Source organism: Solanum stenotomum, chromosome 12 (genome assembly GCF_019186545.1).
Source record: "Solanum stenotomum isolate F172 chromosome 12, ASM1918654v1, whole genome shotgun sequence".
Lineage (NCBI taxonomy): Eukaryota > Viridiplantae > Streptophyta > Magnoliopsida > Solanales > Solanaceae > Solanum > Solanum stenotomum.
This window is the reverse complement of record NC_064293.1, coordinates 31796383-31938799: the sequence shown is the minus strand read 5'-3', so window position 1 is coordinate 31938799 and position 142417 is coordinate 31796383. Positions and strand designations below refer to the sequence as shown.

Here is a 142417-nt window from a genome sequence, read left to right as displayed (position 1 = left end):
TAGGCAGCTGCAATTTTGGCAATGGCAAGGAATCCATTGATACATGTTTCCCAAACATCCTCTTGCTCCACATTATCAAAAACCACAGAGATGGAAGCAATTGCAGGACCAGACAACATAGCAAACATATCATAATCAAGATATGGACCAGGATCACAGATAATATATGGGGAAGTTTGCCTTGATTTATGAACTAGACCAATCCAATGGCTTGGTGCCAGCATTGGAATACCAGCACCTCGATCTGGGGTAATTCGGATCTCATCCTCACAGATGGAGTGGTAAAGCTCGGACAAAAATTCCCGAGGGAGGTCATTTCCTCCATTTATCCTCCGGTTGTTCCGGATGAAATCTTCCTCCGTCATCTTCTTTTTTACCTGGGCATTGTGTTGATCTGTATTGAGCATAATAATTGAATATGACAACAATAGTGCAGCATCTTTGTCAGCCAGAATATTTTGCGACTGCTCATAATATCTCTCAGCAAATGCCTCAAGCACCCTCTGTATTTTCTGAGACTCCCCAGGCAATCTGAAGGTTTCTAAAAAGATTCGCAAGGCTATGTCTAAGTTCATGTCCCGAAAATCAAATGTTCCTGCAAATTCGTGAAGCACTTCAATATAGAAGTCTTCATGACTTCCTAGGAAATCCCCGATAAGATTCTTATCTAAGCCAGTCATATACCTGAAAAAGCATGCTACACTTTTTGGGTCACGTTTCTCAGGTAACAAATGCACTCCTTGGAGAAATTCCATACCCTTTTTTGGATCTCGGTTAAAGTGATCAACTCCAATCAACAATTTCCTCTTTATGACCTTCATCTTACGAAGAAATGGAACCCAATGATTAGGATCACTGTAGTCCTTGCATATCTCTGTCCAAAACGATCTATATTCACCCAGATCTATTGAAGCTTGCTCAGAAACAAATGAATCCTGGCTTATTCTCTCGGCCATTCCCTGCATCATGGCAATTAGACCATCCAAGGCAAGCGTATTTAAAGCTGATAGTGGGATGTTGACCGGAAAGGAACTCTTGGATAACAGGTTTGCAAGGTCTTCAAATACATTGCTGCAAGATATGTCACAATCAAAATTTGCATACATCTCAGGCATGAACATGGGCTGCCTGCAGAAGTCAACAAGAGTTTCTATGGCAACCTCTTGTTGTTGATAAGAAGATCCGTGCTTGCTTTGGGCAATCCTCAGTAACACACCAGAGAAGAAAGTTTCAAGCTGTAGCTTTAACTTAATACGCATATGATGATACAAATTTAGAACAATGCTACAAACTGTTGAAAGAATTAAAGGACTCATAGACAAGCCAAAACGCATCAGATTGTGGAACAAGTCTTTCTGTATCAAAGCCAATAACTCAGGATGATTTCCAGATGAAGTACCACTTACTTCTATGGCTGAATTAATTAACCCCAGTGCAAACAAGGGAACATCTTCATCATATGCTATAGGGTTTGATCTAGAACCAATTTCAATGGACTCCATCACATTCAGAAGAGAACACAGGAAATGAAATATCTCCACCATGCAGGGGACCCCATATGGATCCATCATAGAGTTTTCTCCATTACTAGCAATCTCCTCCTTTTGAGTTTTCTCATCCATTGTTTCATCCCTCTTGTCTGATGCATTGGAAGGAACTGCAGCTGATGCTGACTTACCAGTGGATTCTGCACTAACACAACCATTGTCATGTTGTTTTTCGCCTGCCTGCACAAAAGTAAGTGACGATAAACAGGGGATACTGGCCTCCACTTTTAGTGATTTAAGGGTCAAAGCTATGCAATATAAATATGTGTCTTGTGTTTCTTCCATTTTGTGCATACTAAATTATGCTTCAATTAAAGGCTAAAATAAATAGATATAAATAGCAAAGAAATAACTCTTCGGGATCTCTTTAGTCCTGTATCAAAAGTCAAAACAACTAAATAGGAGGAAATTTTTTTATCGCAAATCACTATATGCATGTATCCTTGAGGGGAAAAAAATTTCCCTGTTCAGGTCTAGAAATGAAAATAATATCTCACTTTGGTTGGACAACTGGGTGGGTAATGACTCCTTGAAGGAATTGATTCCAGATTATTTACTTTGGTAGTTAACAACTTTTTTGGCTGATAGCAGACGTAATGGTATTTGGAGCATAAAGATTTAGAAGGAATTTCAATGACTGGGAGGTGATTAGGCTTGCTTAATTTTTCAATTTCCTGAACATTTATCAGCAACTATCCAGTACATCTGAGTTTTTACAGTGTGTTCTTCTTCATCATCATTTATCAAAGAAGCAACATAAATTATCAAGGATACCAAGAAAGGTGAAAGAGTATAATTAAGTGAGAAACCCGTAGATTGGTAGACATTAGATAGGGGGGAATGATGCCTAATTAATATCGGAGTTCCAATTTTTAGATGTCATTGAATGATCATTCTGTAATAACTAGTTTAGGACATTTTTTTAGATAAATAAGTAAATCGAATATGACTAAAGGGTGCATCAGTTGTTGTACATTCCTATCATCTATAAATCCAATCCCCATCAAGCTAACAATCCTTGACAGGCTAACTACTTCATGACAACAATAATGGACTCTGAACTAACCATTAAAGGAGTAAAAATATTCCACATGGTCAGTCAAAAACTAAAATTCTAAAATTACAAGAGACAAGTGATGTCATTCAAGGACTTCTTGAACAGTTATCTGGTCAAACTGGGTTACCAGCACTTCTCCATGTTCTAGAGACATTGTTTATATGAACAAAGTTTATCCCTTAAGGAAACCACAATTTTGCAAGTTCAATAAAGCAATTACATCAGAAAGTTCAGATTTAGACAAGATTATGGCAAAAATATTGAGTACTTTGAACTATATCAGATTTCAGTATTTGGCCTAGCCCCAAATTCATCTATGAGCTGAGGGTAAGCCACATGCAAGCTCCAACCAATTATGAATGAGAGCAAAAGTTAACAAGGTTTGAGTAAGGATCACCATAGGCTCAACTCAAAAGGCCAATTTTCAATTCTAATATTTATTTTTCAATTTCAACTGAACATTTAACAAGTCATTTCTTGCCAAGAATCACTAGCACATGCAGCTATGATCTCATTCAAAAGAAACATAAAAAAGATCATAAAAGTAAATGTAACAATATAAATCGAGAGTCCCAATTACCTCTGAGTCAGCACACAATCTGCTTTGCTGATCAAATTCATGCGTTTTGCTGACAATGTTAGGCAGGTGAGAGAAAATATGTCTCACCAATTCATGCATTGTGTGTCTTGCTATTCTCTGCAGCAGTTCACTTTTGGCACTAGCTTGATGAACAAGCCGAAAGCAAGTGTTTACAATGTTGCACACGTGATGATTACTTAAATTTGCTGATGCCTTACTTTTCATGCAAGCCAAAAGAACCTGAAGTATCTTCATAAGCACCACTTCCTCGGAGGCAGGATCAGTCACTTCAAAGCGGCAACTTGTCACAGTCTCAACTATCTGATGTAAAGCTTTCTCCACATTCATGATAGATGAATCAATTATTTCAAGGGTTAAGAATTTGTAAACAGAAGACAATGCAACACCGGTTATTGGTGCACCAGTTTCGTCAGATTGAATCACATCCAAGAAAGGCTGAAGATATAGGAGTGGATCAACTCTGTTCCAGTGATGTTGCCATGAGAAGATACTTTTCCGTAATTCCTTGAAAGAATGGATGAGAGGATGCTCTAGCTGATCATCAGCAGCAGCATAGCGGAACCCCCACCTTACATTTCTCCTCATAACAGCCAAAACAGCACCAATTTCTGAATTTACCATACATGCTAAGGCACCTTTGGAAGGCTTTACAGTGCAATCCTTGGGTTCTGAAAATGGAGTATTGACTTCACTCTGCTGATTAAGGCACCCCATCTTGATTAAACTTTTAATTTAGTTCACTTGAATTGTAAAAGAATCGAAAGGCTACAGAACGAATCAAGCAGCATCTTGCTAAATCATCTCCTGAGCATCAACAAATTGGTTTAATATAAGACAGCCAACCCTTATAAGTAGATAAAGGCAAGTAAAACAGTTTGTGAGATACCAAAAATCAACTAGCTACATTTCATTCACGGTGACAAACGACTGAGATATCGTTATAAGATTAAAAGGCTAAGAGTTGTTAGAAGAAAGAAGAGTGTAGTGCCATAAAGAAGACAATAAAAAAAAAGACATATACTAACCAAGGTAATTATGAAGTGCCTTTTTAAGGGCAAAATGCACAACCAAGTATAGCTAGTAGATGAAGCACCTAATTCCTTCAAAAGAAAGAGATCAGAAAACTGAGTGAGATGACTAGAACCATTTGCTTTTGAAGGAACAGCTCTGTAAATTATCTTTTGTTTTTGCCAATAAAAAAGAAAGAGATATGGGCAGTAGTTAACAATTTTTGTTTTAAAAGGCTACTAAATGGTTTTTCAGTAATTTGGTAACGTTGGTAAGTGAATAAACTTACAATTTCCTGAATTATTGATAGTTCTTCTCCACCTTGAATATTCTATTAGAATTCAACTCTACTGCAAGTACTCTTCTAGGCATCCAAATGTCCAAGTCTCTGACACTTTCAAATGTTAAAATCACTCCTCTTTCTCTCTCTCTCTCTCTTAAATGTTCATCTTTCTTTAACGTAACAACGGAAAAACAAGATAAGTAAAAAGGAGCATAACCACGACTACTATATTGTATTCATTTGCTAGATCATCCTAGATCATTCTGTCAAGATGTTAAAAAGCTTTGTCCACCCATAGATCTTTGCATCCATAGAAATATTAAGATTAAGCTTTGCCTTTCAGCATTTTGCAATCAATACAGAACTTCTCACCTAAATAGATCAAAGAGAACCCCTAATACGTCTTAAATGAGCACCATTTGAACAAAATGAATATAGAATTTGTACAACTGACTGGCACCCACGGGTGTAACCTAGTGGTCAATGAAGTGTGTTGAACACCATGAGGTCTCAGGTTCAAATCCCTGCCTAGAAAAAACACTAGGTGATTTCTCCCATTTGTTCTAGACTTGATGGATAGACTCACCCGGTACCTGATGTTGATGGGAGGTTTCCCGCGGAAAAAATAAAAGATTGTATAACTGAGTGCCACTAGATTGTAATTGAGATATATTGATTTGTACAATTTAGTTACCATCACAAGAACCCCAACCTCCTGAAACAAATAATCTCATCCCAAAAGCACAAATAACAGAAAAAGGCAAACAAATGACTCGAAATTCAGAACAACCGCATTTCAAATCAGCCTTTAAACCTACCTACACCACCATGAAACCAACCCAGGGGTTTAGGTTATGGCATATAAAAGATCACAAAAAATGATCTTTACACAACCAGTAAAATTCAAATCGCCTTTGAGATTTTCAAAAGCATATTATTATATAAATTGTCTCACAATGTCACATCACTTGTTATTGCGCGAGAAAATTCAGAAACAAAACGAAAATTATAGCAACAAATTCGAAATGCCGGATCTAAATCAACAATCAGAGACATCATTCAGAAATGAAAAAAAAAATATAGCTGAAGATCAGTATGGAGTATGGAATTCAACTTTTGTGATTATATACATATGAGTGATTCATAGGATCCAGAAGAAAGTGAAATTTACCTTATACACAATATTGAAAGCTGCTCGTAATAGGGTCCTTGCAGTTGATTTTTTTTGCAGTTGATTTTGGAGGGGTCTTCTTTGTCAATCTTTAAACAACGGATTAGAAATCAATATTTTTTGTTTTCGTTATTATTCTCTCTTTTTTATTTACATTTTCGATGTTTAAATAATAATAATTGAATTATTGATTTATTGTTATTGGGTTATTAGGTTAATGGATTTGTGAGTTATGGGTTCATTTTCAATTTTATGATTGTTAAAGCTATAATCCAATAAGATTATATTATAAATGTTTTACCCTAACAATATAAAGGAAAATTACAAACATATACTAGTTAATTAGCTAACATGGTTATAGTTTGAATTAATTACGGCTCGCAACTTAATTTTAGTTGTAATTACGTCACTTATACATATACAAATACAAATTATTTATATATATATATATATATATATATACAAATACAATTAGCCTTTCTCTACTCTCTGCCCTCTTTCGCTCGCCTCTCTCCTCCCTCTCCAATCTCGCTCGCCAGATATACAGATACATATGTATATCAGTTACATATATACAATTATATGACAGATATACATATACATTTCGTCTCTCTCCACTTTTTTCCTCTCTCGCTCGCCTCTCTCCTCCCTCTCCCAATCTCGCTCGCTAGATACACAAATACATATGTATACTAGTTACATATATACAATTATTTGACATATATGCATATACAATTCGACGGATATACTATATAATTTGTCTCTCTCCACTCTTTGCCCTCCCTTGCTCGCCTCTCACCTCCCTCTAACATATAGCTACGAATTGTAATTAGCAAACTATAGTTATGGAGCATAATTAAGTTATTTTTGAGTGGCTATATGCGAAAATAACATTTTACCAACCCTATCATCTAAATTTTCATATTACTTTTCGATCGTATGCAACACAAACTAGTCGCTCTAAAGTGATACCTTCTCTCTTCTCGACAAACTAGTATTATCTTCTCTCTTTTAGATTTGATTGTGACAAAAGACTTATAATTAATATTGTTTCTGCAATTTATTGTATGAGTTCTTTTGAAGGAATTTGGACAATTATATCTTAAACAAAAGAAATAAATGTAAAAAATTGTGTTACACTTCTACACTTATCGATTACACCGAATATCAAACCTTTGAGGACCAAAAACCCGATAATAAATATCTTATTAGTTTGATTATTAATTTAGTGTGTTGACAAATCAATATCTTCCATTTGGAGGGTGGCTAGAGTGCCCTCGTTGACATCTTCTTATAGTTGATGAAGCAATCAACACCACATGGCATCCCATATCAAATGGGAAACTTCGAAATGAATCTAAATAAACAAAAACAGCACAACAAACACAACGCATATATGCAAAAAAATATGGATAGTCTATTTAATTGGCACTCAGCATATAGTTGTGCAGATTGTGATCATGTTGAAAAGTAACTATGAGCTAAAACTTTTAAATACTTAAACACAAGTAAAATACTAATCGCCTAAAGCAAAAAATAAAGCAAATAAGTATCTTTTATAAAAGAAATTTTCAAGAAAGACAAAGTGGATAGTTTTGAACATTTGATTTCGTTTTCTATGGGTAAAATTTCAAGTTTAATAGTTTTAACTTTTGATATTGTAGATTTACCTATGAGGTAAGCAAGGTCAAAAGTTCAAAATCACTCATCATCAAGATCATTCGGGTAATTTCTGGAGGGGAAAAGGTCACCAAATATGTATCGAACTGATCGACAAGTGACATAATCTGAATTAATCATTTCATACTGAATAACAAGTGGACTTATTCTAGTGACCAAGTCAGGCCACAGCCACTGATTTTTGTTCTATAAATTAACTCTTTTCTCGAAATTTAAAAAAAAAAAAAGGTTGAAAGAGGAAGCAACTCTTATGCTGGGTCAAACCATCTATTAAATAACAGTATATCCCTTTTGTTTCTTATTTTTTAGTAGTATATACTAAAATATAGTCCTCCATATGTTGCTATAACAAAGCCAAAGCAATAAAACAAATGCGTCTTAACAAACAGGAAAAGCACCTTTCAACTCTAATAATTTGCCATTTGACAGGATATTCCTTGCCTGTTCATATAAAAATATGAAATTGACATCTCAATTTACTTGTGTATAAAAACTACTAACTATCCATTCATGTTTATTACGCACAATTCCTAATATCCATTTTTTACGATTAGGACCAATAAGGTATCTAATCCCATTCGCTCTCCCAGGGAGAGAAGCACATCGAATACACACAAAAAACAATGGCTAGGAAGAGAAAAGCTGAAGGACTAACGAAAATTCATGATGCTGCAGCCATCCTAAATGGAGCTCGAAAGAAATTTGTTGGAGTTAGACAGAGGCCATCAGGGAGATGGGTTGCTGAAATAAAAGACACCATACAGAAAATAAGAGTATGGCTTGGGACTTTTGACACTGCTGAAGAAGCAGCAAGGGCTTATGATGAAGCTGCTTGTTTGCTTCGTGGAGCCAATACTCGCACGAATTTCTGGCCTTCTTCTTCTCCTTCAACTTCAGCTCTGCCTCCGAAAATCACTAAACTTCTTCTCACCAGACTCAGAGAACGAAATAAATCCGTAGCTGCTGCTGCTGCTAATGATGACGATTCGTCCAGTTCTACCTCTCTGGCTGAAATTGGTCATCATCAGCAGAAGCAACAAGAAAAAATTGGAAACACAGTAGCTGATTTTTCAGATTTGTCGTATACTGATTATCTCAATTACCCTGAAGACAATGTAACTGATAACAACGCGATTGCTAATATAAGTGCAATTACAAGAGAATTAACAAGCATAGTTCAATATGGCTATAATCAGGAATTGAATTTTCAGCCTGTGAATAACTATGAGAGATTGAGCGCGGAGATTATAGAGAAAGAAGAGGCAATTAATACTGATGTTGAAGATATAATAGAGTCAAACATTGACTTCCAATTTCTCAACGAAATTGGATCGTGTAACTATTCACCATTTGATTTAGCTGAAGAGCTATCAATGGTGGAGACAATGGAACAGGGGATGGATTTTGGGGAAGAAACATCAATGGTAAGTGAGGCAATGAGGAGGATGAATTACGAGAGGAAGTTTTCAGCTTCTCTTTATGCTTTCAATGGGATCACAGAATGTTTAAAGTTGAAGATGAAATCTGGAGGCCTAACGCGGTCTGACCAATTATCCAGGCTTCAAAATGCATGCAAAAGGAACCTCGACAAGGAGAGGGAAAATGAAGAATGTAACGTTGGAATGACTGAGAAGAAGGATGAAGAGAATTCATCGGAAGAAGTAGCATTTTCGTCGATGGAGAGTGCTTATGACAGTGAATTCTCCCTTTGGAGCTCTATTGATCTCCAACCAATATGCTTCGTTAGTTGAAAATGTTTGACAGAATCATTTGTACAAGTTAAAATTTGTGTTAATTTGTATGTTTTCCAAGTGGAAAACGGAAATGTTTGGACTTTTTTATGTAGTAGAAGACAAACATTACTGTCAATTCATTGTGCAAAGTTTCCAAACGAGTTAAGAGAAAGGAAACAAATTGACACAAGAAAATCCATGTAGGACTCCAAATGATGGTCGATAGGGGAGAAGAGGGGGAGGGAAGTAAATTAGATCCTAACAGTAAATGGGTCAAAGAGAGACCTCGCGCGCATCTTGCAGTTCAATCTGTAAGTAGAAACTGTAGGTAACTGAAATTCCATAGACACTGACAACGTTTAAAAGAAACATTAAAAAAGAGAGTGAGCTAGATCTCCTAGCGAATCAACAAAAAAAAAGTTGCTAGGCACCTCTGACCAAGCAGGGTGAAATTTGTTAACAAGACAAAATGCAGTAACTGAGCTGGTATACCAATTATATACAAGCACGAGCTTTCCAACTTAGCTCCTTATTTCAGAGACTTCAAAGTACTCGAAGCTGAGCAAGAAAAGCAGCACAGAGATCCAGGAAGAGGAACTGTGGACCCTGAAGCCTCTGAAGGTCAAGTAAGTACTTCTCCTCCCTGGTTTTGTAAAGCTGCACGAAAAGAACACAAACATCAAATAAAATTTCAGAACCATACAAGCTGTGCAAGACTCAGAAAAACAGCAGATCCAAAGAACAGAGAAATTCTATTGCTTTCTGAAAGACGGACCAATTAGGAATATTTTTTTCATTAGTCCGTCCTATTCAGGCCAATTTGTGTGCACCTCGGCTAATTCCAACAGGTACTTTCTACCTCTTACCAACACAAATATCGGGTAACTTTGTCTACTAAGGTTTTGGACAGAAGTGATGAAATCACCAAAGAAGTAACACTTTATCTTCTTCAGATTAAACAAGGACCAATTCATATGCATTCAAATGTTGAAACCAACCTACAGTAATTTTCCAAAGATTTGCATCTAAAACACATTGGCAAGCATCAAGAACAAGCAAGCTACAAATTTGGGATACATACAGATTAATAGTTGCTGAAATCCTGCCCCTATAAATGATAAAATAGATATAGACATCCACTTAGAAAGAATACAGGCATACAAGTGAGACTTCCACCAATTATGTGCAACATACTTCACTACTGCTAGTGCAAACTACTTTCTCACCCAATTCTTTGTTCATGTCATTGAGATTGACCATGTTACTAAAGCTTTTCTTATTTTCATGATATACAAGTGTGCCCTCTAAACTCTATCTCAAGGCCAAAGCAACATTCATGTACTCCTGTATGAAAAAGTTAGACAGAAACTAGATGTATGATCCATGAAATTTTTCATTACCTGAACTTCAAACTTGACCACATTTGTTAATTTTGTGTCCCCATCATTCTCAATGATGGATGAATCATCTCCAAAGAACTGATTCCCGTGCATGGAATTAACACCCATGCCGTCATGATGACCAGGTACGCTAGGAACCCATCGACATTTCATGTTATACTGACCAATCTTTTTCCAACATACATTCAGTTCTTGCAGAGCTTTCAGAACTTCAGTCATTATTTCACGTGGATGCGCTCGAGACTGTAGCAAAAAAAACAAAAAAGCGTTTATTATGTATAGCATACTGTTGAACAGAATTTAGAAGAAAATTGTCTAGAAAATTTCACAAGAGAACCCATCAAATTAACAGAGGCTGTACGTGCATGAGCCTATACTTATTATACATGGAATTGACAAGATGTTTTCAAAGTTAATCAGATTGAATACAAAATAGGATCACGGAAGTTTTCAATGATTATCAGTACTTCAATTTCCATCATAAAAATAACAACAAAGGTCTCGTACTTGGCCCTTCCCTCCACTCACATGTTAACATAAATAACCATTTGCATATTTCTTTGATCAATAAGTATGAATGTCCAGCCCCCAGGGCTACAGTCTAGGGGGGTAAGAGAAGGTAGAGGAGCAGGGTCATATGACTGTCCAACGATTAGCTTATTTAAACGAAAAATAAAAGAGAGAGCAAAGTTAGTTATTTGCATGAGGCAGCAAACCAACCTGGAGGCCAAGAGCCCATTTTCTTTCAATGGGGAACTGTCTTGCACCAGCTTGCTGATAATCCATTATTCCTGGGAAGCGTTGACCAACAGGGGAAGCAGCGGTTTCATTAGAATTGATCCGGTTGTAACCATATTCCTGTAAGGGCATGTTTATACATCCAATTAAACACATTTAACGGCAAAAAAATCAACCACAACTATATACCCAAGCTTAATGTTGATGAACTCAGTGACTGTCATAAAGATGTAACATGTTTATGGGCAAGAAACTCATTAAATATTGGCGAACTAATTGGCTCCTTCTTAAGAAAGCAGATGGAATGAAACTGCAGCTTTATTCAATAAAAACAAGCAAAGACGCACCATGGACTCCTGAAATTCAGCTCCAAGATAGCCAGTGGAAACACGATGGCGATTGTCCAGGAGCAGATAGTACGCAACAGTGCCCTGAAATACAACTAAAATTGAGGGAAAAGGGCAATCCAGGAAAAAAGTAGATGGCTGATAACGAAAATTTACCTCATTTTGAACTCTATTGCGAAGAGACTCAGTAAGGTTGTTCCTGTCAAATCCCATCTTAACCACCTCTTGAAGAATTTCTTCATCAATCTGCAATCAAATATTTTTCAAGGATATTTTGACTAGATGAGAATTCTTCTGGTTTAGGAAACCATGTTAAGAGCTGTAAGGTCATACAAAAAACTTAACATATGAAGTCACCACAAAGACAACCCCAACAACCATACAAGTCAAATTGTAGTAAATGTGATAAAAGAAGCATTTGGAAAAATAAATAAATAAATCAAAGAAGATGCGGTGATGCACCAAAACGTCCCAAGCATATCAATGAATATAGAAATTTCCTAAATACAATTCTTTTGGCCAACAATTGTATCCATGCCAGCTTGCATGCATCTCACTAGGCTCCTACTACCTTCCACCAACACATACCTGATAACTCTGAGCACCAGGTGATAGCTCCATGGACAAGGATGATGTTGTAGAAGCCCTAAGAAGACAATCGTCAAGGTCTCAAGCTAAGGAGTTGCAAGCCAAGATTGTAGGGTTTCAATGGGAAATCAAGAAGATGTTTATCATGGAAGAAAAGCCCAAGAATAGTGAGAAAGAATGGACTGAGTGCTATGCATATTTTATGGTTCAAGTCCAAGCCCAAATGGAAGAAGATTGAAGCCCACATGCGGCTGAAATTTCTCCCCAAAAGAATGAGCTTAAAATCCTCACCCAAAAGGGGGGAAAGAGTCGCATACAAGTGACTTGGGAAGGGTCCACGTGTTTTGGTCAAATTTGGAAACTTTTCCTTATTTCTTTGGGGAAGAATTTTTGGTATAATTTTTATATGCTTTCCTAGCTTAAAGCTTCCTAGTTAGATTTTGTTTATTATTTCCATAAAAGTAGATTCTAATCCAATTCTATTTGGGATAGTTTTTCCCCAATATATAGGGGTAGATTTTATTATTTTTGTATAGACAACATTATTGTTAATTGAGAATTTCTCTACTTTACAGTTTACACCTTTGTGTATGGCTATTGGGGATTACAACCTTTTAAGAACAATTCTTTAAGAGGTAAGATTAATTCTTTAACTTGATATCTTTGGTTCTTATTCGTAAATTAAAGAAGGTAATCAGTCATATACTAATTATTGTCTCTAATTTCTTCGAAATAGAGGTCTAGATCACTATTTGATCTAAGTTCTTGAATTGACTCTATTAGTATCATAAATTAGCTTTAATCTGCTAATTTCTAAACACTAAGATCAATTAGGATTCTTAGAACTACTTTGAATTTGGGGATTTTATTCTCAAATTTCGCTCTAATTTCTTGTCATTAATCTTAGTATTTTCGCTTTCGCATTGTTTTCTTGTTTATTCAAGTAACCCGATTCTTATCACTAGGGCTCAAACATAAGGAACGAAATAACAAGTGTTTTTTGTCTCTATGGGATTAGGAGACCCTGATCTACAAGGTTTGCACCCACTTTATTGACCACAAGTCCACATCCTTGGACCTTGGGAGCACTTCCCAAATATAATCAGTTGAACTATCTGCTTGTATTTATCTGGTGTCGTTCGCATAATGGACCTGGAGTACAACTAACAAAACTAGAGTGGGACTTCATCACAAACAAAAGGGTGAAGAAGGTCAGAACTACTAAATCTTTTATTTTTTATTCAAAGGACCCAAATGGATCCTGATTTATTAAATAAAAACATGTGATATTTATGAAAGTGGGTTAGAGAGCTAATAAGGTTGGATGCGTGAACAAGGATAGCGTGATCAACACATTGAAGGAGAATATCTAGCGCAACAAGATATGGTTGTGACAGCAAGACAAATCACAAATCTGACCCTTCTTTAAGATGCACAATTGTGTGTTTGCCATAAGGGGAAACTGCTGATCATTTTTTTTAATGTCTTTATTCTAATTTATTTTTACGATGTCTTTTTACCAAAAAGGAAGATTTATGAGGCTCTGATGACAGGAACTTCCACAGCAATCATAAACTTTCCCCATTGTTTAGGTACTTGCAACATTTCCTAAATTATACAAGCTGGCTCATGATATATGAGCAATTCTGATCATTCTTTTTCACTCTTTTACCTGGGCGCAGGGGAGGGCGACAGAAAGATGTTGTAGGTTAAATAAATAGAATCTACCATTTAAGGCAATCAAAGATGCAAAAGAAGATAGGAAATCGCCTAGAGTGATTCCATCACATTACAATCAAGAAATAAGTTGTGTTTGATCAACAGAATACTGCTTTAGTGCCTTTTATATGGGATAGTAAATAAGTAAAAGCTGGGGAAAATTTCTATCCTGCCATGTATAACTTGTTGCATGTGAAACATTAAGGCGAAAAAAGACTAATCATTAATAAGTCAAATGTACATTCAATCTAACCTTCTTGGCTTGTTGCATTGTATCTGGTGGAGGTACGGCCAAATAACGTGGCAAATGAGCTTGGAACCAAGGGTGCAGGCGAATCTCAGGAATAGTCATTCGCTTCATCGGGTCGACTATAAGCATCCTTGGAATCAAATCCCTCGCACCAGCTGATAAATGGCTGGGCAGAGTATATATTCCACCCTAAAGACAAATTGATATAAAGTTAAGCAATTGTCTGTGATCAACCCCAATGGATTCAATAAATGTATCAACTAATCTCTCCCTTTTTTGGGGAACGGACAGGGAGCATAAATTCATTCCAATGGAGAATCGTTTTTCTTTTTCCTTTTCCATTTGGCATTTCACATCATGTCCACTTATCCAAAACAACAAAAAAGGGTGAGATTGGGTCCCAGCAGATCTAAACAATCTTTGTTTTTTCCTGGACATGATACATTTGGAAGGGCAGAACTGGAAAACAAAAAGTTGACCAGCATAGTAAAATGGAATAAATCAGTAACATACTCAAGCCTCATCAACGAAAAGTGGAGCTACCCACACAACATCTGACTCATTATGTATGCAATAATGAAAATTAGGATATGAGGCCAAAAGTTGTAGTCATTTACCCACCAATTAGAATTGAATGCCAACATGAAACGGAGTCGGACTACAATCAGGTCGCAGATTTTGGAACACATAATTTCAAGCCAAGGGGTAGCTAAATCAATATAGGATAAAATTGAACGAAGGATCAACATTAACATGCTGGATTTCAAGTAAACTAAAATATACCTTTATTTTCTTAAAAAGATTGGGTATGTTTTCATCGTCAAATGGAAGGGTGCCACAGAGAAGAGCATAAAGAATAACACCACAGCTCCATACATCTACCTCAGGGCCAGCATACAATTTACCTGATATAACCTACGGAGAGAAAGAGAGAATTTAATGGCTATCAAAAAAAAAAGAATTTAATGAGCATAAAAAGCACTTTTTAAAGGGAAAAAGGGATTAATACATAGTTTACCCCCCAAGGTTGTATCCAAATCCATTTTACATGCCCCTTTAACCATGGGAATAACTTTACACACCAAACCTTTCCAGAAAGTGTGCCTAAGGGGTGGCAAATGGGTTGTTTGGGCTAAGATGGGTTGAATCCATAAATGGTCATTTGCTCAACCATGCCCATAGCCTACTTGGGCTAAGATGAGTTGGGTCAAGATGAGCTAAACGATGGGTCATAGCCAGAGGCGGATCTAGGATTTCTAAAACATGGGTGCACAACTTCAAAAAAAAAGAGAAAAAAGATAGTAGTAAGTAGGAATTGATCCCTAAACCTTGGGGTAAAAAATTCAACATTCAACCAAATACACCATTCAATTTTTTTGGAGTATGAGAGTCAACAGATAATATTAGATCAATTCAAGAATATGTACAAAAAATATCTAATTTTGCAGAGAGACCATGGGTTCACGTGCACCATAATTTGGGCCTACATTTGCCCCTTGCCACAGCCCAACCCGCCCAACTTGATACAAGTTTTGTTCTTTCCTTTTAAAGATATCAATAAACATTCTCAACCGAATATCCACAAACAGATCTCCATACCTATTACTTGTGGTAAAAAGTTAGTCCTAAATGGTTACAATTTAGAAATATTTGGAATTTTTCCTTTGTGGTGTTTGTAGTTTGAATTGAGTATTTAAATAAATGATTAGTTTATGTCTGACATCAATTCTATTGATGATATACATTTAAAATATATGTAGATTTTTAATTTGGGACAAATCTATAATTGGTCAAAATCCTATTAAATGCATACAAATTTTATGTATCTTTGCATTTAATACTAATGTGTAAAAATCATATTTATTTATTTTGGTTTCCCATCCGGTGTCAGGTACCCGCATTGGAGCCCAACTAAACTCGGATTTGTGCCGGAAAGTCCCACATTGGGGATCCAGTGCACCCTAACAAAGACGACTCCATACCTAGGAGACCTCGAAACCGAGACCTCTAGTTAAAAATGAAGTAGTACTTACCACTCCACCACAACCCTTGTTGGTGTAAAAATCATAATTGATTCCTATTCAAATTGATACTCATTAGAAGGAATAAAATAAATCTAAGATAGTATAAATTAGTAAAGATTTAATGTTGATTTTAAAATTTTAAATATTAGAAAAATAATTGAATGATAAACTTGTCCAACAAAAATATGTTTTTTAAGAAGTAAAAAAAGTAGACATTATTTCTCTTTCTTTTACCAAAATTACCCTATAGGGTAAGTCTGTACCGAAAAATAGAATTGCCTAAGAGCCTGTTTGGATTGGCTTAAAAAAAAGTAGTTTTTAAGTAAAAAATAAAAGATTAAACCGAAGTGACTTTTAAGTCAAAAAATCAAAAATAGGGGGGGACCTACTTTTGGTTTTTGACATTTTAAAGTCATTTTTGACCATGTCAAACACTTCCTAACTTATTTTAAGTAATTTTTGACTTATTTTAAGTTATTTTTTATATTTGTCAATCACTTTCAGTGGATTCATGATAAGTTCCTCGTACCAAAAAAAGAAATTAGTTAATGATACAATCAACCAATGAATTATGACTTAATTATTCCCTCACTAGGACTCATCCAGTCGAAGTAACTAAGAACTTCGGATTGAAGTAATAAGATTATTGGTTTGACTGACTTTTAAGCCAATCCAAACACCCTCTAAATAGGCAACTCCTTCAATTAATTTTCTTAACAAATAGTGGAAAAAAATACTCGTTCATATCCCAGCAAATAAATATATTAATTATCATATCCGGCATTTAAAGTATTGATGGTAATTATCATTATAGTCAATATGGAACATATATCTATTCCTGACATTTTCAATCTTAATAGTTGTATAGACTTCAAATTAATAAATTTATTCTAATCTGACTTGGCCAAAAACAAAAATCTAATAAAACAAGGAAATATACAAAAAAAAATGAAAGTAAATAGAGTCCTTTGTTATTAAGACATTGAAAAGGTCAAAAAACTTGAGAAAAATTTGGAAAAAGTAAAATCATCATTATTATGTGTTGCATAAAATCTCCATATAGTGACATTCTTCATTTATTAATAGAATGAAAAGGTCAAAAAAATAAATGTCATAAATATTAAGATAATCTAAATGATGACATAATACCATCTTCAAAATTTTACATTTATCTTGGATAATCATGAGTTGAACTCTAATTATTGACATTGAAGTTTGAAAAATGATACCCTTCGGGATGGCCCAATGGTTTGGGCTTGGGACTTCCATGTTGGAGGTCTCAAGTTCAAAACCCCTTGCCGGCAAAAGCAATGGGTTTGCCTTCTGGGTTGAGCTCGTCGCACCGGGATTGCCGAGTGCGGGTTACCTCTCATGTGTGGTTTGCGAGCTATTGCATAGGAGCGGTGGTTTTACCATGTGCGTACCCAAAGGATAGCGACTACGGGTTTCCTTTGTCTTAAAAAAAAAATGAAAAATGATGGGTTGAGTTTGGGCTTAGCTTCTATCATGGGTTAAGATGAGTTGAACCCAAACATAACTCATTTGTAATGTAGCCCATGCCCAACCCATTCAAAACATGTGCGGGCCAAATGGGTTTTGGCCGAATTTGACACCCCAATGTCTAATACACACCATTTTTATGTTTCATCGCTTTCCTTTGATAAGTGTATTTCACGAACCAATCACAACCCAACACATTTCACAATATATAAAAAAAGAAAATACTTTAAAAATTGTCAAAAGATCAAAAATTATAATTAAATATTATTCTTCCACATTCTTCTTCTTCTTCCCCCACTTTGAAATAGACAAATCCATTCAAACAAAACTAATCTGGGAACTATTTGGATTGTTTTCTTCTCCTCCTCTTGGCCGTTAAATTATATTGTTGAGTTCTCTCCAATTTCAAGAATTTTTTCCCACTCCAATGGTTCCCATGGTCAAGGGGTGTGTAAAGGGGAGTTGAGTACACAGCCGTTTGAGGGGGGGGGGGTTAAACTATGTATTAAGCATGGAAAAAAAATACTGACAAGTCAAAATGCAGCATACATTCTAAGTATTGTGATCAATCACAACTCTTTTTTCAATCAGTTAGGCAAAACCACAAAAAAGTAATTGCTGTTAACTCGAATCAGAAGCTTCAGTACCTCTGGGGCAGCATAGTTTGGGCTTCCGCAACTTGTCTTCAGAAAATGACCATCGCGCATGATATTGCTCAAACCAAAATCTGCGATCTTCACATTCCATTTGGAGTCCAGAAGGAGGTTTTCAGGCTTAAGGTCTCTATGAACCACCATGTTTCTATGGCAGTACTCCACACCAGAAATTATCTGTGTTTTAGAAGAATTAGAATACCATAACTACTTTAAAATAGTTAAACAGCATGAAAAAACTCATGCAAGGAAGTGGCACATCCACCTGCTGAAAAAAGTTACGAGCTTCATCCTCCTGCAATCTGCCCTTCTCGACAATGTAATCAAATAGCTCGCCAGATTTCACATACTCCATCACAACATATATATCTGATGGTGTCTCTATGACCTCATAAAGCCGTATAATATGAGGATGCATGAACAATCTCAATATTTTGATTTCTCTACGGACTGCAGAATGTCAGCAATATAAAACTCTGAACACAGTCCAAACATCCATAAACAGGAAAAATATATATATAATTGTACACTAGAACCAAGAGCAAGCAATGGCTAATCATTGATAACAAAAATCATCCTCCATCAAGGTATATCCTACTGGGCACTAGTCTAATCAAATCACAAGCACCTAGAGATTTGAGAACAAAAATTTGATATATGGAAATCAATGCAACTTTTGAGTGAAAAAGAATCAAAGATTTATCGTTTAAGTTAAAGTAGAAGAAAAATTCAACCACATTCAAATCAATTGACAATCTAATCATCCATTTATATAGGTTCCAGATCAGATAGAACAGAAAAAAAACAAAATAAGAAGGAAGAAAGCAGGCCAAACAGTAGGTTAAACATCAATCTTCATCTTGCAAGATTCAGTTTGTCCTTCTTCCAACCTCACCACTTCTTACCTTTTTTACCTTAAAAATTAGGGGTAAAAAGGAGAAACGGTGTTCATATACTTTGGATAGTAAGGAAAATGTGACTGCACTCCCTAACTCCTATACCTTTCTCCTCCATGTCCATATTCCTGATTTTTCGACGATTAAGAATCTTGACAGCAACTTTGTGCCCTGTTAAGGTATGTTCAGCTATTTTAACTTTGCCAAACGATCCAATGCCAAGTGTTTTCCCAAGCTTATAGTTCCGCAAAAATGAGTCAACACTGCTGGTGCCTTGCACTGCTGTTCCGTCCATTTTCCTACCAATACGAGAAAATTAGAGGCGAATCAGACATTCATCATTTAGAACAAGCACAAAAAACACTCCAAAAGGTACCTCCGCCTGTAATAACACTCAAAAAGAATTGCTAGATTTTTTTTTAGAAAGGTAAAGTTATATTCTTCAGCATTAAGAATATGTTGGCTACCTCCAACAAGTTATTAGCTAGTACCATAATTAATTGCTAGATGTGAGTAATAAATTTGAGATTATTTTCAAAATGGATTCTTCCTTGGAAGCCAAGATACTCGGAAAGCACAACACTAAGTTGCCCGGATTCGGGTGCGGGCATTTGATACGGGTGCGGATCTGACAGTCGGATTCATCATCACATATATTTTAAAATTTGGGGGTATGGATCCAAGTACGGATACGGGCGCTGGGATATGCCAATAAATGTAGATTATGACATATAAAGAATATATTTTGATTAATTAAAGCTATTGAACTAAAACTTTTCGGTCATAAATGTAGTCAAAGTACTCCCAAGTTAAATTAACCAAATCCGGTGCGGATCCCACACCCGATCCACACCTATGTCGTGTTGAGACGGGTGTGGCTAGGATTTGAAGAATCCGTTGAATGCTTGTCCGTCTTAGAACTCAAGAACCTATTTACCCTTTGCCGGTGCTGCGGGGGTGCCAAAGATTGCATCTTTAAAACAACATGTATACCTTTTCTCTTTCCATGATAACTTAAAGAGGGAGAATTTTGAAGGCCTAAAAGGTACATAAATAATGTCTTCAAATAAAATTAATCTTCAGTAATGTCTTATTTGTAATTGGATTGTAATCTCCCCATACTAATTTCTTTTTGCCAATAAGTTGGAATATATTTCCAAAATTTACAACTCACCCACAGGTATGAATAGACACCCTCTTTAACACACTAGTAAGAATAATACCAACATATACATTAAACAGAGACCCAAATGCTGATGAGGAGTCAAACCTAAGGCACCATGATCTCACTACCTCTCACAAAGCTTCAATTACCCCCTAGTGCAAAAATTGGCACATTTTATCCCTCCAATTCTCAAAAAATCGACAGAGAAATTCTCAATAAACAGTACCCAGACCCTAAAAAAATGAAAAGGAGCTAACTTGATGAGAAATTCACAACCCCATAATCAAATATCAAATTAATTCCCCACCCCACCCCTTCTATAACCCTAAATGCCAAAAACATCAAATCCCATAACCCCAAAACAAAATCTTGAAATTACCCAATTATCTAACCCCCAACCGGTCATATTCTTGAAAAAAAACCCTAGCAAGAACAGATCTGAAAAATATTGCAAGAAAAATACATTTTACCAATAAAAAGAAATCAAACATGCAAACCCACCTGGCAGAAGCTAAACCCCAAGAAGCAGATTGAAGAAATTCAACAACAAAAGATGAGAAATTGGGAAATCAAGCGATTATCTTCAACATTTGGTGATGAAAGAGAGTAGCAATGGCCTCCTGGAATACAGGGGGAAGAAGTTGAGGCCAGTCGTGGGGTGGGGGAGATTGGGGGTTGGGGGTAAGGATGGCTGCAGAAGCGCAAGAATGGAGTTCACTGATTTTTTATTTTGTTAATTTTTTCCCCCTGGTATTCACAGAAAAAACTTCTTAGCCTTCTGATAAAATATACTAGACTAATTATTGATAATAATTAGTTAATTTAATTTGATTAATTAATTAGATTCTATGTTCTAGAATTAAACATTTTTTTTTAAAGATTCTACGTTTTATTATAAATTATAACCTAAAATAAATTATGATTACAATTCTAAAAATTGTTGTCTTGACAGAATCAAACCTTTGATCTTTTCCTTCCACAGAATCTGCTACAGCTAACCAGTAGTGTGCCTTTTTGGGCCAAAGTGGTCCATATAAAAAATGTGATGTGATGTGTTCAATTTTAATTTTTTTGAAAAAATAGCAATTAAAGAAGAGCAAATACATGTGCTACTTTAGAAAGTTAGATCATTATTTTCATTTAGCAACCTTGAGTTTTGTATCTATTATGTACTATAATACATATTTATTTATTTTTATGACATGAAAAATCGTAGTTGCTATCATTTGAGTGTGCACGGGTAAAACTTTTATTCTATACAATGATTAGCAAATCACACAAGAGAAATAATCAACTCTAGGAAGCCCAATGCGACGAGCTCAATATATACTACTCCCTTTGTCCCTAATTAATTGTCCATTTTTCCTTTTTTGGTTGTCCCTAATTACTTGTCTATTTTGACAAATCAAGAAATGACAAAAAATTTACCTATTATACTCTTAATTAATTACTTTGAAAAAAATATAACTTCTTGAAAATCTTTGTTTTTAATTCATCTATTTCATAATTAATAGGGGTAAAATGATAATCTCACTATGTCATTAATTGTTATCAATAAGTGTGTTAATTTAAAAGTGGACAAGTATTTAGGGACATGGGAGTACATATTTTAACTTTGGCATTTAATACTTTGGTTCTACTTTTAAGAATATTAATTCAATCTTGACTTTTGATTTTTTGATTGTTTATATCCAATGAAGTTTATTTCAATCAATTTGATTTGGATTTTTGATATGAACTTTGTATAGTGAAGTTATTGTTGATTTACTCCTCCTGACAGTGAAATTTTTTTAAAAAAAAAATACATCATTCTCAAAATAAATTTGCCAAGAAAACTTCCTCATCTTTAATGTAATCAAAATAATATAGCTAGCAATAATTGAGTCACTCAACGAGGTAAAAGAACACATCCAAATAATATTTAATGAGATGAAAATTAGAAATGAAAAAGTATTCAATCAGGTAATCAACGTAGAATTCAGAATAATATAAATTTATACAATAAATTTAATAAATGTCAAATTTGGAGTAGCAATCTTATTTGAGGCTTCTCTTTTTATATCGGACATCATGTTTAACTCTCAATAGACTTGCATATGTCCGTCCTCAGTTATTCTTCAATGTACAAGTTGATCTCTCACACATACAAGAATTATGCTAAAAATTCTATTCACACTCTTATCCGATGAAACTCATGAATAAATCAGCAATACCTCATTGTTAACATCAAATTAATTATATATCCATAGCTTTTCAAGATAACTTGATGCAATCACCTACATGAGTGTCAAGATGTGATCATCTTCTATGGAAAAAAAACTAATTGAATTGTCTTTCCAAAGCATTCATGAGATCCAAGGTGTGTGCAAGACCATAAAAATACTTTGTTGGTATCACAAAATTTGCATAGAATTTAGCATATTGTATGTGTTGTGGTGGTTTTAATTTATGTCTATTCAGTTAAAAAATACTTTACTTTGTGAATTTATTTCATTATGCATTAATTCAAATTAGAAGTTACTGATACTTAAGTACAAGTTCCTTCATTTTACCCCTAATTATTCTTGTTCTTTTATCTTTGCATTCGTAGGAAATTTTTAATATTATTCATTTTCGTTATGCAAATAATTAATGAATAACATCTTATACTCTCCTGTGCAACATTTCTAATTCGTAAGTATATGTGGAGTGCAAGAATTAAGTTACTTCTCATAAACAATTCACATTCATTCAAATTAAGATTTTATACTTTGTAACTTTGTTAATGAAAAGATATTGACTTTTCAGAAGATTTGAAGTTACTTGGCTTTTATGACATTTTATCACTAAAGAAAGAACAATGTTTTATTATATTAATTATATTAGGCTTCTTACTTTTTTTTTTATAGATGAAAATGTAGATATGTGCTTATCTAGAAGCATAATTCTTTTAACTTAAGAGACATCAATTCTCTCATTATCTCAAATAACTATTTTTATTTTATGGGGAATCATTTTTTGCCAACTTCAAACTTTTAGCTAGGGCCTGGGAGTGCACATATTTTGTAGTAATTATGGAATCATGGGAGCGATCGGCTTAATTTGCATTCTTGTCGGGTCGAAATTGCTTTTAATGTAATTACTTGTTTGACAGTATATTTATAAAAAAATATTTATTGTTTGATAATTCATGTCTAATATTGATGTTGTAGTACTTTTTTCTAACATGCATAACTTAATTTTAACATAATTTATGACTTTACAATAATTTGTATCCTTGTCATATCAGAATCGTTTTCAAGGCAATTGCTTGTATGACAACGTGTTTATAAAAAGTTGTTTACTGTTTGATAATTCATGTCTAGTATTGATATTGTAGTACTTTTATCTAACATGCATAACTTAGTTTCAACATAACTTGTGCAAAAAAAACATAATAACTTCGATTTCAAAACCCACAAGTTACATTATAATAAAGGGATAAGGGTCTACCCTAACTTTGGTCGAATTTGCTGTTGTGATACTAAACTTTCATGAGGACCTATTACCTCCCTAGACTATTTAATATCGTATTTTAAACACATATATTTGCCCACGTGGACATAAAAAATAATCTAAAATTATAAATAGTAATGTGTCCACGTGGGCACATATATACCTTTAAAATACACTATTAAATAGTTCAGGGGGTAAAAAATATGGTATTAAATAGTCTAGGGAGGTAATAGGTCCTTATGAAAGTTTAGTATCGCAACATCAAATCCGACCAAAGTTGGATATTTTTCATTCCCTTATCCCTATAATAAACATAACTTAATTCATACAGAACTTATGCAGAGCTAGACAAAAGTTCTCTCAAAACTTATGCCTACAGAAATTAAGTCATACAAATTACAACTTATGCCATATAACTTAATTTCTATATAACTTGTGCCTTTTTCATTTTCTTTGTTGAGCTTCAATTTTTCTCTGTAGAGAAATGCAGGCCCTCCCCTAAATTAGAAGCTTTAATTTTACATAAGAACACTTCTTTAGTTCCACCTTTCATCTCTATTCTTTAAGTCAGTTACTTCTTTCATCAAATTATTAATTAATTATTTTTTTCTGTTATTGTTGTTTACTACTCGTGGATTTCACGAAGTAAGATGTGTTTTTTTTTTTATCAATAACGACTATTTTTCAACTTATTTTTCTTCATATGAATTTCTCTAGATAAATTTTCTTCAATGATGTTTACAAAACTTCATTTTTTTCCCTTTTATTTCCTCTTATTTGTAGTTTTGATGGAGATGGAGATGGAGATGGTGTTGATGGCGGCAAAATCGTGGGGATATAGAGATTGAAATACATTTAAGCAATAATTCAAAGCACATGCTTTCTTCGGAGTTCATATAAACACAATAAAATGATCAACTCTATGATCGTTCAGTATAGATCTTACTAGATAAAAATTTGACGAACTCTATTTTTTCTTTGATAGTCGTCCTATATAAATGATGTATAAAAATGGTATAATATGTGTATCAATAGTGTGTATACATTAGATACTAGTTACACACTTATTATACACAAAACATCTAATAATGATACATATTTTTATACAAATACTATAGAAATACATAGTCTATACAACAATGATGCCATTTTTATATGCATGATACATTTTCTATACAAGAATAATACAATTTATAAACAATTGATGAAATTAGTTGGAAAAAGGGGGGAAATTATGCAAAATGGCAAACATCTAGAGTATATTATGTAATATAGCTATAGTTTCGATTATTTTTAATCTGTGGCTACTGTTTCTCGATTTTTTGCTATTCGGTTTCCTAATTGAATAAATCTAGAATTTGTATAATTCAATTTCTGATTGTATAAATTCAGAATTTGTATAATTCGATTTCTGATTGTATAATTTCAAAATTTGTATATTCTTACCCTAGCTAGTTGTATACAATTTATGAAAAATTCATAATAAATTACTTTATTTGTATATTGTCAAGTGAAGTATACAAATGGAGTTCTGAAAAATCCTAAATGTATAAATACATCATTTGTATATACTTACCTTATTTATATATTCGCAAGTGAAATATACAAACGACAAGAGAAATATACAAACCGCAACTTCCATTTCTATATATTTACTATGTTTGTATATTTGTAAGCGAAATATACAAACCGCAACCTCCATAACAAACAAAATTGTAGTTATGAAACACAATTACCGAAACTATAGTTATAAAGTCTTATCATATTTGATATGAAATTTTGTATATAAAAAAAAGGCTATGAAATTAAATTATTAAAGGCTAAAAAATCCTTCCTGGACCATCCAGTATCAACAGTTCCACCCAAAATGACCATAAATGTCTCTGTCCATAAGAAAGTCACCTGTCAGCAAGATGTGACAGGTCAGAAACAGATTAAAAGCAGGCCAGCCCACGGGCCCATATTCTAGTTTGTATATGGATCTCTAGTAATGAGCTAACAAAGCCCATTATCCAATATTCCTAATTTGGAACTTAATCCAACATAGGCTTATACACATGTAGTTGTCCAATGAGACAAATCTTACAGTTTTATAGTCCTCTCGGTTCAACAATAGTTGTACTATTGACTTTGTACACTTCTTAAAAAACTATAAAAGAAGAATAATTTTATCATATCACCCTTTGAATATAATAAAAAATAATATCTTGGAAATATGTAATAAGAAAATGACTATAATTAATGATAAGGATGATTAGGAACTAAAAATATAAAATTATCCATTGATTTCATAAAGTTGGACAAGTATCGTTAGACATCCCAAAATACTATTGTTGGACGGATGGAGTAGTAATTATCTAGTAAAAGATAACACAAAATATTCATTATTTTAAATGTTACCTAATAATTACACAATCTCACATGAAATCTTGCAATTTGAGTATACAAAATATTGCCAATTGAGAAGGAGGAACATCAACATTATGAATATTTTCCTTAAAAAATGATATGTTTTTTAACTTGTACTTTTTGTATTTGATAAAGTCAAGAGATATCTCAAAAAACATTGATGTATAATTTAGGCAAATAATATATCAGAGTGGGGTTGTGGGTGCATGAGCTAGCTATACTAGGAGTAGAGATCAGGGTGGTACCGTGGTGGTCAGGGGAGGACACACCCTTATCCAAGGGGTGTCAAGCAACACACCTTCGCCCTAAAATTACGTTGGATATAGGGTATGTTTGGAATGAAGGAAAATGTTTTTCATGGAAAATATTTTCCTGGAAAACAAGTAGATTTTTCACTTATTTTCTCATGTTTGGTTGATAAGTAGAAAATATTTTCCGGAAAAGTTTTTTAGTGTTNAATTGAGGGTAGGGGTGAAAAAATAAAAAATTAAAGTTGAAAATATTTTTTAAAAACAAACTTAAAAATTTTTTTGGGGGTGGGGGGTGAGGGTGGGGTCGAGGATAGGGGTGAAAAAATGAAATTTTGAAGTTGAAAATATCTTTTTAAAACAAACTTAAATTTGTTTTTTTGAGGGGTGGGGGTCGAGGGTAGGGTGAAAATATGAATTTTTGAAATTGAAAATATTATTTAAAAATAAACTTAAAAATGTTTTTTTTGGGGGTGGAGGGTTGGTAGGGTGGTGGGTGGGTGGGGGGAGGGTCGAGGGTTGGGGTGAAAAAATGAAATTTTGAAGTTGAAAATATTTTTTAAAAATAAACTTAAATTCTTTTTGGGTGGGGAGGCTGGTAGTGGGGTGTGTGGGGGGTAAAAAAATAAAAAATTGAAATTAGAAATATTTTTTAAAAATAACTTTTAATTTTTTTTTGGGGGGGTGGGGGGTGGCGGTAGGGGGGCTGGGGGTAGGGGTGAGGGTGGGGCAACAAAAAAATTGAAGTTAAAAACATTTTTAAAAAATAAGCTTTAATTTTTTATTTTTTATGGGAGTGGTTGGGTGAGGGGTGGAACTGGTTTGGGGGTAGGGATAAAATAAATTGATTTTTTCAACAAAAAAAATTGTAATTTGAAGTTGTAAGAGAGTTTTGGAAAATGTTTTCCTTAAGTTTTGAAGGGAAGTCATTTTCCTTAAATTTGAAGAAAATGAGTTGATTTGGAAAACATTTAATCCAACCAAACATGAAAAAATTGGAAAACATTTTCCGGAAAATGTTTTCCTTCATACCAAACACACCCATAGAGGTTAAATTTTGGTTATATATATATATATATAGACATCTCTTGATACAAGTTAATGTTTAGTTTAGTGGTTAAGGCATTGCGAAAATTCCTTAAGGTTGTGTGTTCTAGTTCTATTATCATCATTACGAGGAAGAAGACACTATAAGAAAAAGGTGAATTACATGGAAATTTTCCTAGGGATTAGTATGAAAATTTGCAAGAAAATAAGTTTTCTGCGGATTTTCATACTAATTCCTATGAAAATCCCCATGTAATTCATAGTTTTATTGTAGTGAGATAGTCATATGAAATGTTATTTATGAAACTTGTTTTCTCAAATAACAAATTTCAAAATTTTTTATCAACCAAATATATATAAATATATATATATATATTTCCCTCCCTAGCAAACACACATGTGCATAATTCATTAATCTGTTTTTGTGTAGTGTAGTAAAATAATTGTTGATCAAATAATAATACTATTCCTTCTTCTTTTTTAATTTAATTAAATTAAATCTTCGGAGGTTGATCTTTTTAACACCAAAAATTTAAAAAAAATGCAAATTGACCTCCAAAGGTTAGTTTTTTCCCCAAAAAATAATACTAATTTTGATCAAGAGTATTGCAAAACCTTGTAAATTTCTAGATTCATAATTTTGACAATATGAAATTGTCAGTGGGTTGAGTGTAAGACATGAATATTCTTTAATTTTGTTTTATTTGTGGGGAGTTTAGGAATTTATTTTTCTAAAAGATTTTTCTTAAAAAAAATTACTCTGACCAACCAAACATGAAAAAAGTTACATCGAACACACCCAACACATGCATAATCTATTAATCTGTTTTGAGTAGTCTACATGCATGTATGCAAAGATCCAAATTATGTAGTGAAGTAATTGTTGTTCAAATAATCACAGAGCTCATAATAAATGATTCATAGTTGAATATGTTGGAATACGAGTCATTTTAAAACTATGTTCTTGGATCTTGTCCAATGCAATTATCAAGTTATCTTTTTTAATTATGTCCTTTCACACTAAGAAGTTAACGATCAAGTGGAGAGATTCAACAAATATATATATATATATATATAATAACAATGCATGTTAATACGTGGAGAGTGTTTGGATTGATTAAAAATTGGTCAAACCTATTTTTAAGTAAGTTTTTGATAAATATAAAAAATAACTTAAAATAAGTTAGAAAACATTTGTCAAGGTCAAAAATGACTTACAATAAGTCAAAAAGAAAAGTAGGCCTCCCTCTACTTTTTATTTTTGACTTAAAAACTACTTTTTTTAAGCCAATCCAAACGAGCTCTTAATACTATCGCTAGTAACTTGTAAATTAGTACTAATTATTTTCCTTACTTTTCTTTTGGATTTGGGTGGAGGTGGAGACTGGAGATGGCCTCTAGAATTTTTGTTAAGGGGAATAAAAAAAACAAACTAGAAGGCCATGAAAATTTACTACTAAAATAATACTCCATACGTTTCATATTAGTTGATCATTATTATACTAAAAATAGTTGTACCATATTAGTTGATCGATCACCTTACTAAATCAAAAAATCATTAATTAATTTTTTTCTATATTGCCCTTGCAATTAATTATTTTTGAAAGTGTTCACATTTGTTTGTAAAAATTCCAACTAGGGTTGGGCACAAAATACCGAAAACTAAATTACCGAACTAAACCAAAATTTTTGGTAATTTGATATTCAGTATGGTATTTGGGAGTAAAATTTTGAAATTATTGTATTCGGGTTTGGATTTGGTATGAGATATTAGTACCATTTGATATTCGGTATTTCCCGAATACAAAATTATTTATTTATTGAAGGTCATATATCAACATATCCATTACTTATTAGTGCACGTCCAAAGAGAAAGTCAAAGAACAAGCATGAACAATCCAAATACATATGTCTTTTAATTGTATCAATTTGATTTTCTTGATGTCTTCTTACTTGCTGATCTTCTATTATATCGTGCATCAACATAAAAAAATAGAAATGATGGAGAACTAGTTTTAATTTTGTAATACCATCGACTATAACTTCAATACGGTATTACTGAATACCGTACCAAATCGAAGTTTAATTTACCATTTTTCAAATTATCCAATTGAAATTTAAATTTTGGTATTTGGTATCTACTTTTAACTACCAATTACCGAATTATTGAACCCGAAATCTGAGAAATCCGAACTGTATACCGAACATCCACTCCTATTTCCAAAAAGTTTTTTAATTAAGGGGTGAATTCATAAAAAATATCTTTTTATTTATGATTTCTTAAACACTGTACATAATGAAAAAGTGATCAACTAATATGCAACGGAAGGAGTATTATTTTTCAATTGAAAAATATTCAGTAATTATTTACATAAATATTTTTATTCAATTAGTAAGGAAAAATAATAATAATATTTTTATACGGAAGAATTAGGATGTTTTATTAACGCTGGAAAAAAATGTTACTATATATGGCTAGGTCCCAAAGATGAAAAGTGATTTATAAGCAATTAAAGCAACAATGCCATATAAAACTTGTGCTTTTAATTTCCTCCAGCAAGATATAGTAATATGATTATAATTAATCAAAAGCCCTTGAGAAGATAACTGGTTATCCATCCACTTGATGAGTCTATGTTGCTTCGATAATTCCCAAATATTCCCAAATTATTTTAATTGTATTTTATATTTGAATTGAAAGTATGAGTTTTCTATCTAAGCTATCACCTAATCATTAGTGAAATACACCTAGATATTGACTAGATCGAATGTTTATCTAGAAATGTTTGTAGGCTCATGTTCGTATGGGTTCGGATGAATCCAATAACTTTTTCGCAATTCTATATTTGTACTAGAAAATTAAATAAATATATATGTACATTAACTTGGAACCCCTATAACAAAACTGATTGATAGCTTAGTGGTAAGGAAGGGGTCGTGGAACTATCAACAAATTCAAATCCTTTAATAAGAAATTAATTTAGAACCTCTAAACTCTTAATCCTGGCTCCGCCTCTATTTGTAGGTGCATTTTTTCATAAAATTTCGTCCACTTAGCATATATAACGATTCTTTTTGCTGATATTTTTTTTATAAATAAGTTTGATTGACTTATTTATAACCCTAAACCTTCTCCTTTCAAGTCAGAGATATTAATACCATCGTAGAGACAAAATCACAACTAAGAAAATGGAGAAAAAGGTGATGAATGCTATGATTGGAATAAATTAATTTATATGCTTATAATTTTAACTTTAATTTATTTATATTTGCCGTGGTGAAATTATTTTTTCCAAATGAAGTGTATTTCACTAACTATTAGGTGATAATTTAGATAGGAAATTCACAATCTCAATACGTAATTCAATTATAAAACTCAAAAACCTAATATAATTTAAGTGTGTTAATGATCCTTTTAACTCAAACTATTTACTCAGAGAGAGAATAAAAAACATAAGTAGAAATTGTCTCAATTATATTTCATATGTTAGTGACTTTTCATTACGTTGTTTAGGCAATTTGACTGATACTTTGTACAAAATATACAATTTAGTAATTTTTATGATACTTAAATAAAGTTAAATGAAATTCTTTTCATATAAAAATAATTTAATAACTTTGATTATCAAACAAAATTAAAATTGAATGATTATTCATGAAATTAACTCATAGATATGATGTTTCATAAGTTGAATGATGTTTTATTTCAAATACAGTCTAGTGATTTTTATGGCACCTAAATAAAGTTGAGTAACTTTTTTTAAAAAAAATAATTGAGTAATCATTCATGAAATTATGTATATTTTTATATTTAATTTATAAGGTGACACAATGTAATGTTATATTTCTGTAACCTTTTGCTTTTTTGTCTCTCCTAATATACTTAATTATAGGAATATAAACATATATCTTGTTGTTCATATACTTAAAAGGTTTGTTAAATACTTAATTACAGTGTTGATCGAAATTCTCTGAAGTTTAATTTCATGATCTCATAATTAATATTTAATTCAGCTCGGTCAATCTGATGATCACATGCCATAATAAAACTTGAAACCCTGCATATACATGAACTTTATGCACATGCAAGGTTTAAGCTTTATAAGTTTTTTTTTTAATATTTTTTTCTTTAATAGAATACGAGATAAATTTAAATTAGACTAACTAATTCTTTCGAAAAAATTTAACGTAAATTACCAACAAGAGTTATGGTGGAATGGTAATTAGTAATCCTTCATCCTTATCAACAACTTCATGTTTGAGTCCATCAAGTACGTAATCCTCTTTTTTAAGTAGTGTTTTACCTCATAATACGAGACTTTCCATCGTTAGGCTCCATTACAAATAATCGAAAAATATAGAACTTGATTAATCGCATGAGCTCAGAGGCGGAGCTAGGTGGGGATTCATGGGTTCGGACGAATCCACTAGCTTTTTAGTAGACCTTATATTTATATTAGAAAATTAAATAATATATTTATATTAATATGCGAACCTCCAAACAAAATTAATTTAGAACCCCTAAACTCGTAACTTTGGTTCTGCCTTTGCTGGTGAGCTATGAGGTCTCTGGATAGATTTGAGTGGTTTATCTAGTTTGGGTCCACTAATGTTTGTTGGAATAAAAATATAATTATTAAGAGTATATATATAAAGTTATTTATTTGACTTTGGACTACCTTAAATTTAGGGTGTAACATGCATGGCTTGACGCACATGCATGGTTTTATTTCTTGACTGAACGAGAAATGAATTTAGCTTTTACAATGTACATGTGCTCACAAAGTCAATGTAAATGGCAAAATAAATAAAAGTATCTTAGTCAATATATCGAATTTAAGACACTTTATTAATGAATTATTTTTATTCAAATTATATATAAATTAAAATATTTATATTAAATGAATAAATTAAATTTGAATTCAGGACGAATTCATTTATGCCGAATTTTGAATTTATCTATTATTACTCCCTCTGTCCCTAAAGTGCTAAATGACCAGAAAATTTGTCCAGAAAATTTTAAAAATTATAATATTTTTTTATTTTAAAACAAACTGATCTTTTTTTTATTTTTTAGTTAAAAGGTATTAAAGTTAAAAGAGTAAAAATGTTTTAAAAGGAAAAATAACATAAATAAAATATCATTCTTGCCAAATTCTGACCAAATTTTCTGGCCAAAAAGATTTTTCCTTACTTGTCCACTTTTGAATTGACACACCTATTAAGAAAACAATAATTGATATAGTGAATTTACCATTTTACCCCTATTAATTATGAAGTGGATGAATTAAAAACTTAAGATTTTCAAAAAGTTCTACATTTTTCAAAGTAATAAATTGAGGGTATAATAGAGAAATTTTTTTTGTCCTTTCTTGATTTGTCAAAATGGACAAGTAATTAGGAATAACTAAAAAAAATAGACAAGTAATTAGAGACTCAGGGAGTACATACAATGCAATAAGGGGCGAAACAAATTTGAATTCAGATCGGAGTGAATTCATTAATCCCAAGTTTTGAGTTTGTCTATAGTAATACCATTGCAATAAGGGGGGCAAAACTATCCTTTAATTCATCTATAAGTTCGACAAAATTCAATAATTTTGAGGTAATTTTTTTATAATATATTCAGTTTAATTTTATATATGTGGTTCGGAGAAGGTAGAATATACACAAATTTATTTCTATTTTTGTGGGATAGAAAAATTGTTTCTAATATACCCCACCACAAAACAATATATAACAAAAATAAAATAAAATTATATTAATATTAAAAAAATACACTTAATATGAAATAAAATTGGATAATGAATAATTCATTGTTCTTTAACTCTTGAGTTCAGAAATTTCTATATGACTTGAGTCGATTAATAGTAAAAGTTTTTTCTTTATTTTTTCTTAATTGATTTATGTTTCAGATTCCATTTACTCCATGGCTGAGAAAAATGTTTGACTCTATTTATTTTTTTTAAAAAATGTATTCATAATGATTAAATTATATATGATCTTTTTCATTTATTTTCGATAATAATTTTAAAAAGTAGAATTTTCATTATTTAATTCATCTATCTTCATCATCAATTGTAATTATGTACATCATTTAATGAATGACACAATACAGAATCAGATGATATTAGTCTAATCCAATGAATGCTTTGTAGTCCCAATATTAATTGCAATTTGCTATAATTAACTTCAATTACTCTCTTCGTCCATTTGTTTTTTGTACTATTTTAATTGGAGTACTAAAAAGAAAAGAAAAAAAAGACTTCTAAAATTTTGCAAATTGTCAAATAAAAATATGTAGCATATATGCAATTATGTTTTAAGTTTTTAATAATATATCATATAAAAAATTCAAATTATCAAAAAAAATTTTAAAAAAATTCCTTAATATAGAATAAAAATAGTTAAATAAATTAAAACTGAGAGAGCAATTCGTTTCGTCATAGGAACGAACTCTAGACCGAAAGAATGTCAAGTGCCGTTAGGAAAACCAAAAGTTGACGTTATTAATCCCAGCCAAGAAAATGTTAGTTGTTTGGCGGTGAGTTAGACATATATTAATTTCTGCACAAGTAATACTCCATATTTACTAATTGGTTAGAAGACAAATTATTTAAATGTAAAATTAATATGATATTTGATTTACAATTTAAAGATATTCATAACTAAAAATGTATATATAAATTAAGAAATTATAAAAACTTATATTTTATACAAAATATAATAAATAATACGTGTACAAATACGTTGGTGTGCTTAAGTAGTTTCAAATTTGTGGATATTATTGCAATAAATGAAGTCTTTTTTTCTTCCTTTTTTCAACAATAAAAGATAAAAGATTTTGTTTTGAATTTGCACCGCATAGGGTGTCATTCAGGACAAACATTTTCTATCAAAGATTTTTTTCACATTCAAAACTCAAATTCAAGACTTCTAATTAAAAAAAAAAAACAACTTCATTCACTAGACCATATCCTTCCATGGTAACGACAAAGATAATTGATACTCTACGGAGTATATTTTTTTTAAATAAAGAAATTAATTACCGTAATAATACCTCGACACTGTTTGGTGGGGCAGAGAAATGGACGGAGGCTTGTAATAATGATTTTGTTTTGAAGACAACCAGACGCACCTTTTTTTAATTTAATAAAATACTATAAATATCAATAAATAAACGCTCGCACGCACTCTCAGACTTACGTCAAATTACCTTCTTATCCCTCTTCTTCTTCCTCTCAATTCTCTGTTTTTTCTCTGTGTCAAATCCTATACATAAAAATAGAAAAAATAAATATCCAGAAAACAAATCCCAAATATAGAAACAACTGCTTCAAAAAGATTTTTTTTAAAGAGCTTGGATCCGACCCGTTTGGACCCATTTGCTCTTTCTAGTTTCTCCTCCTCCCCTCTCTCTCTCTGTTTCTTGAAATTTTTCTCTTTTTTTTTTCACAGAGAGGGAGACCTACATTCATTTATTATTATTGTTAATGGTGTTTTCTTCACTCAAAAAACAAAAAGGTATGAACTTTATGTATATATTGATGGTGGGTATTTACCAGAATTTACAATTGATGTCCCATTTTTGTGTTGCGGGTATAACTTGTTTGGGATTGAGACGTAGTTATTGTTGTTGGTGCTTCGTTATTAATTATTTACTTTAGAGTTGGGGGTTGGAATTAATTTTTTTGAACTTTCATGGTTGATTAATTTTTTTTATTTGCTCAAAGAACGAGATTTTACATTTCTTTTTGAACTTCTGGTAACGTATTCATTCCATCTTCCTAGGTATTTCTTGACCTGTTGATTAGTAGCTTGTTGTATTGTGAGTTTTTTTTTTCTTGCTGTTTTCATTCTTGATATTTTATAGCTGCATTTGAGTTTGAGAGTTTTTTGAAAACAACATTTCTATATCTTAGAGTTTTTTGAAAACAACATTTCTATATCTTAGAGTTTTTTGAAAACAACGTTTCTATATCATGAGATACTAATAAAGATTTGCGTACATTTTATCCTTCTCTCGGCTATATTGTTGTTGTTGTTGTCATTCTTCATATTTTGGCTTTTTCTGCTTTTTTAAGCAATTGCATTGTTAATTTTATTGCTTTTTATTTTATTTTTTTCTGTTTCTAACAACAACTTTGGTGTTGTTATTCTTTTGTTTTGTTTTGTGTTATGATTTTAATGTGGACCCATTTTTTGCTTCATTCTCTCTTATGCCTAATCTGACAATTGTTTTGTCTGATTCAGTCTCTGAAAGTGAATACAAGGTCATCTTCATTCCATCCTTTTTCATCATTAACAATTTCAAAAGACAGGACAAGGAAAATATAAAAATAAAAAATGGGAGAAAAAGCAGTTTATTACATTTATATGTTGAACACCTTTTCAGTTGTCTCCAATTTATTTGCTTTTTCTTATGTGTAATCACATGAAATTATTAAAGTTTGTTTCATTAGTTTCTTTGCAGTTTGCACTTAGCCATCTTTGTGTTCTTTTTTGCTTTTTCTTTTGTCAGTAATATTCTTGTATTACATCTGTTTTTTGAGGTTCACTGCTTTTAAGCCTGTTAAAAACAGCTTTTGTCTCGTCTTTCTGAGTTTTATTCTAGTATATAAGATTTTGAGAACTCTAAATCAAGAACAATTTGTAGATTGTACTAATAGTTCCAGATGTTAGTACTCTTTTAAGGTAAGCTTTTTGTATTCCAGTAATCACGAATACAGATAATGTAATAGATCAAATTTCAAGTCATTTACAAGTGACATCTTTGTAGTTCATGTGATTGTAACTTCTGCTTGACGTAGACGTTGGACTGATTCTTGCTTAGTTCTTATTGTCAATTGGCACATGTATGTTTTGCACTGCTTTCCAGTAGTTATAATGTTTTCTTTATTATCATTTTTTCTTTCAATTATTACTTTGATTTGCTTCACTTGAGGCGAGGGTCTTTCAGAAACAACCTCTCTACCTACCTCTATCAGGTAGGGAAAGGGCTGCGTACACTATACCCTCCCAGACCCCACTTTGTGGGATTTCACTGGGTATGTTGTTGTATGGAATTGTATATTCAGAGATTTCAAGTTTCTCTTGTTCACGTCCAGGTATACTTAATTTCGTGAGTTCCAATAGGAATTTGCATCTTTGTATGGTACATCAGCAATTAGCAGACGGATTTGTGATTTGAGTCGTAGAAATGGGTGGTTGTGTATCAACTCCAGCAACCACAATCAGGGCAAGGAAGAAACACCCTCGTCGCCACAGAAAATACAATAGAAAGAATTCAAACTCAGGTATAATAGGAACCAGGAAAAGAAACAGCGATGCACGGGTGACAGACATCGCTGTTAGTGAGTTTGTTCATACAACTACAACAACCTGCAGAACATCTGAGGTCTCCAATTCCACATTTCATCTTACTCAGTTGCAGTGGCAGCATAATCAAATAGATGGCAACGGTAAACTCTCTTTTTTCTATTTTGAACCTTATATTTTGATGTCTATGCTCAATGCTCAATGGACTCTTCAAAAGTGTATTTTTGGAGAATCTGACACAGGTTTGACAACTTTTTTGGAGAGTCCGAGCAGCATAGGCTTAAAGAGTATAATCCTGCTACAAGTTTTGTATTATGACACTTTCTTTACCTTTTATTGTGGTTATGTTAATTCTGGTGCCTTTTCTGTTCACAAGAAGGAAACAAATATGCATTCTAACATCTTAGCAAATGGAGTTTTGTGTGATTAGGCTATGGATAATGAAAAATTCTTGAACTGTAAGCTTTGAAAATGATAAGAGATTTACATTCTTACAGTTCTTTGCCAAGAAGAAGCATGGTTTGACTCGCACAGCATTTTTGAGTCCGACTCAGATGATGACTTTAGTAGTGTTCATGGAGGTAATGATCAACAGTTTCTTTGTTGTTGTGCTTATAATTGATGACTTTGTCTATCTATGGATTCAGAAGACCATCATTCTTGAACAAAGTTATGATATTTTCATTCTATTCCTTCTAGATATTTTCCCCAACATTTCAAATGGACAAGTAGTTCAGTATGAAACTTCATCATGCTTTATGGATAGTAAACACAAGTACAAAGAATACCATGAGAAATATCTCAAGATAGATGGCTTGAGCAAAGATGGAGTTGAGGATCCAAATGGACCTGCAGTTGTAATTGCTCAGGACTATGAACGTCCATCCATGGGGAAGGGTGAAGATTTTGGTACCAAAAAGAAGAACTTGGATCGTGCATATGCAAGCTTTAAAAGTGTAAAAAAGGAGATACTTCAGATGCAGGAGAAAACTCAGGAAACTGTTTTCAAGTCTGTTTTACCGAAGCTGGTAAATACCTTGAGTTTCAATGACAAAATCATAAATGGACCAAACTCAGCTCCACATTCTCAAGTAAAGAAGTCGACTATTATAAGACTTTCTATGAAGAGGACATCTGTTGATGGGGAAGAAAATGAATTTTGTGAGTACCTTGCCTCATTTCTCTACTTTACTTTCAGCATAAGTCGAGTCCAATTTGAGAATCACATTTTTATTCTCATTATTTTCGAATCTAACTACTAGCAAAATCTTGCTGAGATCATGATGCACCTTCAGGTTTAGATTTCCAATTCTAGAGTGCAAAAAATGGAAGGTTGAAAAGCTAATCCCATGGCTAGTTAGTAATGCATTAAACATAGTAGTATTCTTGTAGGTTCTTCGAGAAAGTTTCTTCGCCGCCCCAGGGCTGGGCTTTTAATTCCCCGTTCCACAGAAGAAAAGTCTATCGCAGGAAGTTGGTCAAAGATTGAGCCTTCAAACTTTAAGCTCCGTGGTGATAGTTATTTCAAGTACGCTCTCAACCTACATTTTAATTACAGTTGTAGGACTTCTATATGGATTTTAAACCTGTTTCTTTACAATTTTTCCATTTAATCTGCAGAGATAAGAGGAAAGCCCCTGCGACTAATGTGTCTCCTTATACTCCAATTGGGGTCGACTTATTTGCTTGCCCAAGAAAGATCAATCATATAGCACAACATATTGAGCTTCCTTCTATAAAAGGAGATGGAAGAATACCGCCTTTACTAATTGTTAACATTCAGGTATAAGAGCAGTCTCTTCCAACTAAACAAAGTAATTTTTATTTTTATTTGATATACTAATATAGTTGTTCTTCTTTGACAGCTGCCCACTTATCCTGCTCCGATGTTTGTTGGTGATGCTGATGGAGAAGGCTTGAGCCTTGTAGTATATTTCAAACTTTCTGAAACTTTTGAGGAGGACATCTCTCCCCAGTTTCAGGACACCATCAAGGTACTTATGTCAACTTTATGAAGCAAAATCAACGGATTTCTTCTCCTTTTGTTTTTCCTTTTTCAATCCTCTACACTTGAAATTTAAGGAAGGTATTCACCAGGGGAGAAGCAGAAAGTAGAGTATGCTAGTTCTGTGTTCCATTTTGGACAGTGGTTAGCTGAAAGGTTAGGTAGGGGTCGTTAATTTTACCATCTTGCAATTTTATTGATGGACAATAACTTCCTTCGTAGCTGGGGGTAAACTCTTTTGCTGATATGGTTATTCTGATCTGCCTTGCTTCCCGATTTATTTTTCCTTTATACGTGCTGCTTGTTTTTATGATAGAGATTCATCGAGGATGACATGGAAAAGGTGAAAGGTTTTGCAAAAGAATCAACTGTTCCTTTCAGAGAGAGGTTGAAGATTATGGTTGGGTTGGTTAATCCAGATGAGATTGTTACAAGTTCAACTGAAAGGAAGCTTTTGAATGCTTACAATGAAAAGCCTGTGCTTTCCCGCCCTCAACACAATTTTTATCAGGTGGATCTTTGATACCCTGACTTTAGTTTGTTTGTCAGTTTAGCAACATTGTTGCTGTTGTTTGAACACCACAATATTCTCAATGTGCATGGTCTCTGCTTATTATAGGGCCCGAATTACCTAGAAGTTGATCTTGACATTCATCGCTTCAGCTACATAGCAAGAAAGGGACTCGATGCTTTTAGAGAACGTTTACGACATGGAATACTTGATTTTGGTCTAACAATTCAGGTTTGTCATTTCTTTTCAGAAAGAAGAAATGAATCTAGTAGTTTTGAGGATGGTTGGCTTACTTTTGGCTTTATTAATGGTGTATGTTCATTGTGTAATCACTAAATTCCACAGGCACAGAAGCCAGAGGAGCTGCCAGAGAAAGTGCTTGGTTGTGTTAGATTGAACAAGATTGATTTTGTTGATCATGGCCAAATACCCACCCTTGTGAGAGTTGAGGAAGATTCATGTTCAGAATAATACATCTAATACCTACAGCTACATGTTACATAGGGGAGTAGATGTTAGTGTATCTTGAGCTCTGTATATAGCTCAATTGTTGTTAAGAAAAACAACACCTCACTTTTAGTATTAAATTTGCACAAATTGTTACTAACTCACTAAGTTATAGTGGACGCTCGTGGTACTCCGAACCCACTGACTTAGCATACTTGATCTACTTCAACCATTTGCGTTGGATAAGACACTAAGGGGAGTAAACCACTCCTAACTCAAAGGTTTTCCATTCCTGAAGTGCTAGCTTGACACTTCTAGTTAGAGGTGAAGGAATCTCAACTATTCCGCCACACACCTTGATGTGATAAGAGTCAATATGTTTGGTGGAGAAGGATATCTTATTTGTGATTATGAGATTATTTCTGAATTAGAGCATTATGCTTGTGTAATTGATCTTTTAGGTTGTAATGGTTTATATTGGAGAAGCTTTAGAGCTTCCATGTAATGTAGCACTTGAACCAAATAATAACATTTAATTTGGTATTCTTTTTTTAGTGGGGAACTTGTAAATTCAGCTTTTGCCTTTGAGTGGGAACTTGTTGAATCACCAAACGACACTTACATAATTTTTTTGTAGATATTTTCTAATTTGAAACAGACTAAAAAGAAAAAGTAAGAAATATAAATTGAAATGAAAGGAGTATTATGAATTTTTTAAAACTTAATACCAAACTAAGAAAGAAAGAAAGAATGAAATGACAGAAGAAAGAAGGTTAAAGAAACAAGAAGTCATCCTGGCAGTCTGTGGCTAGAATCACAACACATCACTCATAAAGTGCACTAGATTTCTTCAGATTAAACCTTAGCCAATTCTAACTTATAAGAACCAAACAATTTCTTGATAACTTTTGGCCTATCTGCTTATGTGTAAAGCCATATCCATTGGCCCATACTTTTAGGAATTTGACTCTGCCAACAGTGAAAAAGCATCCTACTTGTACTGGATTAGCTCAAAAACTTCATGTGGTCTACATGTAACCACATTCTCCATATATAACACAATGAATTCTCTCTTTATACATCAATCCCTTTTTGCTATATCCACTTATCCAATATATATACAGTGATCAGTTTCGTTTTATAGCAAGAATCTCTCTAAATCTGCAGTACTATTTGGCAAATTAAGGCAAGAGATTCTCAAACCAATATGGAAGCTTGCTTTGTAACTTCAAAGCCCTTCTCAGAGAAACTCTTCCCTTTGATAGGATCAAGAGTTTCTTATTCTACAAGGAGGAGATCATTTGTTAGTCAATTTCATCAGCCAAAAAAAGTTGGCAATCCTTTTTCAGTGACATGTAAGTGCCCTGCTTCTTGTTTTCTTTTGCATCTTAAAGGTACTTTCGTGTAGGCTCTAATGAGTCAGTCCAGTAGTGATCCAGATCAAATCTCAATGACCTCCTAAGTTAGTTGCACAGAGTCATCACTTTTGATGCCGCATCGTGTCAGATTTTCCAAAAATATGCTACTTCTGGAGAATCCAACACACATCCATTAACATTTTTAAGAGTATGAGGTACGTATTGACCTCATGAACACTAATGTAAGCGGAGTGAGGATTTTCACTAAGGGTGTCAAAATATAAATGACACACACGAAGAAGCTAAAGTATTTCAACATCTAATATAAGTAGTGTAATTTTCTATCAAGGAGGTTCGAACGAACCCCTCGGTCCTATCTATCTCCGCCATTGGTATCTATCTATCAACACGATTCAAAGTACGAGGGTCAAACCATCTAATTTTCACTGTGAACTTGTTCCCAAAATTTTCAAGTTTTTTTAAAAAAATAAAAATTGCATATTTAAATACTAGTATATAAAAGAACTACTAATCACAAATCCATAATTATTAAGAATTTAAATGCTTTTTAAAATATGTATGAAACATTTTGATCACAAAAATTTTGGCTTATAGAGCATACTGTAAGATGAAACAAACAAAGTATGCACAAAATTTTCAGGTAATTTTCAAATTAAGCTATAAAAAATGATCAGGTAAACATATATTGAGAAAATTTTGTACTTGTAGGTTGCCAGGCAAGTTCACCATTGCCATCACCTTCACCTCAAGATGAAGAAAGACCTTTCACTGAAACAGACTGGCGATCATTTCGCGCAAGATTAGTCGCCGGCGAACGAGCTTCCCGGTCGGAAGATCCCTCCTCCGTCGTCAATCCCGACACCGTCGACGATATTCCTCCGCCTCCGGCCGTCACAATCGGCACCAAATGGGCCCACACCATTCACGAACCCGAAAAAGGTTGTATACTCATTGCTAGCGAAAAGCTCGAAGGCGTCCACATATTTGAACGGACCGTAGTTCTCTTGTTATCAATGGGCCCAATAGGACCAATGGGCTTAATTCTGAACAGGCCTTCACTTATGTCCATAAAGGAAATGAGATCGTCTGTCCTTGACATGTCGGGGACATTTGCGAATAGGCCGTTGTTTTTTGGTGGGCCTTTAGAAGATGGGCTTTTTTTAGTAAGCCCAAATGAAGGAGGTGAAGATGGGCTTGGAAAAAGTGGAGTTTTTGATGAAGTAATGAAAGGTTTGTATTATGGAACAAAAGAAAGTGTGGGGTGTGCTTCTGAAATGGTGAAAAGGGATGTTGTTGGGGTTGACAATTTTAGGTTCTTTGATGGGTATTGTGCATGGGAAAAAGATCAATTGAGGGATGAGATTAAAGCTGGTTATTGGACTGTAGCTGCTTGTAGCCCAAGTGTAATTGGGCTTTCTGATGTGGGAAGTATTGGGCTTTGGGATGAAGTTCTTGGGCTTATGACCCATAACTCCATAAGAAAGTTTGGTGAGCTGAAATGATCATTTAATTTGTAAAGAGAGGATATGGGTTTCTGTTTTAATTGTAGCTTGAACTTTTGAGTTAGATTTGTGTTGTTGAAAGTAGAAGCCCAAATATTGTAAATTATTATGCATTGAAATCCTATGAGTTTTTAACCAATTAAAAAGATAATGAAACTATTGTCTAAGTTGCACGGACTCTTTAATTTTGATGTCATACCTTCTTCTAATCCTCTAATTCATGTATTAGCTATACATATCTTAATATCAAATAGAATGTATAGATTGATTGAAAAAATATAACAAATAAGGTACCAATAATACACAAAGCTAATATATGCATATTTTTTTTCAATTTCTAATGCACTCTAAAAACGAGCCCTTGAGGGGGTTGTTTGGAACACAAATTAAATTATTCTGAGATTATAATCTCTGAACTAATTTATCTCATCGGAAGATAAGATGAAATAATCCCAAGCTGGATGAATAAAGGTAGGATATCTCAGATAAAATTTATATTACATTTGGTAGATGGTACAAGTACCGTTACCAAACATAATATAAATTTTATTCCAAATTTAATCCTTGGACCAACCTGAAACAGCTCGCTCATTCGAACGCAAGACTAACTCATACTTTTGGGATAAGACTAAGAGATCAATGTGTTAGGAAATATGTTTTAGGAGGTATTTCAATTGAACAATGGTTGTATGTTAAGTTTTGAAGTTAAGCAAGTTGTAAAATAGAAGTCGGAAAAAGTTATTGTAACTTTCCTTTAAGGAATTCTCTTAAAATTTGGATAAAATATGTTGTGGGTTTTCTCCCGATTGGTAAAGAATTAGTGGTCCCCCATATACCAAATTGAAGATCTATGAGTCTAGTTTCCAACGCATTAAATCGTTTGTCCACACGACTTCAGAATAAAGAGATAATGACCTTTTCGTAAGACTACACAAATAGGCACGTAAAGGTGGGGCCCTAACCCCTATGTTGGTTTAGCTTTATAAAAGTTGTTTGAACTTCGTTCTAACTCATAAAAACACAACAAAAAATCATACAAAATCAAAAGGAAAATCCCTAAATTCTCCATGGATATTGGTTCCTTCAACTCGAAAGTTTAACCAAAGTTGCTCTACATAGCGAGCTCGTCATTTTGGTATAGTTTTTTCCATCGATTCCATAGGTGTTGTGACAACGAGATATCATATGTTTATGGACTATTTTGCAGAAGCTATGGATATATATTGGTAAGGTAAGGATCTCTACACTTATCTATTTGTTGAATCGAGATTCTAAGCTTCTAGTTATGAAAATTGGAGTTTCCGATGACTTGTGGTAACTTCTTGTTGATATTGGCTCCGACTTTTGTTACTTCAAAGAGGCAGATTGTTTCTCATGGTATTTCAAGGAAATCATTCCCTTTTGATCCTCCTTCATAATCCTATGTCTAGTAGCATTTTTATAGCTTTTTCAGCCACAAAGTGGTGTCTTGGATATTGTTTCTCTGTAAAGACCCTTTGAACTGGGGTTGGTTTGATTCTAATCGGAGTCATGTAAGAAGGTTGTTGGATCAAATGACGTGAAGTACACCTAGAAATAGTGCCTCGGGAGATTGTCACTCCTTTGAGATATGGTTAGCATATTGTTGTTGGATTTAGCTGTCATTTATTATTATTATTGGCCTCATTTTATGCTTTGGAGTTGACTGGTCATGAGTGTGACATTAACACCTTATTAATTGTCAGTGGCTTGTTCTCGCAGCCTTGTTGATTCTAGCAATTAATGTGTTATGATAGGTTGGTCAAGTTTCATACAGATACCTTTGAGGCTTCAATTAAAAGGTATGTTAAGACTATTCCTCTTTTTTGACATGTTTCCTTAAAGCTTAGAAGAGATACAAATTTCAGAAATTCGCTCTTAGAGTTCGAGAATCCAAGCGTTGTAGGGTTGTTATTATTGATGTACTCGTACCCAAAATTGTTGGTGATTAGCTACTTGAGTTGTTAAATCCCTCTCAATTTGTTGGGACTCTTACTCTATTAGTAGTGGTTCTATGTTGGGCATGACTTAGAGATTATTGGTATAGATTGATTATAGCTTAATTGCTCCTCTTTAGCCTATTAGTTGTTTATTATTACCCTTGGGATATTGTGGTTAGTTGCAGGTATGTGATTTTTGCATACGGGGCTATAGTGATGCCTAAAAAGGCTATGAACTGTCTACGGGGCTATGTTGTTTCCTAAGAGGGTTATATGCTGCCTACGAGGTTGTATTAATGCCTAAGAGAGTTATAAACTGCATGTGGATTTATGTTATTGCCTAAGAGGGCTATGTGCTGCCTACGGAGCTATATTATTGACGAAGAGGACCATGCGACTGCCTACGCGACTAAGGGGATAATGATACGGGTATAAAGATTGAATTAACACCTTATGAGCTTATGGGGGCTGGGTAGGTGGTCTTTTTTGCTGTTTGTACCTTCCGAGCTTATGGGGGCTCGGTTTGGTTGTTGTTTGATTATTTTTGTATGTTTAGATTCAAGAGCAGGTCAGTACGCTTATCGTATTCTTGATTTCCCTACTTGATTACTTTCAATGTATTATGATACATGTTCATATAGTTTATTGCCTTTCATACTCAATACTTTATTTCGTACTGACACCTCATTGCTGGGGCACTGCATTCATGCCTGCAGGTCTCGACAGATGACTTGATAGACCTCCTTAGTAGCATAGTTGAGTTTCAGCAGGTTGCTTCCGGAGCTGTCAGAGTTTATAGGTTTGTTGGCTTTTGTTGTATATAGTTTTGGTAGGTCGGAGCCTTGTCCCGACCAAACTTTACTACTCTTAGAGGCTTGTAGACTAGTGTGTTGGGTCGTATAGCCATGTTGGTCTTGTTTGCTGGTTGGCTGAAGTTTGATGATTGTTTGGTGTATTGTCTTGATACATAGTTATTTTCAGCTTCTATTTAGAGATAATGGCGGCTTTGATAGCCCATATAGAGTTCATGTTTTCCTAGATATCATGGTGGCTTCGATGACTTATGTTCTAGCTGACTATTTCTCGCGTAACTGTTTTTTTTATAGAGCTATCGACAAGGACCTTGCCGACCAAGGACTTATTTTTAAGCCGATTTTTTTTTCGTTTTCTTTACTATGTGTGGCTATTATGAGCTTTTAGCAAATGGTTCAGTAGGATCGACACTTAAGCCTAAGTTTTGGCATTAGGTGCCAGTTGCGCCCCTTGAGTTTGGGGCATGACACAACCCAGCCCTAACAACTGACTAACTAACCTTGAATATTGTAGTCTCATCTAGTAAGGTAACATACTGAGTCCATTACATGATGCATCCAAACGTTGAATACATTACTATTGATTTCATGAATCATTTCGTAAAGTAATCTATCGAGCCCACTTATTGATCCATCCAAGCATGAAATACATTAACGTTGATTGTATAACTCTTTATTTCAGAGCATGCTATGAAGAAAGTGACACACACAGATAATAGTAAAAGTTGAAACAACTAATGTTTCTGAAAGAATCACATCCCCAGTTTATGCTAAAAACATGGAACATATAAGCAAAGGTCCGTGAGTGAAGAACATGATAAAAAAAAATAATCTGATCTTGTCTATAATATCTCTTGATCATACAAAAAAGTACCAATATGTATAACCTACACAGTTCATTGACTAGGGACTTAAATTTTTCTATAATCTACAGTCTAAAATGACAAGATATTTAATCAATAAAACAAGGGTGATGGCGATCAAACTGACTAGGGAAAAAAATGAAATGAAGTTAAAAGAATCATCTCAACCTCTAACGGAACTAATGGATAGCCATAAGTGAGCACCACCATCCTAGCATTTCTTCTCAGGATGTCCCAATTTTGTATCACTGATGGTAACAGTGCACAATTTGTGCCACTCCCCAATATTGCCTTCTAATTAGTAGACGTATGCTACATCCACCTAAAGTGCAAATATAATGTGTACTTTGTCACATCAACAAGCTAGGCAACAAATTTTTATTTTACAGATGGAAAGAATGAATCTCATATCCATGCTAGTGTCGCAGGTACTCTTCATAGAAGTGAGTCAAAGTAGCACATCCCATACCTGAATATATCCCAGCCAATTCTGTTAAGTATCAGAATCTCCTTCTCAATTCGATTTTAAGTTCCCTAGCAAATATTCAGCAAAGCCTATGCCATTTGAATTTCTATCCTGCGTATTGTCCTTGCAGCATAACACATACACTACTCCAATATGTGGCAATTCCTAATAAAATCATTGGTGTTGTTAACATACTTGGTCCAAAAAGGACGGAGATGCTCAAAGCCTATTTCAAGCCAAGGCTTCGATTGACCATTGTAATGAATGACAGCAGCCTTCTTCACATTCTCAACATTGGTATTATTCTGATAGCCCAAGCCAAGCATGTGCCACAATGGGTCAATAGGATGAACATGACCTTTGAATGCAATCAAAGCAGGAGGCAGTGTTCCAAGTTTCCACATTGTCAAGTTTGACTTCAGATTCTACAATGATCAAAAAGCTTCAGAATGCCAACCAAAAGATTATTTCCATTCACCAAATTGAGAAAACGCTGAAGACTAGATTGCATGATTTCAAGTTGAATTGCAATTATAAGTAGATCAAATTATTCAAATGTTTTCAGAACTGAAATAATAGATAAATCCTTGAGTGGCATAATACAACACAATTTAGTCACCCAACATCTAATGTACACCAATCCCATTGGGCAATAATAGGTAAAGCAGAGATTCCATGCCACGCTAATACCTTGTTTATAGAAGAACGGACACAAAAGTAGACAATACAGACCTCTAGAACCTTCAAATTTCTTAGTCACAATATCTGTGAAGTGTCAAACAGAAAACCAAGATCGCAAAGCTTATCTCATATAACAAGCAAAAATGCTGAACTAGGACGTACTTGTGTCTCCTAGATGAATGTGTCACTAGAAAAAAGTTAAATGAGCCACAAAAGAAGACAAGTAATATGAAGACATAAGCAGGAATACAGGAAGAACTGCAGCTTTTGAAAGATTAAAAAAAAAGTAATCTCCAGCTCTTGAGACCAAAAAATAATGATCTTGTGGAATTTAGAAAATTCATATATTTAAAGATTAGGTTAAGAAATAATGAAGATGTGATTACCTCTTTAAGCCATGAATGATAACTATCTCTTATACTTGTCTTTCTCCATGCACGCAAGTCAAAGATATTCATCCCATAAGCCCATGCACACTCATCGGGGTTCAAATTCTTTGCAATGAGAGGATGAGAAAAATTGAAGTAATTTCTGAATCGCTTAGACATCACCCACCTATCTTCACCTTTACAGGTCTCAACAGCTCCATTCACCTTACCATTCAGATCAATGTCCCACAAGGGGGATAGGTCACGCTGAATTACAATATCATCGTCTAAGAAAACCACTTTATCAAGGTTCGGGAAGAGCTGCAAAATACAACACAAAATCTCAAACTTGTACCGGTAAGAGAACATACATATCTATACAGTGCGGAATTAGAATTATCATTGTCTCTAGATTTATCCTGGAATTGTATTCCTGAGAGGTTATGATTAAAAATTTAAAACTAGTGGTATTCATTTATCACTTTTTCCTTTTCATTTGTTTGCCTTTTGTTTTGATAAGGTATAAAACACCCTCCCCTCCGTACCCCTACGCAGGAGCTCAACAGCGGCCCTTCCCACTTTTGCTCTGTTAGCGACTTGAATAACCAACCTTGTCCTTTATCCCTCTCTTGTCAAACCTTTTTGACCTGACGATTTCATCCTTCCAAATTATAAGTTAGAGCAACAGAAGACAATTTATGACGTATGACAACGTGTTACCTCTGGTAAATATACGCGGATATGATTTAGCAAGGATATGTATTTTGGACTTCTGGCCTGCAATTTTGAGGCAAAAGAGCGTGGAGTAATATCACTGAGATTGGCACCTGCAATATGATTTCCATGGTAGTATTTCCGAATCCCATAATGGCTCTCAACTGCTTCGAGCACGGGAACATTTTCTCTTGTCAACCAGTCAAACTGATGAATACCTTTAACTTCCACAATAGCAGGAGAGACCGGATTCAGAGCAAACCATGAATGCATGCCTGCATATGTTTTCTTATCAGTGATGACATGGAAAACAATCTTTTCAGGTTTTAGAGATGACTGCACGCCAGAACTGACGACAACTGACGCAGCTAGGATGTTATCAGTTGACAGTACAAAATGGTGCAATGAGTTGTCGGAAAGCAAAGGGAGTAGTTCTGGTGAAGGCAACTGTTTGCGTGCATGAGCATTGGTCGAGTATTCATCAGTCAAACGCAGTGAAAGACAATGAATGCCTTTTGGAACTGCACTTGCTGCAAAATGTTTATTCGTTAACTCAGCAAATTTTGATTCCCTGATCTCCCTTTCAGATCTCTCCATCTGCAAAATAGTGTAAAGAAAAGTTTAATAAGGGCTATATATAGATCATCCGAACATATACATAAATCTGAATGCACGCATAGGCATTAAAAGAACCACAACTATGGGGTAGATAATGTTGCTCAGACTCTTCACTTTCAATGCCCTACCCGTGTCGACACGAAATGGGTGTGAGATCTGTACTGGTTGTGGTCAACCAATTTTGGGTACTTTTACCAAAATCGACGGAGAAACCCGGGACAGATACAATGATTTATGTAATCAAAACTAAAGCTAAGGTGAAATTGAAGAAAATGGAATAGCTTTTATATAGAAAAATGTCTATGTTACACATTTTCCTTTTATCTCCTTCTATGGTTCTCCTCTTGATCAATATTTTCTCCTTGGAATACCTTGTAAGTTTGATACTTGAATTATTTTTAGCCGAATCCCCACACCCATATCCGTACCCCCCAAATCTTAAAATTTAGATCATGAAGGATCCGCACCTGTATCAGACACCCACACCCAAGGCCAAGCAACTTATACCAAACTTTATTTTCTTGGGTTTTTGATAAGTTACGTTATATCAAACAAATAACTGCAGCACCTAGTTCGTTGCATAGCAAACATCACAATGAAACGTGCAACAAAATCTTCAACAGTAGGATAACATTCAGAGGAGAAGAAAAAGTATTGGTATCCTAGAACAAACAGGCTATGTATGACAGGAAGAAGGGTTCTTTGCTATTAATGACCCAATCTCATGCATTTCATTCCATTATTCATATATTTCTGTATTTGTCCCTGCCCAAAACAAAAGGCAATAGAAACAATAAAGCAAAATGAAAATGCAGAATTAATGCACCTAGAAATAAATGGTACGCAAATAAAGAGAGAGATCAATTATATGCACATACCATTCCCTTCAACATCAAAGCAAATTCTTTTGTGCTGTGCTTGTTGTTTTTTACTTCAGAAACCAGTTGACTATATGACTCTGGGAGCTTCAAGCCAGCAGGCACTTCCTCAGAGTTCACTTGATTGAGGATCTTAACAAAATCCTTAACAAGCTTCTGCTGAAACAAAAAATGTAAAGGCTTGGGCTAAGGAAAGTATTCCACTTAAAATTGTCCAAAAAAAAAAAAGGAAAGGCATTCAACTCAAACACTCAACAAGATTTGAAAACTAGGACATGAAACCAGCAACAAAAATGTAGATGGAAGTTTGTTTTACCCCTGAACCATCAGATCGCCCAAGGAGCTTTGGTCCCAATCGTCTGCCTAAACAATCTGAAGATCAATGTGAAGGAAATGAGGTTATGGTTTCTCAGGACAATCATAAAGAAAATGAAAACTAGCACCCTTTCTGGAACTGAATTAAGAGAGAAGCAGCAAGCACAAGCATCATAACTAGATCCAACAACAAGACCAAATTCAAACAGCACCTGTAGACACACTGGTATTTTAAGGCTGGGGTCCAAAAACCAAAACAGTCTGTCCAGCAAAAGCTTCTTATGTCATTTCTTTGGAACAGAGAAACAACATTTCGAAATATCCCAAAGCAATTGAATGATGTGATATGAAATTGTGAACTGAAGAAACTTGTGATTCAAAATAGCACAAAAACCTAGATAACAAACCACAATTACTGACGGTGTATACATAGGAGAATTTGTCACACATGCAAGAAGCAATATCTAAAATCTCACTTACCAGATACCTTAGAACAAAATACGTGACACAGCACTAAGCCCCCCACCCAAATGCACACAGATACTCAGTACTTCAACTCATATCACATTCTCCCTCTTTTCCTTTCTATGGGATATTTGTCATCAAACTGAAATACTTCGATAGGGTAAATAGAAATAATCAACACTGCTTTAGTAAATCAGATAACACTCAACAAACTAAGAAATAAAACCACTCCTACCACATTACCAGTGAGAGGGAAATGATTTAATACCTATTGAACTGTGACAAAATCCAGGCAACCTAATAATCAACTGATCAGCCCACTATACCTTCCTTTTTTTATTGGTCTGACCACTCAACTATACCTCAAGGCTCAAGTCCAAGCTAATTCGTCAAGGAAAAGAATCCTCTATATATTGTGTTATATTTGCGCCTCATTTAATCAAATATTGTCGAGTAATTTGTCTAAAGAAAATCATGGGTTCTCTAAATCCCACACTAATTCCTACCCAAACTTAATGTAAGTGCAACTAAACCGTAATCCCAACTAATTGGTATCACCCATATGGATCATTTGCTTTCATAGTTACATTATGTTCTAGTTTTAGCTACTTTTGCATTGGTTGCTAGAGATTATAGCTTTTCTCGGACAACTACCCTTCATGTAATTTTAGGTCTATCTTGTCCCTTTTGGTACGTACCCTCTATCACCATAGTGTTGCTTAACTGGTGCATTTACAAGTCTACACATAAAAAGCTACCTAATAATAATGAAACACGAAAGTTTCCACCTCAAGCAACAATTTTCAACAATGGAGAAGCAGAACATGATCTAATTAACATTACAATAAAGGAAAACAAAACAGAGGAAAAATATTAAAGATCTAGCTAACAATGCAATAAAGGTAAATGGAGGGAAAAAGATTAAGTACCAAATGAGGAGCATTTGTTGACACCTTCAAGGGTAACAAGAGCAGTGAGAATGAAGATAAATGGCAGCAAGAAAGCGAGGAAGAGTATGGTGTGAAAGAGTTTTCGGTAAGAGAATTGGCGAGATGCGACCTTGATCTTCATCAAATCACCTAGCCCTCCATTGCTATTTGATATTGTTATACTTCTCATGCTAGGTGAGAAGTGCAGCTGCATCTTCCTCCCTTCTCCACCCCAACTAACTTCTCTAATCCAATCACCACCCCTATCCCCAATTCACCGCAACTCCAAACGAAGCTAAACAAAAAGCTACCTAAAATAAGGGACAGCACCGACTATCTCTCCCTTGATTCTACGCAGTGGGGCAATCTTAAAACAATCAAGAAATGCTCTTTTTCACCACCAGATCCACCACAATACCAATTTGAAGATTCTTAACCTCTTTTCCAATTCTGGTTAATGCTTAAACCGTCCAAATTCGCTCTTTTCACCATCAGATCCACCAAAACAGAAATTTTGAGGATCTTACCGTTAACGGTCCCTTTCGAGACCAATGTATTGGATTCTCTCACCTCCTCCCAAAAACCCAAACCGAGCTATGGCTTCTATAATAAACCGAAACGTCTACAACCTTTTATATCAATTTCTTCATAAACACACACACATCTGTGTGTGCAAAAAAAAATTGAAAAAATAATCTCTGTATGAAACGAATGAATTAATCAACCCCAAATAACAAAAATTTGAATCTGATGAATAAATCCGAACAAAATCGGAGGTGGGAGTTTGTTCTTGAGCTGAAATGAGCTAATTTTTTTCCTGAGATCAGAAGAATGGAATACAGAAAGAGAAAAAAGGGGAAGATGGGATGGTAATGGCCTATTTTTGTGTTATTCTGTGTTTTTTTTCTAATTTTTATGGATAATTCTTTCTCTATTTTAGGGGGAAAAAATATTAAGTTTTAATAACAAATTTTTTAATCTATTTATTATTATAAGAAAACTTATATGACATAACCAAAAAAAAAAAAAAAAGCATGTGGGAACTTGGAAGAGAGAGAGTTATTCCTAAATCTCAAAATTATGACAGATATTTTCAAGGAGAAAAAATCATTTTGCATATAAAAATAGGAAATTAATGTTATAAGTAAATTATCAAGAAATAATTATTGTTTTTATATATTAATAATGAAAAAAAAAAAATTTTTAAAATAATAGAAAAATAAAAGTCAACCACTATTTAAATTTTCTTACTCCTTTATTCTCTCGATTCCACACCTCGTGATTTATTTTCCTAGACCTTATGTAAAAGAAAGAGAATGATTGATTTCGATAATTGATGTTTTTTTAAATAGTATACAATATAGTTTAACACGAAATGAAAATTGAAAGTTTTCTAGTATTTGGTATTCTCTCTGCTTCATTCTGTGTGGCGCTCATTTTTTTTAATCTGTCTAAAAAAAAAGTCACTTTTATTATAGTTAAAAATAATTTAATTTTAAAATTCTATTTTATTCTTAATAAATATTTATAACCACACAAATATCACAATTATGTAAGGATTATTTTAGACCACAAATTTCAAAAGTTTTTATTCTTTTCTTAAATACATACCGTGTCAAGTCAAATGGCGCAACATAAAATGGGACGGATAGTATAATATATAAAAGGAAAAAAATATTTAATTAGACAAACATTCTCACCATATTTATTATTTCTCCCTATAGTTTGAAATTATTACATATTGTCTCACTAATTAGTAATTTCATATCATATTTAAAGTCAAATACACCTAGATACATATATTTTTACTATTAGATACATTAAAACATGGAGATTGGTGAGCGGAAGAAGGAGAGAGACGAATATGATAGGAGGGAGGTGAGCGAGAGAAACGAACGAGATAGGAGGGAGGAGAGCGAGATAGGAAAGAGGTGAGCAAGAGAGTGAGATACATGTGAATTCACTTAGATACAATGTATCTAGAATAAATTTCACATAATTTTGATCTTATGTATCCGAGATACATGTATTTGAACATATCTGGACGCGTCAGATATATGTATCAGAAGTCTAAAATCCAGTAAGATATATAATATTATAAACTAGCATGTATTTAAATAATTAGTTCTTAAACTAGTGAAATTTTGAAAGTTAAAAGAAGGTTTAAATTTTAATACAATGTAAGCGAAATTGATCACTTTTATGCTTTTGATTAGTTGATATACCACAGTAAGTTTTTTAAACTGTATTATTAAAGTTAAATATCTATACTTTGGTGTATCATTGAAAACTTTTAGTTTAAACAATATTGCTACTAACTAGCCATTAGGTCGGATATTATAATAATTTTGCTAATTATTTCATACAATTACAATCTTGTAACACATTCTTTTTTATTTTTTTAATGGCTACAATTACCTATTAAAAAGATTTGGTAGGTTTAAAATAAAAGTTTATGTATGTATAAATAAGTTTGTAATGCACTGATGACTCAATTTTACTAAAATCAAATGAAATATGGTTCAAAAGATTTTAGAAAAAAAAAATACAAATAAAGATTAACTTCTTCTGCTAAACAAACTCTCATTAAGATTAATTTAATCAGAATTTGACTTTGATATTTTATTTTTTTATGATTCTTGTTGTGTTCAATAAGAATTAGTCGTGTAAGGCACGATGCATTAGGCATTATTTACACATTTTTAGGCAATTTCATTAATTCGCCTATCCGCAAATCAAAGAATTTATTTTATTTTGATAAAAATACTAAATATTTTTCAAATTAATATGTTTTACATGTATTTCTTTTAAATTATCAGCAATCTTAATTATTTCTTTAAACTTGAATATTGGATGATTTTTTACTTATGTACGATTGTAGCTAGAGTTGTCAATATGGGCTGGCCCACCTCATTCGGGCTAACCCATACAGACTTTGAAATATGACGGGTCAGGCCGGGCGTGTGGGCCAGAAAATGGTCGGCTCAGCCCACAAATACATGGGCTATGGGCTTGCCGGGTCAGCCCTCTTTTCGTAAAAAGATATTTTTTATAATTTTTTAAATTAAATTATAATTTAAAAATATTATCATAAATATCGACAAGATAATATTACATGGTGTTAGTGTTACTACTTGTTAATCAAATCCACAAATAAAAGTATAAATAGCTAAATAAAAATATAAACCTAATTGTTTTTCAATGATCATAATAAAACACAAAAATTATGACAATATTCCATAGGCTACGGCCTATGTAGCGATTCCTAAAAAATTTAGGGAATTTTTATTTTACGTAATACATATTTTACGAACATAATTTATATTTAAATTGTAATATTTCAAACTTTAAACTGATTTTGAGTTTAGACTCTTGTTATTTTTAATACTCTATTTTATTTTTATTTTTTTAATTAATTTTTATTTGGCCCACGGCCGGCCTTATCCATATTTCTCAAGCCCCACAAATCGGCAGGCTTATTCAGGCCGAGCTAAAAACATTTTTCTTAAATGGGCTCCAAAAATCGTAGCATAGCCCTATCAAATCCCGGGTTAGGCCAGATCGGCCCAACGGCAGGGGAGTATACAGGAGGGGGTCACCGGGTTCACGTGAACCCATGGTCCCCTCCCGAAATCATATATAGTAGTGTTATATTTTTTAAAAATATTTAAATATAGATGCGTGAACCCAGACTCGAAGTATCATATAATGTAGTACGATGATGATTGGGTGCACCTCTCTAGGTGAGGTTAGAAATTTGAATCTTTTATCTATCTTGTTTTAGTTTTCTTTCTAAGATTTTGTAACTGGTTTAGATAAATAAAAGTTAATTTTGGACCTATGATTTTAGAATTTTAATGGTTTTCAGTAAAAAGAGTCTAACCGATCAAATTTATGTCTTAGATCCACTTTTTTGTAATAATGCACCCATTATCTATTTGAATACGCCTCTGCCCAACGGACCTAGCCCATATTGATGGCTCTAGTAGCATAAGAGAGTAAGATATACTTACATGTCACATAAACTTTTTATTCAAGTGACACTGTTTTTTCTTTTTAAAAAAATCATTAACTTTTAGATTTTCTTTTTGGATCAATTCAGCAAAGTTTTGCAAAAATACATTCACAAACTTAGTCCAAAAAAATACTCTATTGAAACAAATAATCATTATATATACATAATAGTAGTATATAATACGAATTATACAAGTAAATTTCATTGTTTTTTGTTTTTATTTTTCATAAAATTCTGGCAGCATGTGACGTTTTTCTCTTTCGAAAAGACTTTCCGCGCATTCATTAAATCAATAAATTGACTAACCAATTCACTGACCGACAGAAATTTTAACCCAAGGTGAGCTATTCATATACACTCATCACTGTTCTAATTAATGTAACACATTTTTTCTTTTGATTTATTTTTAAAAAGAGTGTTACTTTTTATATTTAAAATGATTTTATTTTATAAATTGTATTCTATTTTTAATAAAATAACTTATAACCACATAGATATTTAAAATTATTATAAACTATGATTATTTTTTTTTGGGAAAAAAACTTGATTAAATTTTATGCTTGACCAAACGATATTACATAAATTAAAACAGAGCATGTACATACTCTTAATAAAATGTATGATGGGGCGAATCCAAAATCAAATTGTTCTATTTTCCTTCAGGGTGACCCAATGGTTTGGGCTTGGGACTTCCATGTTGGAGGTTTCAAATTTGAAACCTTTGCTAGCAACAACAAAGGGTTTGCTTGCTTTCTGGGTCGAGCTCATCATACTGAGATTTTACCCTGTACGCACCCAAATATAGCGATTGCAGGTTTTCCATGTCATAAAAAAGAAATCAAGACTAACCGGGCATATAGAGGTTAAATACTAAAACTTTAAACACTTCTTTATAAACTATAGCTGAAAAAAACACTAGGTCTTCATGTTCTGGCTTTAATCAGCTCTAATTGCCAAATCACTGTCCACTTGCTTTGATAAAAGCAAATGCGACTACTATCAAACATGTTGCATATAATGTAATGTACAGTAAACTATTCATATCGACTGTAAGAAATTGGAGAAAATGAAATGAGAACGAGCGTCATCTCCTCTAAATCTCCATCGCAATTCCCATTCTAACTGGCGGGGGTTACTCCAGATGCTTGCCTTTTCATGTTAGCAATGTGCTTTTTACCAGTGACATGATGACTGAAAACAGTCTCACTGTTGCAAACCACCTTGCATACAAGACACTGACGGACGTCGTTTGCAGCTGCTCCTCCTTCCAAAACCTTTTGTGTCTTGGTCTCCAATTTCTCACTCAGCTCAGCTGCCTTCTTCATTGGATCTTGCCCATCTCCAGAATTTACTATGCCAGGCTTCTCTTGTGGTCCAATAAATGTGCTAACTGACACCTCCAAAGGAACAAGAGATGCAGAAGCAGGGACAGACTTCTGTTGCTTTGTTATGTTAGCAATGTGCTTTTTGCCAATTAGATGAGTTCTGAAAACAGACTCACTGTTGCAAACCACATTGCAAGGAAGACAAATACGGACGTCGTCTGTGGCTGCTCCTCCTTCCAAAACCTTACGTTTTTTTGCCTCCAAATTCTCAACCACTTTAACGGCCTTATTCACTGAATCTCGTCCATTTGCTGAATTCACCTTGTTAGGCTCCTCGTGCAGTCCAACAAATGGGTTCTCTGACGCTGCAGAAGCAACAAGAGGGGCAGAAGTAGAAGCTGTGATTACACTGCCTCCTTTTAAGTTATCCAAACTTTTTTTGTGTTTTTTGCCTAATATATGTTGATCAAGAACAGTTTGGCTGGTAAATTCAATTTTGCAAACATGACACCATACAGGCTGTATCTTAATTTTCCTTTGGCCTCCTCCCCAAGACCCACTTCTCGGAGGTTGGAAAAAAAAATTGGGATTTACATTTGCAGGAGTCAAATTCTCTGCACCATTTAGGGACACTGCAGCTATCTGTAGATAAAGTACCCGGCTTACATTCTTTTTAAATAGAAGAGAAGTTATAGATATTATAGAATGCTGAAACCATTTAAAAATATAAATATGTGATAAGAGTTAAGACGAAGCAGGAAAATAGAAGTGCCAGATTTAGTATGTGGGTGAGATGTTTGTAAGAAATATTTACTGCAGGAAATGAACAAACTTCAAGTGAGATGTCAATCCCACGAAAGATTATCATCTAACACAACCACATGGTCAATAATTGCAGAACAAAAACAGCATGAGGAGGTAGGTCTTTTATTAACGGGATCCAGCTTTGGCCCTTAAATGATGACGGGTGCATAACTTATCATCAAATGTTATAAATTTAGCAACATTTTTAAGCATCTAATCATGAACACCAACCTATCATCAACAGTACAACAACAACGTCTCAGTCCCAAACAAGTTGGGGTCGGCTATATGAATCCCCACTTCAGCTCATTTCATATCCTCATCTTTCTTACAAAATAAATAGAAGTAAAAAATAAGTCAAACTAGCAAAGCATCAACACTATCATGGACCACCTCAATCAGGAAAACCAACCTTAGAAATGTCAATTGATCCAAGATAAAAGACTTCTACAGGATTTGACTTTATGGTCACTGAATCTCAGTCCCTACATGTATAAATACAATCTGATTCCATGAAAAGTAACCTTTATTATTGTTTCCCACCTCCCCCTTTTCTTATCAGTTGTTGCTGTTTAGTTGCATACAGAGAGATTGTTGGATTTAACAGTTGGAACCACCTTCTCGGTAAGAGAAATTCCTTAATTTACCACTTTGTTTATTGCATGTAACACAAATGGTTTTGAAACACCAAGATAGATGTTAAATATTTGGTTGCAACTGAAACAAATATAAGAGCTTAGACGAGACTTTTGGATGATTTGATGACTCACTTTCGATAAAAGTCATATAAACTGAGACATTATGGATAGTTTTGAAGTAGCCCTTGTATCACTTGCCCTTATTTTTTCTCTTTCTTGTTTGGCTTGCTACCTAGATAACCCCCTTAAACTTGGCATGTTAGCCTTATAAGCTTACAGAGTGACCAATTAGACACTTGATAACAATGTATCTTCTAAACACATAGTTCATCAGAACCAAGTGCGTGAAAAACATTTGCTGGTGATGTATCAAATAACGAATGAAAAAAGGACACATGTCAAAAATAGGAAAAAATAATTAAAAAACAACCCCCCTCCCCCACAAGACTACGTCCCAACTAGCCCGCTCGTTCTTTCTCATCTGCACCCTACAACTATCCCCCATTGATTTCTCCCTTTCTTCCTCAATCCCCACTCCTCCCTCCTCCACCTGTAGCCCTCTCTCATTTCTTCTCTGCAGACCCAGCTTCGTTGTCTCCCTTTCCCCTCAACCCTTGCTCCCATCTCTCTTTTTCTTTAGTTTCTTCTCTTTTTTAAATAAGCAATTAAGTACCATCAACAACTACAGATAAGATATTGCTTCTAATAGGAATAAGAATAAGATACAGAACCACGAACACTGAGGAGAGAAGGCTCAATGTCAATTAGACTTTAGCGATGGGTCTCGAATTTAACTTTGATGGGCGAATCATTTTCAATAAAGGAAACATTTAAACATAAAAAGCAAAAATACATAATCTAGGCTTTCTCATGCGCCTAGATACGAGTATAAAACACATGATTTTCCATGTCAGCATGAGGTGCTTATATGGCCTAGTCATGTCAAGTTAAAAGTGTCTGACTGGTAACTTCATGAGTTTATATTACAAAATGTGCCACGTTTAAGGCGCTATCTAGGTATTTAGCCTTCTTGTTTCTTACTTAAAATCCAAATTCTTTTCTTTAAACCTTCTCGAATTTCCACCAAAATCAACTCACAAAATGTAGATGGTTCTTCATCACAATAGTATTACCATTCGTACTCGTTTATAGGAATCAGAAGGAAGCGGGAGAAATGAGACGCTGCAGTAGTTATGGATCTGGCTACATTATGTAGGCATTCATCCCTTCTTTGGGATATGAATTTGAATACTCTATAAAACAAAAGAAAACATAAACGAATTTTACAATCGTTTGAAAAATGTTACTATTAAATGACACCAAAATCATATAATCCCTCCATAATTAGAATGAAACAGGCCAAAGGATACTGATGGTAATACTTGAAAGACACCAAAATTACTCCCTCTTTATTTCAATTTATATGTTCCAAATTTTCCATTTCATGACGCCCCACAATGTTTAGTATCAATCCATTAACAATATTATTCATATGAGTTTAGCAACTGATAAAAACTCAAATTATATCCCTCCCAACAAAAGAAATGTTTGAGCTACACTGCAGCGAATGACCTATGTATACATAACAGGAAAATAATAATTGACCTTGTATATACAAGGTAACTCCCACAGCGAATGAACCCCCTCCCACCCCTCTAGCTCCACCCCTATCTACAGGATAACTCTATCCATCAAGACATAGGAATACAAGAAAATCCACCTAATGTCACCTTTGCTGAAAACTCAAACCTAGATTCCCGAGGTTGTACATCAACTCATCAGACTCCTAGACCAACCCCATGGGGAATATTCTAGTCCGTGTCTCAGTCCCAGTCCCAGTGTGACTGATCATCCTCTCGGACTTAGACCTGCTACTGATCATCGCCTTGGTAAGCTATTGCCTCACCAACAAGCTAATCAGACGTGGGCTTAACTATTTATATTTCAAACATTCATATGTCACTTCATCACAACTAATACAACACATCAATCCAATTAACATATCCTATATGGAACATGTATATCGAAATTGCTGATATTCAAGGATGCTCAATTGACAACAGATAATTAACAACAGAAGTGTTTACAACTGACCTCACCAGTCCTGAAAGGACCATTTGATCCCAAAAGTCGCACCACATTCGGATCCTGATAATACACCTGCGTTGCTTCCACAGAGCTAGTAGCACCATCGATCTGTCCATAACGATAGACCAAACATTTTCCTTGGAATTCGTGTCCTCCACCATAACCAAGTGCATATGAACTAGGGTTAGGGTTTTGAGGCACAGATTGATCGGAGTTCGTCATCACCGGTGGTGAAGGGTTAGGGTACAAGGCTGGGTTTGGCGGTAATCCGGCCCATGAATTGTAGTTGTACTCCATTGAATTGTGAGCTCAATTCAGCTGTAGATGTTGAGAGAAATAGAGAGCTTCATCAATGGAGTTCACAGAGAATTTGGCTGAAGATATTATGTATTTGTTGTTACATTCATTGTGCTATTGACACAAATAGGAAACAGCCAAAATAGGTTGGTTTTTTTTTTTCTTTTTGTTTTGTTTTATTAACATTGCACTTGAGCATTTTACTCTTTCATTATTACGTTTCAACTTTTATGAGTTGAAAATTAAAATGAGATTTTATTTTTATTATATGATCTATATGTCATCATTTTGTAATTTTTTAAAATTAACTTTTAAAAAACTTTTGAGATCATTAAAGAGAGATATTATGAGTGAGAACTTAAAATTGTGGTAATATAATAGAGTTTATGAGTTATTCTATCAATTTATCATGATTTGTATGTTATTTATTATGATTTATATGCTATCGTTTTGAAATATTTTTCTTTGTTTATATACTTTTGAGATCATAAAAGAGAGATACTATGAGCGAAAACTTAAAATTATAATATTATAATAGAGTTTATCAGTTACTCTATCAATTTATCAAGATTTGCATGTTATTTATTACGTATGATTTATGTGTTATTGTTTTGAAAAAAAATCTTTCTATTATACCTTTGGGATCATAAAAGGGAAATATTATGTGTGAACTTAAAACTATGATAATTTAATAGAGTTTATGAGTTATTCCTTTGATTTATTACGATGTGCATGCTATTATTTTGAAGTGTATTCCTCTACCATGAATGGAAATTTAAATATGACAACGTGGTTTATGAGCTGACTTTAATGGTTTGTTTGATTTTTTTCTCTAAACCTAAAAGTGCATTGTTACATAAATATAAAAAGTGGGGATAATATTTAAATACGTATCAGATTTTATCATCTTTGTAAAAATATCCAAAATAAGATCATTTAATAGTCGTCGTTTAATTTTGTCTTTGTTTATGAGCTATCTTTAAGGGTTTTGTTTGTTTTTTCTCATTAAACTTAAAAGTGTATTGTTACGAAAACATGAATAATGAGGATATAAATTTAAATGTGTATCATATTATATTCTTTTTGTACAAATCACCCGAATTATGGCGATCGTTATAATTTTGTCTCTATTTAAGGAATTTATCCAAAAAATGATATAGACACTACACATGCAGAAGACTGAAAAATTAGGGTTCAACGAATTACGATAAGTGTGTCTTAATTTTAATATAATTATGGTTCTTTTATCTTTTTAAATAGGAAGAATTATCAAACTATTCAAAATTAACAACTTATTTATGAAAAATAGCTATAATTTCAAGATATTACAAAAAAAAAATATGTTGTTTTTTATAGAAACACTTCCCCTCTCTCCCTTGCCTCTCCTCCTTCTCTCTTGCCCTCTCCTCTCTTTGGCTCTCTCTCTCTCTCCCCTCTATCCCTTGCCTCTCCTCCTTCCTTCTTGCTCTCTCCTCTCTCCTGCCCTCTCCTTCATCTCCCCCCTCTCTCTTGTCAATAAGAAGAAATACATTCAAATTTATTATGTATCAATTATATTCAATCTAATATAGGTGAGTGTTTTGTATTTTATTTCAATTGTATTAGAAAAACTGTATTTTGTATCAATTGTATTTGTATTCATACGAATACAATATGCATTCATTCTCTCTGTCAAATGTATTTGTATCCAATCAAACAGAGGATGAATACCGTTGTATTCGTTGTATTTCGAATATAATTGATACAAAATAAATACATGACACAATACAAAATACAATTTGTTGTAATTTGAATACAATTGATACAAAACAAATACAAAATACAATGCAAAATAAATACAAAATGCAATCCTCTCTCCTCCCTCGATCTCGCTCGCCTCTCTCCTCCCTCTATCTCGCTCACCTCTCTCCTCACTCTCTCGATTTTACTCGCCTCTCTCCTCTTAATATGTATCATTTTGATACAAATCAGTTTGTATATATTTTTTTTTTCTCCAAAATCAGCGAAAAATACACTCTCTCCCAGATCTCACTCGCTTCTCTCCTCCCCTATCATTTTGTTATTATCCAGCTAAATATTTTTTGTTTTGAAAAAAAATCCCTTTTAAATATTCACAAGTCTTGTCAGTCAAATTTGTATATATTTAATTGTTCATGAGTTATAATAGACATACAAGCTAGCCAGGATAGATGCTCTCCGCCCCTCCAACTTTCTTGACCTTTACAAATTGGCCAGACATTACTTCTATATATGGTCTTATGATTCTGTGTTTTTTATAAACAATTACTTGACTCGAAATGCTCCTTCCATTTATTTTTTCACGTGTAATTAAGCTATATTTTGAACGTAAATTAGAAACCTCACCTATAAAGTGAATCATTGCATCTATTATTCAACTAATTGAAAAATAATACTTCATTCGTTCCTTTTTACTTGTCACTTATTCTTAAAATAGAGTTTTAGCTTTTTTTTGTCACTTTTAATATACTAAGAATAAGAAAAGACATGTATTTTTTTTTTCATGTTTTACCCTTAGCATTAAATATTATTCTCCATATCATTTTTCAAGACTCAATACTAAACATTACTCCTTTTGTTCCTTTTTACTAGTCCAATTTTGATTTTTTACTTGTCATTTTTGACAAATCAAGAAAAGACATTATTTTTTACCTATTATATCCTCAATTTATTTAGAGAGTTACTGTTTTTGAAAAAAGTAGAATTTCTTTAATGAGTAAATTGATTTTGAAATTCTATCAATTAATATGGGTAAAATAGTAAAGTCATTATGTCAAATATTATTTTCTTAATAGGTGTATCAAATAAAAAATGGACAAGTAAATAGGGATAGAGGGAATAATTAGTAGAAATAATGTGGTAAAATACTTATATCAATAATTATTTTCTTATTGAGGTATGTTAAGTCAAATAGTGAAAAGTAAAAATGAACCGAGAGTGAAAGACGTTTGGTTGAGTTTAAACCAATATGCGCTATGTAAGAATGGGTTAGCGTCCTCATTTAAAACTTGTTATCCAAATTTCTTTCTTTTTCTTTTAGAAAAATGCATAGCACATATTTCTCTATCGGGACATTATTTAAGATTTCTCTTCTTTTCTCACTACTCATGAGTTATGAATATCATATATTATAACTTGTCCCAAAATGTTTGGTAGCAAAATTTTTTAATCGAACAAACAAAATCCTCTGACAAAGACAAGTAAATGACAAATGTGGTATCATCAATACAAAAGAAACATTAAACATTAAGAGTCTGGTAGTGACCATGAATGGTCCTTCAGCGTAAGTGGGATAAAACAAAACAGAAAACTGAACGTCGTAAAAAGGCAAAAAAAAAAAAGTAAGAATCTCAGCTGACTGCATCATATAAGTAATATCTTTGATTTGTGAACAAGCCACTCGTCGAGCCAGGTAAAGCAATTAAGCAATAGCTGGCATGTCCTTGAGCCAAGCATCCAGAGGCTTACCAATCGAGTAGACTATAAACCCGATCTCTCTAAGCTTGTCTGCCTCCACAACGTTCCTACCATCAAAAATAAAAGCAGGTTTTTGCATGCTGTCATATATCTTCTTATAATCGAGAGACTTAAATTCATCCCACTCTGTAAGGATGCATACAGCATGGGCATCCTTAGTTGCTGTATAGGCATCCCAAACAACGCTAACTTGTTTCACAGTTGTTGGACTCATTGGCTGAAGGTGAAGAGGATGATCCCAATCAAACTTTTTCATTGAGAGGTCTCTCTGAATTTGGTCCTCATTCACTTGAGGATCATATATGCTCAAATTAGCCTTGTCCCCCAGCAGTCCCTTGCAAACATCAATTGCAGGGGTCTCTCGAGTATCACCAGTATCCTTCTTGAAAGCAAAACCTAGAATGGCGACTTTCTTGCCTGATACTGTGTTGAACATGGAGGCAACAACGCGGTTGACAAAACGATTCTTCTGATAGTCATTGATCTTGATAACCTGCTTCCAGTATTCAGCTACCTCTGGAAGACCATTGCACTCACAAATGTAAACCAGATTCAGAATATCCTTCTGGAAGCAAGAGCCACCAAAACCAACACTAGAATTAAGGAACTTGGGACCGATCCTCGAGTCCTTTCCAACAGCATATGCCACCTGTGAGACATTTGCTCCAGTAGCCTCACAAAGAGCTGACATGGCATTCACAGAAGAGATTCTTTGCGCCAAAAATGCATTGGCAGCCAATTTTGAGAGCTCAGCTGACCACAAATTGGTGGTGAGGATGCGCTCTTCAGGGACCCATTGGGAATAAACATCCTTCAATGCTTGGATAGCCTTCTGCCCGCCTGGAGTTTCCCGACCTCCGATTAGGACCCTGTCAGGTTTAAAAAGGTCTTCGATAGCAGTCCCTTCCGCAAGAAACTCAGGGTTTGAGAGGATCTGGAAGTCGATGCCCTTGCTGTTGTGGGTCAAAATCTTTTCAATTGCCTCGGCAGTTTTGACAGGAACAGTTGATTTCTCAACAACTATCTTATCAGATTTTGAGACATCTGCTATCATGCGGGCTGCACTCTCCCAATAAGTTAGATCTGCAGCCTTGCCTGCTCCGAGACCCCTTGTCTTGGTAGGAGTGTTAACAGAAACAAAAACGATATCAGCCTCCCGCACATGTTTTTCCACATCTGTGCTGAAGAAGAGGTTCCTGCCTCGGCACTCCTTGACTATGTCATAGAGGCCTGGCTCATATATGGGGAGTGTATCACTGTTCCAGGCTGTGATACGAGGCACAGAAATATCAACAACAACCACTTCAATAGAAGGGCATTTGAGTGCTATGACAGCCATGGTGGGCCCCCCAACATATCCAGCTCCTATACAGCAAATCTTAACCATTTTCCTTTGTTCCAAACTGCAAGATATAAAAGTTCATGACTCCATGCATTTTTGAGGCTGTATTACTCAACATAAAGGCATCTCATAATGTAAGGACTAAGGAGCAATATGCACAAAATTTTTGACAAATGTTTGAATGCGTTTATAGAGGAATAAAATGGACCCAAATAGTGCGGAAAGAATGTAGAGGAGTCATATAGACAAGCTTTGGTATCGAGGTACACTTGGTAGATTCATTGATTGTGTTTATATATTGCCATTCACTGACCCTGTTCAGCAAATGCTTGTCCTAGTCCTACAGTGATATCCACAACAAAAACTGATAGCATATACATAATATGAGCTAACTACCAACCACCAGATCTACATTCTTAATCCCTAAATGTATTAACATCATAAAGGAGTAGGCTTTCATGTATTTTAGCACTTCAACAGTATAAAGTTTTAGTCAAAAGAAGGAATTAAACAAAAACGCATCTTGCCTACGCCCTGCAACAGGGGCGAACTTATAGGCCATATTATGGGGCATGCGAACCCGTGATCTCTTCATAAAACTAGATATTTTATGCAAATATGTTCTAAAACACGCTTACTACAAGAAGCCTAAATGGTGCACTTAGTTGAATATCGAGTGATTCGCCTCTCCCCTGCTGTACATTTTACTTTATTACTACTTGATAAGCCACATTCACCTATAGTACTGTTTACACATAACTTCAGCATTCGATCAAATATGCACCAATCAACAAAACGAAATGTGAGAATTTCATGAATTGGACACATGAAACAACAAAATTCCACAAGCAATTACATTTACTAATCATGAACTTAAACGGATCTAAATCAGAAACAGTCAGATTCAGAGTCCTCCTCTCGCTCTCAGCTAAAATTCCACTGAAATTAGCCAGATCAATTCATATCACAAACCAACCAATAAATTATCAAATCAAACATTAGATCTAGAGAAGTCACAATAATCAACGACGCATTTCCGCAGTAAACCGAAGATTACAGATCGAAACTAAGCACACCGACAATTAAAAAAAAAGGCTCAAAATTCACAATCATCGATCTACGAAAAACTTCAGGAGAAACTGAATCAATAACAAATGAATGAAGCAAATTATCATTACTCGCATGCAAATCAATAAGAAATGGAGTGAAGGGAAGAGGACCTGTAGTTTTACGAGAGAAGAGGGGAAATGGATCTGCAAAAAGAGGAAGAGTATTATGGGAGCTAAGAAGGCGGGGACATGCTTAAATAGTCTGTTTGTGTCCAATCTTAGATCTAACCCAACGCTGCAGGAGAGCTTGACGAGTCTTCTTTAAGCCAAAATCATAATTTTAATTAATCAATTAGTAGTTAGGTAGGTGTGATTTAGTAGTTAGTACGAAGGTGAGTTGTGCGGGTATTAAATCATGTATAAGTAATATTATGTTTGATAGTTAATTATGAGTTAAATTGTACATGTATATACTTAATATTGTGTTTGATTTACTATTATAAATCCACATAACTAAAACATGTATAAGTCATGAGAAAATCTATATTATTTTATGTAAAATAAAAGATGAAATAACTAATATATACATAAAATTATACATAAATTCTCTCGATGTATTAACTAATACTCTCTCCGTCTATTTTTAATTGTCATGGGTTTTTTTTTTAGAGTCAAACGACAAGAACTTTGACTAACACTTTACGATGTATTTTTTATCGTATTGATATGCAAAAAATTGTAATTTATAGTACTTTTCATATAGTTTTTTGATATCTGAATTTTTTGTTTAAAATATTGAATTAATGTAATCTAATTTAATTTTAAAAATTAGTTAAATTGACTTTCAAAAAGTGCAACATAACAATTAAAAGTGAATAATGAATACATACTTGCATTATTTACTTTTTTAAAAAAAGAAAAATTTGTTTCAAATATCTCGATGGGAGTACTATCTGTGCATGAAAGTCGTCTTTTTTTTTTTTTTAAGAACAGAGGAATTTATTTGTGCATAAAAGTCATACTTCTAACTTCTTTAGTGATAAGTTGTCATATTTATTTTTTAAAAAAGTTAAATTATATTCATAAATTTTGACAATATACTAATGTTATATTTTCTTAATTAAATTGACATAAGAAAAATTGTATTTTATAATTTTTTATATAATTTTTAAATATTTAAATTTTAATATAAAATATTAATTTAATTTAATTTAACATTATAAATTAAATTAAATTCACTTCTAACCATTGAAACATAAAAATTAATTTAAGAGGGAGGAAACACGTAAAAATGAAGAGTCGACTGTCCTATTCCAAAACTTAACATTGGGGCCCTGTCCCAACCTCTTGCACTAAATTAGGCATGCCATATTTCCATATTTAATGCAACAATAAAAAATTAAATAATAAGTACACTATATTACTATTCCTATAATAATAATAATGAATATTCTTTGATTTAATATATATATATATATATATATATGCGCGCGCTATATTTCCATATTTAATGCAACAATAAAAAATTAAAGGAAAAAGGGTCTGATATACCCCTCAACTTTGTTATTTGGAGCTGATATGCCCCTCGTTATGAAAGTGGCTCATATATACCCTTACCGTTATACAAACGGCTCACATATACCCCTACTGTTACAAAATGAGCTCACATATACCCTTCATTTAACGGAAGTGAAAAAAAATAGTTTTAAAGTTATATTTTTGACTTTTGATTTTAAAAAAAAATTATTTAGGGGTATATATGATTTTTTTAGCAAATTTCAAGGTATATTTTAATTTTTTTCGGACATAATTATTTTTTGTGACTTTTTGATTATCATTATTTGAGTTTCTTATTCTTATTTTATTTTTTCTTTCATTCCTTAGTGTAAAGAAAAAAATTTAAAACTATTTTTTTCGGATATAATTTAGTTTTTGTATTTGAAGAAAAAAATTGGGTCATCTATAATAAATTTTACAAGAATATTAACAAAACTTAAATAAATTTGACCATCAAAATAATAAATCTAAATTAGTCATTGAAACAAAAAAAAGTTAAAAATAATAATATATGTTTGAGGAAGATTAAATATACCCATATAGGATTATATTTTTTAAAAATAATTAAAAAATTTAAACTAAAATTATTTTTTTCACTTCCGTTAGAGGAAATGGGTATATGTGAGTCATTTGTATAACAATAGGGGTATATATGAGCCACTTTTATAACGAGGGGTATATCAGCTCTAAATGACAAAGTTGAGGGGTATATCAGACCTTTTTCCCAAAATTAAACAATAAGTACACTATATTACTACTCCTATAATAATAATAATGAATATTCTTTGATTTAATATATACATAGTGAGATGATAAAATAAAGGGAAAAAAAGTTTGAAATATATCCAAACTTTGACTGAAATTAGTGTAACAATTCCAAACTTTGGGCAGAACTTATTACCCCCTCTGAACTATTTAATAGTGTATTTTAAATATATCTAGGTGTCCACGTGGACATCATAAAAATTGTATCATTATAAATAGTAACTTATCCAGCTGGACACTTGTATACACTATTAAATAGTGCATGAGGGTAATAGGTCTTGCCCAAAGTTTGAGATTGTTACAGCAATTTCGGTCAAAGTTTGGATATATTTTAGACTTTTTTCCCTAAAATAAATGAACACAATTTTCAAGCATATATAATGTGTATTATATAATATATCTTTATTTTAAAAAAAATTGGTATTACACAAATTGAATATATATATATATATATATATATATAAACTTTTATTCTTCTCTTCATTCCCAATTGTATAATTTTTTAAAAAAATTTATTGTCATTGCCAAACTTGTTGATACAAATAAAATAATTTAATCAATTAGAGATCTTAAGTTTGAACTTTCTTAAGAGGCCACATGCTCTAATGATTCGAACTAAATTATCTTCATCTAACTTTGATTTCAAGTTGCTTAGTTGTTGACTTGTTGTCAGTTTGGTACTATAAAGTTTAGAAATTAAAGATTTTTTTACTTAATAGAAGAATCTTAGTTCAAACTCATATTATTATTATTTTATTTAATATTTGATATTTATATTAAGATATGATTAAATTTAAAATAGTATACTGTAATGTTAATTTTTAGAGCTGGCATTTCTAACAAGAATTCTTTTATTTTTAAAAAGTTAAATTTAAAATTTCTTGATTAAAATTTATTGGACAAATCTCAACCATTTCATTACCATTCATGTTGGTTCGTATTATTTCTTTGTCTGCTGCTTTTGTCAATATTTTCTAAAATAGCAAATGTATCCATCCATGTTTTCAAATATCTCTCACGTGCCTCAATAACATGGAGTCACGAAAGCCAAAAGGTGTACAAATTTTTTTTAAAATAGTTCAGAAAGTAATAGATAGTTTAATTGATGTGTGTCTCTGAAAGTTCGCTTATTATTTAGGGGGTACTTGTACCTTATCCCTTTCATTTATATTTGCTCATCACGCCATAATATGTTTGATAATTTCTTAAGGCCAATGAGTCAAACGCTTAGTGAGTTTGTTGAGGTTATATATTTAGGTGTGGATCTAGAATATTTTGCGTGTTTTATTCCTTTTCGACAATAATTAGTATAAATATACTTTTAACACATTTATTGAAAAGAAGGATAGTTTTCATAGACATCGTTCGAGCTAAAACAATATATTTGCTATGTTGGAAGGAGTCATGTTCAAAGCTATATTATCGATTATGAATTTGATTAAACTTAATAACGTTGATTCAAACTTATATTTGTTTTAAAGATTCATTGAATATATATGAATTATTGATTTAGAACACCAATCATTTAAATTCACAAATTTAAAATTGAGAGGGTAAAGTGTTTACCTACAATTTTCTTTTAACTAGTAGTTGCAAAAATTACTTTTCAAAAGCTAAAAAAAATGATTTTCCTCAAAAGCACTTTCGAATTAATGGCTAAACACAAAACATGCTCTAATATTAGCTAAATCATCTTACAAATTAAGTAACTAAATACAAAATGTAATTAAACAAATGTACTTATTTAAAATATATTTTTGACAAAAAATATATTTACATACATTAACTTTTGTGTATTTTCCACATTTCATTATAATCCTTCAGGCAATTTTTAATAGAATGTAATGAGTGATAAATGATCACAATAAAATATATAAGAAGGATGTTCCAGCTCAATCTAATTACGATAATTTGGGTGCTTTCGCTTGAAATAATCTAATCTTAATACACTCCACATTCTTGTGGATGATATTTTTATAAATATAGTAATTCATTTTAGAATCATGCAATACATAGGGGTGTTAATGGTTTGGTTTGGATTGGTTATTGATTAAAATCAAAACAAATCAATATTGATCGGTTTTTAAATTTCTAAAATCAAATCAAACCAAACAAAAAAATAACCGTCGCGATTTGGTTGGTTTTTTCGATTTGAAAGGTATAAATTTATTGAGGGTATACACATTTTGATAGACAAAAATAACTAGTACATGAACAATCCACTGAAAAAGCTATTGTGGATTCAATTAAATAATACTAGAGTTATTATTACATAAACAAAGTGATGCAATTAAGAAAAAACGTGACTATCTAATGTGAGGTAGAGGTAGGGTAGACAAAGACTAAAGTAATGGATTTTGATAGACTTAAACTTAGGGGTCGTTTGGTGTGAAGGATAAACACAAATAGTCTAGGATAAATATTTAGTGACACTTAATTCAGTGTTTGGTTGGGAAGTTTGGGATAACTTATCCTGAGATTAATAAATAGTACCAGGATAAGTTATCCCTCCAAAAAAGTGGTATAATAATCCCATCACAATGGGATAAATTTATTAAATGGCAAAACTACCCTTCAATTTCAGGATCTTCTGCATTGGCAACAATTTCCTGGTTGAGATGAGAAGGCAGTTCCATTCTTCTCTCCATATCTTAATTTCACACAACAACAAAGCATCAGAAAAAGAAGTGTAGTATATATAATCAAAATATTCATCTAATTTCATTACAACTAGCTAGGCTTTTGTAGTCCAAATGTCCAATTAAACAATAGTAAATCACATTTGCTATTAACTAACTTGTCAAGTATCGTAACGGACACTACACTATCCACCGTTTTCATATACTCTATATTTGTAGTACTAGTTGTTCTTAAAGTTATATGCAATGTTTCTTTATCTTTGGATGAAGAAATGATAGCTAGATTTTAATTAACTTCTTAAAATGCCTATTTTTTCTAATGATAAATTTGTTATGTATTTTAATTTTATGGCAAAGCAGAGAGTAATAAAAATAAAACTTGTCTAATTTGTGTAATACAACTTGCTAGCTTTAGACGGTTTCTTTCTCACTCTCTTTTTATTTAATTGAGTGCCACTTGTTCACCTTTTGTCTTAAAAGTTCCAAAAGAAAATAAAAAATGGCCGTGTCGATCACCATTATCATGAATGCTTCCATATATTCAAAAGGTGCAATTGTCTTCCTGCTCTATTTTCAAGCAATCTTGATTTCTCATATGTAAAAAGACCGAAGATAAGGAAGAAAAGAATGGAAGGATTATGTGGATAGGTTGGATTTTTAAAATGGGTTATTGGTGGATTTTCTATGTTGGATGGATTGAATAGTTAAATTTGGTTTTAACTAAAACTCTACCAAAAAATATATATATAAAAAGCTAAATGTGAGGGTATTTTTGTAATCAAACCACTTACTTTTAGAAAGTATGTAATGATTATTATTTTCAATACAACAAACCAAACAATCAATAAGAAATAAGGTCGGGATAACTAATCCAGTATAACTAATCCCAGCATAACTTATATTCAAACCAAACGACCCCTTAGAGTTTTAATAGTTGAGCTAAAATTTAAGTGTTGGACTTCAGAAAATAGTAAAGTTAAAAACTTAGTTAATTTAAATTTAACAAAATATTTATATTTTATTTATGAATAATATATTAAATTATTATAAAATTTTTATATATAATTTTTTTGTTCGATTTGATAATTTTTGCGTTTTTTTAGTAAAATTGAATCCAAATAGTATCGATTTTTAAAATTTAAAACCAAACCTAATCAAACCACACCAAATATCAATTTTTAAATCGATTTAGTTCAAATTACGGTGCAATTTGATTTTTTAATCATAACCATGAAAAACCCTAACAATATTATTTTGATATATTAAAGGGAAAAATGACAAATATACCCCGAACAATCTTAAATGGTATGCATATACTCTCCGTCATACTTTTGGGATATTGGTGCCCCTGACGTTCAAAAACTAGAGTATATATACTCTTTATACTAACGGACATACACGTGTCATAAGCTTATCTATCGTCTCGACATCGGTTCGATGGGTAAGATTGCGCCACGTGTCCATATTTAGTCTTCCGTTAGAGTGAAGAGCATATATGCTTTAATTTTTGGACGAAAGAGGCACCAATGTCCCAAAAATATGACGAATGATATCTGCATATCATTTATGATAGTTCGAGGTATATTTGTCTATATAGCTAATAATAAAAATATAATTAATACTTATCTAATATCAATATTACTAATGTCACATTCATCATTATTGTTTTACACACTGCCAAATGGCACTGATATGCTGCTACTGAAGACAAATAAATTTAACAATCTCGAGGTGAAGTTCACTCTACTTAGGCCACAGGAGGAGTTTGATGCCGGAATCCCAAAACCTGCAATTGTGTAACCGAAGAAACCTTATCTATGGAGCGCGTAAGGCTTCGATTGACGTTCGAGGACCCGAACATTCTCACTGATTTACAGAAATCAGAGGGTCTGAGGTGCAGTTGGTTTCTTCTCAAACCCCAATTGCTAAACAAAACTATCTCTGATCTCTCCGCTCATATTCTCCGCACTTTTCAACTCCATAGCTCTTGTCCTCATGGCCTTCTCCTCTCTGTATGTTCTCTAACTTCAATTTTGGGTTTTTTTAGTTGATTCCTTTTTGCTGCTTTATGATTTGTGGTTTCAGTATTTTGTACTAGTTGAAATAGAGTGGTTCACTGAGCTTGCGTGCACTTTCACTGAGTAGCTACTGTTAGAAAAATAGGAAACATTATCGAAGAAGAAATGACTTTGTCCGTATACATATTAGGAAAAATACAAGGAGTTTCATACAGTAAAGCCCATGTTTATACCTGCAGATTTCTCTTAAGCTACTTCGAGAGTCCTTGTATTTATAGAACTAAAAAGAGATGATTTTTCAGAATAGTCATGTTCTTTTACATACACTTGTGTGTTCAATTTAAGACCTTTATATATTACAAACTATCTAACAGCTACATTCTTTAACTAGTTGCTAATTTTTCCACTGAGGCTTAGGCAAATGGAGAAATCACCTACGTTCTTTGTTTTCTGATTGGTATGAAATTATGGTTTCCCATGTTATTTCATTGACCGCTATCCAGTAGCCACAGCCTTTGGTGCTTGGTTAGTGACATTGTTGATTGAACTTGGAGATGGAGGTCTTTCTCTGGCTGCTCTGTTGCTGCAAATTAACATTTCTATGACACTACATTGTTAAGTGGCTCACTTCCTGTCATATACGTGCAGATGGACGGTTTTCTCTTGCCTCCTTTTGAATCAACTTGTATCTTGAAGGATAAATGTATAGTCAGGTTTGCTAAATTGCAGCTTTGTCATTTTTTTAAAAATTGTTCTTCTTCTTATTATTACTGTTAATTCTATTCATAAAAATTATATTCTCGAAACTCATATGTTAGTGTGAAGAAGAAAGGAGGTGTTTTGGCCAATGAAGGAAATGATGCACCAAGTATAGTTGAGAATATCAGAATTGTTGAGAAGCAACCTGTAAACACGGGACACTTACTGTTGGCGAATAAAGAGTTTGACAATGAATCTGGAGGTTATGAGAGTGAAGATGAGGAAGGGGCAGATCCAACAAAAGTTTCAAGTTCATGTCTGGAAAATTCATTGGGTTGTAATATTATCTCCGAGAAAAGGAAGGCATCACAAACACTTCCTGGCTCGAAGTAATTTCTTGATCACTTGGTTGGGGATTCTGATTTGCCCATACATTGGTTTTGTAAGGCTCACAATTGACTTCTTGAATCTTTTTACTTCACAGGAAAAAGAAACATTGTTCTGAAGTTGCTGAGAAGGTTGATGAGCAGACCAAGAAATCTCAACAAGGTCTGACAAGCAAGAAGAGTCACTGCAAGCGAAAGAAGGTAGCTGATCCGGATAGCAAAGATGTGGATAATATCAAAGGAAGTGCTGAAAGTAGCAAGGTTAATGAAAGTATTTCAGGCATGAAGAAGTACGACTATTGGAAGTTTCAATCTCATTCTTGCATGATTACAGTTTATTTTAGATTATTATTTCTTTATTTGGCCAGAGTTTCTCCCCATTTTCTTGGTATATTTGTTTGAAATCCTTACTGTGGTCATTACTTAGAGGGTATATTTCTTCCCGCAATACCACTTAGTTGAGGGTTTATTCCTTTCCACTGCTACCATTTTAGTATCAATAACAAAATTGAAGGTGTTGCTTGTCTCCATTTCGATGAGTGTTTCCTTGCTCATGTATTTTGATTGTTTTGTGTGTCATTTAAGTGTTGCTCACTCCTTGTACAGAGTATGGATTTTGGTGTTTGAACGTGAATTCCAAATTAATAGGAACTAATACAACATTAGAGCCCTGTTGCATGAGAGCCTGAATACCCCATCTTTCCTTGTCGTGCATCTTGTAAGTTGCCCAAGTTTATCTTTGTCCATCTTCTGCTGGTGAAAATCTTGAATTTATCTTCTTCATAATAATTCCAAGTAATTTGTCCCTCATCTGATATTTTTTTTACGGTTGCTTGACAAGTTCAATCTTATTAATGTAAAGTGCAAGATCCAGGAAAATTTATATTTAAAGTTACTTCTCTTGTGACGACTTAGGCATTTGCAAGTGCACCCTGTTCTGTTTTTATGCATGCAGAGATGTCCAATATCTTGGTCGCTACTGAACATTTTTTCTGTTTTCTATAGAAGTAATGAGATTCAAGAGAGGGGTGTGGAGAATGTAGAGGCAACCACCAAGCCTGAGAAAGTTAAAAAGGTCCTTTTCTACAACTTTTCTCATACATTTCTGTGAGAAATTGACAACAGATAATCCTACAGTTGGTGGAGCTATTTCAGAAAATTGTGTGAAACTGTGTAGATTAATACTGCAACTGCACTGTATTAGAAGTATTACTTAAAAGTGACACTTGTTCTTATCATAAAGTCACCTGACATGATCAAATGCTATAGTGCATTGTCAGATCTGTTGGCTAGTATAGCTTTTTTGATGAAGTTAGTTGTTTCATTGATGGCCAAGAAGATGCAAAATTACAAAAGATATTGCATCCAAATATTAAACTGAGATAGCTCCATAGCATAAGCAGTCTACTCTAGAATCAGGGAGCTAACAGAGAGCAAAAAGTTGTCATGAAAATCTACAGGCAACAAATTGTGCCAGTTAGACAGAAACATTAAGCACCTAACCTTAATAGATTGATTGGGAGTTGATGCACCATCAAAACATCTCCTATTTCTTTCTGTCCACAAAACCCAAAAAATGCTAGCAGGGATCATTCTCCAAATCTTCCTGATGGCTCTATCAACTTTCCACGTGCGCCAATTTTCAAAGGCTTCCTTAGTATTCTGAGGCATGACCCAATTAGTCCAAAAATAGAGAAGACCATACTCCATAAATCTGTAGCAACTGTGGAAATTTTCAACAATCATTTTCCCCACATCTTTCTTTTCAACTATTTTTTTTATCAAAAAAAAGAATAAATCTATAGCAACTGTGCCGTGTAGAAACAAATGATTGTTGGTCTCTATACTATAGTATTATGACACATGTAGCATTTATTAATAATTTGGAGTTTTCTTTTCCTTAAGTTCTCATGTGTGAGGCATGCTTACCATAGTGCAATTCAACAAAAACATATGATTTTAGGGGGTAATTGGTTCTCCAGATTAGCTTCCATGGCCAGCTCTGCAGAATCACATTCTGTGAGACTAATGAGGAGTAACCTGCTTTGACAGAATAGTTCCCTTCCTTGGAGCTTCCCCACTTCAACTGGTCCACATTCTGGGCATTCACTTGACAGGTTTCTAGTCTTGACAAGAGGCTCAGTAGATCTTCAAACTCCTAGTCATGCAAATTCCTTCTGAATTGGATGCTTCAAGCATTGTTTTCTCTATATAGGAATATGGTAGAGGTCGGATCACATGAGATTCGATAGAGGCTTGGATAATTCTCCTTTAGCATACTATTCCCAAGCCACTTTTCCTCCCATAATTTGATGTGTGCCCCACTGCCAGGAACCAAGTATGTGTCCTGATTGAATTCATCCCAGAGTTTGCATATGTGTCCAAGGTCCAACTCCATGTGGAGCTCTGGAAAGCGTAGTGGTGACTGTGAATTCCATGCTAGGCTTTGATTATCTCTTTCCATAGTGGTTGGCCTTCTTGTGCTTATCTCCATGGCCATTTCACTAGTAAGCTCTTGTTATGTGTAGTCAAATCTTTGATACCTAGACCACCCTGTAGCTTAGGCATAGTGCATTTAGACCACTTAACCAGGTGGTAGTTGTGACCCTTGTTTCCCTGCCACAAGAAGTCCCTTCTGATTTTGTCTAATTGCTTTAGGACCTTATTTAGAATAGGGAATGATGACATCAGGTATGTTGGGATGCTATCTAGTGTACTATTAATAAGTGTGAGCCTTCCATCCATTGAAAGATACTGCAACTACCATGAGGCTAGTTTCCTTTCAAACTCTCAACCACTCCATTCCAGGAGTCTACAACTTTGAATTTTGCACCTAGTGGTAGCCCCAAATAGAGTGGTTGGGAAGGATCCAGTCCAGTGTTACAACAAATGATTTCTGCTAGATCACCTAGGTTGGGTACCTCATTAACACGTTTGAGCAAGTTGATGTGTAGTCCCGATGGAGCCTCAAAAGTGAGCAGAGTGATGTTTAGGTAGAGCACCTGATTTGTGTCACCCCACAGAATAATAGTGTATCATCGGCATACGGTAGGTGGGAGATATTGACTGAATTCCCTGGACTTCTTCCCACATCAAATCCATTAAGCCAGTGCAACAGTCTGCTAAGACCGTCCATGGAAGTATGAAGAGAAATGGTGATGGTGGATCACTTTTCCGTAGGCCTTTCTAAGGAGAGAAGAATCCCACTGGACTCCTGTTAATGAGGATGGAGTATTTCACTGCCATGATGCTGAATTTGATCTATCTGATCCACCTCTCCAAATCCCATTCTTCTTAGCAAAGCAATGAGATATGGCCAGTTCAGTTGGTTGAAAGCTTTCTCAATGTCTAGTTTACAAATTATTCCTGGTTCTCCACTTTTTAGCTTCCAATCCAGCACTTCATTATGAGTGCAGCATCAGTGATCTGGCTATTTTTTATGAAGGCACTTTAATGGTTAGAGACTAGTTTCCTCATGACAGTTTTGAGTCTTTCAGCAAGGACTTTGGCTGCAATTTGGTATACGCTGCCAGTTAGACTAATTGGCCTGTAATCTCTTAGTTCAGTCACTTCTTTCTTCTTAGGCACTAGAGTTATGAAAGATGCATTTGTCCACCTAATCATGTGGCAATGTTGATGAAAGTGATTGAGGGCATTCATTATGTCAACTTTGATAAACTCCCAAGTCTTCTGATAGAATGCCATAGTATACCCATCAGGCCCAGGGGTCGAACTTGAGACCTCCGACATGAAAGTCCCAAGCCCAAACCACTGGGCCACCCCAAAGGGTAGGTTTTCCCTTTTGATAGTCTGTATCTTCAATAATTGCATCACCTACTCTGAGCTTGTCAATACAGTTGCTCCTCCTGTGAGAATTGGCCATCTTCTGGAAGTATGTGTTCCTGCCTCCTTTCAACAATAAACATCTTGACTTTTGCCTCCATGAGGTTTCCACAGCTTTGACCAGGTGCTGATTTGCAGTTTTAGAGCCAGTCGCCTAGCCCCCTCTGTTCCAACACAGAGAGTTCAACTAGAATGCTCCTAATTTACTTTCTACCTTGCCATATACCTCTTTATTCCAGTTTGTGATGTCCCTTTTGAGATTCTTCTGCTATTGAACAAGTATGAAGTCGGGACTGCCATTAATTGTGTAACTTTGCCACCATTCCTTTGCTTTATCAAGGAAGCCCTCAGCCTTTAGCCACATGTTTTCGAATTTAAAACAAGAATGGCCCGTCTCCCAATCACCACTCTCTGGCATCAAAGGTCTGTGACTTGATAAAACTATCGGGGGAGCTACCTGCTTAATTAAGTTAAATCTATCATCCCATTCAGACGAGAACAAGATTCCATCAATTCTGGAGGCTCGTTTGTGTGCTTCATCTCTAACCCAAGTGAAAGTGGCATCCTGTAATGGCAGATCAATCAAAACCAGATCTTGGATTAATGCTGAGAAATCTCTCATGACTTTAGTTCTCCTTGTATAATGTAGCCTTTTGTTTTCATATCTGCATACGTTAAAGTCACCCCCCAAGATCCAATGGTCCGCCATAATCCCCTTATACCTATTTCATGCTATGATATTTCTCTCTCAGGATTGGTGTGAGGCCCATATATCAGGTGAAACACCAACTAAAATCCTCTTGAAGAGATTCTGGCATACATGAGATAGAATAAGAGCCTTGGTGGATATCTGTACATTGTCACTTGTCCCACAATACTGTCATCCCTCTCCTTGTGCCACTGGGTTTTAACTCAGTCCAATCAGCCCACCTATTGCCCCATATATGATGAATAAGTGTAGTTGACCAGTCTTCTACTTTCGTTTCCTGTAAACATATTATGTCAGACTTCCATTTGTGAATCAGAGATCTGAATTTAGCTTCTTGAGGAGTGAAATTTGTAGGGGTATTTCACAAGTAATACTCTCTTTAATCATATGACCAGTTAGCTTTGTTACAAATAGTTTCCAATATATTTCACTATCGATCTTCTTGAGGAGAGAAATTTGTAGGGGTATTTCACAAGTAATACTCTGTTTAATCATATGACCAGTTAGCTTTGTTACAAATAGTTTCCATTATATTTCATTGTTGGTCGTATTTTTCAATTTTCCTTCGGAAGATTTGCCTAAAGATCTTGTAGTGCTCAGGTGTTGATTCTTTCTCTCAGGGCCCGAGTAGAAGTGCCCGGAAACAATATGCAAAAAGGCAATGGTTGCGAGAGATGGTCAAAATTTATAAGAATGCAGCTTCTGAAGCAGAGGGACTTGTAAGTTAATTATAAGATGCAGATATTTGCCTCTCTTTTTAGTTCTCAATTTTTTTTTTAAGAAGTAGATATGCCAACTGTTGTTTCCATGGTATGTTATATTTGAGCGGAAAATTTTTGCTGCGAAACTGGAAGGAAGTGCAGGCTAATGGTGGAAGAAGAGCTGGTAAATTGCACTCAAAGTGGCATGTTAATGGTGAGACTGATGGCAGACCAATGGGACGTGTGAGTAGTGAGATACCGAGAAGTACTTCTTGCTTTTGCTTCTGATTCATGTATCGAAAACTAATATGATAGACTTTGCAGAGGAACTGGAAGCAGCAACAAAGCAAAACTGAATATCAAGAGGTGGTTGGCCAACCAAAAGGACTTGTGAGTGATCAGACTTGAACAAATGTTTTAATTCTTCTGCATAGTCTCATTTCTGTTGACAAAGTAGTGTCTCACATGTAGCTGCACTGGAAGAAATTGCGGGAAGAAGATAAGGGTAGAGATACGAATAAACAAGAGCAGGTGAATGAAAAAAGCACGTTATGTGGAAAACCAGGACAACAAAGTGATATGGAGGCTGAAATTGTTCCAGGTTGTTTGTTTTTTTAATGATTCAGCTGTCCTCCACTTTTCAGGGGAAGGAGTTTTAGATGCTATTCTTCTTCCTTCTAGTTTTTAAAATATTAATTTGGGTTAACCGCTTCTTTTACCATGGTTACAGTCTTGCATTCTTTAATATGAAAGAACTCTGGTTATCAATAAAAATAAAAATATGGAAGAACTCTAGTGGCTGAATTCTTTTTGGTTAATGCAGATCAAGCTATGCAGCATGATCAAGTGCAAGAGGTAGGTTCGGCTATAGTTTGTATCATGATGTTCTTGCAATTACTTCTCTTGAATTTCTATATAAAATTCAAAGGAAGAGTTTTAGGCACAAAAAGTAGAGTTGTCAAGTCACCAGTGTAAAATTTGTCTTGAATGTCATTTTGAGATTTGTATTCAAGCTTAACAATTAGAGATGCTAATATAAGGAGAAAACAGTTCTGGAATACAATATCTTTATGATGTTTTGTAAGAAATAAGCGACAACTCTCTTTCATGAAGGACAAATGATTAGCTTTAAGGTGCACCATAAAAGAATCAATGTGTGGAGAAGAATCCTCATTGAAGCTGAGCATAAATGACATGTAAGATGACTCATGTGTATAGAAGTTTATGCCACATGACCTAAAAAAGTTATTAAACTAGGATTATCTCCAGTTTTTTCTTATAAGTCACATTGAGATAACTCCATTTTGTAAGGAAGATGGATCACTGGAGTTGCTTGGGCTGAGTGAAATCGAATTTACATCCTGTCTGAGTGGATGTCACGAATTGGGAATTTCGAACCCAAATTTGAGGAAGTCTAGTTAATTACAGTTCAGTGCTATTTTTATGTTCAATTAATTGCAGAGGCCTTCTTGCGACAACTTGGAATAATAAACTGCATCTTCTTGCAGATAGCTTTACCGTCAATTCATGAAGTTCGCCTTGTCAAAAATGGTAATTCAGACTCTGTAGCAGGACTTTCTGCTCAGCCCAGTGAAGGTCCTGCTACAAACAAATCAAATCCAGTGCTTAATGCTGTTGAGAAGAAAACTAATGGCCCAGCTATAGGTAATTATCATTGTTATTGCACTGGTTATGTAGTGGAGTTAGCTGGAGGAGATTTCATTATATCCAAGTTACTTTTCCTTTCTGTTTGAGTCATTATAATTTGACTGTTTGTAGAGATGAACTACGGAAAACAAACTCATCCTGTTCATATAGGTGTGAGACGATGTTTTCTGTTTACTCCTTGATGATTGGTCATAACTCATAACTGTATTATGAATTCATTGGGTGTTGAATTTCATAACCAGGTGTTAATGTCATTTGCAGAAAATGGAGGAGTAAATCTCTGGGAACAACACAGTGAGACCATTAAGGGGGAGCAAGAACAGTCACATAAAGAAAGTAGCTGGGGTACGTGGAGCTCTGTGAAGAAGAGCTCATGGTCAGCGAGAGCCTTGAAAGGCAGTGCTCGCGGTCCTACAATGGCCTTTCGAAGATATAAAAGATGAAATATGAGATGAAGCAAACTTGTATATATTGTTCCTTACTCTCACATTTTTTGCTGAATGAAGTCAACGAACTCCGTTTTGTAGGTATCAAGGGGAAACTTTGTTGCTTATAGTAGCAGCAAGTTAGTGTTACCTAAAGTTTATCTGGATGTCTTAGTTACAGCTAGTATTTAAAAATGTCCATATGTAGCTTGACAAAACTTGTTTACCTTTGTTGTACTGTACTGCAAATCTGCAAAGTGTCTACCTAAAACTGGTTTGAGTTTTTGGTGCAAGTTATTCTAGCATGTGTGCTTTAAGCATGGTTTCCTGTTATTTCTTCCTCTCTTTTTACTCAAGGTTGAAGTGTATATAATTAAAGGAAATGACATTTTATGCGGTTAATTTAATTATCTAATATAAAAAAGAGGACACACAATGTTTTCGTTTCAAAATTTGCATGTAAAATATCTAGTTGGAATACTTTATCAGGAATTAAGATGTTTAATTAAACACATAATATATAAATGTGTTTTTTTAATTTGGTCTCATTTCACATTATGCCCTTCAACTTTGGGTGAGCATTAATACACTTCAATTTGTATAAAATTAAACAAGTAGACATAAAAGTTGTATGTCTCATAATACACGTTGGACTCAAATTGACACATGGAACACGTGTCTATTTGTTCAATTTTATACAAATTTAAGTGTTTATTTATATACACAAAAAGTTGGAGGACATAAATGTGAACTGATGCCAAATTTGTATTATGCCTTAATTAAAATATGACTTAGTTCAAGTTTCTAAATATTGTCTTGACAAGTTTAACGGACGGACCATTATGAAGCCTTAAATAAACCTTAATTACTTGACAATGGTTAATTATTATTAGTATATAAGTTAATCATAATTTGTGTCTCTTAAAATAAAATCATTTTGTTTTGGGACAACCTTCCCATCACAAGTTAAATTTAACGGTCCAATTTGCAAACTGATTATTATGATCTAAAAAAACGAATCCAATGTTTTTTTAAGAAAAATAATAAATTCCAAAAAAACTAGCCGTTACAAAGCAGAAGAGCGTCTAAAGCTCAACGTGTACTTCTTTTTCTCGTCGATTGATGAATGCAAGAACCAGAAAACCCTAGCCAATCAGCAATACCACAAAACCCAAACTCCGATCAACTTTCCGGCGATAATCACATTGCTTTTCCCCAGTGACTGATGGATTCCAACTGCAAATCTACTAGGCTTACGCCTAAGAAATGCTCCAAGAATACCGAAAATTTGAACCCCAATGTCGAAAACAGTCCGGGTTTTTCAAAATCTTGTAAATCACCAATGATGCCCAAATCGTCGATGAAAACCCAAAAGTCAGTTTCCAGAAACCCTAATACAAGTCAATTGACTTCGCCTTCACCCAAAAACAAAATTCGTCAGAGGAAGTTTGTTATCGCCAAGAAGAAGAAGTCTAATAGAGATGATGTGAACGCTGCAATGGTTTGTAAGTGTAATAAGGTTGGTGCTGAGAAAAAGAAGTGTCTTTGTGTTGCTTATGAGACTCTCAGGGCTTCTCAAGAGGAGTTCTTCAAGAATCGTGGTGGAAATGAACAGGAGGAGGAGAATGAAGTAGAGAAGTTGGATCGCGATGACGAGTCCTTGATTCCGAACGTTCAGATTGTTACTGGGTGTCTTGGTGATTTGCCAGTCAGGCACAACCAGGAGGCAACAATTCCTGTTTCAATTTCTGAAAGTGAATTAGTTGAATTGGCGGAAACATCAAAGGAAGGCGTGGGTTCGGGTGGAATGAGTGTTGTTGGGACTATAAAGAGGGGGAGGGAGAGGTTGTTGGAAGAAGCAAGACAAAGTGTACCTGAAACTAGTTCTGGGAAAGTGTTAAATCTTGTTAAGGCTTTTGAGAAGCTTCTCTCAACACCCAAAAAAAATGAGTGTGAGGAGAAAGGGGAAAAAGATGAAAAGGAAGAAGAGTCTAGTAAGGAACAACAATGGGCATTGCCTGGCTTACAGCACCCCGTGATTCCTGAGACACAGGTATCTTCTTCTTCGTTTTGTCCACCAGATTTTTTCCTCACCTCCGAGAGTTTAGGCTTGGATTCGCGTCGTGCCTCCTCATTGGATAGCAGCCATGGATGGTTAGTACTCGAAACACCACTGATTCGTTTTCTTTTCTGTTTCACTTTCCAATAGTATAAGGATTCACTATATATCAACTAGTCTTAAGCTGATTTTCAACCCTGCTTTATCTGAGCTTGTATATGGTAGATTCATATAGTAGAGTCCTATTTGTTTACATGGAATGTAACTTTTGCTTGCTGTTGTTCTTTTGTCCCTCATTTGGGTGCTGATGAATTTTTTTACTTATTTTTGCTATTTGAAGCTTCAGTATTTCAAGCAGGACTTCAGGTGGTGGTCAAAGAAGCAGACGCGATGTAAGAATTTATAATCCATCACTGTTAGACAATAGCAATTTGTGTTGGCCTCTATTGATTTATTTTCATTTGTAATGCTGCAGAGTGCTGAATCAATAGGCACGTTTCCTAGAAGAAGCTGGAAGAGAAGGCATCGCAAACCGACCTCCCAGAAGCCCTTCAAACTTATAACTGAGGTTTGTGAGTTCTGTGTTTGGTTGCTCTAGCATTACCTACTTGGTTGCTTGTTGTGCAAATATGACCAAATATGCAGTAGCATTATATCTGGTTGAGGATGTGCTATTTCGACAAATAATTATTTAAATAGAAATAACACCATACACAATGCAATCCCACAAAGTGGAGTCTGGGGAGGGGAGGGTAGAGTGTATGCAAACCTTACCTCTACCTCGTGGAGGAAGAGAGACTGTTTCCGAAGACTGGACTATGAAAGATGGATTGAATTTTGTGGCTACAAGAAAATCAGAATATTGGTCTTTAAACTCCCTTTGTTGTTGACATTCATAATGGTCATTATTCTCTGATCACTAGGTGGTTTTTATTTGTATAGTTTCCTATTCTTTGAATCCACCAATTAATTGTGTCCTTTCATTGTTGAACCGCATATATATCAGCCTTTTCAATTTAGGGTGTCATGTTAAATCCAATTAATCATTTACCAATTTACTTGAGGAGTTGCTTAGTTTGGCTATTGCTGCTGCAGGAAAGGGGAAAAAGCAAGGAGCAAGAATTTGTTAAGAAAGTGCAACAAATGGTGGAGGAAGAGGAGAAACAGAGGATACCAATTGCACAAGGCCTTCCATGGACAACAGATGAGCCAGAGGTAGCATAAGCTTTTTCACTGTAGTCATTTCTAATAAGTACTTTATATGTGAATGCATTGATCTACAAGGTTATCTTGTTACTATGCCCAGAACTTAAAAGGAAATGCATCTTTTTGATCTAATATTTTGCTGACTGGAGTTTTCTGAACCAAAATAAAAGAGAAATTAAAGTAAAAGGATGTAGGAAGTTCATGTTATTACCTCTCACTACACACATATCTTTTGCACTTGGGATTATACGTCAGCCAAGTGCATGTTATTATTACCTCTCTCACTACGCACATATCTTTTGCACTTGGGATTGTCAGCCAATGAAAACAAAACTGAATTACTCCATTTTCAACTGTTCAGTGTTTGTCAAAGCCTCCGGTAAAAGAGATCACAAGGCCAGTTGATCTGGTGCTGCACAGTGACATTAGGGCTGTTGAACGTTTTGAGTTTGACCATCAGGTAAACTTTTTTTATTCTTTATTAACTTTGGTCATTCATTAACCTAGATTAATATATCTTCATGAGAGGTAGGCTTTAGTTTCGTGCAAAATGCTGCTATGAATATTATCTCAAATTTTGTTTTGTCAAGAATATTTCATACGGAACATGTAAATGTATGTCTTGTGTAAATAGATTCCCTAAGAAAGTGCACCAATAAGAGGACCCAAACAAATTTCTTCCAGTGAAATGCTTGCATAGTACAGAAATAACCAATGAAAGTGCATTTGTATCAGGTAGCAGAAAAACTGAGCTATATTGAACAATACAAAATGGAAAGAGAGAGACTACAGAAGGTAATAAGCCTAGCAAATTTTTGGGATGAAATGCATGAATGCAATTTTGCACTTCATTCTTATTTATATCTTGTATTATTTACCTTCTCTAGATGGCTGAGGAAGAAGAAATTAGGAGGCTGAGAAAGGAACTTGTTCCGAAAGCTCAACCAATGCCCTACTTTGACAGGCCTTTCATTCCTAGAAGGTAGTAGCAAATTTCCAACTTTACTTTAACTACAAGCTTTTTAGACGAGCATTTTTTCTAAATAGGAAATTTGGTGGTCTGCATTAGGTCAGCAAAGAATCCTACCATGCCAAGAGAGCCAAAGTTCCATTTACCGCAACACAAGAAGATCAAGTCCTGCGAGTCTTTGAATGACATGTACATACACAGCAAGAACGACTTGGGATGCAGCGATGGCCTGTGAGACAGTCCTACATTTGGATTTGCATCACCAATTCATATTCTTTTATTCAATGGTGTATATGAGCACTAGTTTTTTCTTTAATCGTCTCAATGTTGATAAAGAAAAAGAAACAGTGATTTTGGCTCAATAATATGCCATCTCTATTGGCACAATCCCCGGGTACTTGTGTGATTATGCTTTTGAATGAAAACATTTTGATTACCCCATTTTTTCGGTTGAAATGATCGTTGTACTTACTCTTCCCGTTGCTCATCAATTCATCGCCTTAGGCAGCAACATGATTACCGTTGATCACAACCTTATTGGAGATTTTACTGTATTACCATGTTGTTTAGTTGATGATCAGATGAAGAAATAAACTCTTGGCTCTTACCTTATTTTGTTTTTATTTTGTTGTGGGAAATTTGCATTTTTCATTCCTTAAAATGTTGACAAATTCTGGCACCAAGGGTGTGGCCACTACCTTGTAGTGGTTGAGAATCATGAGGTCTCGATTTCAAAACTTAGACAAAAAAACACACTAGGTGATTCTTTCATCTGTCCTAATCTTAGTGGACAGAGTTTTTTGCTACCTGTTGTTGGTGGAAGGTGACATGTATCCCGCAGAATTAGTCGAGGTATACGAAAGTTGAATCGGACACTACGATCATCAAAATAAAAAAGGACAAAATCTGATTATCCTTCAATATATGCAGAAGTACATTCGACTTTTAACCTTCAATTACTTGAAGGTGCAGTTTTGATTCTTCTTCTCGTAAATCGTCACCAATTCAAAGAATTATCAACTGTTTACATAATTAATTACTGATGTGTCATTAAATTAGTAGTCTAATATTTGCGGGTACCTTATTTTCTTTATAAACAGACCAGAACCACATATTTTATTAATATACTCGCAGAGGGATAAAAAAAGACCGTTACTCCTTTTTGTAAGTTGTAAACACCTTGTTGAATAGAGAATAGTTTAATTAGAGATATTCACAATTGAAAATCACATATTAGGCGACAAATTTTCCACGAGACAATAATTAAGGACAATATCATTTTGTTCACAAGTTATGTCGGATTGATCAAGTTATATCGAATTGATAACAAACATTTATGTATAATTTGATTTGTTACAAGTTTTATTTTATTAAAAAAAACTTGTCAATATTCATTCTACCTATTTTACTAAATTACATAACTCTAAAGTCCAGTCAGATTAATAAAACGTTCATGTATTGTTTGATTGGTTATAAGTTTTGTTATACTGACAAAATTTGATATTATTCATTCTATCTATCTTACTTTACATTCTTGTGTATTATTCACAAGTTTTACAAAACATGTATTACTTTTTTTAAAAAATATTATAAATTACAGATGAATACCTTAAAATATTTAAAAATTATATTAAAATTTAATTGTATCTCTAAATTTTAGAAGTTACCAAATATATACTCCGTTCCGTTCCGTTCCTTGTATAGTAAGTTTTCCCTTACATGATCGGAATATAGAAACTAATGAAGTTATTATATAAGTAGTAGTAATTGTCTTTTCTTCTCAGGCAAGTCCCATTAGCAATAAGAGAGAAATAATGGAGAATCAGGCGGCGAAGAAAAGAAGCAGGGGACGGCAGAAGATTCCAATAGAGAAGATTGCTAATAAGAATAGCTTACAGGCGACATTCTCAAAGCGTCGAGCAGGTCTCTTTAAGAAAGCCAGTGAACTAAGTGCATTATCTGGTGCTCAAGTCGCCGTCATTGTTGAATCTCCTGCCGGTAAACTCTTTTCCTTGGGAAATCCTTCTGTCGACTCTGTTATTCATCGATTTGAAAAAGGCGAAGATGATGGGTTCAATTCGGGTAATTGGTGGGAAGATGTGTGTTTGGAGAATTTAGGGTTACCAGAACTTGAGGAATTTATGGCTGCTATGCAAGTTTTGAAGAAGAATTTAATGAAGAATCAAGCTAGTAGTAGTAATGATGATTTGAGTGTGATGCTCAATGATGATGTGTTCATCCCCAATCTCAATCTCACTTTGGAGGGCTTCCTCTTCAGTACTAATTTCAATCAAAATACACAGGGAATTTAAGTTGCTAATTTCATTCTTTTCTTCTTGCTAATTACCAATAAGCAACTTCTGATTTTTGTACCCAGTTATCTAATGTATTCTTTACATTGTTGAATTTGAAGATGTAAATTAATGTTCTCTGATGAAGTTACCAAAGGGGATGTAGCTCAAATGGTAGAGCGCTCGCTTTGCATGCGAGAGGCACGGGGTTCGATCCCCCGCATCTCCAAAGATTTTTATTTTTTTTTTCAAGTCAAAAAGTATAAACAAAATTTCTTCATTCTTGAATACCATTGAATACTTACTACTGGTGTAAATCACCATGCACCTCAGTTACTGTTCAGACTAATAAGTTGTTCTGCATTTCCCTCATGAATTCGGCGTAGTCTGAAAGCAAGCTACCGTTTACTTTACTCTTCATGTTCTGCAGTAGTCCCCTTAGCACCTGTTCAAAATTGCAGAAGATTAGTCTTTGTTAAACTCCTTCGAAAGAGAGATTAGGTTCAGTATCTAACCGACTCTGCAACATCTCTACGAACAGCTTCAGGGACCAAAGCTAGGACGGGTGGAAGAACAAAGCTAATACTCATCTGTAGTTGACCTTTCAGCCTGGTCCGTGGTCCATTTCTATCGGGGTAAAGAGAGCCTTTTACACCAAGTGAGAACTCAGATGGCTTCAGCACATCATCCAACCCCTGAAGCTCCCATCTTATCTGCATATTTATGTGGCGTCAACTCCACATCATTCCATTACAAAGACAACAAATGTATATATGATTAAGGAGATTTGGTTTGTCACTTACTATGTCGAGTTCAAGAACCTTAGAAACATTATGAGGGACCCCCGGTGGGTACTCGACTCCTTTGGTTTTACATCTCAATCTCATATCAATAACTGGCAAGACGGTGATCAAAAGGAACTCTATGGGTAGCATGTGAATTCTCCACTCTTCCTGCATGGAACTAGTAGTCAATCATAATATATAATAACAATGCATGTGTTAATAATGAAAAGCAGTAACAGACTGAATAGAGAACACCAATCATTCAATCTCTTGACACTATAAAAGAGGAAAAAGGAACTTTATTCGGAAGTGCTGTCAAACTAAGACATATTTCTCTAAGTCATTCGTGTTTTCAAAATAGAGTGTACATTCAGATCAAACTTCAAAGTGAGGCATTCATCACCGTCTAATCAGAGGATAGCTCTCGAGATATAAGATCAGTCAGATTCCACGCATAAAGTGATAGAGTGTCTAACAAAATTACCTTATAGATGCAAAGAAACAGGATGAACTCAGTAGCTGAATTGCACAAGTAACTATGGAAGGAGAACTACTTGTTAATTACCTCTATATCTTTGTTTTCCCACCAGATATTTTGTTCATCAACAGCTTTATAACTACTGATGTTAGGATGAATATACAATTGACGATTGACATATTGGTGCACAAAAACAAACAAAAAACATCGAGTGAAGAAAATGGATTGTGGTCTAATTCTAACCCTAAAATTTAGCTCATGAGTTGAGTATTGCCCAAAACCATTTAAGGAGAAACACATATTGTTCCGTTAACCAATGATGAATAATACCTCATTGAGTTGCTGGCTTCTTCTTTTGTCAGGGAAAATGGCCTTGAAAACTCTGGGCTTATTCTCCAGATATCCATCAAACGAAGCCTGCGAACGCAATACATGATATAGATTATACAATTGGCTAATAAAATTGACTAGTTGATTTCTCGATCGGTCACTTAACTAATATAGTAATTATATCATTAACACTCATTTTTTGTCGTTGAAGAAAATTGAAAATGTGAGAAATTAGACGACTCAATTTAAGATAAAAGGAGAATTCAAAAATTTAGTACCCTGGGAATTTCATAGAGAGGAATATCAGTGTTAATTCTGCAAGTGTAAGTTGTAGCATTATTTGTCATCTGAGATTTCACGATCAATGGCTGTGACCTCCATTTTTTTGCCTGGGAGAAGAAGAGTATTCCTCGTTTATTGAATTTAGGTACCAAATTGTTGTGGAATGAAGATGAACATGATGTATGAGCTGCTGCAATCTTTGCCATTTAGGTGTCAATTACTTAATTGAATGGTTTTCACAAGGATTCCATTAATGGTGGAGAGTGATGGACTGTTGCAAAAGGAAAGAGAAACAAGATATGGACAGATTGCCATATCTACATGTGGCAATCTGTCAGTGGTAAGAGAGATGATTATGGCTCCACAATTTTTTTGGGAAGGCTGATCTATGACTCAATTGTATAAGGTAAATATTTACGCTTATATCAGATTTTACATATAAGTTAATTTATGATGGAATAAAATTAAAAAATTACATTACTAATTTCTTACTTTGTTGGGTCATAAAATAATCAAAGATGCTATATCCTAGTAATAGCAGGATTTTGTAATGCACTCTCTATCCATTTTTTTCCAGTATTTAAGGATTGGGCAAAAATTGAATCGACCGATAAATCTAAAAAAAATGTTATTGGTTTATTGCTATTTGGTTATTGGGTTAACGGGTTTCTAATAGTTTTATTAAAAAAAATTAGTTTGGTATTAATTTTTAATATTGGGCTATTGGGCAAATCGATAACCCATTAAGAATGTAGTAATTTACTACTTTTACCTACATAAATATTAAATATTAATTTCAATACCTTACTAGTTAGTGTCTTTGCCATTTAACCTTCAATTCATACTTTACAGTGACTTTGGGTTAACAACTTCACATTATACAAAATATCAAAACCTAAAGTAAGAATCACATTTCTCTGTGTTATACTTGTGTAGTTTTTTTCATGTTATTATTGTTTCTATTTTATGAGCATTTATAAAGTTACATTATTATCTAGTCGCGTCAATTTTTTTTAAAAAAGTCATATAATTGTTTTGTAAATATATTCTTATTGGTTAAACCAAAAACCAAATCGTTAAGGATAAAAACAGATAAAAAATATCTTACTGATTTGATTATTAATTTAGCGCATTTAAAAATCAAAAACCGATAAATATAACCGATAATACGTAAAACCGAACCGAACCGAGTCGACCGATGCAATTTGGTATACCCCTCAAGGAATTTATTTTTACTTGTCCAGTATTAATTTAGTATACCCCTCAAGGAGAAATATATAGAACGCTAACTTTACTATATATGTTAGATTCAATACTTTGACAAATGCATTGAAAATTGGCTATAGTTAACTAACACACAAAAATAATGTATATTTTGAATATGATGGATAAGTAAAAGTGAACGGACAAAATAACTCCACGGAATGATTGCGGTACATAACATAACATAAATAATCTTGACAATGAGTTTATTTAGCAAGCTGCCGTGTAGTGCGGATCCTTAACAAATAACAACCTTGTTTCCCAATCCAACGACTTAACCGTCTTTCCCCCTTTTTATGTTTTGTTTTAACTAACTAACTGTTCATATTTCTTGTGACCATTTCCAGCTTCTTCACTTTTCTAATCAAACAGGAAATTAAACTTTCAGAGGGAATTACCACAAACCTGACCATGTCTTACTACCCGAAAGGCCACCATCACAGTGACGATGTCCCTGAATTCGATGAGTATGATCAGACACCCTATGGTGGTGGATACGATATCGAATTGACATATGGCCGTCCAATTCCACCATCGGAGGAGACTTGCTATCTTCTGACGTCTTCTGAGTCTGATGATTTCGACTATGATCGTCCCCATTACACTTCCTCTGCCGAACCCTCTGCCTATGGTGATGAAGCTCTTGATAATGAGTACCAGAGCTATTCCAAGCCCAAGACTCGTCCCTCCCGTTCCCGCCCATCTAGGGATGGGGATGGGGATGAGAACACTCGTCGTAAGCCTGGGATGAATCGTCCTAGCGGAGGAGGTTATGGTGGAGAAAGTGAGTATGATGAATCCGGGTATGGACGGAAGGGGAAGTATAATGACGAGAGCTTGGAATACAATGAGCCAAGTTCTGATTACGGATCAGGTTATGGAAGGAAAAATGACGATGATGAGTATGGATCAAGGCAGAGAAGGAAAAGTGAGGACGAGGAGGAAAACACAGAATACGGTTCTGGTTACGGACGCAGAAAGGCCGACTCTGAGTATGAATCAGGGTATGGAAGAAAAAGTGAGTATGAAGAGAACTCTGGTTATGGACGAAAAACAGACTCTGATGAATATGGATCAGGATATCGAAAAAAAAGTGAGTACGAGGAGGAAAGCTCGGAATACAGCTCTAGTGGATATGGGAAGAAGACAAACTATGGAGAGGAAGAGGACAGTGGGTATGGAGGGAAATCAACTAGTTATGGGCGTTCAAACTACGAGACAACAGAGGGTGAAGGGTACGGGACATCATTTGAGAGGCCTAGTTATGGAAGGTCTGAGGAAGAGGACTACAGAAAACCCAGCTATGGAAGGTGTGACGATGATGATGAAGGCTATGGTCGCAAGAAATATGTAAGTACCTGACTACTCTTCCTTATTTTTGAATGAATAGCGTAACTAAAATGGAATGTAACTCACTTTTGTGCTCTCAGCTCACTTATCTAGAGTTTTATTCAGCTTCCATTGATTTGATCTTATAAATCGGCAGGGTGATGATGACTCTGAGGAGGATGAGGACGAGGACGAGGACGAGGAGAAGAAACAACGTCGTAGGAATCGCCACCGTCGCCAAAACTCTGACGATTGAACAGAATGCTTCTACCACCTGCACCACAGATTCATGCCTTAGTAGAAGTTATAGTAAATAAAGTTGGCATGTTTTCCTCAGTGCTAGGTGTTTTGTTCCATTACAAATACTGATGATTAAGCAGAGTGCTTTTGTCATCTGCTCAAGATTAATGTCATATCACTAGAATAGTAAATAAAACTTGGCATGTTTTCGTTGTGTTTTGTCTGTTCACAGAAGGAAATATTTGCAGTAATTTGTAGTAGTAGCTTATTTTCTCTTCTCTACTTGAATAAAAATCCAGACTTTTCAAGCAATACTATGCCATAATTAATTCTCTTTTGCTGTGTCTTTATATCAACATCCAAAATTCAAAAGCATACCTTTTGCAAAGTCATTTGGCTGGATAGGACAATACTCCCTCTAATTCATATTAAGTGAATTGTTGGGGTATGGGCGTACGGCACACCTCTTAAGAAAAATATTGAAGGACATAAATCAAAAACTACTTTCCACTATTACCCTTTTGATTATTCCCAAACTATTCTCCTAGAAAATGTAAAGTAGTTAAGAACCTCCCTAAATGATGGGTAAATATGGAGAAAAAAAGTCCCAACAATTCACTTATTCTGAACTATGAAAAGAATTCCAACAATGGACTTAATTTGGACTAGAGGGAGGGAGTATATACAAACGGCATAAGTAGGGAGAAGTAGAATTCTTCAATAGTATTAATGATAGACTTTTTACAAACTACACTTATTGGGGATCTTATATGTTATGTCTCTACAGTTGCTATCAGAGGAAAACCGTTTTCTTTTACTCTTTTTTCAAAGTTGCACAAGTTTTACATTGATTTCTTATTGTACCGTCACATGGAAAATGCCATAGAATCTTCTTCGTCCAATTTGTTTTAGATCAATACTTGATAAAAATGGAAAAAAGATAAAGTAAAGGTACATTATAAAGTTAGAAGGTTAAATGCAATGAAAACTAGTTCAATGGAAAACTTTTGGGGAAAAAACAGTGAGCCCCATTATGACACTTCTTTGTTTATCAACTATTTGAAAAGTTTAATACATAGTGTGACATGTAATTATATAATGAGTTACCTACTTCATCTTTTGAGGAAGATGCAGCTGAAGAAGACACATGCTAATGCAGCAAAGATAGAATTGCCACAAAAGTCCGTTGAGAAGCAACTCACTTATCTTCTGCCCTTGCTAAGAAGCAACACTGGAATACAAAAATCACAGTCGTAGAAGTGAGAGAATAAGAGAATTAAAAATATTTACTTCTATCTGGCCTTTTTGGCAAACTTTCGACCATTCTTTGGTAGAAGCTCCAGCTTTTCACTCAAACTTGATTGACAGGTCAATTACTGTATTCTGTCAGATTCTTGGGGCATACATGGACACCTAAATACTTAACTCGGTATGATCATATATACTTATGACTGATCCATAAACAGCTCAATATGACTAGAATGTGCATCGGTTAAGTAATTTCACTCTCCTCCTTCACAGGCAGAACACATTACTTAAAATTATTGTGCCTTACTGCCCTCTGAAATTGCAAAAAATAGGCATTTATAGATGATCATCAAGCTTTTGTGATTACCACAACATTTAAAGTTAATTCCTTTATATTATTGATTGGGTAAGCAGTTATTCAGACCTATAGCACACAACGCAGAAAGTGCACAGTTTTAGCACTATACATAATGAACAGAACAAAACAAAACAAGATCGGTCAACTCTATTTTGGTGAACTGGAAACTTCATGGTTCATCTCTTCACCATTCTGAGAGGCAACCAATGAGTCAGAATCGGAGTCTTCTGCTGTTACAGCACCTGGGCTATCATTATCTTGGTTCCCAGAAATAGATGAAAATGACAGTGGGTTATGTGTTGAGCTTGCTTTCTTTAGTCCCTGAATGGCTCTTATTGCAGCTAGCGTGCTTCGGTATATATCCCCATTTTCTTCCCCCTGTGGAAATGTTGTATCAGGGAGAACATTGGAAGCATATGAAGAAGTTGCTCCCATCTGTTCATCTGCAGGGGCAGCTGATTCAACAACTTCTGCTTCCAAAGGAAATAAGACCTCAAGATTAGCCTCACACTCATGGACTAATCTCGTCAGAGGTTCCGTAGTAAAGATCGGCTGATGAAGTGCAACTTGTGTAAAAGGAAGACGCAACAATCCCCCAGTTCGTTTATCATACTTCTTCAAGATCTTAACAAGTCCTAATGAAACAAAAAATTGTTAGAGAAGATACCATGACCTAGCATAAATCAGAGGTAGTTATACCTCTAAACCAAGAAGCCTTATACCATGACCTTGCATAAATCAGAGGTAGTTATACCTCTAAACCAAGAAATCTTACTTTCAAGTTAAACTAAAGTATGACTAGTTATGTGAGAGTTGTCCTTGTTTGCCGAGTAGAGCTAGTAGCTCCCATAATTTTACATCACCCCTATTCCTCTCTCTAATACCCATCATCTGTTGTCCCCTCAAAGCATTCCTACTTTCTTTTCTTTCTCCTTCCAACACCCCTCCCTTTCCATCCCCACACCACACCATCTCGTCATCTTTTCTTCTCCCAGCTTCCTATCCTATCCTCTATTTTCATCTTCGTCTCATCCCAAAACTTCACCATCTTGTTGTATCAACTACAAGGCTCTTGAGATTACACATTCCGTGTAATCAATTCGAAGAATTAATGTATAAAATCGGAAAGAAAAAGTGAACTGGTAGAAGATATTAGAAGTAGAGGAAGAGAATGAAGGAAGAAAAAATCATCATCAGAAAATGGTTAAAGGATATTGGGGAAAACAAAAACTCAGAGATGGAGGAATTGTGTTAAACATTAAACTGCATGCGGAAAAGGGCCTAAAATACCCTTAAACTATTACCCTTCGTTAACCTTTTGGCTCCAAAATGCCCACCCTTATTTTTAAGGGTCCACTTCAAAATAAAATTAAGAAATTCATTTATTACGTGGCGTGTTCCTATTGGCTATTATTAAAATTAACCTAATTAATTAATCTCAATTCATAATCCGGATCTAACCATAACCCATATCTGCCTCCGTCTAAATGTGGTTCCCTATCTTCATCTTCTTCATTTTTCTTAGTGGTTTAAAAATCTTCTCTTCAATCTTGGCTTTTCTCTGTACTTGAGTTTTAACAATCAAGTCTGCTTCTTGAAATGTAACAATAAGATTTGGGTCAAAAAGGGTAACTTTTCGAATCCAAATCTAGCGTCTAAATTTTAACAAATATACGGGTAAAATTTTCATCAGACAGTCTTATTCTTTGGCTGAAATTTTTGAACTTTTTTCTCTCAAAGTTCATACATTTTTATCTTTGCAACAGGTCTTATGTTCTGTCTATCATTCGATTTTGTCTTCGATCTCCATTCTTAAACTTCAAGGTCCTTCCTTAGCTAAGAAATATCAATGATGTCAGCTTCTTGATCTTGTTCTCTGAACATTCTTCATGTGATCTTCATGGACTTGGATTGGAGTTACATGAAGAGTGAGTGTGAAATTGAGAAATTTAGTGGTGGCAAATTATGAATAAACCCATCTGATGCATCTGAACATAGAACTCTTTCTTGCTTCAAATACACCGATGTTTTGATTATCTTTAAATTCTTGAGAAGCTTTTTCTTCAATTATCTTCAATTTTGAAATTTTCAATAGAAAGTAATCAAATCATAAAAGCTAATTTCTTGATTTAACGAGACTTTTAGGCAGGAAGGATATGGGTTATTGGGTGGATCTGCGTTCTGATTTGAGATTAATCAATTAGGTTAATTTTGATAATAGCCAATAGGAACGTGCCACATAATAAATGAATTTTCTTAATTTTTTTTTTGAAATGGACCGTTAAAAATAAGGGTAGTTTAGAGCCAATACGTTGACGTCTGGGACATGTTGGAGCCAAATTATTAACGAAGGGTATTTTTGTACCAAATTCAATAGTTAAAGGGTATTTTAGGCCCTTTTCCGAACAGCATGAAAATGTCGGGTGAAGTGATGAGAAAGACAGCATCCCAAAACTTGGATTAAATTTGTAATAGTCAAAACTGTTTTGGAGTTGCATTCCGTTTCTCTATCTTCTAGCTGCATCTTTACCTCAGTTTATGTAGTTTGATGAGTTGCTTGTAAGAGTCACATAGGGAATAAGGAACCAATAACAGTGGAGAAAATGGGTAAGAGTCTAAGACACGTGCAGCTTGGGAAAAGGATGGTGTTGGGAGGACTACGTGGAAGAAGTAGAGTATGAAAGAGGGAAGGCTTTGAGGAGGAACAGCAGCTGATGGATGTAGAGAGAGAGAGGGGAAGAGAGGGATGATGTAAAATTCAGCTGGCAAACAAGGCCAACTCTCATAACTAGTCATAATTGTATTTAACACAGTAAAATTTCTCCTCTAATCCTTAGAGCACTATGATGCTGGAAACACACAACTATCAAGGGTAACAAATTTCAGAAGTGCAAGGTGAAAATTGACAGACAAAAATTCTATACCTGCAAAATTTAATGAGCTATAATTTTTCAGAAGAACCATCTCCCCGTGTATGGAAACAAAGTCTTTACGGATATTCATCATTTCTTCACTGAATTCATTGTTTGTTGCAAGAACTCCATCTTCGTCGCTCTTCTCCTTCACACGTTCAATTCTTTCCTTCAGTTCCTGTTATACAAGTAGAGTAAAAAAATCAAAATCCACACTATAGCAATTTGAGACTCGCTATGTATTACAAATATCTTTGAGAAATAAAAATTCAATAATACTGCAATATGATGACTCTCATTTTGTTTCCACGTTTGATATCTTACACACTCATTCTTGCATCCTTCCAATGCCTACCTCTCCATTAAGATAAGGAAAAAGATAACACAGTCCATTTTCAGTACCCTTCTAAACTCCCATAGTGGAATATGAGTCAAAATTCAGAAAATGCGCCCATAAGTTCCAAACTGAAAAATGCATCCTATTCCACTGTCTGCCTCCACAACTTTTGAAGTGGCCACCAGGCCCACTACAAATTACATTTTCATCCTCTACAACCAAATAACTCACTCGATCGCAGACCTTCAAGCATCACAGAACCCCATACCAGAGACAGCATTTACCATGTTGTCTCCACTGTGCACCAGCCACGATTGTTGTTAGTTGGCCAACGGAACTGTAGCTCCGCCACCCCCGTCTCACCTTACTACTTCTTAAAGAATCTTAATTTCACATTCACCAGTCATCTCCATCATTTTTGCCACAATTCTTCAGTCCTTGCATCACCATTAACACACCCGCAGCTTTCCAGGAATCCTTCCACTGCCACAACTCATTTCATTATGGATTACCCAAAAAGTAAACATTTTGATAGTTACTTGACTCCACATTCCAATCGCAAACTACATAATGTTTGTATCAAAATTCTATCCTAAATGTATATTCAGGCCTGAATAGGCCAGTTGCAGATTGAATATGCAATTATAAGGGCTTCATACTAAAACTTGACAACTTTAGTTTGCACTTTTCAGTAACAATACTCAACAAAGTTGTCTAGAATGATAGCCATATTCCTGTCTTTATGCTATAATTTACTCATGATGCCTTATGCAGTAAAGGCTGATGGGACAAAGAAATCCTGCATAATTATATATTATGGAGTGTAGCAATGAACCTTAAATGTGTTATATATATGTTAAAGGCATTGGTTACTTCTGACACCAGATATCATATAATAACTCCTTTCACCAACTACCAATCCCAATCCTGGACTAAGACGGATGACATGCTCCACCCAAATCCCTACACGGACACAGGTACCAGATATAAGAGTTACGAACCCACCCCATTTGTTCTGAAATGTATCATATTCTGATCCAGATGAAGAAAAAGTTAAAGACCAAGGTCATCATTGGATCCAATCATTTTCAAAAGAAACTTAGTCTCAGTTTATGATTAACCAAGTGAAGTATTCATTATGCATGCAATTCCCTAACTACTAGTACACCTTATGAACCGACCAAGGGAGGGGTTGACTCCGATGCTGGGCTTTGAGGATCGAGAGCAGCTTTGGAAACGGCACAAGTGAAGTGAGTCACCCCATATAAGTAATATGGGCAAGTACAAGAGGTTAGTATTATGGAACTTTTTTCACTTTTTAGTTAAATTAGAGTAATAATATATGCAACAGACTGGGAAGCATTGACTATAAGGCAATCTAAAGAATAAAGTGATATTTAACAGAGAGAATCAATTGTTTATACTGAATGTTTAGTTTTTTTAGTGGGTGTGAGATTTAATTATTTCACATGGTAAGTACAAAAATGAGGTGTTTCATACAGTAATAATTTGAATTTGGGTTTATGTTTATATTCTGATTGCGTTAAATATCATGAATTTTATTAGTGGAAGTGTTATTTAAATAATTGTATCCATTACCTTTGTGTCTGAACTAGACAAGAAGAAAGCTGTACAACACAGACAATACCAGTTCCACGTTATCGAAGTCATATAAAAGTCAATAAACTATAGCAATATTTAATATTTCTCTTATAGTATTCAATATATGAGTGTCTTTCTTATTTAATCTAGTACTTGGGGCCACATCAGCAACAATGCCGATAAGTGTGGTCAAATATCCTAAAAATAATTTGACAGATAGTTTTATTTTTATAAGGTAAAGAACTAATTAGATAGTTATCAACACTTGATCAAGAAAATTTTGATATTTATTGGATGGGCAGCCTCCATCAAAAGTAGCAGGACAAGAAGAGAAACAATCCCGACTAGTCTCCACGCTGAATAATAATGATGCAACAAAGCTTCAAAGAAACTAGTAAAATGATCAGCTCGCAAGGTGTCCTGCTTGTTTAGCTTGTTTAGGCAACCCAAGCCTAGGTTGCCATGTTGTGTGGAGGATCATAGGTGGCTTGATCTAACAGTTTAGTCAAGCACCCTAACTCCGAGTTGCCTAATAGAAAATTTTCTTCATTGGACTTGAAGGAAGAGTGAACATTTAAGAGTACAAGTATTTTTCTAGAGAATTTACTTAGACAAGTTGCTGCTTACGAAGGACATAACCTTAGATAGGAGGTTGTGGAGGACAAGGATTATGGTAGAAAGTTAGTAGAGTGTTGTCTCATTTATCCTTCCATACTAGTAGTAGTAGTACTTCTCTTGTAGTTTTTGTCCTTCGATTTCTGTTACTATTTGTTGTCTCTTGTCTTCGATTATCGCACTATTTTGTTGAAGTTATTGTTCTTTTTCAGAATATTTTGTCATGCTCTCTATACTATTTCTCCATAATTTCTTTACTTCCATTATTTCTTTTTCGAACTACTTTGAGATGCTTTTCCTTGAGCCGAGCATGGGGAGTAAGGTTTGCATACGCTTTACCCTTCCTAGACCTGACTTGTGGGATTACACTAGGTATGTTGTTGTAATATGCTCAGTCGGGTGTTAGTGTTATATGAGAAAGCCAAAGATATTCTGATATTTAGTGTTTGGCATTTCCTTGGTCAAATCAGCTCAACAAATTATAAAGGCAGTAGGGGGAATATGCCATTAAGATACTTTTATATCCCCAGCTTTACTAAGAATATTCTCCAGGAAGCTCCTGTCATACCATTTCCCTCCACCAGCACCCAAATATTTGCTTCTATTTTTGGGGTATGTGGTGTATATATATCTCCTCTCAATCACTTGAACCGTCCATCTAAAGACCACAAGGGACCATTATTTATTGGCATTGCTCTTAAGTTCATCATAGTTGCATTTGCATTTTTTGGCCTTTGTTGTGATTCATATAATGATTTCCTTCTCCACTTACACTTCATCAAATATCACATATCACATACCACAGCAGCATATCTATCCAAAAGAGAGACTTTGTCACTTTACCAAATCCTTGTACTCTTGAACATCTAAAAATATCTATTCTTCAATTCCTCCATCCTTTATCTCACCCACGTACTAATTGCCGCTCACAGAAGTGACAGTACATTTATCCCTCTTTACGACAATAAGCTACGAATAATACAACAAATAAACACCAGAAACAAATTCCTTAAAACCTTCACATTCCCAGATCCATCTAAAGCTAACAACTTGATCCAATTTATGGAAATCATAAGTAAAAACTTTGATGAAATTTCGGTTTTTAGGACTTAAACAAAGCGCAATGGATATAACGGATTCATGCAGTTGACCACAACTAATCCAGAATTAAGGTGTAATTAACCAATTGATTGAAATAAAGGAAATTGAAAGCTGAGCTTATCAACTGTAAAATTCTGTTCAAGTTAAATTAATCAAACTAATCAAGCGTAACAATCACGCAGTCTCTTCACACCAAAACAAAAATTGAATTTTTTAACGGGAATCTGTAAACAAAAATTTACCAGCAATTCAATTTCAGAATTACAAACAGACAATAGCGTAGATTTTTATTTTTATTTTTTTAAAAAAAAAACGAAACCTGGAAACGGATAATGAAGTCTTCCTCTTTATCCACGTAGAAATCGTTGAACTTGTCGAGTTCCTCATTGAGAATTCTGATAAACCAATCCTGCAGCTCGGTCGCGGCCGCTGTCGCGGGCGGCAGCGGCGGTAGCGGAGGTGGATTATCGCCGGTGGAAGAAGGGATGTGCTTGATAAGCTTCTTCAAAGGCTTGTAACACAAGTATTTGTCCCTCCATTCAGGTAGGGTTTCTTCCAAATGGATGCCGAATTCTTTCCCGAATTTCATATCACCAATCGCTCGATTTTAAACAAATTCGAATAAACACACTGATTTTAAACAAAATTTTGCTTTTTGGAGTTTAGAAATCCAATAACAGATGGGACAAAATTTTACAAAATGTAAGATTCTCACACCAATTAGCATTTTGAGTTCAGGATATGCATTCCCTCACCCACCAACCAAGGAACTCAAATTATAAGTTTTTAACAAAGAATTTAAGTTATCATAAATACTTCTAAGGATAAAAATGATCTCTTTATCGTTCTACAAATTGAGTAGAAGAAAATTATTTTATATATATAAATAAATATATCTCGTAAATAAATATAAAACTAAAATTAAATTTGTTTTTGTAGAAGAAAATTATTATATATATATATATAAATAAATATATCTCGTAAATAAATATAAAACTAAAATTAAATTTGTAAAAGAATTACGAAATCATTGGGCCGAGCTTATTTGTTCTAACTAATGTCCAATAATGTTACAACAGAAAATGTGAGTAAAAGTCACAAATAAAATAATGAATTTTAACTTTTACATGTGAAATTCCTAGCGATCCAATTGCGCAGAATACCATGGCTTTTGAAAGAATATTCGATTACAACTTGTAGTTGAGTGTCATGTCAGCTTAGCCATTCTGTCCCCCAAGAGACGCAGGAACAACAATACAACACATATTTTAGAAATTATTGTTGTCATACAACTCGACTTTGAGGTCAATCAATGATAGTAATTTTTGAATGGCAACCTATACGTATGTAACATTATTCAAAATTGTGCGTTGAGAACATCAGGATTTTTTTTTGATTTCTCAACTCATATTCAATACTTAGTGCGACTGAATATTTCTAATCTACTAGTAACTATTAAGGAGTCTCCCACACAGTAAACACAAATTCATTTTCTCCCCTTGCCATTTTTCTTTAAAATGCATTCTTTAAACGACATGAGAATGTTCATCCTTGAAGAAATTAAAAGGTTAAGGAAAACGACATGAGAATATCCAAATAATTTAAGGGATTGAATCATCTACTTGATGATCCTTTCATTACATTCAAACAATTGGCTACGCGATGGAAGTCGGCAATAACATAAGTACGAACAACCAAATCAGGATGGAACCACGTGAAAAAAAATTGTTGCAGGTGAAACAGCCTATATGGAATCCAAAGCCTGAAGAACATCAGCTTTCACATCTTCAAAGTCTTCCACTCCAAAGCTAAACCGAACCAAGTTATCCAAGATACCATACTTTGCTCTATCAGATTGGCTAAGATCCCTGTTTTACGGGAAAAACCAAGCATGTTATCCACAAGTTTTCATTACTAGTTCAGATGCTTTTAGATATAGAAGATAATTGCATGACATAATGTAAAACATGACTTGATGCAACACTCGATATGTTAATTAATAGTTGATAGAAAAGCTATAGTTTCCAGATTTTCACCCCAGAATAGAATATACTTTATTGATATAAGTAACCATGAAATAGAATATTGACATACCAATAAGACATTATTGCTGGTTGGTCCACAATGCTCTCACAACCTCCAAACGATGGAGCAATATAGGGAATCCTCAGAGCATCCACAAATTTTGCAGTAGTTAGGAGGTCTCCATCAACCTTATAATAAAAAAATATATAACCTTTAAATATACTGAAAATAGAGAGAAATGACAGGGATTCTTGGTTAACAAAAGATCATAGTAAAATACAGACCTCAAAACTGACCACACCACCAAAGCCAGTCATTTGTTTCTTTGCAAGATGATATTCCGGATGACTCGGCAAGCCTGGATAATAGACGTGTTTCACCTGCAACTCATTTTACTCAGATATGACAGCACTTGCAGGACTAGCAGAAATTCTAATTACACGCAGGAAAAACAAGACCTCTGAACTTTAATGCAACTGCTCATAGATAAGCTAGAAGTGTGGTATCATAGTAATTTTTATGTTCAGTAATGAGTCAATCATGCATTATTAGGATGAAGTAGCTACCTGACTTAAGGTGGATTGTACAGGGAGTGTAACTGTACAAGTAACATAGAATTTTTTTTATAGAGTTAAGAGGATACTAATCAACACTTATGAATGTTTCTCTAATGTTTACTTGTTTCCGACCTATTTGTCTTAGTGAGTGTGCATGTTGTAGTAGAGGACGACTAGGAAGCATCCCAAAGTAGCAACCATGGACGTAAGAATAATCTTTGTTAATCGATGAAGGAAAGAAAAAACAGAATCACCCAAAAAGTACAGCTTTGTGATGTTAACAGCAGAATTTACAGGTACAAAGGAGTGAAAGTAAAGATCGTTCAGTTTATCTGGCTTAACAAAGTTCATCCATAATGATGGTGCATCTTCTTCTACTTTTTTGAAACTAATAATGGTGCATCTTCTTCTTGAATTGCTTTCAGCGTTTTAATTATTTTCACCTACTTTAAAGATTAAACCAGCTTTTATAACCTAGAACTAGATCATTATGTCAATGTTATGCTCATAAGATTGGTATTTACTCTAACCAACATCAAGTTGAACATTCTTACTTTTCTCATATACATGAAATATCATGAATATGAATAAGGTAATTGTGCTCTAGTAAAATGTGAATTTCAAATCATGACTAACAAAGCTATTGAAGCCTAGAGTACCTTGGGATGAGCCTCTAAAATTTCGGCCATCCTCAATGCAGTTGAATTTTGTTGCTGTACACGAAGATGCAGCGTCTTCATGCCTCGGATGATAAGATATGCAGCATTCTGGTAGATGGGAAAATTGAATCAGACTTCTATAAAATACAAGCTTAAAATGTGAGTTACACATCATACAACATCAACAACTACACCGTAATTACCCTAGACCTCTGGTCAATATTAAAAAAATTAGGTTCTCTAACACTAAAAGTTCTTTATATTTTCTCCCGGGATACAAACCCCTAACAAGAATAAAAGACTCCTAGTGAACGTTTAAGCTAAAGTAAGCATACCAACGTGACTAGGGATGTCAACTGGGGGTTGTGCTGAAATTGGGATAGTTAAAATGGGTTGAGTGAATAAATGGGCGGGTTAGTTGAGTTGGGTCAAGATGGGCTTAGAGATAATGGGTCACAGCTTAACACGCCCAACTCTAACCGAGTTTTAATTTCTTAAATCACTTTCTTATAATTTATTAATAACCTTTTTTCTTTAATATGGCTATCTCAGACATATCAAACAAACAAAAAAGATTATAAATATTTTGACAAGTTCTTTTATGGGTCAATTTGGGCAACATACTAAGTCCAAAGTACCCAGTTTTTAGATGGGCTGACTTGGGCTCTGCCCAAATTGACCCGCCATGAAAATATGCTCAGTCAACCCGCCAAAAGCAATTCTACCTTCACCAAAATTTACACACACATATGCAGCATAAAAAGTCAGGGATTTAAGTCAATCAGTACTTCAATTAAGAAAACTCACAGGATTGAGAGCACCACCAAGGATATGATGCAAGTTTCGGATTACTGAAACTAATTTTTCAGGACCACTAATGCAACCTGCAAGAACCTGTATGTAGCGCAGCATAGCAGTCAGTTTGATGTTTCTTAGTGGCAGCATAGTTGATTAATTGTTAAAACGCCAGCTAATGCCACTTACATCATTGTGCCCACCAAGGAATTTTGTAGCGGAGTGCACAATAAGGTCAGCCCCTAGAGCAAGGGCCTTCTGGTTAAGAGGAGTTGCAAACGTCCCATCTATGCAAACCAAGGCTCCTTTTTCACGGCAAAGCTTTGAAACCAGCTCAATGTCAACACATCTCAGGAATGGATTTGTTGGAGACTCGGTAAAGAAAAGATCCACCTGCATTGAACAAGGTGCCAGTCATTGGAATTATCTTCCACAACTCTATAGTTCAGCATAGTTAAGTGATACACAACAATGTGTTTGCATACTGACTTTCTTCTGATTTAATGCTAACTCCAAAGCTCCCATATCTGCTGGATCAATGACTGTGGCCTGGTGGTAATGAAACACATCAGCATTTTTTTCTCTTAGACTAATTCAACAAAAGAGAAACGTTATGGTTCAATAATATTAGTAGCCAACAGTTTTTGGAGAGTGTTACTGAACTGAATTTATAATATTTGTCTCATTACCAAAATAAAAACAACAGCTTTACTCAAATCTTGTAATATTTCTGGACTTCACAAATAGAATGCCAAGTATCTTAAACATTTGGATTAGCGAAAGTACCGTAATTCCCATTTTAGGCAGTATTGTCTCAATAAAAACACGTGTCTTCCTGTAGCAGTCTGTGGTAGTAACAATATGCCCACCAGCAGGAACCAAGGCCAGGAACATTACAGTACTGGCACACATTCCAGATGCCACTATCAAGGTTGATTCAGCACCTTCAAGTGCACTGTTAGAGATACAAATACCTCATTACTAAAATAATTGCCCCTTAAGTACCAACATAAGACAACTAGAGAAAATAAAAGCAAAAGACGGAAATAGAAAATGAAAACAAACTAATTAACCAAAGATAACGCTAACCTAATTTTCTCCTCCAAAACAACAGTAGTGGGGTTCCCATAGCGGCCATATTCAAAACTTGCACGTCTTTTCTCCTGCCAAAATATATAAGGTGAAATTGATCATAAACAAATTCACCAACGATGTACTTAACATTCTCTCTACCAATTTGATGGTACACCAGTATAATATCTAACGAAAACTGACAATTGACCAAGAAAGCGGCTAGGGTCGTCATGACTTCCCCTATCAGGTCAGGAATTTTCCATTGGAACTAGAGAGCGATTGTATTTTTGATTCACACTGTAAGCAACTCAAGGATCAACTACAACAGTAAATACCTTAAAATCAATAAGGTCAGAAGTTTTGTTGAAGAAGTAAGCAGATGTGTTAACCACTGGGGTAGTTATGGCATCAGTAACAATACCGCGTCCCAACCTTTCACCTGCAGAAAAACAAACGTAAGTTTTTTCTTGATTCATACAGCCGATCTGAAAGCACAAATATTACCCCCATCCTCAAGAGATATATTGAAATAATCTTTATTCAAACTAGAGAATGCCCATAAAAGTACATCTATGATGAAAAGATTTCTTTTGTTATAGGCAACCCAAGAACCCTCATGCGTTCAGGTGACAATATTCAAGGAACAACATTTCCTTTTCGTTTTACCATTTTGTTGTGGTTTTTCAGAAGAGGAAAAGAAAGAAAGCATCAACAGTGTTGATATCCAATTCCAATTCAGAAATGGTGGATTGGAATGGAAAATGAAAGAAATGTTTCTTTCATTTTCCACGCCAACCCACCATCTTTTACTTGGGTTTGGGTTCCAAAAAAAATTAGGGCAAAAGGAAAAGGTCAGATGGAATACACAGAAACCCCACATTTCCTCCTATTTGGTTGAGAGCTTAGTCATTGATGTCTGTAACCCGTCTTCTTCTTCCCTTCCCTCCAACATAAACACTCACGGAAAGAATGAGATTAGGAAAATATGAAGAGATCATCCAAGCTCCAATTTGAGTCAAGACACCAATATATTTCAGCTGAGACGGCATTTTAAACTTAATATCTTGAAATCTGGCTGAGAGTGCTTTGAGCCTCAATTGAACTGAGAGATGTGGACTAATTCAGACAAACTGATAGATATAGTTGAATACTTTTTGAGTATTTATCCAATTTTAGCTTGAAGTGTTACAGGACTGTTGTCCTCAGCTTAAGCCTTCAGTGTGATATGTCTTTGACACTCTAGACATCAACGGACAATAATACGGCCCAAAACGTATTTCATGCATGCATCTCTTCCACGATTGTCAAGCAAACTATGGGTTTTAAACCATTGAATTAATCAACTACACCTCAATCCCGAACTGCTATATATATCTCTATATCCCATCCTCTCTATATCGATTTAGACCATTATAAACAGGGGTAGGGCTAGTAGCCTGCATGCAGGCCCGATAGATTTTGCTCAAATAGTGTATCTGTGTTGATAAATTCATTAAATGTATACACATATTAAATTTAGAAACCAGTTATTATCGATTAAAATACTATGTTAAATTTAGAAACCAGTTATTATCGATTAAAATACTATGTTAAATTTAGAAACCAGTTATTATCGATTAAAATACTATGTTAAATTTAGAAACCAGTTACTTATCACTTAAAGTCCTTATAAAATTCAGAACCGATAAAGTTGAAATCCTAGCTTCACAAAATAGAAATATATTCATCAGATCGCATCGATGATGAACCGTCCGATTATGAAATACAACATAAACGTTAATCAGACATAATAAGAGAAATCACAACACAAAGCTTAAGGATCTAAGAATCGTACCGGCATGAATAGCAACGCTTCCATCTGAATTCAAAAATGAAGCATATTTAACACCTGTCGAACCCTTAATTTGTACATTTTGATCATTACAATCCGCATTTTCCACAACCGCCACCTCCTCGTCACCTGCGGTGATACCAATCGAAGTAACAGCAGCGGAAGCGGAAGAATCGACAGCATTAGCCGCCGGAGTGAACTCAGGACCGGCTTGGTTGTTAGACCAGGAAGCCGCCACAACTTGAGCCACGCCGATATTGCTGCAATTCCTCCTAGCCTTAATGCTTAGCTGCCTCACGAAATTAGGAGGAAACCTGAAAATCAGAGAAGACAGACCATAAACCTGAGATCGGTTACTCCCGGAGTTATACTTGCCGGAGAATCGAACGCCGGCTTTAGGATGTGGAAGGCTGCCGGAGAAATCAGGTTCCGAACGACATTCGAATGACGGCAATGCCCTAGCGTAACTAGAGACGGCCATTGAGTTGTTGATGATTTTGGAGTTTGGAAGGTCAAAAATGTAATTACACCCAATGCTAGGAGGCCTTGCCCTTTCCCCTGTGAAAAACAAAAAAAAATGAAAGGGAGTCTGTTGAGGAAATTGTGTTCCACACAAAGTTTAAATAGTGATTGTAATCCACAAGTAGTGTCTGTACTTTGAGAATGCACGCGATTGAGATTTGTCTGTCGTCTTGTTAATATAGTTGAATGGTGGGGTCCAAAACACATTATAGTAAGAGACAAATATGACCATTCATCAACTTTAGGGGTCATTTAGCTATGCAATTTAAAGGGGTTTGGATTGATTATTTTTTTTAAAAAAAAGTAGTTTATGCTATAACATTTTGTAATCACAAAAAATTATATAAAGATGTAATTTATTATTGCGCTCGGTAAAATTATATAAGAGCTAAGAAATTTTGGTAGTTTTCACAATTTATCAAGGTTATGCTTATAAGAAAAGGTATAACTTTTGAAATCTAAATTATGCGTCTAAACAAAATTTCAATTTCAAATTAACATCTATCTAAATCAATGATTTTAAATTCATATCCAAATGCCTACTTATTATTACTATATTATTATTGAACTACTCAAATCATACATTTATAAAAATAATACCCAAGTGTATTAGTAATGCATGTACTAGTTATACTTGTATTAGTTATGCATAGATTATTTCTTATGCATTGTTTGGTTTGGTGTATTAAAAATAGTATGCATTGTAAAAATACATTTATTTACAAAAGTATCCTTCACAATTATGGTGGATAAGATGTAAAAGTACTTTTGAGGGGTAATTGGTCTTTAACCATATTAATGCATGTATCAAATCCTTTGCATTACTAATACCTAGATATCCATGGTATTAGTAATACACTTCTCAATACACAATAAAGTGTATAACTAATGCAAGCATTAGATATAGATAGCATGAAAAAAATGCACCAAACAAGGGACTACTAATACATATAATTAATGCATGCATTATTTTTGCTAAAACACTCTACCAAACTACACCTCATTATCAGCTAAATTGGTAATTAAATAATGATCATGTTAATCAGTTAATCAAAATTTTAGTAGTTCGGTTATCGTTTGAGTATATTTATAAATTGGTAAATCAGTTTGATAATATTTAAAATTAAATTAAACTGATGATAAGCATTTCTAGTGATAGATAAAAGATAATTATATAAGTACAACATATATTAGACTACTAATAATAAATTTCTTAATCTCTCTCTATAGATAGTAATTAATTACTCTCTTTGACCCTAATTATTTGTTCAATTTTTTTTTACTTCTCCATTTTAACTAATCAAGAAAGGATAATTTTTTTTACCTATTATACCCTCAATTAATTAACTTTGGAAAACATATAACTTCTTGAAAATTTTGAATTTTTAATTCATCCACTTTATAATTAATAGAGGTAAAATAGTAAATTCACTATGTTAATTATTATTTTCTTAATTGGTGTGTCAATTCAAAAGTAGACATGTAATTAGGAACAAGACAGTAGTAATGTAGTGAAATGGTAATTTAACTACTTGATGAATTGTATAGTGTTATATTTGAGTTGGTTAGACTTGTTGACAGTGTTATCAATAATATATACAATAGTAATGTTTTTTTGGAGAATGAACACTCTCACCCCCTCCGAGATTCGTTTCTTTCCCATGTCCTATTCTCTATCTATCTAACTCCTTATTCTTTTTCGTTTAACTATTTATGTTAACTATAACTAATAATTTTTTATGGACTCAATATCTCCAAACTCAAAAACAAAACCCTTCAACACACAAACGAAAAATAAATAAATAAAATTGACAAACCAAAATTGATAAAATCGTAGATATTTGATTTGGTTTATTATATTAAGTCTATAAAACCCCAAACTTATGTTGATTTTTAATTTCTTTGTGAATAAAAATTGAATTAAAGCAAATCACAAAAACTCAAGATCAGACTTTTTTTAGGTACTTGATTATTTTATTTTTTATTTTTTTAAAAAAGAAAGACTTCAATTATAATATTATTTTTTAAGGTCTTTCTTTATTCTCGATTTTAATATGACTAGATGCAAAGTCCTATGTCACATTATCAACATTTTATCGTGAAATCAACCTATCAGGAAAAAAACACATATATAAAATACTTCCATAATATATATCCGCAACATGAATTAAATAAGTCAATGAAGAAATTTAAAATTTTAAAATGCTACTAACATGAAACATACATATCAACAGAAAGATGCATGCTTCTAGCCTTATATTTACTAAGAGACAAAAAATTAATAGTTGGAAAGAGAGTGGCATGTTTCTAACTTACTTGAATGATACAAAGGGTATCAAATCTTTTCGAAGGCCACGATTCAATTTTTCTTCTGTCTTTACCAAATTTAATTATTGGAGAGAAATGTTGAAATTCTATCCAATTTTAATTAAAGACGTTTTAGATTTAAATTTTGAAAATATAAAATATTTTTATTAGAAACACTTTACTACTTTTTTTTTAATCCATTCATAACAAGCAAATTCAAATTAATTATTCTTATACGTTTTTAATATCAAATGGTTAGACTAAAGAAATTGAAGAGGAAATTTTCATTATATTTTTTTGAGAAGTTAACTTGCTATCGGTCTACCAATTAATTACTTAACATATTAAAAATCTATTACTCTTAATTAGAGACGTTTTAGATTTAAATTTTGAAAATGCAAAAAGTATTTTAATAGGAATGTTTTACCTTTTTTTTAGTGAGTCCATCATAGCAAGCAAATTCAAAATAAATTATCTAATATGTTCTGAATATCATATAGGTAAACTAAAAATAAATTGAAGATGAATTTTTATTTTTATTTTTTGGAAACTCAAATTTTAAATGTTTATAGAAGGAGAAATTTACATGCTATCGATTATTAATTATTACCTAATATATTATCTTCAAAATCACTTTTTCTTTTTTTGACAAAAAAATGAAATCAAGAAATTATTTTTTGAGATAATATTATTACTTTATTATTTTGATTTGTTAGTCTCAGTTACTACTTAGACATTTAAAAGATATTTTCTTTGAACATAATTTTTTGAAATACTTTCTAAATATTTTGAATTGTTAACTATTGTGATTTATATGTAGTATTTTTTATATAGCTTCTAAATACATAAAAAATATTTCAAAATAATTTAAGAATTCCACATTTAAATTTATATCAAATATTAGTTAGTTTGATTCTCTAGCTCCGAATAAAATCAAATAAATTAAAAATGAGAGTACGAAAAAATCAACCCTTATTAAATCGATAAGGACTTAAGTCGCAACTACCAAAGTGACTACTGTATTCACTTCGAAATCGATGCAGTTTTGCTTCCCGGTGTAATGGGAAAATAATTTTAAAATAAAGAGTTATTTTTATTGCTAATAATAATGGGGATGAAAGTAAAATAAAATAAAATAAAAGGGCCAAGCCCAAAAAGAAGAATAAATAAATATGAAAGATATAAAATAAAAAATAAAAAAATAAGAAAGTTAAAGTTTTGGTGCTGCTGCGAACAACAGCAATGCAGTTTACGATTTTACGCAGGAAACAAAAAGAAGTTTATCACGCAGCGCAAGAAAAGGAAAGAAAGGGAGAAAAAGTGATAATGCTAAATGACCAGAAAATTTAATCAGAAATTCAAAAAGTCTATAATATCCTTTTTATTTTAAAATAAACTGATCTTTTTTTTCATTTTTTAAATTAAAGATATTTAAGTTAAAAGAGTAAAAATGTTCAAAAAGATAAAAATAACATAGTGTGAAACATATTATTTTACCATTTTGGTCGAAAGAATTTTTCCAAAGGTTAGATAATTTCTCCAATTCAATTAGACAAGATCACAAACAAACATGATCTCCTTTATAGAATTTCCAAATTAAATAGAACTTATCTTACCTGATATATGTATATCACAAAATTAAGTCACTCACCTTATTCTAGTCAGATTAGAATTAGAAATAAGATATACGTTTTTTCTCCACTCAATGTTTGATATCCTTTTTAAAATTCCAATTAATTAAAAAAATTCACATCACATAAAAATTAGAACATAAATCATGAACTTTTATATCTAGGTTAACTAATTTCTCCTTATTGTTAAAGCTGACAAATAGGCAGAAAAGAAAGCTGAAAACAAAAAGATGAAGTTGTCATAAACATATTATTTCATTTTAAAAACATAAATCTTAATTACATTTGGAGTCATCAAGATTCAAGATAACACATATTTTTCCTTATTTGTTTTCAATACATTAGGAGCAACATTGAGTTGAACTTTCTCAGTAGAAATAGAATCATGATGACAATCCTTCATACATTCTTCCATGCAAAAAGGATTGACAAAACATAAAAGTCTACACTTTTTTTCACAGGACATTTTCACCTCACCAGTACCTTTCACATTTGCTATAAAAATCACGATGAAAAATAATGCTACTAACATCTTTGTGAAATTCATTTTTGAGTTACAATTTTTTGAATTGAACTTCTATTTTGGGATATGCTAGATGAAAGCAAAGTATCACTATTTTATAGCCAAAAATTTCAGTTTCAATACATTTTGATCAAGTTACAATTAATAAACCTCGTAATCAGTAAAAAATTGATTACAGTTGCAACTTACACCAAGATAAATAAATATATTATATAGTACAATCTGCAGTTATAGAAAGGAAAACTACATTTATCAGACACAAAAAACAAATTAATTACTATTTTTTTTAATGTCATGCGAGGGATAAGAATAAATGGATCTGAGATAAAATTTTAGTGTCTTGTTTGGTTGACATGTTTGAGATAACTTATCTTACCATTTATACCATAGTGATGAGATAAATTATTTTATATATATAGTGGGATAAGTTATCCTAGGATAACTTATACCAGGATAATTAATTTTGAGATAACTAGTTCCCAACAAAACGACCTATGGTATCATTGTGAATTTTAGAAGTGCCTCATTAAGGATTGACTTGATGAAAAAGTGGTTGTTCCTCAATTATAAATTTTTTTTGTTCTTTCGTGCCAACTCAAAAATAATAGGAAAAATCACCTCATATATCTATTTAAGGCTTAATATTACAGCCTTTAGATGTACTTTTTTTATATTACTACTTATAACAGTTTAATTACAAATATTAACAGATTAGTTTTAATTTATAATTTAATTCATTAGTTATTATTTTTATAATTACATTATAATTAATAAGTAAGAGAAATAACATTAATATTAGAGAATCATTTGTCATTATCTCTTCCACCATTTTAGGAATAACATTAATATTAGAGAATCAATTGTCATTATCTCTTCCACCATTTTAGGGATTTTTTTTCAGATTTCACACAACAACTCCCACCTTCCTCTTTTACCCACACGTAAATCCCACACCCCCACCCCCACGTTTCTCTTTTACAGAGAACTAACTTTTTCTCTCTCACCATCTTCAACGTTCGTCTTCTTCATTCAAAAAGAAAATCTGTAGAACTTCCACATTTATATGATTTAATGGTGGGATGAGATCTACACACGAAGAATGTTGAAATTCCTGCAAAGTGTGGTTCCTCTCAGTCGAAGGATCAAAAGGAGAAAAAAAATGAAGCAAAGAAAATGGTGAGTCCGGCAAATCAAAAGGGTTGACTATTGTAATCGCAGGATACTAGTTATATACAGACTACATTCCAAATGGATACACCATTCTAAAGATAAATTACACATTGATTATAATAATTCTCGGGATAATAGTTATATACAAAATGCATACAAATTGGATTCAACATTTAGAGTTTATGATTTTACAATGTCTTATTAACTAGAAAGAAATCATACTACTAATTTAGAGTTCATGAACTAACTCTGACTTATAATTGGTATCCAAAATGTACACCTTTGGCATCCAAATTCATATTCTAACACAAAAAAATAAAAAAATAAAAAATAAATGAAGTTGGTATCCAACATGTATAAATACCTTGTATAAACGATTATGCCAATGTAAAATAGTGATAATTGTATTTTGTAACAACCTCAATTACATTTTTGTTTTACATTTTTTTCATCCTAGACAATTTACATTTTTTGAAAATGGATAAAATAAGACTTTTTAATTAATTTTAACATATTAGAGTGAATTAAGGAAAAAAAATATTCCTAATTAGTTTGAATCTCCTAAATTTATGCTAATTAAAAATTATCATCAATCAATTCAAATTTAATTAATACATCTATTTCCATTTTTTCAGTTTTTTTCTTTATTATTTCTAATTCCGTTTTTTTTTTAATTTTCATTTTTTTAAAAAGTTTTTTCCAATTAATAAAAACATTTCTTTTTTTTGTAAATTTGTTATGACCTGAAATTTTTAAAGCTATAGCTTGAAAGTTTAAATCTACTGCTATAGCTTGAAAATAGTACTATAATATATGTCATATATGAAATTTACACAAAATAATAACAACCCTATTTAACTCTAATGGGCCCAACATGACTAATTTGATTGATTAATTTTAGGGAAAATGACAGAAATCACATGCTTTTAAGTTAAAATTACTATTTGTCCCTTATAAGTTTATAATTAAAGAAATCTCTCAAAAAAAATTTAAAAAACGAATACAATAATATAAGCGCTGATACATTAATCTGATGCGCGAGATACATTAATCGTTAAGTAAGATACATTACATTTTATACATGATACACTAATCTAATGTACATTTTATACATGATACACTAATATGATGCGCGAGGTACATTTTATACATGATACACTAATTTGATGCGCGAGATACACTAATTTGATGCGCAAAAATGAGAAATTTTGGAGATTTGTAAAACTTATAGGGAATAATGGTAATAAGTTAACTAAAAGGTGGAATTTCTGTAATTAATTCTTAATTTTATCCAACTTGGATAAAATTGGTCATAAAGAGTGTTACAATTTTTCTATTGATTGAATCGTAGCAACATATACAAATTAAAGATATCCCAAGTATCCTGACTATAAGTTGAGAAAGTAAAGACATCTTTAAAAGAAAATGTCATTTGTAGTTACGTTCATGTGATCAAGAACTTTTGAGGATGACATAATTGAATTCTCTTGTGAAAAATCAAGCCTGCAATGTTTTGAAGTAAACTTTAAACACCAAAATATATAATTACATATTTGAGAAACCTTGTAACACAAAGTAAAAGTTCAAAAAGCACACAAAGTTGAACACTTGAGACTCAAACTGACGTGAAGGAGTTTTACACAAATAATTGTGAATAACTTATGTCTAGCAGGTGAACAATAATTTCTTCAACTAATGAACTAAGCCTATGAACTGACGCATCCCGTTCAACCTTTCCAACAATTAAAAAGCTATCAGCTGTCTCGTAATTTTCAAAAAAGACTCCAAAAATTTAATATAGAGGTTGAGGAATAAAAACAGATAATATGTAGTCATACAATAGAATCGTTATAAGCTACAGAAAATTTTTTCATAGAGGTTGAGGAATAAAAACAGAAAATATGCAAAAAATAGAATAATTAAAATATTAGATGATAAAAAATTGACAAGCTATACCAAATAAATATGCATTATTTTTTACCAAAAAATAAATAAATATGCATGGTACAAATCTTGATTTATGAGTTTCATTGTACAATTCTTCATCTGCAAGTTGTATTACTCTTGAAAATTAATATCCAATGTTAACTTTTTTTGTTCATTTATTCGAAAAAGTGGTTTTGATATCTTTCAACAACATATTCAATAAAAAAAAAATTCTCATTTTCCAAAATTTGTGCAGTCCTCTTCTCCTGTTGGCTTTAGAGTTTTACACTACTCTTTGTTCATCTTTGGGTAAATATAGCATATAAGAGTTTTATCATTGGTTCAACTGTCTACTTTTAGACCGTAACTTGACTTCAACAAAATTCAAATGTCAATTCATGTCGAGTGCATAACATACCAAATGAAAGATTAGATTAATCATATTTTACTAAAAGGTTTCCTCTAACTGAAAAGAACATACATTAACCATAAACAATCAGTAGAATATGACAAAACAAAAGTCTATCAAGTTGCTTACTCTATGGAGAGTCTATTAGTTGAAATACCCAATTAATTTTAATTTTAGACAAAAGATAGTGAATATGTTTTTTGACTTCACTAAAGATCAATTTCTTTGGACAACTATTGATGAGGCAAATGAAAGCAAAGACATATAAAAGCTCTAAATATCAAATATGTGAGGATACAATATATGTGACAAATCAGAATATGTTTACGTCTACAACGAAACAGAGAGAGATAAAAAGCAAATCTATCTACAATGCTAAAAGAAAATGCAAATCAAACAGGAGGAAAGCAGAGCTCAAAGTTGCACCCAATTGGAGTAGTAGATAAGAATATTATAACTATTCACACCAAACATAATTGCAATTGATGTGGTTGCTCTTGGGTCTTGAAGGCTTCCAAAGTGGCTAAAACTCTTCTCAAATCAGCCGTAAGAAATTTAGCAAAATTATCAGCGTGAAAGCAACGAAGAGCAAAGTAAAATTGCTGAGAAAAAATAATCAACATGAGAAATGGCAGCCAAAGTAGCAAAGTGGAAAATAAAATTGTAGAGATAGCTAATATGATACGCGTGCTTATAAGAAAAGACCATAAGGCTCAATTAATAATGAAATGGAGCCCACTTGTACCGTACGAATTAAATTGCTGTTCGTACAATCAATTAGTGCTGTGTTCAATTTGGACAGCTTTCGATACAATTTTTTAATGTTGTGTTCGTCCCAACAACTGTCATTTCTAAATATTGGTAAGGTAATATATATATATATGAGCTAAGTGGTATAAGTTATTAATAAACCTCACACCAAAATAAATAAATAAATAAATATAGTACACTCTGCAGTTGTATTTGTTTGACTATGGTACTTCTTCGGTCCACTTTTTCTTCTCCAATTTAAATTATTAACTATAGTTATTTTTTAAAACATTGAGTTTAATATAATCAAAGGTTAATATGGTAAAATTATCATTCTAATTTTTATTTATTGCTCTTTCAAGGGTGTGCCAAGTTAATACTCCTTCTGTTACTTTCTACTTGTCACCGTTTCATTTTTTAGAGTTAAACAAAATCAAATTTGACTAATTTTAAAGATGTATTTTTCATAAAATTAATTTGAAAAAAATTACAATTTATATGAAATAATAATAAATTCAATGATGGTGAGAATAATCGTTATATGAGATATCAATGGTTTAAAAAGTAATGATATGAATTATAAATTTTATTTACATATGAAATAAATTGCTATGAGATATAAATGTAAGGTTGTTTTAACAAAATATAAATTTGTGGGTCAATTTTTATATTCGAAAATCCCAAATCATGATTTAAAATTCCCAAATTATGCTTTTTGGAGAATTTGGAATATGAAATCATGAGATGAAATCAGCCTGAAATCACATGCCCAAACGCTGATTTCATCTCATGATTTCGTATCGTCATATAAAATCACATGTCCAAACACCTACTTAGGCTAGTTATATTGTTACTAATTGAGTTTTTCTTACTTATATGTTTATACACTAAATATTTAATAAATAAAATAATAGAAAGAAATAACACAATGCAAAATTAATTTTCCAACCCTTCTTGTCTTGCATTTTCATAAGCACGGATTATGTGGAGACAAATCTAAAATTTCCAGAACATAAACGTGCCACTAGAGAAAGGAGAAAAATGATGTATTTGGTAGAATTGATCCCTATTTTTCTTGATAAATAGCTTAACATCCAATCAAGTGCATCACGTATATTTTAAAGTATGAACGCCAATAGTCAATATTAAATCAATTTTAAGAAATGTATACATAAATTTCTAGTTTAACAAAGAGAGAACATGAATTTAACATACACCATATTGTTGCAATATTTTCCAATTCAATTATCACAAACAAATAACAATCTCCCTTATAGAATCTCTAAATTAATTCAATCACCTCATTCTAATCAGATCTTAGAATTAATAATAAAATGCATGTTTTTTTTTTTACTCAGATATCATTTTTAAAATTCCGATTAATTAAATTCACGTCATATAAAAATTAAAGCACAAATCATGAGCTAACTCTTCCTTATTATTAAAGCTGACAAATAGACGGGAAAGAAAGATGAAAATAAGTAGATGTAGTTGTCATAAGTTTATTATTTCATTAAAAGCACAAATCTTGATTACATTTGGAGATAACATATATTTTTTCTAATTTGTTTTCAATACATTTGGATCAACTTTTTTAGTAGAAATAGAACCATCATGACAACCCTTCATACAATCTTCCATGCAAAAAGGATTGACAAGACAAAAAAGTTCACATTTTTGTTTACAAGTCAGGTTCACCTCACCAGTACCTTCAACATTTGCTACAAAAATCACAATGAAAAATAATGCTACTAACATCTTTGTAAAATTCATTTTTGAGTTAGAATTTTTTTATTTGATTTGTATTTTGGGATATGCTAGATGAAAGCAAAATACCACTATTTATAACCAAAAATTTCAATAATCAATTAAGTTTTGGTCAAATTACAATTACTAGTAAACTTCGTAATTAATGAAACTAGATAACACTAAAATAAATAAAATATTAATACAATTTGCATTACTCTATATGTTTTGACTATGATACTTCCTAGCTTGGTCCACTTTTACTTTTCTAGTTTAAAAAAAGTCAAGAAATAGTTTATTAGAGTAATAGTTCTTAATTTACCTTTATCTTAAATATAGTCATTTAAAATTTGAATTTATTATATTCAAAGATAGCTAAAAATTATCATTTTATTTCTTATTTCTCTAAAAATGTGCTGAATTAATATTAATTAAACAGGTAAAAACGGACCGAGGAAGTATTATACAAATCAAATTACGTCAAACATACACGCATAAAAGTTTGACTGGTCTGCGTCAACTTGTGAAAGTTAAAGGTATTTATTTATAAAAGTTATAATTATAGTAAAATCTCACTAAATTAATATAGGTGGGATCATAAAATATTATTATTTTGTAGAAATATTATTTAATTGGTAATTTAATATTTATTAATTTAAAAAGTGTTTTAAAATTCAATGAAGGTCAATTTTTTTTTTTTTTTTTGATTTGCACCGGGTGTCCGAGTCTCTTTGAGCCCCGACTAATCCCGGGGGTGCCAATGAAGGTCAATTTTGATTACATCAAAATCATTGTATCTTACTAATTTAGTAATTTATGTATCATATTTATTGAGTTCACATTAAAAATAAATTTATGGTGCAGTTCGAAGAACACTTATCGCATCTAGAACAATGTTACATGTTCAAAGTTCAAGAGCTTAGAAAAAATTGTGGATACCATCAGAAAAAAATAATGTTGACGATTAAGTTGAAGATGATATAATACTTTTAAACCTGTTACGCATAAGGAATCACTTATCACATTTAGAACTCTGCACAATTTTATGGTGCAGTTAAAAAAGACAACATTAAAACTTTGAATGCAATAAGAAAAGTTAAAGATGAGTTTAAACCAGATTTAAATTTTAACAAAAAATCAAAATACACTAGACTCATATTTCACTAAATTTTCTTAGATATATTTCTACTTTTAAAGAATTATTAATTTATAATATTAATGAGACCATATATTTATATAGAGGTCTTCTAAAAATATGTTATCTTATTATCTTATCAAAATGAGTGATTTTTTCTATTAGCTCAAATCGAGACTGAAGAAAATTATCATCTTAGAGAGATTATTAATTAACCGAGTATTAATTTAGTGAGGTTCTATTGTAGGTTGATTTGTGGGGCTTGACCATTATAAGTTGAGGCAATTTGTGGGTCAAATAAATAACAAGAGGCATTCAAATAAAAAAAAAGTATAATTAAACTATTATATATTAAGTTAATATTTCTATTTAGCTAGTTATTCATTAACTGTTTAGTTTTGTTTATTAATATCTCCATTTAATTCACAAAATATCTATATTAATATCACATAAACTTTATGTCAGTACATACATATATATAATTGAGTTTTTTAACTTATTTTACACACCAAATATTTAATAATAATAATAAAAAAGAAATAAAATAGTGCAAGTTTTTCTACCCTTCTTCATGGTCTTGCATTTTCTCAAGCACGGATTATAGGGAGACAAATTCAGAATATGAATGCACTATTAAAGATAAGACAAAAATAATATATTTGGTAGAATTGATTCCTATTTTTCTTGATAAATAATATTTTATTTAATCAAATGCACCATTCAACTATTTTGGAGCATAGATGTCAACCGTTAATATTAAACTAATTTTAAGAAATATACACATAATAATTTTAGTTTAACATACAAAACAACGAGTTCAACATACACCATGTCATTGCAATATTTTTTCAATTCAATTATTATCACAAACAAACACCGATCTCCCTTATAGAATCTCCAAATTAAATAGAACTTATCTTTACATGATATATGTATATCACAAAATTAAGTCACTCATCTTATTCTAGTCAGATCTTAGAATTAGCACTAAGATGTACGTTTTTTTTTTTCACTCAGTATTTGATATCCTTTTTAAAATTTCGATTAATCAAAAGTTCACATTACATAAAAATTAGAACACAAATCATGAGCTTTTATATCTAGGTTAGCTAATTTCTCCTTATTGTTAGAGGTGACAAATAGACGGAAAAGAAAGCTGAAAACAAAAAGGTGAAGTTGTCATAAACATATTATTTCACTTTAAAAACATAAATCTTGATTACATTTGGAGTCATCAAGATTCAAGATAGCACACATTTTTCCTAATTTGTTTTCAATACATTAGGAGCAACATTGAGTTGAACTTTCTTAGTAGAAATAGAACCATGATCACACTCTTGCATACATTTTTCCATGCAATCAGGATTGAGATGACATACAAGTTTACAATGTTCTTTACAAGTTATTTTCACCTCACCGATACCTTCAACATTTGCTACAAAAATCACAATGAAAAATAATGCTACTAACATCTTTGTGAAATTCATTTTTGAGTTAGAATTTTTTGGATTGGACTTGTATTTTGGGATATGCTAGATGAAAGCTAAGTACCACTATTTTATAGCCAGAAATTTCAGTTTCATTAAATTTTGGTGGTTACAATTAATAAACCTCGTAATTAGTGAAAATTAGATTACAGTTGCACCAAGATAAATAAATATAGTACAATCTGCAGTTATACATGTTTGACTATGATACTACTATAATGGTATCATTCACACTTATGATATACAATAATGATATCATTCAATATTTATGCAATTTTTTCTGAATGTCTCTTATGGTATTATTGAGAATTTTAGAAATGTCTCACTAAATACTGAGGATTGATTTGGTGAAACAATCGTTTTTTCTCAGTTATACAATTTTAATATCATGATAATATATAAATAAATTGTGGTAATATTATTTATGTATCACCGAATGACTTAGGAAAACATTTATAATATCAGCACAATATATATAACATGAGGCAAACTCGCAAGAAAATGATTAGCTGCATAATCTAATGAAGATATTTATTTAGGGATATTAGAAATAAAAAAATAATCAAACTATATTACGTAAATATTTGGAACTCAAGTGATAGCCTGAAAAGATAAAGTAATTTGCTATATCATTTTAAAGCCATAGTAATTATGTTAAAATACATTTTACACACTTTATACAATTAAGATTCGTTATAATGATAATATTTGTCTGAAAATTTTATGATTATCATAATCATGAGGTGTTTTTATATATGTATACATATATTTGGTGTAAGTGGCGGAGTTAAATTTTTTTATTATGGGGTGTCAAAATATAAAGTAAAAAGTTTCATGATTATCATATTGAGGTGTTTTTATATATGTATATATATTTTTGGTGTAAGTAGCAGAGCCAAAATTTTTATTAAGGGGTACAAAATATAAAGTAAAAAGGTAATTGTTGCCATCATGGGTCAAACACACAACCTCAAACAACTTTCGCAACCCCTTAACCACTACAATAAACCTTCAACTTATGTCAAGATGTGTCAACACTTGTATATATATATTTGTTAAATCAAATTTTGATCTATATATACAATGTAAATTTTTCGACGAAGGGGTGTCACTTGCTTGCCCTAGGGTAGCTCCGCCCATGTTTGGTGTTTAGATTTCATTTAGCTATTATAAATACAAATACACAAAAAACTAAATTAATGATTTTGTGTACCAAAAAAAGCAATGCAAAAATTGTTAACCAATTTGTTTTTAAGGGGGAATGTTATATACCATGAATTCACAATTTAGGTTCGACAATCTCTTAAAGTTGTCAATTAGTTTTATTTGGACACTCGAACTACGATATGATTGATTAAGCATCTGAGTACATGTTAACTTGTGTTCTAAAGTATTCATTATGTAAATCACTTAAAAATATGTTACTTCCCTTAATTGTACGTATTAAACTTAACAATGACGTAAAATTATCTTTAATTGAGATTGATGTGTAGATTTAAAGTACATGTCATGTTTAATCATATAGTTAACTTATTTACACAATAGACATTTGTTAATATGCACAAAAAATAATTAAAATTTAAATCAAAATTATCTAATAAAATACTTTATCATATATTCAGTTGTAAGCTATCACGATTCAAGTGTGTCTCCAAATAAAATTTATTGATAAATTTAAATAGCGGTGAATGTATTTAGCCAAATGGTTAATTACATTGCTTGGATGAGAGCTATTTCCATATATATTTTATTATTATATAAGTGAGAGTTTGAAGCTGAAGCAGGTATGTTTCCGTCGCCTTCAACAAGGGTATTTTAAAAAAATAAAAAATAAAAATTCTTTTGTTTTAATTTAATTTAACTAGTGTGTAATTTTTTTGAAATTATGGGACCGTTTTAGCTATGACATTTATTTTTAAATTCATATTCTTTAGTTATAGCTTTATTATTTTGAATGTCAATAATATTTGTGTATATTTTGTAACTACTTTGACTAAAAAATCGACGATCGCTAACGAAAAATACTTTAATTATGAACATCTTAATAGATCTCTTCACATTAAATTTAATTTACGCACAAAAAAAAGAGACGATCTACTGCCACACAAACATAGTATAATTTATTTTAGAGTAAGAACTTAAAATAATTTAATCAATACCACTAAATATTTATCAATACTAATAATATTTATCAAATATTTATTTTACACTTAATGAAATAATTTAATATCATTAAATTAATATTATTTAAATATAAATTTATGAATAAATATTGAACCCATGCACACGGAATCTTCGTAACTAGTAATAATATAAAAGATAATATATGTTATTCCAAGGAATTATAGCTCGAACAAATTGGATTGGTTAGCAAGAAAGAATATTCACTTAGGCCACTATCCAACTAATCAACCTTTATTTTATTTTATCTTCTCCAAAAAAGAAGACACCTTTGCGAGGGTATTTTCATTTTTATTAATACGCACAAGCCGCGACAAACAGAATTTTCTTTAAGAAAAACATAAAACAAAGGACTATATCGATGCATTAAAACTTTCGTTAGGTACAGAAAAAGTTTCGATCAAAAGAGAAATTCAAAATTAATTTAAATATAAGAAAAGTCAAGGAAGTAATTTACATATTATATATATATATATTAAAAATTAATTTCCATTCCTTCTGATATCACTACAACAAATAAAAGAGATTTTGTGATAATTATTTAGCGACATAATATAATTATTGATATATATTTAGCGATAATAATAAATACATGTATTTATAACTAATACTCTATATAAATATTGCTAGTAAATTTATAAATTTTAAGTACAATAACATTACTTTAATTATCGCTAAATATTTTTATGATAATAAATATTACGATTAATTAAAAGAAAAATCTATTGTCACTAAATTTTACGTGTATCCTAGGTACCCCATGTGGACAAGGATATGAAGTAGTGGATCTTATCACACACATGCAAGCTAGTACATTTTTTTCCCTTTTAAGCTATGAACATAAAAGTATTCCATTTAAGGGAAAGAATAATAATAATGGAGTTGGAATCATGAAGGTATATTACTTGACGTAGGTGGACAATTATTAAAAAGTGACAAGAGTAGGTTGTGGCAGTTAAACAGTTTGCCTCTAATTTTTTATTTTGAAATAATGCAGTATAAATATTTATTTTGAGACTCGATTAATTTAAATTTTGTATTCAAAAATTTTGAATTTATAAGTAAATATTTCATGCTAAAGTCAAATTCACGGATTCTACTTGTAAATACTTACCACTACATTACAATTTTTAGTGATAAACGATTTGACAATATACGAAAAGACAGTCCATTTTCTTGAGAAATATTATTGATATTTTAACTGGAATATTGTACTTAAACTGAAAGGCTAAAATTATGATTAATGTTGAGTGGCTCCAATATAACAGCAATAACAAACACTTCTAAATTCGATTTAATTAAAACAAAACCAATGTATATTTGAAGTTAATGCGACAGATGAGTTTCTGAATTGAGAATACAAACCATACATCTAAATTGAAAATGGGACTATGTGTGTTAAAAATACTATAATTAAGTAAATAAAAGTTAGTACCTTTTCTTTAATAATGATGTAGTTACACAATTTATCATAACAGAAGGAGGTGCTGGATTTAAATTGCGTTGTAACTGTTATAATTTTTTTATTTACAGGTTTAACTCATGAAAAAGAATTAGTTAGGAACATATATATTTAAGAAAACATTAAAGTTATAATCAAATAAATAAAATCACACAATTCAACAATCTATGTGTTCTTAGTTTTTTTCTAAAAAAAATAATTCAAAAATAATATCACCTTCTTATATTTCAATATACATTTTCAACATCGACGTTTTATCCTTAACATAACACTTCCTTATAAGAATGACATGACATATTTAACATAAAAAGATTCAAATGACATATTTTATATGTTCTTAAATTTGATCTTAAATCAAACTAAGATAGAAAATGAACGCAGATAATGTTGTAGAGTAATTAGTTGCGACATGTTTTTTTTTTTTTTTGTTCAAAAGATTATAGAAAAATGAGTTAATAATTAGAGATAAGTACAAGTAAACATTATAAAATTGGCAAGAAAATGATACATAAAAATATTGAAATCCAAAGAGGAATGTAGCTCTTTATGAATGATGCCACTTGGCTTAACATGTTTGGTGAGCTGGTTCATTTTGGGAAAAAACTCAAAAAGGTATATGCTCTATAATTTATTTATTTATTGGTTTTCTGCGTGGTGTTTGGAATTCACATTGAAGCCCCGATTAAATTTAGATCACGCATTACAAAGCTCATTCGGGGTTGGCACTCCCATCAGGATTTTTTTCATACCCAAAGTTCGAACCCAAAACCTGTAGTTAAGGCACCACATAGTAGGTATATGCTCTATAATGTGCATATAAATTAGCATGTCGCCCCTCTATACCAATCACCAAAATACCAAAATCTTCCTCTTCTTTCTTTTCTTGTAAAAAACCCTTTAATTTCTCAAAATATTTTTTAGCAACTCTTCAAGAAGAAAAAAATGAAGGCAGGTGCTCTTGAACTTGGACATGCTTCAAAGACAACAAAAAGTGGGGTGAATAGAGGAATGTCTATACTAGACTTGTTTATAAGGATAATTGCCATAATTGCAACATTAGGAAGTGCCATTGCCATGGGAACTACTAATGAAACACTTCCTTTTTTCACTCAATTTGTTCGTTTCAAGGCCAAGTATAACGATCTTCCCACATTCACGTAAGCACTTCATGTTTGATCAAGCTTATAAGCTGGTTAAACTAACTTATACGTGCTTTTTAATCAACATGTTAGTATGTGTATAAACAATTTAGATGCATGGACCCTTTTTCTTTTTTTTTTTAGTAACTAATAACTAGTTCACATGTTGATTTTTACAGGTTCTTTGTAGTGGCAAATGCCATAGTAAGTGCATATCTAGTACTTTCTTTGGGGCTGTCTATCTACCACATCATGAGGAGCCGCGCACAAGCAACCAGAATTGCCTTAATATTCTTTGACGCGGTATAAATATTTTTTACACTATCAGATTACTATAGAAATTACTTGTTAAATTAATGGTCTATTTGTGTAGACGATATCTCATCAGCATCAGTGGATAGGACTTAAAAACTTTCTTTTTAAAAAAAGAAAAAAAACTGTTGATACGTTAAGTGTGAAGGAATATTTAGATTAGAATTTAACTGGTATACAACGACTTATATAGTCATCATTTTTGCACTATCAATATGTTAAACCAAATGTTAGTTACATTCTCTACCAAGGAAATTACTCCCTCAGTCCCAAATTAGTTGTCATGTTTCTGTTCTTCAACTCAATATATTATAATTAAAATTATTTTATACATTCAAAAATTATTTTAAAAAAAGAAGTAGTAGTACAAGTTGTAACTTTTTCAGATGTGGATCATTTTAAAATGTTAATCAAAGTTCACTATCGAAAAAGAGAAACATGTATGAACTAATTAATTAAGGTTGTTGAAATGAATGAAGGCAATGTTGGGGCTATTGACAGCAGGAGCATCAGCATCAGCAGCAATAGTGTACTTAGCACATAAGGGAAATACAAAGACAAATTGGTTCCCAATCTGTCAACAGTACGATTCGTTTTGCCATAGAACATCAGGATCTTTAGTTGGTTCATTTGCAGGAGTTGTACTCATCATACTCCTCATCTTCCTCTCCGCTATCGCCCTATCTCGTCAATCATTGAATCATTAATTTTGTGTTTGTCAAGATTTGAGAGTATTTGTTTCGTCTGATCTTTAATTTGTTTCTCTCTTTTTCTTTTCAAGTTTCTTATTTGTGTGTAATCTTTGGTTTGCATTATCAGATTTATATCAAGTACGTACGTTCATGTTGTTCATTTTTATATATGTTTGTACTTTCTCCGTCTCAAATTATCTGTGGTTATTAATTTTTTTACACCTTCCTTAAAAATGTTGTATAAATTAGGATGAATTATAAACTATTTTACTCTTTATTGGTGTTTAAACAATCATAATATCACCATATAATTTAACTGTTTATAGTCTTTGAAAACAATCACTATTAATGATAAAATGTTTTGATTTTCTAAAACGACAAAATAATTTGAAATGAGTATTTTTAGAAATTACTAATAAATAATGAGTATTTTTAACGATTTTCTTCCCACATATAAAATATCTCCGAGATCTAAGGAGAATCCTGGCATGGTTTTGGACTATATATTTAGTACGTTTCATTGATTAGTTAGTGCCAGCTTATATTCGAATATTTTTAATTATTTCCTAGAAAAGATATGATTTTATATTAAACGATTAGATAGGTTTTTTGTATAAACTTTGTTGTTTCCATATTTTTTATCATATTTGTTACCTCAGGGTCAATATTATTGATTCCAATATGCAGTAAATTGTAAGAGACTATTTTCACCGCTCAAGATTCCTTTTTATATTAATCACAAAGTATTTGTAAATATCAGATCATTTATAAGGATTTGCAATTACTAGAGGAAGGTAAAAAAACACACATTTAAGAAATGTTTCGAGTGAAGAAATAACTTTACTTCACAAATCTTTTAACTTGAAGTGCATATCTAAACACAACTTACTTTCGATGTCTCTTTTTCTTCAAATACCAGTTTTTCAATTTCGACCAAATATTGTCCAAATGCCTACACTACACCAAAAATAATTTTAGCGGTAATTAATTAATGACAATAACTTAGTTATCGCTAAATGTTTTTTTTAGAGACATTTAACATTCTTTGTAAATATCCCTGAAGCTTATATCGACATTAGATCTAATGACAACTAACTAATGCCGCCAGATCACGCTCGACTTTTTCCTTCTCCGTTTTACAATCCCTATTCGCCTAAACTCGACTATTATTCTCAAATTCATTTTAGATTCCGATACTCAGCATATGTACTCAAGAACCTAACTCAAAACAACTCTAAAACTCAACGTAAAGATCTCATAAACTCCTCAATTCAGCCCAATTCAAGAACAACATTCAAATTCAAGAATACATGTCAAGAACATCAACTTTCAAACTCTTTTAGGACAAATTTCGCTGAACTAAACATGTTTGGCACGTGGGTGAATGAACTCAACGCTATGAAAGACTCACATACTTTGTAAGATTAATTCCTTGGCGAAATCCACCACCAAATCGCACGATCTTAGCGAAATCTAAGCTTTTCTTCTCCTTTCTCCTCTTTTCTCTTTTCTCCAAGCCCTAGCGTGAATTTCCAATTGACTAAACTGATCTCATTCTGATTTGACCCTTAATTAATTCACTAAAATGAATTAAATTAATTGGGTAAGGAAAAGACTAATCTACGCTTCAAAAAATTCGGATTAGACTTTCCTTAATCACACCGCCCAACTTTCAAAGGGCATAACTCACTCATACGAACTCAGAATCGTGCAAACTCGAAGGTGTTGGAAAGATCATTCCAAGAGCTTTCCAACCATATCTGGAAGTACACCTAATTCACCCTGAGATAAGAGTTATGGCCATTTGAAGTTGACCAAAGCTCAACTTTTTCCTAACTAAAACAAATTTCCAGATTTTCATTATTTCCAAAACTGATTATTTCCAGTTCTTAGTTTCTTCCTAGCTATTTTAAATTGCGAGATGTTATAGAAGAGTTATCTTGATGACACTTATTTCACATTATTATTGTCAACTTCAATGTAATTGCTAACAATTATATATATGGAGATGTTCATGGATTATTTGATAAGCATAGCTTGTGAAACAATGAATGCAAGGATGGAGTCAAGCCACTAAAAAATTATTTTTCCATGCTCTCTTTGATCAGTAAGTTTAATAAAAAAAAATATGTTGCTTCTATTTCCTTAAATAAACCTTTCATATATTTTTTTTTGAAAGAAAGCATTTTCACATGTATTCACCATTTTGAAATGTGTATGCATGTTTACTTATGAATCATGATTCAGAATACGTACGAAGGTTAAATTATCTAATTATTTTATGTCGTTTCATGAGTTCAAATAGAATATTTTTAAATTCTTTAAATAAATTTTACATATTTATAAATTACAAACGAAAGTAAAAGTAAATTCACTTTTTAATAACAAAGAAAACAATAAAAATAAAATAGAGGGAGCATAAACTATAGGGAAACACAAGAATTAAGGCAAAGAATACAGAATAGTGATGTTAGGGGAAAATAATACTATGATTTTAATATAATTCATACTATATATAATATTTTTGTGGGATTCACGTGCAAAGCACGTGTCCAGAACTAGTAAGCTAAAACGAGAATAGCAAACAACAAAGCTTATTCATTCACAAAATATGGTACAACATATGTCATCCCCCTTTAATTCTTTCTAGAAAATCCAATTTCAGAAAGAAATCTGGACAAAAATCCCCCATTCTGCTTCCCATCATTTACATTATCACTTGAATCCCTCAAATTGCTTATCAGAGACCAGTGAGTTTCAAAGTCAGGTTCATAACCACAACGTTGCATTGAACGTAGGAGCTCGGATGCCTTGTTAAGATTGTTCTGAGAGCGATACATGTTGATCAGCAAGGAATATGTTTCCCTCCTCGGGATTTCTCCAAGCTGAACCATTGAACAGAGTTGTTTCTCTGCCTCTGCAAGTTGTCCTCCTTCACTTAAGCACTTGATCAGAATGCTCCAAGAATTTATGCTTGGCCTTTGATTTCTACATAACATCTCCGCATGGAAAGTCAGGGCTACATCCAGTTTACGCCAGGTACAGAAACTTTGAACAACGTAATCAAAACTGCTGGACTCTGGCACGTTCCCGTTTCTCAACATGATGTCCATAAGATCTACTGATTTATCTACCCTTCCGTGCTGACAAAGTTGCTTAATAAGATAATTGTAATCAATATTTTCAGGAATGAGGCATTTTATTGCCATCCAGTCCAAAAAGTTTATGGCTTCACCTAGCTTACCATTAGAAAGAAGGGTCTCCACTATATTATTTTGAATGACTGAACCATGATTCCAACCTCTGAACTCCATTTCTTTGCTCAAGGTTAAAGCTTCTTCAAGCTCCCCATAACAACAAAGGCATTTGATGACCTCTCTCAAACTACGGTTACTTGGTCTCAGATCTTTCTCCATCATATACTTTAGATATCGTGTGGCAGATGACAAATCTTTACACCGGCAGAACCCCTGAACGAGATAATTGTAAGTCACCTCATCTAGCTGCAGTCCTTTACCTAGGATCTCATGTACAAGAGTATTAACAACTGAGGTTTTATTAGTTGAGAAAAGGGAATAAATCAAAATGTTATATATCACAGCTGTAGGAGGGTTGCTTTGTTTAAGCACATGGTCTTTCAGGCATAATGCTGTAGATACCTTGCCTCCAGTACACATCAGCCGCACTATATTGCGGTAACTTGTGATGCTGATACCTAAGTTCTTACGTATCACGACACCAAGCAGCTCCTCAACTTTCTCCCTCTTGTTAACTTGACAGTAGCCTTGAAACAGAACATCACAAATTTCGACACTCAGAAATAGCTCCTTTGCCAATGTCTCTTGGAAGAGACTGGTTGCTTCTCTGACCCTGCCTGACGTGAAATACCCATGAATTAAAGCACAGTGTAAAGGAAGCACAGCTGGAGGCTCGTCTCTTAAACAAATATCTTTCAGCGCAACAGCTTTGTCAAAATTACCGGACCTACACAGCTGAGGAATTAATTGAAGAGATGCATCCAAGGGCGGGATCCAGTCCTTAACAAGCATGTTATCACAGACAACAGCAGCTTCTCGAAAACTTCTCCAATTGCAAAACTCCTGAATAAGATGGCTATGAGCTGAGTGACTAGAAATACACCCCTGGCTTAAGATTTCCTTTGCCAGAATCTTCGCAGAGCTTGTGAACCCTTTAGCACTGAGCTCTTCAAGGAACACATGAAAAGCATCACATACTTCATCAGGGTAGAGCACCAGCAAGGCATTAAAAAGCTCCAGTGCTTCATTAGGCCGTCTTCGCCTGCATAGGTGACTGAAGAGTGTCTTTCCATCCTTCAAATTAGGTAACCAGTTATTAGTTCGTGCAAACTTCCAGTAAGAAGTTAGACCTCTCAGATCCCCTTTCTTGCATAAGCCCATCACCAGAGCAGTATGAGTTTCACTATCAAGTCTTAATTGTCTACTTAGCATGCCATGCAAGATTGCTCTTGCCCTGTGCACAGATCCCTTTTTGCTGTATGTCTGAACAAGCTTATTTAGAGTTTCTTGATCAAGCTGATGTTTAAAATTTGGAACTTTCTCCAACAGACCAGAAATGATCTTAATACAAATGCCGGATGCACACAGCCCTTTCACTAAGGCATCCAGAGCACCCAGAGATATTTCTTGTCCCCAACAGAACATTTGATCCACCATCATCACAACATCTTTCATGTCTTTTTTCATGTAATCCTTCCCCACAACAGCGTTAAAATCAGGAAGCATGGCATCATTAAGGACTTTATGAATAACTCTCTCATACTCATCGACATCTGTATCCAGATAAAGCCCATTCCCAAGATTATCAAAAAATTCTGCTTTCTGAAATCTTATATCATTGTCTCTTCTGATTTTCACAGCAGAAGAATTGAGACCTAAGAATCCAAAAGCTCCGGAAAGTGGATCTTCAGTAGGAGATAGTTGGATCAAGCCACGACCTACCATCTTAGATACCATTGTGTTCACTTCATCAAATTGCCTAGCTTTACAAAATCCAGCTAAAAGAACCCTGCAAGTTGATACTTGAGGCTCTACTTCCTGATCCTCCATTTCTTGAAGAATGTCTTGATAGTGTTTCCACATACCCTCCTTGAAAAGCCCACTAAGAATAGCATCGTAGGAATATATATGGGGCTTTAGATTTCTTGACAGGATCTCTGAGAGATAAAAGAATGCATCCTTCAGTTTTCCTTCACGACAAGCCCATCCAATCAAAATCCCAAATGTTATTTCATTCATACAGAAACCAAGTTGATCTAACTTCAGCACGTATGAGTTCCCACTTGCAACACCAAACTGTCCACAGACAGACTGGATGAGCTTATTGACTATAGTTACATCAGGCATACAACTAATCTCGACAAAGAAACTCAGCAGATCATCATAATCTCGTTTATTACAATAACCAGAAGCAATAGAATCGAGGATTAAATAATTAGGTTCAATTCCAAAAGCCAGGACCTTCTTAACCAGATTCCTGGCATCCTGAACTTTCGCATCAGCACATAACAGTCTGATAACACCCTCATATATACCCCTTTCAGATACATTCCTTCCCAAGCCAATATCTATAGCATCAACATAAATTTGAATTGCCAACTGTGTTTCATATATTTGAATCAAAAACTCAAGGATAACCCTGTAACATGAAATCGATGGGGATACACCTCGCATCCTCATTCGATCATAACATCCAATAGCATTCTCTAATCGATAATCACCCACAAACACTTCAATTAGATTACTGTAAATCTCATGATTATCCAAGAAAGTTCCTTGGGTATCCAACAATGAAACCAAGCATTCAACTTCCTTGAACAACCCAGCATGGACAAGCATTGTGGCAATGATCTCAGAGGCCTTAGAAAGATGCCTAAAACTCTTACTCTGCTTACTAGCCCACATATAAATTCCCCATAAAGATTCAATCTTTTTAACCTCAACATCAAAAACTCCACTATCATTTTGAAAACCCAACAGAATTTCAAGAATATCATTAGGATTCAACACAGAAACTCTCCAATATCTACGAACAGTTGCAGGGGAAATCTCAGATAGCTTAAGAAGGCAATCTTTGATGATGGGGTTGTTCAAGATCTCACCTCTATTACCCGAAATGCTTAAACCATCTAATTTTTCAACAGCAGAGAATATAGCTGAAGATGAATATCGGCTAGTATATGTTGGTTTTGCAGAAGATGAAGAAAGTAGTAGATGAAACTGTTGAAGTTGAAGTTTTCTGGGAAAAGAAGAAAGGTGAAAGATAAGTGAACCAACCTGTTTGATGTGAGATTTGTGTTTTCGGAATTCAAGGAGAGCTTGAAGCATTCGACCGCCGGGAAGTGTCAGATTTACAGGGACGACACTCTGCTAGTTCTGTTCTTGATTCTAGGCTGTTGTTGTTGGGCTTCTTCAAAGTTTATGTATGTGAAAGGTGATAAAGCCCAGTTTTTTTTTTTTCATGGATTTTCTCTATTTTGGGTCCAATTGTTGAATCTCAAATCTTTGGTCTGTAATAGTTTTCAGGAAAACTAAGCAAATACCCCCATAAAAGTGAAATGATTACAAATAGAGTAACTTTCACAAATAACAAACATAAAAATCATATTTGTATGTTATAATTATAATTTGCATAATTGTGCTCCATAACAAATTTTATGTTTGCTATGGAGCTTTTGATTTGTATAATTTGCTACAAACATCTAATTTTATACAAATTGTTTAATTTTGTATAAATTCATTTATATATTGTAATTTGTATAATAAGATTTGTATTTGTATAATTATAAGTGTATATGACAAAAATATATGTATTTGTATTTGTATATACACTTTTCTCTCGCTTTATACAAACACAAACACATTTTATACCAAAATGTATAAAATGACTAATTGTATACCGAATCGGATGACAAAAAAAGGGATGTTTGCTGCGAATTACAATTAAAATAAACTATGGCTATAACATTTAATTTGAATTAATAGTTTATTATTTCATACAATTTTCCCTTACAAGTATATAGCCTATTATATTTATATCCTGCTAAATAATTACATTATATACCCCCAACTAATTTTGTTTAAGTGATACTAAATTATTATCATATACTATATTAGATTCATTAAGGCTGATAATTTTGCTTAATTGATACTAAATCAGTATATATATATCATATTGACTAATGAATAATTTCTAAATAAGAAACCGTAATGATACCACAACAATATACATATACTCTTATAGTATCATTGACTAATGAGTAATTTCTGAACAAGAAACTTAAATGATACCACAACAATATACATATATTCTTATAGTATTATTGACTAATGAGTAATTTTTGAAAAGAAACCTTAATGATACCAATACAGTATATGATACTGAATTAGTATTAATTAAGCGAAAATTATCAGTTTTAATAACTGGGGTATGGGCTGTAATTTTTTTTTTTTTGAGAGAATGGATATTTCTTGAATTACTTTTGATTGAGCGTATAAACATGTAATTATCTTGAATTTTATGATCCATTTATGTAGTTTTTCCTTTTCTTTATTACTTATTTAATAAAAATTGTGGATCAGAATTATTTGGCTAAGCAAATATTTTTAGAGAATGTTTGTCATGTGATACAAGTTCAATACTATTTAATTTGAAAGAGAAATCTTTTAAGAAACTCTATTTGGGGCATAAGTTTACTTAGGTATAACATGTGAATGATCTTCCATTTGGGAGAGAATTCGCAATATTTCATTTTCATCAAGAATTGAATTGATCTTTTTTTTATTTCGAGCTGAAAATCTAACGCAAATATTACTGTACATGATGATTATTCTGTAAAGAAAATAAATATCTCTACAATTTCTAAATATTAAAATATTGTATTGAATTTATTGCGTAAATCGCAAGCTCACATGTACGATAGTGATAGATTAATCGAATTATAGGAAAATATTGAAGAGCTAGCATATTCATATGATGATATACATAATATGTACATAAGTCAGGAACTTCAGCAACCACTATTTTTGTTTTTTTAAATGAGCAAATTTTACATATAGCAAACATAAAAATCATATGTGTATGTTATAGCTATAGTTTGCACAATTGCGCTCCATAACAAATTTTATGTTTGCTGTGGAGCTTTTGATTTGCATAATTCGCTACAAACATCCAATTTTATACAAATTATTCAGTTTTGTATAAATTCATTTATACATTGTAATTTGTATAATAAGATCTGCATGTGTATAATTATAAGTGTATAGGACGAAAATATATGTATTTGTATATACACTTTTCTCTCGCTTTATACAAACACAAACGCATTTTATACATTTTATTCCGAAATGTATAAAATGACTAATTGTATACCGAAAATGGCTAATTGTATATCGAATCAGATAACAAAAAAAGGAGATGTTTGTTGCGAATTACAATTAAAATAAACTATGACTATAACACTTAATTTGAAATAATAGTTTGCTAGTTTATACAATATTTCCTTTTAAAATTGATTTGGCCACATGGGCCTTTTTATTTATTTAAGCAGCAAAGTCTATAAACAAAAGTAATTTGAGCGGTCCAAATTGACCAATCAAAATCCAAAAAATTGAATGTCATTTTGACACTGCCATATATAAGCAATCAAGTAATCTGTTTTATATCTCGTGTTGCTACTTAAAAAATCTTGTCTGCTATATATGTTCTTTCAACATCAATAATGATTGTTGTGTTTTTAATTCTTTCGAGTGAACCAAATTTTTGTTTGTCCAGAGTTCTTAGCATGTGTGAGAAGATCTAATACTGAACAAGTTTTCATGCTTAAACGCAAATAAGTCTACGAAACAATTATCTTTTTGTTACACATATTGTAGTTGCACCTCACATAATTGAGCAAATTCTTTTATATCTTCCACTAAAATCTCTAAATTTCATGGAATTTTTCAGATTCCAGATAATATCTTAACTATTATTAATGAGTTAGTTTTAATGTGGATTCTATTGAGGTTCATGACAGTTCAGTAATAAAGGGATTCTCTGATGATCATTACTTCAGCCTCACTAGACTGATTCCCATCCACTGGCACAACAATTTTTGTAAAAGTTTCACAAAGTGCCATTTTTCTTATATTTTATGTTAGTTTAAAATTTTGTCCTTGATAATAAATATTTTTTTTGGTAAAGAATAAATGTATTTTTGTATCATATTATCTTACAATTCGGTATGACGTTATTTTTTTTAAAAAAAAAATTAGATCCATTAGGCATGAATTTAATTGTTAAATAACAAAAAAATCAACTCAATAGAAAAACAAAAATTAAGAACAAACTTATTCACAAGAAAAGCATGTAATTTTATGTCATTTTCCATCATGCTATTTCAAGTTATATTTAAAAATCATTCAAAATATTTAACTATAGTCCATATTGACAAACTTTAAATAAAAGTTTCATGCTTTCCTCTTCCTTAATTAATGTTAAGGACATGAGTGTGTGTATATATATATCTAAAGTCGTGTTTGGTAGCCTAAAATTGATTTCAAAGCAATTAAACTTGCAAAAAATAAATTTCAACTATTCTTTAAATAGGTATATCCACTAAGCGGCAATAAGATGCACTTCCCGCTCGCTTTCCATACTCGACGCAAGCCTCTATTTCATATATGCTCAGGAGCCGTTCGGTTACCATTAGGGATGGGAATGGAGCGGTACGGGTAGAAGGGATGCAAGTTAAGCTTAACTCGCAAAAATTTTAATCTGCTTCGCCCCACCCCGCATCGCCTTGCCTCACATAACAATTTTTTTCATTTTCAATCTGCCCCATCCCGCCTTGCATAGATCCGTCCCGTATATTTTTTTAATATTTTTTTCTAGTTAAGTTTGATACTAAAAATATAATTCATAAAAATAAATTTATTTTTTTCATTAAATTGTATTATTTTAATAGGATAGTGTCTTAAAAAATTATTTTTAGAGGTCAATTGGAAAACATGTAAGAAATTGTATTTTTTTTTATTGAACCATTTCATTCACTATCATGAATATTTTAGTAGCTTTAAAGAAATTATCTTAATAAATAATGGTCTATCACTCTTATAACATGTAAAAAGTTGAAATTTAGTTTGAACCCACACAAAATCACATTTACTCGCAACCCGCCTCGCATTAGTTTTAAAAAAATCCACTTCAACACACCCATCTCACCCGCCCTGCATAGCCTTAAATCCACCTCGCCCCGCATTTGCCCCGCCCTATTGTCATCCCTAGTTACTGTATAAGAGTCAATCTAATACATGGTAGCTGGATAGAGTTATGCAGGTATTGGTAATGTGGGTATTAGTTATGTAGGCATTAATTATATATATATTAGTTATGCAGAGTTTAGTTATACATGTATTAGTTGTGCAGGGTTTAGTTATACATGTATTAGTTATGTAGGTATTAGTTATGCATGTATTAGTTATGTAGGTATTAGTTATGCAATGTTTAGATATGTAGAGATTACAATATATTAATGAGTCAATTTTTATTTCTTAATTTCAAAAGTTATTAGTGAGCTAATATTTATTATTACCATTAAAATAACCAACATTATAAATAATACATTAAAATTAAATAAATACCAATAGCTAAAAATAGCAAAACAAATAACAAATAACTAAAAGTAATTGTATTCAATATGATTAAGTAATTAAGTAGTATGTAATTTAAATTAAACTAAATAATATATAACTAAAAAAATTAAAACTTGTATTTTAAGCAATAAATAAATAAATAAATTTAAACTGGATTTTTAAGCAAAAAATTAAAACTTGTATTTTTAACTAAAAAGATAACAATTAACAAGAGTTTAAGCAATTATCAAGACAACAAACTCAAAGAAAAAAAATGACAGTACACTTTTTAATATGTATTAATTATTTTATTAGTTATATATATATATATATATAAGTATTAATTATGTAAGATTACAATAAATGCAATCAAACACCGTAAAAAAAATACATCAATCTCTTATACTTACAACATTTGAAAATTTGCCAACCAATCATTGTACAAAATTAATACATGAATAATTTTTGTCCTATCTGCAAATCAAACATGGTATAAAATTATATAACCAAGTTATCCATGTATTAGCTTTGGCCTTATCTAGCTACCAAACGACCCCTATTTAGGATAAAAGTTATTCATGTATTAATTTCACGGAAAAGGCTCATATTTACCCTTCGTCATACTTGTTTGATATATTTCCCCTTACCATCCAACTTTAGGCACATATTTGCCCTTGTACAGTTAAGTATTGTTTCACCATTTTTATTAGTCTACATGGCGCCTTCGTGGCTCCATATGTATATATTTGGCTTAAGTCATCTACAGCCCCTTAAAGTTGTTCGCATAATTCACTTAAACACCTCCATTAAGGTTAGTACCTATTAGACACTCTAATATTAACAAATTTGTACTTATTGAACACAAAATGATAATAAGGTTTTAAAATATTGTGTGTGTAATTCACGCGCACTATCTTAAAAAAAATAACGAATAAAACTGCAGCACGCGACATATGGGCCAATCTAATGAATTTTCATTTTTTAAAATAAAATAAGAACTCCAACCTTTAATATTCCAAAAAATTAATTAACAAAAAAGGAGAAAAAAGAAAACCCCCACCCCCACACAAATCCACCCACCTTTCTTACTTCCTTGTCACCGGCCATCCTAATTCCTCCGACAACAAATTTCGATTTCTCCGGCGACAGCAAAACGAAGAAACAAGAAAATCTCCCCCACCCCGCTGTCCCAAATCCACCCACCTAATTATTTGTCTATCTTCTTCTTCTTCTTCTCCGTCGTGTGTTATCCGTCATTTTCTATTCCTTTGAAAAAAAAAATCTTTTTATAATGAATTATGGGCTATTGAAATCAAGTCTGATGCAAATATTAATGAAGTGATTGTTGAGATTCTTTGTGAAAAATAAATCGATATTGATAAATTATTTTGAAACGACGAAGAAAAATCAAGAGAATTCAAATGAATTATATCAAATTTCCTGATATCATTTTAAATATACGGTTGGTGATGTTTGTTGATCGAAGTGACCGAAAAAAAGATGGACAGAGGTTGCTTTTATAATTGCGATGTCCCATTTTTTTTCTGTTGCAAATTCTTGCAAATTTTATTAACATTCAATTTTTATTGTGTAAAGAGTGCAAATTAAAATCGAAGAACAAAAATAAACATAATATAAAAAGCTTTAAATGGGGCCAAGAAGACGACCTTGGTATAGCCTACACGAGTGAGGATGAGATTGCTTTCTTTTTAGGTATAAAACATTATCTTAAATAAAAAATTTAAATTGTTTTAATTAATAATACATGTCAAGTGTCATTAGGAAAAAAAGTACAAATTTATTCTAACAAAGTATATATATATATATAAAAAAATGGGACCTATTCACGCGCTGCAATGGTGTGAGATACACTTATTTTGCCACATCAATATTTTGTGCTTAATAGATACTTGTTTTGAACAATTTAGGCGTTCAATAGGTACAAATTTTAATTGAGGTGTCTAAGTGAATTATGTGGACAACTTTAAGGATCCACAGATGACTTAAGTCTATATATTTTTATTATAATTAAAATTTTACTTTCTATTTAGTATTCTATCCAATCCATTTAGTAAAATCCGAGCCATTACTTCCATCAAATCTGCTAAAACCAAACTCATCATTATTTGCATTATTATTAGTGTTGCTGCTCGTGCTGGTGTTGCTGCTGCTATTTATGGCTTGATTACAAACTTTGCCTAATTTCTCACCACAAAGCTCGGAATTCCCCTTAAACAAACTCTCATTGACGAAACAGGGATTTCCCCTTTCAAGTTATTATTAGAAAGATGGAGTAATTCTAATGTCAGACTGCTTCGAGGCTGGCGGTATTGGACCTGAGAACTGATTGTTCTCCAGGTGCAATTCAATGAGATATTGCAGCTCCATTAATGATGACGGAATTTCACCAGAAAATTTGTTGTCAGAGAGCCATAACTTCTTCAACGACAACATTTTTTCAAAGTAATCTGAAGGAATTTCACCAGAAAATTGATATTCCAACAAATAAAAACCTTTTAAAGCACCCATTCGATTGAATTCCGGAATTGGTCAAGAAAATAAATTGCTTAGAAAACTAAGTGTCCACAGACCAGGCATTTGTGATAATGCCTCAAACGTCTATAATTCCACTCTCCAGATAATTTCGTTTATGCAAGAAGAAGTCCAGTAACCATTTTTTTCTGACAAAAAACACCCAACCAACGTATATTCTTGTCACACGGATCCGTTCCGGGTATTGGAATCGGGTTAATGGATCTTTATTTTGATTGGGTCGGATTTTACTAAATGGGTTAGATAGAATACTAAATAGAAAGTAAAATTTTACTCCAATTATAATAAAGATATGTACACGTGGAGCCACGTAGATGCCATGTGGTGCCACATAGACTAATAAAAATGGTGAAACAATTTAATTGTACAAGGGCAAATATATGCTCAAAGTTGGATGGTAAGGGCAAATATACCAAAAAAGTATGACGAAGGGCAAATATGACCATTTTCTAAGAGTACAAGGGCAAATATGACCCTTTTTCGTTAATTTTATGCCATGTTTCGTTAGTAAATTTCAAATGTTGTATAAAAAGTTATTCATGTATTAATTTTATACAGTGTTTGATTGTGTTTTAGTAGTTCTACATAATTAATACCCACATAACTTAACGAGGAAACCTATGTATAATTTTATGCAGGATAGGAAGTAAAATAAATTATGTGGGTATTAGCTATCCAAGAATTAAATAAGAATTTCTTGTTTACCTCGAATTTGTGTTAAAATTTGGTAGAATCTTTTTTACTTTTTCTTTTTAGTCTAAAAATATTTTATAGTATTTAATTTCCTTTCAAGTCTAGGGTTTACATTAATTGCAAACTATTTAGTTTTATTTTAGTTTAGTTTCTAGAAGGATTCTCCTTTAAGAAGGATTCTTCTTTAAGAAGGATTCTCCTTAATTATTTATAAATAGGGATGTACTCTTCTATTTGAATCAATGCAAAGAGTTATCATTCATTCTCTCTTTAATTTCTCTTTCTAGTTTCTTCCATTCTATAACAATTTGTTCACTTATTTATTTGTAAATAATGTATATTAACTAATTTACAAAATTAAGGAGATCAATTATGCTGTTTATGTTCCTCGTATTTCTCGTTTCGTCATTTTATATAACATTTTATGTTTGCCGCATCTTAGTAGTTTTTAGTTAATGGTGATACCTCGGTGCATCCGTAAAAATAATACATGAATCTCTTTCACTTGCAACATTTGAAAATTTGCCAATCAATCATTGTACAAAATTAA

The 142417-nt window shown here is 33.0% G+C and overlaps 17 protein-coding genes and 1 non-coding gene across 23 annotated transcripts in view; 9 read left to right on the top strand and 9 right to left on the bottom strand.

Moving 5' to 3' along the window:
- LOC125847055 (ARF guanine-nucleotide exchange factor GNOM-like) overlaps positions 1–5750 on the bottom strand; it is an 8052-nt gene extending 2302 nt beyond the window's left edge. Inside the window, exons 1-3 of one of the 2 annotated variants that reach the window (XM_049526757.1) lie at positions 5668–5750; positions 3185–4009; positions 1–1727 (exon numbers count right to left, since the gene is read on the bottom strand). The exon at positions 1–1727 is cut by the window's left edge and continues 2302 nt beyond it. In XM_049526757.1, coding sequence (XP_049382714.1) covers positions 1–1727; positions 3185–3919 — 2462 coding nt within the window. In that variant the 5' untranslated portion in view covers positions 3920–4009; positions 5668–5750. Of the gene's footprint in view, positions 1728–3184; positions 4010–4502; positions 4642–5667 lie in introns of those variants that run through there. The other variant, XM_049526758.1, reaches the window with a different exon arrangement.
- Positions 5751–7950: 2200 nt separating this feature from the next.
- Positions 7951–9143, top strand: LOC125847071 (ethylene-responsive transcription factor ERN1-like). The gene has a single exon (XM_049526779.1). The coding sequence runs from the start codon at positions 7971–7973 to the stop codon at positions 9096–9098; it is 1128 nt and encodes a 375-aa protein (XP_049382736.1). The 5' UTR covers positions 7951–7970; the 3' UTR covers positions 9099–9143.
- Positions 9144–9377: 234 nt separating this feature from the next.
- On the bottom strand, positions 9378–21339 carry LOC125847066 (SNF1-related protein kinase catalytic subunit alpha KIN10-like). 2 transcript variants are annotated; one of them, XM_049526775.1, is made up of 11 exons: positions 21321–21339; positions 19301–19494; positions 18565–18749; positions 18294–18476; positions 14906–15037; positions 14126–14311; positions 11722–11811; positions 11566–11649; positions 11201–11338; positions 10481–10723; positions 9378–9737 (listed from the first exon to the last, which is right to left on the bottom strand). In XM_049526775.1, exons 2-11 carry the CDS (start codon positions 19488–19490, stop codon positions 9624–9626), a joined length of 1545 nt encoding a protein of 514 aa, XP_049382732.1. In that variant the 5' UTR covers positions 19491–19494; positions 21321–21339; the 3' UTR covers positions 9378–9623. The 2 variants fall into 2 exon arrangements, with proteins under 2 accessions (XP_049382732.1, XP_049382731.1); XM_049526774.1 differs by lacking the exon at positions 21321–21339 and adding an exon at positions 20862–21118.
- A 13591-nt stretch (positions 21340–34930) lies between these two features.
- On the top strand, positions 34931–40354 carry LOC125847059 (uncharacterized). The gene is made up of 10 exons (XM_049526762.1): positions 34931–35062; positions 36646–36999; positions 37354–37437; positions 37556–38017; positions 38249–38384; positions 38477–38639; positions 38722–38850; positions 39178–39372; positions 39481–39603; positions 39718–40354. Exons 2-10 carry the CDS (start codon positions 36738–36740, stop codon positions 39841–39843), a joined length of 1680 nt encoding a protein of 559 aa, XP_049382719.1. The 5' UTR covers positions 34931–35062; positions 36646–36737; the 3' UTR covers positions 39844–40354.
- A 492-nt stretch (positions 40355–40846) lies between these two features.
- On the top strand, positions 40847–42848 carry LOC125847073 (uncharacterized). Its single transcript, XM_049526781.1, has 2 exons — positions 40847–41174; positions 41907–42848. The coding sequence occupies exons 1-2, from the start codon at positions 41027–41029 to the stop codon at positions 42698–42700; spliced, it is 942 nt and encodes a 313-aa protein (XP_049382738.1). The 5' UTR covers positions 40847–41026; the 3' UTR covers positions 42701–42848.
- A 3442-nt stretch (positions 42849–46290) lies between these two features.
- Positions 46291–52633, bottom strand: LOC125847061 (probable galacturonosyltransferase 13). Of its 2 annotated transcripts, none has more exons than XM_049526764.1 (6): positions 51768–52633; positions 50375–50430; positions 50059–50217; positions 48569–49159; positions 47867–48169; positions 46291–47224 (listed from the first exon to the last, which is right to left on the bottom strand). In XM_049526764.1, the coding sequence occupies exons 1-6, from the start codon at positions 51979–51981 to the stop codon at positions 46943–46945; spliced, it is 1605 nt and encodes a 534-aa protein (XP_049382721.1). In that variant the 5' UTR covers positions 51982–52633; the 3' UTR covers positions 46291–46942. The 2 variants fall into 2 exon arrangements, with proteins under 2 accessions (XP_049382721.1, XP_049382722.1); XM_049526765.1 differs by having other exon boundaries at positions 50059–50214; positions 51768–52631.
- Positions 52634–56645: 4012 nt separating this feature from the next.
- On the bottom strand, positions 56646–61073 carry LOC125847069 (uncharacterized). Its single transcript, XM_049526778.1, has 2 exons — positions 60644–61073; positions 56646–57749 (listed from the first exon to the last, which is right to left on the bottom strand). The coding sequence occupies exons 1-2, from the start codon at positions 60932–60934 to the stop codon at positions 56901–56903; spliced, it is 1140 nt and encodes a 379-aa protein (XP_049382735.1). The 5' UTR covers positions 60935–61073; the 3' UTR covers positions 56646–56900.
- A 2991-nt stretch (positions 61074–64064) lies between these two features.
- LOC125847067 (UDP-glucose 6-dehydrogenase 3) lies at positions 64065–67151 on the bottom strand. The gene is made up of 2 exons (XM_049526776.1): positions 66992–67151; positions 64065–65832 (listed from the first exon to the last, which is right to left on the bottom strand). The coding sequence occupies exon 2, from the start codon at positions 65814–65816 to the stop codon at positions 64374–64376; it is 1443 nt and encodes a 480-aa protein (XP_049382733.1). The 5' UTR covers positions 65817–65832; positions 66992–67151; the 3' UTR covers positions 64065–64373.
- A 6329-nt stretch (positions 67152–73480) lies between these two features.
- On the top strand, positions 73481–82501 carry LOC125847065 (coilin-like). 3 transcript variants are annotated; one of them, XM_049526772.1, is made up of 12 exons: positions 73481–73793; positions 74448–74512; positions 74618–74887; positions 74983–75174; positions 75893–75959; positions 80057–80155; positions 80291–80380; positions 80462–80527; positions 80609–80738; positions 80961–80992; positions 81646–81802; positions 82067–82501. In XM_049526772.1, the coding sequence occupies exons 1-12, from the start codon at positions 73599–73601 to the stop codon at positions 82246–82248; spliced, it is 1545 nt and encodes a 514-aa protein (XP_049382729.1). In that variant the 5' UTR covers positions 73481–73598; the 3' UTR covers positions 82249–82501. The 3 variants fall into 3 exon arrangements, with proteins under 3 accessions (XP_049382729.1, XP_049382730.1, XP_049382728.1); XM_049526773.1 differs by having other exon boundaries at positions 73482–73793; positions 75890–75959; positions 80300–80380; XM_049526771.1 differs by having other exon boundaries at positions 73482–73793; positions 75890–75959.
- An 814-nt stretch (positions 82502–83315) lies between these two features.
- On the top strand, positions 83316–86959 carry LOC125847064 (uncharacterized). Its single transcript, XM_049526769.1, has 8 exons — positions 83316–84384; positions 84630–84681; positions 84765–84857; positions 85385–85504; positions 85857–85955; positions 86231–86290; positions 86383–86477; positions 86565–86959. Exons 1-8 carry the CDS (start codon positions 83456–83458, stop codon positions 86698–86700), a joined length of 1584 nt encoding a protein of 527 aa, XP_049382726.1. The 5' UTR covers positions 83316–83455; the 3' UTR covers positions 86701–86959.
- A 1315-nt stretch (positions 86960–88274) lies between these two features.
- LOC125847077 (agamous-like MADS-box protein AGL62) lies at positions 88275–88796 on the top strand. The gene has a single exon (XM_049526786.1). The coding sequence runs from the start codon at positions 88280–88282 to the stop codon at positions 88775–88777; it is 498 nt and encodes a 165-aa protein (XP_049382743.1). The 5' UTR covers positions 88275–88279; the 3' UTR covers positions 88778–88796.
- A 9-nt stretch (positions 88797–88805) lies between these two features.
- On the bottom strand, positions 88806–90919 carry LOC125847075 (uncharacterized). Its single transcript, XM_049526784.1, has 5 exons — positions 90628–90919; positions 90350–90436; positions 89560–89709; positions 89272–89469; positions 88806–89201 (listed from the first exon to the last, which is right to left on the bottom strand). Exons 1-5 carry the CDS (start codon positions 90835–90837, stop codon positions 89097–89099), a joined length of 750 nt encoding a protein of 249 aa, XP_049382741.1. The 5' UTR covers positions 90838–90919; the 3' UTR covers positions 88806–89096.
- On the top strand, positions 88913–88985 carry TRNAA-UGC (transfer RNA alanine (anticodon UGC)). Its single transcript has one exon. It is a non-coding gene; the product is annotated as a tRNA-Ala (tRNA).
- A 1121-nt stretch (positions 90920–92040) lies between the features above and the next one.
- LOC125847072 (uncharacterized protein At5g39570-like) lies at positions 92041–93491 on the top strand. Its single transcript, XM_049526780.1, has 2 exons — positions 92041–93244; positions 93381–93491. The coding sequence occupies exons 1-2, from the start codon at positions 92306–92308 to the stop codon at positions 93477–93479; spliced, it is 1038 nt and encodes a 345-aa protein (XP_049382737.1). The 5' UTR covers positions 92041–92305; the 3' UTR covers positions 93480–93491.
- A 1594-nt stretch (positions 93492–95085) lies between these two features.
- LOC125847074 (SPX domain-containing protein 4-like) lies at positions 95086–102410 on the bottom strand. Its single transcript, XM_049526783.1, has 3 exons — positions 101956–102410; positions 97994–98159; positions 95086–95704 (listed from the first exon to the last, which is right to left on the bottom strand). Exons 1-3 carry the CDS (start codon positions 102223–102225, stop codon positions 95217–95219), a joined length of 924 nt encoding a protein of 307 aa, XP_049382740.1. The 5' UTR covers positions 102226–102410; the 3' UTR covers positions 95086–95216.
- Positions 102411–103125: 715 nt separating this feature from the next.
- LOC125847060 (cystathionine gamma-synthase 1, chloroplastic-like) lies at positions 103126–109165 on the bottom strand. Its single transcript, XM_049526763.1, has 11 exons — positions 108581–109165; positions 107082–107185; positions 106762–106835; positions 106459–106627; positions 106162–106221; positions 105862–106065; positions 105685–105771; positions 104878–104985; positions 103946–104041; positions 103731–103849; positions 103126–103504 (listed from the first exon to the last, which is right to left on the bottom strand). The coding sequence occupies exons 1-11, from the start codon at positions 109056–109058 to the stop codon at positions 103381–103383; spliced, it is 1623 nt and encodes a 540-aa protein (XP_049382720.1). The 5' UTR covers positions 109059–109165; the 3' UTR covers positions 103126–103380.
- Positions 109166–126696: 17531 nt separating this feature from the next.
- Positions 126697–128085, top strand: LOC125847076 (casparian strip membrane protein 1). Its single transcript, XM_049526785.1, has 3 exons — positions 126697–126983; positions 127145–127268; positions 127757–128085. Exons 1-3 carry the CDS (start codon positions 126769–126771, stop codon positions 127982–127984), a joined length of 567 nt encoding a protein of 188 aa, XP_049382742.1. The 5' UTR covers positions 126697–126768; the 3' UTR covers positions 127985–128085.
- Positions 128086–130537: 2452 nt separating this feature from the next.
- LOC125847057 (pentatricopeptide repeat-containing protein At5g15280, mitochondrial) lies at positions 130538–134390 on the bottom strand. The gene has a single exon (XM_049526759.1). The coding sequence runs from the start codon at positions 134332–134334 to the stop codon at positions 130606–130608; it is 3729 nt and encodes a 1242-aa protein (XP_049382716.1). The 5' UTR covers positions 134335–134390; the 3' UTR covers positions 130538–130605.
- Positions 134391–142417: the final 8027 nt, after the last annotated feature.

What these genes read in the sequence shown, in the direction of transcription:
- LOC125847073 (XM_049526781.1), top strand. Translation starts at nt 41,027, where the DNA reads ATGGAAGCTTGCTTTGTAACTTCAAAGCCCTTCTCAGAGAAACTCTTC. An exon ending in CAATCCTTTTTCAGTGACAT is followed by an intron (nt 41,175 to 41,906) that starts GTAAGTGCCCTG and finishes TTGTACTTGTAG; the next exon opens with GTTGCCAGGCAAGTTCACCA.
- LOC125847067 (XM_049526776.1), bottom strand. Translation starts at nt 65,816, where the DNA reads ATGGTTAAGATTTGCTGTATAGGAGCTGGATATGTTGGGGGGCCCACC.
- LOC125847057 (XM_049526759.1), bottom strand. Translation starts at nt 134,334, where the DNA reads ATGCTTCAAGCTCTCCTTGAATTCCGAAAACACAAATCTCACATCAAA.
- LOC125847076 (XM_049526785.1), top strand. Translation starts at nt 126,769, where the DNA reads ATGAAGGCAGGTGCTCTTGAACTTGGACATGCTTCAAAGACAACAAAA. An exon ending in AACGATCTTCCCACATTCAC is followed by an intron (nt 126,984 to 127,144) that starts GTAAGCACTTCA and finishes TGATTTTTACAG; the next exon opens with GTTCTTTGTAGTGGCAAATG. An exon ending in CCTTAATATTCTTTGACGCG is followed by an intron (nt 127,269 to 127,756) that starts GTATAAATATTT and finishes AAATGAATGAAG; the next exon opens with GCAATGTTGGGGCTATTGAC.
- LOC125847071 (XM_049526779.1), top strand. Translation starts at nt 7,971, where the DNA reads ATGGCTAGGAAGAGAAAAGCTGAAGGACTAACGAAAATTCATGATGCT.
- LOC125847061 (XM_049526764.1), bottom strand. Translation starts at nt 51,981, where the DNA reads ATGCAGCTGCACTTCTCACCTAGCATGAGAAGTATAACAATATCAAAT. An exon ending in CAACAAATGCTCCTCATTTG is followed by an intron (nt 50,431 to 51,767) that starts GTACTTAATCTT and finishes ATTGATCTTCAG; the next exon opens with ATTGTTTAGGCAGACGATTG. An exon ending in ATCATTCATGGCTTAAAGAG is followed by an intron (nt 47,225 to 47,866) that starts GTAATCACATCT and finishes TGATCATTGTAG; the next exon opens with AATCTGAAGTCAAACTTGAC.
- LOC125847075 (XM_049526784.1), bottom strand. Translation starts at nt 90,837, where the DNA reads ATGGCAAAGATTGCAGCAGCTCATACATCATGTTCATCTTCATTCCAC. An exon ending in CTCTCTATGAAATTCCCAGG is followed by an intron (nt 90,437 to 90,627) that starts GTACTAAATTTT and finishes TTGCGTTCGCAG; the next exon opens with GCTTCGTTTGATGGATATCT. An exon ending in GAAGCCAGCAACTCAATGAG is followed by an intron (nt 89,710 to 90,349) that starts GTATTATTCATC and finishes AGTTCCATGCAG; the next exon opens with GAAGAGTGGAGAATTCACAT.
- LOC125847065 (XM_049526771.1), top strand. Translation starts at nt 73,599, where the DNA reads ATGGAGCGCGTAAGGCTTCGATTGACGTTCGAGGACCCGAACATTCTC. An exon ending in AGCATGATCAAGTGCAAGAG is followed by an intron (nt 80,993 to 81,645) that starts GTAGGTTCGGCT and finishes ATCTTCTTGCAG; the next exon opens with ATAGCTTTACCGTCAATTCA. An exon ending in AACTAATGGCCCAGCTATAG is followed by an intron (nt 81,803 to 82,066) that starts GTAATTATCATT and finishes TGTCATTTGCAG; the next exon opens with AAAATGGAGGAGTAAATCTC.
- LOC125847066 (XM_049526775.1), bottom strand. Translation starts at nt 19,490, where the DNA reads ATGGACGGAACAGCAGTGCAAGGCACCAGCAGTGTTGACTCATTTTTG. An exon ending in GCAATAGAGTTCAAAATGAG is followed by an intron (nt 11,650 to 11,721) that starts GTAAATTTTCGT and finishes GTTGTATTTCAG; the next exon opens with GGCACTGTTGCGTACTATCT. An exon ending in CTGAATTTCAGGAGTCCATG is followed by an intron (nt 11,339 to 11,565) that starts GTGCGTCTTTGC and finishes ATGCCCTTACAG; the next exon opens with GAATATGGTTACAACCGGAT.
- LOC125847064 (XM_049526769.1), top strand. Translation starts at nt 83,456, where the DNA reads ATGGATTCCAACTGCAAATCTACTAGGCTTACGCCTAAGAAATGCTCC. An exon ending in TTGGATAGCAGCCATGGATG is followed by an intron (nt 84,385 to 84,629) that starts GTTAGTACTCGA and finishes TGCTATTTGAAG; the next exon opens with CTTCAGTATTTCAAGCAGGA. An exon ending in CCTTCAAACTTATAACTGAG is followed by an intron (nt 84,858 to 85,384) that starts GTTTGTGAGTTC and finishes TTGCTGCTGCAG; the next exon opens with GAAAGGGGAAAAAGCAAGGA.
- LOC125847077 (XM_049526786.1), top strand. Translation starts at nt 88,280, where the DNA reads ATGGAGAATCAGGCGGCGAAGAAAAGAAGCAGGGGACGGCAGAAGATT.
- LOC125847060 (XM_049526763.1), bottom strand. Translation starts at nt 109,058, where the DNA reads ATGGCCGTCTCTAGTTACGCTAGGGCATTGCCGTCATTCGAATGTCGT. An exon ending in TGCCTAAAATGGGAATTACG is followed by an intron (nt 106,222 to 106,458) that starts GTACTTTCGCTA and finishes CATTACCACCAG; the next exon opens with GCCACAGTCATTGATCCAGC. An exon ending in TCCTTGGTGGGCACAATGAT is followed by an intron (nt 105,772 to 105,861) that starts GTAAGTGGCATT and finishes CGCTACATACAG; the next exon opens with GTTCTTGCAGGTTGCATTAG.
- LOC125847059 (XM_049526762.1), top strand. Translation starts at nt 36,738, where the DNA reads ATGGGTGGTTGTGTATCAACTCCAGCAACCACAATCAGGGCAAGGAAG. An exon ending in TACTAATTGTTAACATTCAG is followed by an intron (nt 38,640 to 38,721) that starts GTATAAGAGCAG and finishes CTTCTTTGACAG; the next exon opens with CTGCCCACTTATCCTGCTCC. An exon ending in CTCAACACAATTTTTATCAG is followed by an intron (nt 39,373 to 39,480) that starts GTGGATCTTTGA and finishes TGCTTATTATAG; the next exon opens with GGCCCGAATTACCTAGAAGT.
- LOC125847074 (XM_049526783.1), bottom strand. Translation starts at nt 102,225, where the DNA reads ATGAAATTCGGGAAAGAATTCGGCATCCATTTGGAAGAAACCCTACCT. An exon ending in ACTTCATTATCCGTTTCCAG is followed by an intron (nt 98,160 to 101,955) that starts GTTTCGTTTTTT and finishes CTTGTATAACAG; the next exon opens with GAACTGAAGGAAAGAATTGA. An exon ending in TAGCTCATTAAATTTTGCAG is followed by an intron (nt 95,705 to 97,993) that starts GTATAGAATTTT and finishes TTGTTTCATTAG; the next exon opens with GACTTGTTAAGATCTTGAAG.
- LOC125847069 (XM_049526778.1), bottom strand. Translation starts at nt 60,934, where the DNA reads ATGGAGTACAACTACAATTCATGGGCCGGATTACCGCCAAACCCAGCC. An exon ending in GTCCTTTCAGGACTGGTGAG is followed by an intron (nt 57,750 to 60,643) that starts GTCAGTTGTAAA and finishes CTTTATCTACAG; the next exon opens with ATAGCTGCAGTGTCCCTAAA.
- LOC125847072 (XM_049526780.1), top strand. Translation starts at nt 92,306, where the DNA reads ATGTCTTACTACCCGAAAGGCCACCATCACAGTGACGATGTCCCTGAA. An exon ending in GCTATGGTCGCAAGAAATAT is followed by an intron (nt 93,245 to 93,380) that starts GTAAGTACCTGA and finishes ATAAATCGGCAG; the next exon opens with GGTGATGATGACTCTGAGGA.